Raw genomic sequence first — 144,179 nt, 5'->3', positions numbered from 1 at the left:
GGTGTATATCTAATCATTGTGGTTTTGTTGTGGTGTGGTCTGCCTGAGATTTATATCCCTCTCATATCTGGGATAAAGCTCTAAAATGATCTGTAAAATTGGATGAACGGCGTGGATGAAACACAAACATGATGTTGGAGCCCACAGAGCACCGACAATAAGCTACCGGGCTAGCGGCAGGGGAGTAGCCAATCCCATTCTGTTTCTCAAACAAACAGATTTTTTCGGCGGTGGATTTCCGGCCAAAGCCTTTCGCTGAAGTTGGTGGGCTGGAAACCTAGGTGGGGCCACTGTTATCTTTTCGAGAAATCTACTCTGTTCACCCATTTTGTTGGCTCATTTTAAGTGTAACGGATTGGCCACTCCCTGCCACTAGCCAATGAATGATGGTCAGTGCTCTGTGGGCCCCACCATGATGTATGTGTTTCATCCATGCTGTTCATCTATTTTTATAGATCATTTTATGGTATGAAACAAAAAATGAGGTATATCCCAATCTCAAATGGACCACATAACAGGAAACAATGTTGAATGAACTTCAACCATTAAAAACTTTTTAGGGGCCATAAAAGTTTTGGATCAAGATGATCTTTATTTTCTCCCTTCATCTGGGTCTGTATGACCTAATCAATAGATTGGATGTCAAATAAACAATACAGTGGGCCTTAAGAAGATTTTAATGGTGGATATCTAATCATTATTGTTTTCCTGTGGTGTGGTCCACCTGAGATTTATATCCATCTCATTTTTGGGAGAAAGGACTAAAATGATCTGTAAAACTTGATGAACAGAATGAATGAAACACATACATCATGGTGGGGCCCACGGAGCACCGAACACCAGCAACAGAGCTGATGGCAGTGGGAGTAGCCAATCCGTTTCACATTTTAGTACTTAAGAAAGACTAAAATTGAGCAGGATTCAAGACTCAAGTGGGCCGAAAAAGGTGGGTAGGAAAACTCCTACCGTTGAAACCTCCTAAGTCGTCAGTGAAGTTTAAATGCCATACATACAGATCATAACCTCATTCCCATTGGGATGAAATAAGAACACAAATATTACCCTAATTCAAAACTCCTGCAGCCTCACGGATATTTCAACAGTAGACGCTCAATCCTCACATTTTTCAGCCTACTTGAATATTGGATTCTGCTATTTTTTTTTTATCACATGTCCTAAAATAAGCTCACGAAACGGATGGGCGCATCTCCAACTGGAGCAGTAAGCAGTTTTGAGTGGCCACCATGATATATGTATCCTATCCACACCCTCCATCCATTGTTTAGTATCATTTTAGGATATAAAAACAAAAATGAGTCAGATACAAGGATCAAGCCGACTACACAATGGGGACTAAACTCTCACCGTTGAAAACTTCTTAGGGGCCATAGAAGTTTGGATGGAGCTTATATTTGTGCTTTATCTTCATCTAGGTCTATTTAACTTTGTGAATTGGTTGGATGACAAATAAACATCAATATGGACCCTAGAAAAGTTTCAATGGTGAGAATCATTATCACCTCTGCTTCCTGTAGTGTGGTCCACTTGAGCTTTGGATCTACCTCATTTTTATGATTATATCCTAAGTGGATGGATGGTGTGGATAAGACCCCTGCATCTCGTGGTGTGGTCCACTCAAATCCTTGGATCTACCTCATTTAAATAAATATAAAAAAGTATACCTATATATGCTGTCCACCCATTTTTTTAGATAATCTTCAGGCATGAAACAAAAATGGAGCAGATCCAAATATGCATCACACTACTGTCGTTGACCATTAAAAATTCAGTGCAAATCCAAAATTAAGTGGGCCACAGCACATGAAATACATGGGGAATAAATGCTTACCATTGGCAACTTCGTGGGGGCCATAGAAGTTTCGTATTAGGATGATATTTGTATGTATAGTTTATCCTTGTAGTAATAAACTTATGAACGGTTTGGATGGCATATAAACATCCAAGAGGTGGATGTTTCCGTCCTAACTGCTTCATGTGGTATGGCTGACTTGAATTTTGAATTGGCTTTATTTTTGGATTCTAGTAGTATTGTAGTCTTGTGAAATTATGACAAAATAGATTTGTCTTGGGCATCTATGTGAGCTCCAACAAAGTGAGCTGTAACAAGACAACAAGCAGAATGCGAAATTTGTCTGCAATTTAATGCTAAATTCGATCTCACTAAGTTCAGCTTCAGTGCCATCAAATTAAGCCACAATGAAATAGCCAGCAAACTATCAAACTTGACCGCAACCAATGCCGAATTCAGTGTCACTGAAGGCACACTTGGTGCCACCGAAGGCAACATTCAATGTCATTGAACTTCGCAAAAAACAAGGCAGAGTGGAAACGTTCAAATTTGGTTGCAGCCGAACTTATATTCGCCCCACCAAAAAGCACATTCGGTTCATGTTGATCCGACCGACAGCTAGCCTATTTTTTTTTTTTTTCCCCCTTTTTAGCTGTTTTCATCCAACCAAACTCACAAAGTCCTCGTTTGAGTTTGATAATATAGGCCATCATTGGATGTAAAACATATAAACCTTACGTAGGTTGTAAAGATTTATAGTAAAATTGATTTAAAACCATTTGGATAGTGAAATTCAATACATTTTAGGAGGGAGTGAGTTAGCCGAGAGTGAAATTGGCACGTAACCGAACCACTATACATTGTGTGTAATGGGCTGAATTATTTTTGCTTATAACTATTTTATTTTGCTGAATGAGCTAAATGTTTTTTGCTTATAACTATTTTATTTTGTTGAATGGGCTAAATGATTTTTGCTTAAAACTGTTCTGTTTTATTTTATTATTATTATTATTAATATTTTTACCACACGCACACACCCCACACACTCACACTAGTGGAATTTCATCACTATGGATACTCAAAACCTTGACCAAGTGTTGAAACTCCTGAGAGTCTACCACCCAAGTAAGAGTAAGAATCCTGTTTTGGTTGATTTTACTGGATGATGTGAATAACTATCTTAACCATGGCAAATATGTTTGATAGAATGTCAATATAATATTTCATTGTTGTAGATTTGATATATCCGCTCTTTGTTTTTATTAATCTGTTTGAGTAATTAAAAATAAGTGATTATTGTTTATTTGATTAAAATTTTAAAAGTCATATTCACTAATTCTTTAAGACATTAATCATACGTTCAATCTTCACTTACAAGGATAAAAGTGGAATTGACCATTGTAGATGTAACTTTTTACCTAGTTCCTTTTCTCAAGAGCCTAAAACTTACCTTCCCAACTCACACGTTGGACGTACGGACAAGCACTTGAAGACCAACAGACCCCAGCCTTCCTTTCAGAAGCGGATTGGCTACTCCCCTGCCACCAGCCAATGGCTCGTGGTCAGTGCTCCGTGGGCTCCACCACGATATATTTGTTTCATTCATGCCGTCTATCTATTTTTCTAGATCATTTTATTGCATGAGAGAAAAAAATGAGGTATATCCCAATCTTAAGTGGACCACATTAAAGGAAACAGTGTTGAATGAATTTGGACCATTAAAAACTTTTTGGGGGCATAAAAGTTTTGGATCAAGCTGATCATTGTTTTTTCCCTTCATCTGGGTCTGTATGACTTAATCAACATTTAGGATGTCAAATAAACAGTACAGTGGGCCTTAGGAGTATTTTAATGGTGGATATCCAATCACTATTGTTTTCGTATGGTGTGGTCCACCTGAAATTTATATTCTTATTATTTTTTGTATCAAGCCTTAAAATGATATGTAAAAATGAATGAACGGAATGGATGAAGTAAATACAACATGGCGGGGCCCACAGAGCACCAACCACAGCCACAAGGCTGGTGGCAGGGGAGTAGCCAATCCATTCCCCGGACGCGGATTGGATACCGACAGGTTGAGTAGCGAAATGACGCGACCAAGTTGCGTGGGCTCCACCATAACGTATGTGTTATATCCACACACTCCATCTATTTTTAGATATCATTTTAGAATATGAACCAAAGAATAAGGCAAATAAAAATTTGTAATGGACCCCACCAAAGAAAACAGTGGGGAGAGTGATTCCCACCGTGGAAACTATCCTAAGGCCTATCATAATGTTTATTTGAAATCCAACCTACTCAAAAGTTAAAAAGTCATGAAATAAGGGAAAACACAAATATCAACTTCATCTAAAACTTTTTGGCCAGTAGAAGTTTTTAATGGTGGGCGTCACTGTCCCACTGTTTTCTGTGCTGGGGCCATTGGAGATTTAGATTTAACTCCTTTGGATATTACCCTAAAATGATCTCTCCAAATGGATGAAAGGTGTGGATACAAAACATACATCATGGTGGGTCCCACCAGCGGCAGCGCTCGTCTTCGCACACCAGCCAATCCCTTCCGAAAGGAAGGCAGGGGGATTTCGGTACTCAAATGCTCGTCCGTGAAAATTAAAACTCTGAGTAACAAAAGAACCCTTAAAAGGGGTGACTGAAATGGAACCGAATTAAGTGAGACCCCAGTCCATTACAGTGGGTAGGACCCTATGTTTGGGGCTCACTTTAATGTATGTGACTACATCCACGACGTCCATATGTATTGAAAGCCCATTTTAAGGCATGATGCAAAAAATGAAGCAGTTACAAATTCCAGATGGACCATAGTACAGGAAACAATGGTGAGTGACTATAAAAACTTCTTGTGGGCCATAAAAGCTTTGGATCAAGATGATAATTGTGTGGTCTCTTCATGTAGGTGTTTGTGACGTTATTAACAGGTTGGATGGCAAATAAACATTCCGGTGGAATCCATTAAGTTTGTAACGCTAAGGATTCAATCAAAACTGTTTGCTGTGATGTGGTCCACATAATATTTGAGTCACTTTTATTTTTGGGATATCCATAAAAAGATCTTTCAAAATAGTAAGACGGCGTGGATTTAAAGCACGTAAATCTCTGTCAGCTCCATATTCAGGGTCCCACCCACATCGTGGATCCGAGGTCTCACCTAATCCGCTCCCGATTAAAATATCCGCAGGTTTTTTGAATTGCGTACCCGACGAGAAGCCAGAAGCGGATTAGGTGTTCCCGGATAATACGTCAGTCAATGTTATCCTCACCGTATGGCCTATCTTGATGAGTGTGTTCTATATCCAAGCCATTCATCCGTTTTTATAGATCATTCTAGAACGTGATCCCAAAACTTAAGCAGATCTAAATCTCAGTTGGATCACACACACCATTGTAAAACAGTGGTGATTGAATGCCCACCATTAAAAACTACTTATGACCTACCTAGGGCCCATCATAATGCTTATCATCCAACCTATTGATAATGCCAAAAAGACATGGATAAATGGAAAACACAAAGACCAGCTTAATACAAAACTTTGATGGCACAAAGAAGTTTTAAATAGTCATCCACCACATTTTTAGGGTAAAGTCCTAAAATAGTATAAAAAAGACTGATGGACAACATGGATGTACAAAACGTTCATTAAGGTGGACCCCAAATATTTGAGCTGAGCCAAGTTAAGTTCAAAGAAGGTCAGTTCATGCAACCTTTCCTACTTTTATCCCTTCTTATACCTCTACGCAATTTAAAGTTAAATTCAAAATTTTCTTATTTAAATTCAATTTTTAAACTTGAAATTAGGATAAAGAGAGATTAGATGATACTTTCTTACTTTGATATTTAAATATGGCTTTGAAATTGAAATTAGAATAAAATGAAATTGGATGATACTGGATATGGATAACTTCTGTGGGTTTTGTGGATGGGACTCTTTCTTTAAATTTTAAATCATATAATCGCACGTCAGATGCTACTCTCATCACACGCTTAGAAGTAAAAAATAAAAAATACTTATTTAAAAAATCATCATACGTAACTTGATACGTAATTACTCAAAAATGGTACACGTGGCATTTATTAAGTCAAATAAAATTCAGTGCACCCATTGTAGCCAAGTCACAATCATAAGATCAGCATGTTTGAATAATCATAACCATACACTTATTTGTAGAAATAAGACCGTTGGATTTTTATTTTTATTTTCATTTCTTAAGTGTCCAATAAAGTTACACGGAACTCGATGAAATGAGAAAAACAAATATCAGCTTGATCAAAAGGTTTTTTAAGGGCTAATAACCACTTTTTCCTATGGTGTGGTCCACCATGGCATAAAATAATCTGGAAAAACAGATGAACGGCGTGGATATACAATTCATACATCAAGGTGGGCCCGGGTCTCACCCACAAAACTGGTTCGGGCTTGCGTCTGCTATCGATTGCGGACTGTGTGGGGCCTGATGTGATATATGTGTCTTTTACATGCTGTCCAGCCATTTTAGCAGATAATTTTAGGGTACGAGCCTAAAATTGAAGAATATCCTAAGCCCAAGTGGACCACGCCACGAGAAACACTGAATTAAACATCTATTGTTGAAAACTTATAAGAGGCACATAAGCTTTGAGTCAAGCTGATATAAGTTTTTCCCTTCATCCATGTCTTGTGACCTTGTGAACAGGTTGGATGACAAATAAGCATCACTATACATGTGGGGAAGGTTTACTGTAGAAGTCATTATCCCCACTGTTTCCTAATGTGTGGTCCACTTGAGCTTTGAATATGCTTCAATTTAAGGCTTATGCCCTAAAATAACCTGTTAAAACGGATGGACGGCATGGATAATACATACATCATGGTGGCTCCCACAGATTACTCGCTGATCCACTCACCAAGCAATCGCATTGTTAATGACGCGCATTGGATATGGGTAGGGGAGTACACCGAGTTGAGTTGGCCTCGACTCGGCCACTAGCTGATCTCAGCTTGAACTCGGCTCGCTCGATCGTCGAGCCTGACTAGCTAGCTCGACTTGGTTCAGCCAGCGGCTTGGGCTAGTTTGAGCCGAGTTCGCCTATACAGCATTTTCATAAATATATAGACTGCACCTTAAAAATCTAACTGTATGTAAAACAAAAACAATGGCTTTACAAGTATTTTATCAAACACCTTCTAAGCAACATAAAATTCAAGCAAAAAAAGAGTATTTGTAAAATCAAGAAAAAAAAAGTATTTCTTTCAAATACATACCTTCCTTGCTACTGACCAGACTTCGTTGAGTCATTTCATCAAACACTTGGTGAGCAACATTAATATCAAAGTAACCAAGTCACCGAACTAGTTCGATCTAAGTCGAGTCGAGCTGGGGCAGCTGAACTGGACCCGAACTCATTTTCGAGCTTGAAAAATCAACTTGACTCAGCCCGAACTCAGCTTCGAACTGAGTTGAATTGAGCCTTTTCGAGTGAGCTAAGTGAGCTAGCTCCGTTCATGTACACCCCTGGATATGGGTTTTATCCACACTGTCGATCCATTTTTTAAAAAGTATTATTAGGATATAAGCTCGAAATGAAGCAGATCGAGGTCTCACTGTTGAAACTTTATTAGGGTCCACTACTGTTATGTTTATTTTTCATCTAACTCGTTCATGAGGTCACATAGACGGTAGACTATGAAGGAGAAAATGAATATTAGCTTTATCCAAAACTTTAGTGACCCGGAGAAGTTTTAAATGGTAAGAATTTAATTCCTACTTTGTGGTCCACTTGAACCCTGGATCTGCCTTATTTTTGGCTTACACCTTAAAATGATATGGAGAAATGGATGGACGATGTGGATAAAATCCATACATCAACTTCAATCGGGATAAAGCATCCACCGTTCAAACATCCGTGAGGCTATAGAAGATTTGGTTCAGGCTAATATTTTTGTGTTTTCAATCCCAATAGAAACGACTTTATGATCCGTTTGGATGGCATATAAACATCACGGTGGATCTAAAGATATTTTAACTATAGGCATTTTCCTACCAACTTCTTCCTGTCCTGTGGCCCACTTTGAGTTTTGTATCTGCTTCATTTTTTAATCATGTCTTAACATAAGCTGGAAAAAACGGATGGATGGGGTGGATTTCTGACAAACATCAAGGTGGGCCCACCCACAACAGTGTGTGCAGATAATCTGCACCCTTCTTTCAGGGGCTAATGGTCCACTGAGCCAAACTGTTGGTATGATGAGCCTCATCATCGATGACCCTGCCATAAAATGTTTGAGACCATCCAATCTAAGTAGTTTTCGCTGGACCGTCCAGATAAACAGCCTGTAACAACACACGTGGCAGACAAAAATGAAAACGTTGACACTCTGGCAGAGCATGAGGAATAATGAGGAGGCAATGTGTAATTATACACGTGGAATATAATTAATTTAATTTAACAACTCAAATTAGGAGTCCCTGTTTAGGCACTACCAAAAAACAGGGCAACGCTGACGGCTAAAAACCGTTTAGATCAGTGTAATAAATGGAAAGAAAAAAAAAAAACTTTATTTGATCATCTATAAGATTGGTGGACATTAATTGGACGGTTGAGATGGAAAATACCCAACTGTCCTACTTCAGGAAACAAGTACATGAGTTAGAGATTAGGACATAGCCATCTGATTTTGAAATTGCGACTTAGTCACCTTTGTTTCGAGTACTTATAACAAACACAGCATGGGCAAATGCTTCCATAAGTCACTTTTCTACCTTTGTGTATGATGCTAGGGGGGCGTTTGGCGCACGGTATTACATGGGATTAGGTGGGATATAATTGCATTTGGTCTCATGCAATTCCATCCGGCATTTGGAGATGATAAGAAAGGTTAGGATTATGTGGGATGAAATTGCATTTAGTCCTATGGAATTGTATTCAGTCTCATTCAGGATTTCTGTGGATTTTGCAATCCACTATACATGTGGCCCCACATGGATGCATGTCTTTATCTATGACTTCCACCCATACACACCATTTAAATGCGACATTATGGTTATATATGTGTATAAGTGAACGACATCCATTGTGAATTTGGTCCGTTGATTACAATTTCATGGTCCACCAAACAAGATTTTGCTTAATTCGATGTCTTCGGTAATAAAAATTTTATCCCAAACATGAGATTGGATGGCTACAATATCATTGTATTTCCTGACATGCAATCATTGTGCAATAATAAGGTTAATCCCATCTAATACAATTCAATACCATTCAATTCCGCGGGGCTGTCAATGTGTTGGGCTGGTCCGTCGGATTTTTGGCCTGGCCTTGAGCTAGACTCGGGCTGGAGTATCAGTACCAAGGGTCAAGTTCAGGCATAAAATTCAGGCCGTTTCTCAATTAAAGTAGGTTTGAACTGTGTGCTATAGTCTTTTAACCTATCTTAGAAGATAATTTCTTTTTTCTATTTCTGATAGCTCTCTTCAACTCTCCGCTTACTTAAGACTTCAAGACAATCTACTACATGATATTTCATTATGCTTGGCCAGTCCTATTTCTTGAAAAAAAAAAAAAGGTAATTATTTTACTATTGTCCACCGAAGCTGAGTATTGAGATATGGCTAATGTCACGTGCGAATTTATTTAGCTCAAATCACTTCTTTATGATCTGTGAGTTCCGCATTCTCAACTTATGAAATTTCATTGTGATTATCAGGCTGCTCTTCATATTATCAATAATCTCATTTTTCATGAACACATAGAGCATATCGAAATTAATTGTCACATCATCTGGAAAGAAATATCTTTTGCCATCTTCCACACATGCTATGTGCCTTCTCAATATCAACTTAGGAATGTCCTCACTAAGGCACTTGGGTGGGACCATTTCCATTTCTTAGTTGGTAAGTTGGGCATTACAAATCTTCATACTTCAACTTTGAGAAGAGTATTAAGAAAGCATTACTTAAAGATATCCCATTTCATGTTTATTAGGATTTGATTTTGTAATTTTTTTTGTTACATTTTTGGAGTCATTCCCTCTATATCTATACACCAATATATAAATAGAAACTTTATAAAAAGTAGTTTTACAATCTTCCCAAAATTTGTTTCTACTCTCTAAAATTTATCACAAGGCAGCTCATTAGGGTTTTTAAAGGCAATTTTATAACATACATAATATGCAAATATCCTCTTTTATAGCACAACTCACATTTGTTTTGTAGCTAGTCATCTTCCCGAGATGCACTAGGGCTCGGATTTAGGCTTAGCACCAACATTTTGGTTTGGGCTTGGGTTGGACCATCTTGTCTTGTCATGGACCTGGGTCAGGCTTAGATAGAGCTTGGGCTGGGCCGTAGAGACCCCTAATGCTGCTCTGTATAGATGTGAAAATCTATTAGTGTTCAAAAAAAGTCCAAAATGTGAGTTTATTTGTTCAAAAATACATTATATGAATCATTCATGAAGTGGGGCCCACTTTTGATTATCCATCCCTCTCGAGTTACTTTGATTGGATGCTCCAAGCCATTCAATCAAAATTAGGAAATGGACAATTCATACTAATTACATTTCAAAAGGTCTAATGATTGATATAGACTGTCATTATGTGGGGCTTAACCCTCTATTTCCAGGCCCTCTCATATCACTTTGATAAGATAATCCAAACCATCTGATTAGTGGTAGGGAAAATGTATAATACATCTTCAGTATACTAGAGAGGACTAATAATTGATGTGGACCATCCATCGCGTGGGGCCCTAGCCATTAAAAGGTGGGTCCCTCCGCGATGATCATCAAACACAAAAAACCAGCCAAATCACTCATCAGGTGAGCAATAATCATACATTGGGTTTGACCATTTGCCATCCATTGATTTTGATGGTGTGGTCTGCTTGATGAGTTAATCAATAATTTTTGTGCTGGGCAATCTTAATGATGAGACTTGGCATTTTCACAGCTCCACAGGTGTGGTCAACCTGATGAGTGGACCAGCTTTGGGCCAACATTCATGTGAGGTAGACAAAACATCTGGACCCCACTTTAAGTATGTGAATCCTCGGCATCACCCATAATCCAAAAACTATAATCCTAACTTAGAACCTCGGCACTGTCCCTAGTTCAAAAGCCAAATTAGATTTGACTATCAAATGAAAACCTTAACCCAAGCTTCTAAGCAACTACCCAAAACACCACACCAACCCAACCCGAATTACCACACCACAACGAAAATAATAATATCAACCTTTATATGTAGAATTTGGATCCTTTGCTTGCCACAACGGGGATATTTCTCTTTGTTGCAATATGATTGGGCCACATCATCGGGCCACATCATCACACACTGACGTGGACCAATCATCATGCCGGATAATATGAATTTTTTATTTGTGGCAAATAGACAATCCGGATTCTTGTATGTATGATCTTGTCTCAAAATCGAAAGAACATTAAAAAGAAAAAGGAAAAAAAAAAAAAAAAACAGGAAAAAGACACCAAAGGAATTACTGAGGGTGATTTGATTTGATAGATTTTATTGCGTAAATAGCTATTTTCATTAATTCCTTTTAACTACATGACCCTTGAGGTGCGTTTCATGTTCTGTAATTGAAGCCACTCGGTGGATGCAAGGATAGCGAAGATGTAGAGAAATTGTTATTGTTGTTTTTATTTTAGCTTATTGAGGAGGTGTTGGATTTTTCCGGAGAAGTCTCTCCATCTCTTACATGCGTGAAGAGCCTAGTTCATCTAAGGCGTTTAGCATGTTAGAGACATGTATTTCTTTCAATCATCTTCTGAAATATTCTTTGGTGGGAAGTTTTTGTACGAAGAAATATATAATATGTTATGATGGTGGAGATGCACCGTCCGAAGGTGTTAATATCTCTTAATAAGAGACATCTCTTAACTTCATTTCCTTGTCTCTCTCTAACTTCCCTCTTTTTACATTCGTACGTCCATACACTTGTAGGTATGTGAAGCTCAGGTTTTTTTAGGGCTTGTGACTTATTCTTTCTTGTGATGTTATCTATGTCGATGTAAAAATCTGAACGTCCTCCTTAGACCACTTAAGACCCGCAAAAACAAGACAAATATGAAGACCCTTGCTGCAGCAGGGGATCCTCCGATGCCAAAGTTAGGTAGAGGTATTTTCTGAGTTGAATTGTACGTACCTTTCACCATTAGGGATGCTCCTATTTGTAGGTAAGCAGTAGTGGCAGCGTAGGGGAAGATCTCCCTATTTAGTAGGAGTGTATTGTAAAGGGATTCGAATCTCAAACATGTCAAGAGTATCCCCCAAGATCCTCGGTTGAGATCTGGGGCAGATTCGTGTTGCGGGCGTCTCCCAAGATCCTCAGCTGGAATCTCGGGTAGTGTCGATCGAAGCCAGGATAGAGCTGGTAGAAGTGTATGGTAACTTTGCGAGTTCGACGTAGCCTATAAGGTCGATCTGAACGATGTCTTATCGATCTGGATCCTCTAATGCATGGGTCATGGTCGAGTTTTCCCTTGGCATCGAGTAGATTACTAAACTGCCCTTAGAAGTTGCGTAAGAGGGTCATGATCGAGCTCCTTTCCTTAATTTTCTATGGTGGGTCCACCGTATTGTGTATATACCATCCTATCCATGCATGACATGAATCCTACCATGATGATAGGAGACCCAACAATTACGCTTCGGCCACAGTATATAACAAGTTATGTAAATTTCCTTGTAACAAAAAGCTGTGAGATTTAGCGTGACATCCACCCCATACATCCATGATGCCATCTATCTCAAAGTATAATCTCAAAAATAAAATAATTTCAAATCACCTTTGATTTAGTAGAAACTTGTTTGTTCAGGTAGAACTATTAGTTGCTCTTCTTCCCTAACCATTTCAAACCTTCCATCATTTAACTCTTTTTGCTGGGTCGGACCGGGCCAGGGCTTTAGGGGGCTAGCACAGGGCTAGAGTCAATCTCAGCCCTTCCCTAGCCGGGCCCATTCCCAGCTCTATTAAAAATGCCTCCAAGCATCATGCTAAAATGTTCTAAATTGGGAAAAGGGGCAAGTGATATTATCCGTACGTTTTTCGAACTGTGGGACGTTGGCCGTGAGGCCCACCATATGGACGTTCCTTATCTACCGTCCCCATGAATAAGCTATGCTATATGTTGGATGAGTACATTTTGTTTTGCCCATCTAATTATCAGAGACATCTATATGATAGGTACTTTGAGTGGCATCTGATAAAAAAAACCACAATGAAGGGATGATCGTGGCCGTTGATTTGTGGAGTTCAATGTTAACCATTAAAAGTTAGATTCCAACGCTCCACATTCAGCTCGAAATATTTATGGTTAGAATCATCCATTAAATGCAATTTTCTCACCGTTACACGTCTATGGTAGCACCCAGAAGATGGATGGTTCTGATCACCCGACCATCTCTAAGTTTTGGCCCCCTTGGGTCGACACGTGCCGGTGACATGGAGTTGCCAAACGTGCTGACGAGGAGTCACCACCATTTTAACAAAATGTTAACAAAAGCACGGAAAAGGCTAGCAATAGAGGATTTGAATGCCCCTTGGAGCCCTTCCCGCCGCTTCTCATTCGACAAAACCAGCAGAAGAATGAGAGCGAATTAACTTCTTCACTTCTCTTAAACGGTTGAAGACGCTCAGCAGAAAATGGGCTCTGCAACGGTCTTGAATCTGAATCCAATTCCCGCGAAATCCAACTGCCTAACCGCTTCAGGTACTCTCACTCTTCTCCGTTTACTGTCAGAAATTCTACTCTCTCTCTCTCTCTCTCTCTCTCTCTCTCTCTCTCTCTCTCTCAGAGAAACCCTAATTTCTTGCCAGGTACTTGTTCTTGCTTCTGATTTTCCTTTCTAATTTCTTTTTTAATTATATTTTCGGTTTTCATATAGTTTTTCAGAGGATTTTGGGATCTTGTAAGCAGTTGTAGGGAAGTGTTTTTTTTTTCTTGTGAATTTTGTACAGTTTCAGAGAGGTTCTTGCTTTGATTCCCGCCTCAAAATCGAGCTCTTCTTGATTATCTTCTTTTTATGTTATTCTGATTTCCTTGATTTTCAGTTTTAGAGAGATGGATTAAGGGTTTCCTGCTAGTTCTTTGTGCTGTTTTTATGGTTTTCTGCACAATTCTGCAATACTTTCATTAGAAATTGCACTCATATATTCAATTGGTAATTTTTCTGGTGATATTCTTTCAGTTTTCTGCCAGGTTTGTGTTTTGATTTTGGTCTCGGAACTCCAATTCTCCTGTCTTTTTACTTTCATTGATGTTGCATTCTGTTCTTCTTTCAACTCGCTAAAAGTCATTCAGGCAATGGCATCTGTTTTTTTTTTTCTTCTGCTATCTTTTCTTATCCATGCCTGTATATATTTTCTAAGGTATTTTTTAATACTGGTTTTGTTCACCTTTTGAGTAGATCTTCTGCCTTTTTCCGAGATTCGTCTTATTGATTTTGTTTTCGTTCTCTAATTTCTTCTTTCTTTCGTTCTTGGTTTGAATTGCTCTCTCTCTCTCTCTCTCTCTCTCTCTCTCTCTCTAATATATTGATTGCATTTTATCCAAATTCAGGGGATTTTTTTTTTTTTTATTTAGAGAATTTCATATCATGTTTCTGGAATTTGGGAGAAATACTGCTATTGCTTTTTATTTATTATTTATTATTTATTATTTATTTATTTTATTTTATTTTTTGCTTAACATCTAACATATGTTTTCTTCACCAACATGCCACTTTCTTCTATATGCAGCTGTTTTTACTTTCCGTGGTTCTTTTTTCTTTACCTGCTTATTTGGGTTTTTGGGCTATCTGGTTGTTCTTGATTCATTTTTCATATTCCTTTGTTGCTTTAGAAATTAAGAGAAAGTGTCGAGGAGTAATTCTTTTGAGTCCAGATGCAACTTCGCAAGGGATTTTAGAATGGACAAGGATGCAGAGAATAATCCTCCACAAAAGAGGAAATCGAGAGACGATGACAGTGCAGGATCATCTCATTCGGGCTCGAAGAGATCATCCATGAAAAATCTCCTGAGACTGGAGTCGGTTGCTCTCTCTATGACCAAGGGGGATGGAGAAGTTGGACGGCCAATAAGAAAACTCACGGATTTCTTCATCCACAATTCCAGACAAATTGCTCAGTCATTTGAAATGATTATGAGTGGAGAAGTACGCTTGTTTATTACTGGTCTGATCAAGCCCATGGATGAAAATTCAATGACAGCACAGAGCGTTAGATGTGAACATTTTGCACAAGCTATGAATTGGGAAATCACTGGTTATGTAAAAGGGTCTGCAGAAATTTGGATTTGCACTGAGGTTGCTGATTATATATGCATTAAACCAGCACTTTATTACGAAGAAATATTCGCCTTCTCCTTTCGGAAGGCGCTCACTTGCATTGAGGTCTTCAAAAATTTGTCAAAACTACATGGAGGAAATCCCAACATGAGTCTTGATGAATTGCTCGCTAGGGTTGTCACTTCATTATGTACAAGGGACGTCTTTTCTGGTACATCCCCAATCACGGACTATGTTGTTGCGGAGGGTGTTTTCATTCATAAACAGCTGAGCCAGTTGGATGACTTGAGAGAGGAAAATGATCAGATCTTCACTGACTTGCCTGTTCTTGTTTCCCTAAGAGAGGAGTGTATGAAGATGCATGCACGTGTCATGCGGCCCCCTCCGCCCATGGTGAGAGCCTGAAGACTAGGAAGGGAGAGATGTCAAATCAAGCTGCTCCCTCCAGTTGTGTTACAGGTGATGAAGAATTTTAAGTCATCCTTCCCACAAGGAAATGAAAATCTGAATGTGAAATTTGAATTGGGTGTTGCAGATGGAAGAGTCAGGATTTGAGTAAGAAACTTTGGGCTCCACTTCCTGAAGAGAATCAGAAGTCAAGTGAGAAAATTTGGTCCCCACTCTCTGAAGAGTATCAGTAATTGAGTGTGAAACTTTGGGTCCCAATCCCTGAAGAGTATCATAAATCGAGTGAGAAACTTTCAGGCACACTCCCTTCAACTCATCCAGAGAACTTTAACATTGAGATCAACCACAGTCAACAAACTTACATTGAGATCCATGAAGAAGAGATTGCAGATGACTATCCACTACTTGCATATTATAAAACCACCTTACAAGAAGCGGTGGAGCGTCTCTCATTTGACAATGCCACAGGCACGTGTGCTGCTGTTGAACTTCCCCAAAGCAGGCTTCGCAACTGGCCTCAGAACAATGCAGAGTCAAAGCTCATTCCTTTGCAGCTTCTTCCATTGAAACCATGTGCTGTGCTTGATCTAACAATATTTGGGTCTAGGATGATGACCAAAGATGTTCGAAGTAGGTTCCATAATTCATACTGATGTTGATAAGGTACAAACTTCATTAAGCATGCTGGTAGTAAATACATATGATGTAAGATCTCTGTTTGAAGGCCTGGATTGCATGCATGGGATCTTGGTAGAGCAATAAATCTAGCCATACTTTCATTAGAAGTCACTGCAAATCGTTTAAGCTCTGAATGTCTTCAATCTTCTGCACCACTCTCTCCTTCTCTTGCCCACTAATGGGATATGTATGCAAGTACCTGAGAGGGTTTGGGGAACAAGAGAAAGGTTATATAGGGGCTTCTCCAGAGTTTCCTCCCATGATAAAAACTCCTCCCCCATAAGTCCCACACATTGAGTTTTTCCCCCCATTCTTTCTAGATACCATGCTACGGGGACATGGAAGTGTATGCAGTCCCTCTTTAATACATGTATGATCTCCATCCCAGGGTCCAGTGCATGCCCATAATCCTTCGACCAAACGGCCATTGACCCAAACAATCCACTCCATTGATTAGTTACTCACCAAGTAAATCTAACATTCTTCCACTTGATGGAAGTGTTCAATATATGATTTTTAAAATAGTTTTACTCAAGACATAGTTTCTTCTTCTTTTTTTTTACATTTGTCATGAGTCATATTTCTTTGAAATCACCTAGTGGGCACATCCTATGAGTTTAAAAACACAGCTGTCGGAAATATGGGCTACACTCATCAGATCCTGTCCATTGAAATTACTAAAATCAGAACATGGCAGTCTTCATAACATTTGATTTGACGGAATGAGAAAAGGCATGGTCATATATACTAGTAACTTCAATGATGAAGATCTATGAGAATGGAAGCATGGTATGGAAATTATGTTCTAACTATGACCATGCATGCCTTTTCCCTAGTGGTCCACTGTCTCTACCAACAGACACCTTATGTCTGCAATGAGACCCAAACTCTCTACATACTCAAAATATGTGTATATTAATAGACTAGTAGAAATATAAATTGAATGTCAGAACATCAGTAAACTAAACTCAATGAGATCTCTGTATGTCTATAAAAATAATAACCAAATGAAGCTCCCATTAACTGAACTTTCTGCATGAACTCCACAGACACCTAACTATTATGAACCCTCTCCTTCACAACAAAATACTTAATTATCTATATGCTTAGACTTCGGTGAACTCTTGTTGTTGTTAGAAAAGGCGACTGCAGCCTCAAATTATCACAAAAGATTCTCATCCGCCTTAGAATTGACTCCATAACCTGAAGTTCTGACATGAAATTCTGCAACAATATTGCTTGACCTGAAACCTCATGACATGCGATGAACTCCGCTTCCATGGTGGGCAAAGTACCAACGCCATGATCAACTGTTTGATGCTTTTCTAGGACACATCCGTTGTGGCCATCTTGAAAATGAATCCTAAAGTGGACTTCTTGTTATCAAGGGAAATAGCATAATCTGAATCTGTATACTGGATCAACTCCAACTGATCAGATCTCTGGCATGTGATGCGTAGTCCTTTGTTCGCTGCAAATAGTGTTAATTTCTTTACCGCTCTCCAGTGACCAACCCTGGATTACAAAGATACATTCCCACTCCAATAATAAACACAATCTTTTGATTCCTGTATATAATTAAGACTTCCTATCACTTACATGTAAGGGGTATCCTTCATTTGATTCCTCTCTGGACTATTCTCCACATAAGATTTTTGTGACAGGCTGAGTAAACCACAGAATCTATCATTGAGTATTTCATGGGTTACTATGCAAAAATCACACTGATCCCATGATCCAACCCATCCCCGATTTGTACTTATTTTTTTAGCCATCCTTTTTCTAAGCTATAGATGGGATTGTTAGGTTTCCTAACAAAAATGACTTTTTTAGAATCATAAGCACTCTATGATGGGATCAAACTAATAGATTGACCAAATTGTTGATTGGACCTAATTTTTTCCGAATGGTTTGGTCTATCCAAACTAAAGGATAATGATTATATAACTATGATGTCAGATTAGTTCTATATCTGCATGGGAGCCCATAAAATCTGTATTGGACCTAATGTATAGTCTGGATCAAGCGATTGAATTGTCTAAGTGACCCAATGTAACTAGGAGCACTATAATTTACAGTGCTCTAAGGGCACTGGAGCATTTCTCTATATGTGGTAAGAAACTTCATTTAGAATTACATCATGAAAGGTAGACGTCGACCACTTTCTTGAGTGTCTACAGTCTGTTGATGCACATCCACAAAGGCATGAAAGACAGAAATCTTCTCATCTTGCAAATTTCATTTGTATTGCCTCAAATATAATATTTTTAGAATTAAATTGAATTGCAATCTATCAAAATAGCCGCTACAAGAGCAGTACAATTGTTCACATATCGTTGTTGAGGTTTTCAATCTTGGACATCATCACACGGTCAAAGACATGCCGTTGTCTTCCATCGTCAGGTTATATCATCGTAGTTGGTTTTCAGAGCCCTGGTAGATGAATTGGAAACAAGTCTCTCAAATAACCATGTAAAAAATCAAAACTAGTTTATCTACAAGAATATGGCGATTACCAAATGCATGCTTGACAAGCCCAAATGCATGCATGCTTGACAAGCCATGGTGAAGAACAATCCAACTTTCTAAACAAGTTGTGCCTGTTCATATAATCACTGGGTACATTCAAGGAGGGGAGCATTCTGCATGATATATAACAGATTGGAGCATATTTGAATTCTGATGAAACCACATGGCTTTTCTGTGATGTCTATAGAGATTTTTCTTTTGATAATGCAGTAGCTGTAGGAAATGGACATGGTGCTGATAATCCCACTGCTGTTTTTAAGGCAGACAAAAGGGCTCTAGTTCTTGATCAGGTAATATCAATTCAGAATCACTCATGAAACATTTATATTATTTGTAAGGATTCAGACAAACGTGATAAAATCATTGCAGTTTTGTAACTGAAGACAAGTATATCTTAATCACTCATAAGAACTGTCATGATTTTCCTTTCTCCACAAGTAGCAGAAAACTTGTAATGAAATTGAAAGTTTCTACAGATTATTTACATCATAAGAGAGGTAGTGAACTCTCCAACACAAAGTGACCTTCTCAAAACTCATCTTTGGCAAGGGCCATGAAACATTAAAAAAGAAAAGTTTTAAGCTGTTTCAAGTCCAGTTATGCATTAAACAATAAATAAATTAATAAAACAATAAAATCTAATCCTCCATAGACATGCTTTTAGTAGGTAAGCTGGAATCAAGGACTTACAGAGTTGAGACTCCATACACATTCATAGAATCTTCTTAAGCTCCTTCTCAAACTCATCAATAGTGGAAAATCATTCCCTGTATTTAATGATATATTATCTATCAAGTAGGCTGTCGATGTACCGGCCTGGCCTGGCCTGGCATGGACCAAGCTAGGGCTCATCGTCATGCCAGAAAGCCTGGCCCATGCCTGAAAATTAAGCCTCTTTCCTAATCACCCGGGGCACGGGCTGCATCTAAAAGGGTCTTGACCATTTCCAGTTTAATATATATGATGTTCCATCCCTCGATGGCATCGCTTGTAGCATCGCAGGTCAGCGATATGATATCTCAAGGGAATACAAAAAATCAGTCTCATTATCTCAGTGCTAAAAATTTATTTTGTATCAATGAATATGTGTCATGTTTCTCAAGCATGGTATTTCTCAATGTTGATGCAAACAATGTATGTGTGAGTGGGGTTGTATTTGTTGGAAGGGGATAGTATTGATTGGATTTAATTGCGTTCGGATGGGGTGTTTTGACCTTTCCATTAACTGTAGGCCGTTAAGTGTTTCATATAGCCATGTTTGCTGTTACGGGTTGACCATAAGAGGTGGTAGCATCAGATAGCCAATTAGCCACCGAGATGTGAGAAATGGACGATTCGTGATAAAGATTTTAGAATTCCTTGATGGCATGAAGGAGGCGTTGTTGTCATCAAGAGACTACTACTGAGTGTTTTGAACCCTGTCTGTGTCATGAATACGAATGTTTACATATTATGTATCCAAAGAAAGTCAGGCTGAGGGACTTTTGTTGATGTTTGGGTGCCTTTAAATTCCAGGTCATGTCTGGCATGAGTGCTCAATTACATTTATGGCAAAACCCTTGATTAGAAGATAAAACCTGAGTAGAAGGTCTTGTGCTGCAGCCCTGAACATTCCGTAAGTCCTTTGGTTATTCGTTTTTAGAGTTGTCTAGAACAAAAAATAAAATAAAATGATGGCCTCGGCGTACATGAATAGTTGTCCCAACGAAGCAATGGGGGCTCATATGTTGAGGATATGATTGGTGGACATTTATTGGACAATTGATATGCAAATACCCAACTGTCCTATTTCGGCAAACAAGTGCATGAATTAGAGGCTATGATTGTAAGCCATCTGATTTTGAGATTACGATTTAGGCAGTTTTATTTTGGGTTTGACCTCCCACTCAGGGCCTTTATACCAAACACATCGGGCTGGTGTATCAGGCGGCTAGGTTCGGACATAAAATTCAGCCACATTTTTCAATCAGCCCGGGTTTGGACTGTATACACAGCTGTTGGCCTGGCCTTGCCCATTAGGGTTCATAATCAGGACTTGAAACCTAGGCCCAGTGTCCATGCAGGGCCTGAATGGCCCGGCAGGCTCGTTGCATATATATATATATATATATATATATATATATGGGAAAAGGTACTATGCGCTCGAGCTGATGGGAACGTCCCATGAGGTCGAGTTGTGTGGGTGATGCGGTCGAGTTTATATATATATAATCCATTCCAGCCACCACGTTGGTGACTCCATGTTAGGCGCAACACCCAAAAATCAGCCTCATCTATAATTGAGGTGTACCACGTAATTAGAAATATTGTACAGTTTCCTCCCTTAATTTATATTTCTATTTGCTATAGCCCACTAGAATTTTGGATCATACTGGAAATTGGGCCTATAGAGTTTCAATGAATGCCGCATCACGTGGACCGTTTAGATTCCATGCCCACGACATGTGTGCAAAGGTGCTCATTTAGATTCTATGCCCAAGACGTGTTCAAAGGTGCTCACGGGTGCTTGCCTAAGCAGCAGGTGAGCATATATACATATATATATACTATGCGCTCGACCTCACTATAAGCTTCCGTGAGGTCGAGCTGTGTGGGCCCCACCGTGATGCATGTCGACCATCAACATCGTGCATTTGATGGGTCCCCTCTAAATTATGGGATATGCTAAAAATCAGCCGTATCCAGAACTCAGGTGGGCCATACCATCTAAAATCATGTGAAGACATCATTAAAACATATAAAAGCACTTGGTGGGGCCCACCTGAGTTTTTAATACTGCTAAAACTTGGTCTGAACCCTCATCCAAGTGGGACACACATAATGGATGGGCTGGATTTGCATACCACATCTCAGTGGGCCCAAAAAACTGATTATGAATGTTTTAATGGTGCACAGCCCCTCCCCACTTCTGTATGTGGTGTGGCTCACACAATTCACGGATTGACTTGATTTTTGAGACCTAGGCCCACGATGGAATGGTGCATCTGACTGATGGGGTAGATTTTCGAAATGCATCACGGTGGGGCCCACACAGCTCGACCTCATGGGACGGACTCGTGAGGTCGAGTGCATAGTACCTTTTCCCACACACACACACACACACACACACACACACACACACACACACATATATATATATATATATATATATATATATATATATTATGTGGTACTATAAGGTCGAGCGCATAGAACCTGTAATATAAGGTCTAGTCGTGTCTTAGTCCGAACCATTGGATGATAAATTTTCAAAATATATAGCGGAGATGCTATCCCCGAAAAAAGGGCAAAACTAGATAAATCTGCGTTATACAATCTTGGGGTGCTTTGTCATCACCAATTATGTGGTCCTCCATGATATATGTGTTATATCCATACCGTCTATCTATTTTGAGATATCATTTTAGAGCTTGACCGTAAAACTAAGGTAGATCTAAACCTCAAGTGGACCACGGCACATAAAGTAGTGGGGACAATGATGTTCACTATTGAAACCTTTCTACAGTCCATCATGATGTTTATTTTACATCCAACATGTCCATGATGTCACACACAACTGAATAAAGGGACCAAACAAATATCAACTTGATCGAAAACTTTTGTGGCCACAAGAAGTTTTTAATGGTAGGTGTTCAATCCCTACTACTTTCTATGTTATGGTCCGCTTGAGCTTCGGATATGCTTAATTTTTGTGCTAATGCCTTAAAATGATTTTTCCAAATGGATGAACTGAGTTGATATAATACTTATATCATGGTGGGGCCCACTGAACATAGCGACGGTAACACACCACCAAGGTTGGTGGCGTGTGGCACACCAACCTTTTCTCTTCCCACGCAAAAGGAAGCATATTAGGTGCGGCCTCCGCCTAACCTACAACAGTGCGTCCCTCATCTAGGGCCCAACTTGATCTACATATTGTGTACCCACACGGTCCATCTGTTTTAGAAGACAATTTTAGGTCCTAATTCCAAAAATAAAGAAGATCCAATTCTAAGGTGAACCATACTATCGGAAACCGTAGTGATTGAATACTCTACCATTAAAAACTTCCCATGGCCCATTATAACGTTTACATCATGCTTATTTTCCATTTAACATGTTAATAAGTTACATAAACCTGGATGGAGTAAAATAAAAAAAATATATGAACTTCATCCAAAATATAAGTGACCCATTAATTATCAATCACAACCTTTTACTATGGTTTGGTCCACCAGAGATTTGGATCTGCTTCAGGTTCTGAATCATATCTTAGAATGATCTATAAAGACAAATGGGTGGAGTGGATATAAAATTCATACATCAATGTGAGCCTCCAATAAGGGCCGCACCGTCTTGGGTCGGGCCTGAGCCGCATCTAATACACTCCCCATGCAGACAGCCTGTCATCCGGATTATGTGGGAAGGAATTTTTATCTATGCGGATAGGTGGGCCCATTATAATGTTTATGAGAAATCCACCACGTTCATTCATTTTTTCTGGTCATGTTAGGACGTGGGAAAATTAATGAGGTATATCTATAATTCAACTGGGCTACACAACAAGAAAATGTGACTAGTTAAATGCCTACTGTTGAGACCTTCTTGAGGTCTACCATTATTCTTATATGCCATCCATATTGCTCACCGGGTCATTCTTACTAGGATGAACTGAAAATACAAAAATATTAGCCTAATCCAAAACTTCTATAACCCCACCAATGTTCACCAGCAGACATCCATTCCTCACTATTTCCTGTCGTGAACCCACGTTATTTTCAAATCTGCCCCACTTTTTGTCTCATATCCTAAGGTGACATGAAAAAAACAGATGGACAGTGTGGATTTATCACAACATGATGGTGGCCCCTAACTAGCTTCCTATCACATTAAGCTTCCCCGGGAGGTTGTCGCATCTTCCCGTCACATCGTGCATTTTGAATGTTTATCATCCAACGGCTCACACTAAGACACGACTCGACCTTATGCCATTTTCACACACACATACACACACATATATGGGAAATGGTTCTATGCGGTCTGTAAGTGCTATAGTTTATATCCCTGTCTGTTGTCAAATTTGTGGTGCCAAAATCACTATTATATATAACTTGCATAAGTGTAGCTCTCACAAGGATCAACATTCATAAACAAGCTAAGCTCACAACAAGCAAAGCTCACAAGTACAAGGAAAGCAAAGCTCACAAGTACAAGGATCAATCTTGAATGCAAGAACTGCTCACAAGACAAGACTCAAGCTGCAAGACTTCAAGAAGAGTACAAGGCAGTTTGTAAAGAACTCAAGACACTTTTAAGATTGAGCTACATCAATATTTCAACTACATCAAGACTTCAAGGCTCATACTTCAAGGTCACTTGTTCCTAATGTTTCAATGTCCTTACTTCATGGTTGAGGTTTGACTGACCATAGGTTGACCTTAGAAGTAGGTCATTCTGGATACATAAGTCGAATGTTTATTTTACATGAGTTTGGTCTGTTCTTCGACTAGTCCTAGGCCTTCTTCGACTAGTCCTAGAGTTGCTTCGACCAGTCTAAGAAATTCCTCGATCAGTCGTGAGTTTGTTACAAATTTTGGATAAAATCTATTAGGCTTCGACTAGTCCAGGAATCTGTTCAACCAGTCGAAGGAATAGTGTCAACTGCATCTTTGACCTGTCGAACATCTTCGACTCGAAATCCAGCGATGTTTTATAGGTTCTTCGACCAGTCGAAGGAAACCTACGACCAGTTGAAGGTGACCTACGACCAGTCGAAGGAGACCTTCGACCAGTCGTAGAATGGTCAGAGCTTATCCCGCCGGATCTTTCAAATATCTGTTATTGCTTCGACTAGTCGAAGAGCTCCCTAGATCAGTCGAAGACGCGATCTGCTTACCTATAAATAGTGCACGATTCTCAGAAGAAATCATCAAATTAATTAATCCATTCAAGTCAATCTTCGTCGAACTTCTGAGAGATAATTTTGTGCTCCATCTAATCTAAGTGTGCTTATTTAATATTCTCTTTCCTTAGCTTTATTTAATTGATTTTGTTTCTGCTATTCCAATCTAATTTGATAAGAGGAATTGTTATTCCCTTTCTTTGGAATCAAAATCAATTAAGGCAAGCCCTATTTGGTTTAATTTAAAATCTATTAGAATTAGAACCATTGTAATTGAGTACTAAACATTGAACTTGGACATTCAATCATCTACTCTGATTTGGTTCTACCGGGCTGCTACAACGAAGGAGATAATCAGGTATTTTACATTTAATTGTAAATTCCTTTCTGTTTTAGTTTCTTTCAAGATTTGCCAGAAAAAAAAATCTTATTGTATTGGTTATCTGAGGAGAGCCAGGAAAACTCAGAAGTGGGGTTTTTAATTGTGTAAGCCCACGGACAAAGACACAATTGTAAAGGTTTTGGGTGAACCTGGGAAAACCTATTTTGTTAGTGAACGCTAATATCCCCTGTGTGAGGATATTAGGAGTGGAGTAGCATTCTGTGTAGCTGTTGTTTAACAGTTGGTGAACACACAGACGAATCACTATAATCCCTTGTGTTGTGGTTGAATGATTTATACTTCTAATCTTTAATTATTCTTTTGTGGGATGTATGTATAGTGGTGAATGTTGTAATCATTTAATTCAAGCATTGTGAGAATTTTGTAATAGTTTAGAATTTATTTTCTGCTATTCCTTTATCAGCTTGATATTTAATTTCTTTTGAAAGTTGTTCCAGCAAGGTTGCCCTGCCATTTTTATGGTGTATGGCTGTCCCTAGAACAATACATTTGTGATTACAATTTATTTCAATTCAGTTTGTATTTGTTTCTGTATTCCTCTTCGGTTTGAGATTTGATACAAAGATCTTTCTAGAAATAAGGTTGTCCTACCATAAACTCTGGTTTTTGGTGTAAGGTTGTCCTTAGAATAACATTTGTATCAACCTCTCAAGATCTGAATTTTGAGGTTATTTTACTTTCCTGCATTGTGATTTACTTTAGCTATCATTTTCTTTTTAATTCCGCTGTTATAAGTTTTATTTGGCATTGTCCTATTCACCCCCCCTCTAGGACATATAGCTTGGCCTTTCAAGTGGTATCAGAGCCTAATAGCTCTTTTTTTTATTCTTGGATTTAATTCCTGAGCTGACGATTTAAGCTATTTAAGATGTCAAATTTTGATAGCCTTTCAGTTACTAGGCCTCCACCCTTTGATGGCTCCAACTATACCTATTGGAAAGCCAGAATGAGGATCTTTCTCAAATCAATGGATGAAAATGTGTGGCAAGCCACAGTGACTAAATGGAATCCTCCTATCATGGAAGTTATTGGGGTTGATGATTCAAAATCTATGAAAGTCACACCATATTACCAATGGACCACTCTTCAGAAAAGTGAGAGTAGTGCAAATGCTAAAGCACTAAATGCAATTACCTGCGCACTATCACCGGATGAGTTCAAAAGAATCATTTCCTGTAATACTGCAAAGCAAGCTTAGGATATATTAGAAATAACACACGAGAGTACTACAATTGTAAAAAAATCTAAAGTCCAACTCCTCACAACTAGATTTGAAGAAATTCATATGGAGGAAAATGAAATGTTTATGGACTTTTACACTAGATTGAATGACATTGTAAACTCAATGTGGGGTCTTGGCGATAAAATCTCAGAAAGTAAAGTGTGTGTAAAAATATTATGCTCACTTCCTGAACGGTTCAATTCTAAAGTAACCGCGATCCAGGAACTTCGTGATACGGATAATATGAGGGTAGAAGAACTAGTTGGTTCTCTACAAATCTACGAGTTAAACTTTAAAGCTCCTAAAGGTAAATCTATCGCACTAAAATCTTCTAAATGTAATTTAGAAAAAAATTCTGATTCAGAAGATGATATGGCTCTTTTAGCTAAGAAATTTTACAAGATTTTCAAAAGCAAGAAAATGGTTGATTTTCAAAAATCAAATGATAAAAAGAAGTTTAGACCCAAATCTCGAAAATCTTTGAAAGATAGTCAATGTTACAACTGTCAAGAATATGGGCACTTAGCAAATAGATGTCCTAAAAGGGACAAACCCAAGAAGAAGGGTATGTTGGCTACATGGGATGAATCATCTGATTCTGAAGGTTCTTCTGAATCAGAAGATTCTGAAACTGAGTCGGGCAATGAGGTTAAAGCTCTTATGACTCTAGCCAAATTCACATTTTCAGATAATGACTCAACAAGTGAAGAAAATCTGAGTAGTGAATGTGAAAATGAAGATGATCTTCAAGACGCTTACAATGCCCTATATAAGGAAAGTTGTAAAATTGCTGTCAAACTTAAACTTCAAAAAGAAAAGTTTTCTAAACTCAAAAATTGTTTTGAATCACTTGTCTTAGAAAAATCACAAATTTCAGATTGTTTTGAGAAATCAAAATGCGATTTGGAATTCAAAAACTCCCTAATTATTGATTTAAAATCTGAAATTGAGAAACTTAAAATTGAAATATCTCCTCTTCTGAGTCTAAAGGAAACATGGAAATATGCCCAAGGTGATCCAAAGTTAGAAAAACTGTTATCCGGATCTAGAAAATGTGGCGATCGATCCGGGTTGGGCTATGATAAAAATCTACCTCCTAAACAAAAGTATACTCCTCCTATGTTTGTTAAAGGAGAGTCCTCAAACTCAAAAGGGAAAAGTACTTATCAAGATTTTTCTAAAAATTCAAAAACTTTTCAAAAACCTAGAAGCAGCCATGTCAACTTTAATCAGAAACGAAATCCACTAGCTGAAAAGATAGTTGATTTACTCAAGGAGCTCTTAAAATCTAACTCTATAGGTCATTCCTACAAATATACACAAAAGAAGACCAACTATGTTCCTAAACCCAAAACAGTTATGAAATGGGTTCCTAAAGTTACCTGCTTGGTTGCTCACACTGCTTTCAAAGCAACAAGTCATTCAAAGTGGTACCTAAACAGTGGATGCTCCAAGCATATGACAGGTAACAAAGCTTTATTCACAGATCTGAAAGATATGACTGATGGTTCAGTCACATTTGATGATGGTAGCAACTGCAAGATTATAAGCCAAGGTACGATTCAACTTTTAATCTTCCTGTGTTTAAAAATATTTTATATGTTGAAGGCTTAAAACATAACTTGCTTAGTATATCTCAAATATGTGATAATAACCATAATGTTCGGTTTTCTAATCAAAGCTGTGAGATACTAAACAATAAGGGTTCTGTAATATTAACTGGACGTAGAACGTCTGAAAATTGCTATATTATTAGCGAATCCAGCTCATCTAATCAAACATGTTACATGGTCCATACAGACGAGACTGATTTATGGCACAAACGTCTTGGACATGTACATTATCGAAATTTATATAGATTGAACAAACGAGAACTTATAAGAGGTTTACCCAAACTTCAGAAATTAGATAAAATATGTGGTGAGTGTCAGATAGGCAAACAAACAAAGAACTCATACAAAAAGGTGAATTTAAATACCACATCAAGACCACTCGAACTTCTCCACATGGATCTGATAGGACCTACCAGAACAGAAAGTCGTGGTGGGAAAAAGTATATCCTGGTAATAGTTGATGACTTTACCAGATTCACTTGGGTAGTCTTCTTAAGGGATAAATCTGAAACCCTTGAAGAAGTAAGAAAAGTTTTCAAAAGGATTCAAACTGAAAAATCTTCTCAAATCAGTAAAATTCGTAGTGATCATGGGTCTGAATTTGAGAATAGCAATTTTGAGAAGTTCTGTACCGACCAAGGAATATTACATGAATTCTCTGCTCTCAAAACTCCACAACAAAATGGAATTGTAGAAAGAAAGAATAGGGTTCTTCAAGAAATGGCTAATGTCATGTTAAATAGCATGAAGCTCTCTAAAAATCTTTGGGCTGAAGCAGTCAACACAGTTTGCTATATTATTAACCGAGTCTACACTAGCAAAGATAATAATAAAACGGCTTACGAATTGTGGTTCAATAAAAAGCCTACTGTTAAATACTTTCGAGTTTTTGGCAGCAAGTGCTATATTTTACGTGATCGTGAAAATTTGGGAAAATTTGATACGAAGAGTGATGAAGATATTTTTCTAGGATATTCCTTAAACAGTCGAGCTTATAGAGTTCTGAACAAAAGGACTGGTGTGATTCAAGAATCCATTAACGTTGTCATTGATGATCACTTAAACACGCCAATTTCTAATTCAGATAATGATGAAGTACTAATCATTGATAAACCCGATACTTCATCGAATCAGACTGATTCTGAGTTGAGGACTGTTAAAGATCATCCAACCACACAAATTCTTGAAAACCCTCTCACCGGTGTTCGCACCCGTAGACAACTTGAGGATATATATAATTATGTATGCTTTACATCATAAATAGAACCATCTAACGTAAAAGAAGCTCTTGCTGATGAGAACTGGATTGTTGCGATGCAAGAAGAACTCAACCAATTCGTAAGAAATGATGTTTGGTATCTCGTACCAAGACCTAAAGATAAACACATCATTAGAACAAAATGGATTTTCAAAAATAAGTCTGACGAGTGTGGAAATATAATTAGAAATAAGGCTAGACTAGTGGTACAAGGTTATACTCAAATTGAAGGGATTGATTTTGATGAAACCTTTGCACCAGTAGCACGTCTTGAATCTATCAGACTATTTATATCCATTGCATGTTTTAAAAAGATAAAGATCTATCAGATGGATGTGAAAAGTGCTTTTCTAAATAGCGATTTACATGAAGAAGTCTATGTTGAACAGCCAATGGGTTTTGAAGATTCCAAAAATACTGATCATATATATCGGCTTAAAAAGGCACTTTATGGATTAAAACAAGCACCTAGGGCATGGTATGAGAAACTAACGAAATTTCTTTTAAGTCATAATTTTCAAATGGGATCTGTTGATAAAACTCTGTTTGTTAAAAAATATAATGATCATATCTTAATGGTACAGATTTATGTTGATGATATCATTTATGGATCAACTTGTACTGACTTGACTACTAAGTTTGCAGATTTGATGAAATCACAGTTCGAAATGAGCATGGTTGGGGAATTGACTTATTTCCTTGGATTGCAAGTAAAGCAACAACCTGAAGGAATATTCATTTCTCAAATCTAAGTATGCTTTGAATCTAATCAAGAGATTTGGATTTGAGAATGGCAAGAATTTCGATACTCCTATGAGTACTACCCTGAAACTCTCAAAAGACTCTAGTGGTAAAAATGTTGACTCAAAACTTTATCGGAGTATGATTGGTAGTTTGTTATATTTAACTGCTAGTAGACCTGATATTTCTCTAAGTGTTGGTATTTGCGCAAGATATCAATCTGATCCAAAAGAATCTCACTTGATTGCTGTCAAGCGAATTATTAGATATGTCGCAAGTACTGTAAATCTCGGTCTCTGGTATCCTCATGAGACTAGTGTCCAATTAGCTGGGTACTCGGATGCTGACTGGGCTGGTAATCTTGATGATAGAAAATCAACCAGATTTTGAACCATCTGATGTTGATGCTCGTCTGAGAGCATTAGAGGATAAAGTTGAGAATATAAATGTAAAGTTGAAAAACATGTCTATTGCTCATGATTTGCAATTCAAGTACATGCACAAATATCTTAGGCGCTTGAACAAAGGCATGCACCAACTTGATCCCTCTATTCCTGCTCCATCATCTGGTTCTGGTTCTGACTAGTTTATATGAGACTTCTGGTCTGTAATAACTTTATATCTTAGCACTTGGTTGACTGATTTTGAGTTGGATACTATCTATGTTTTATGCTGGATATTTATTCTATGTGAAGCTATGCTGAGTATCTCTATCTCTATTTTGTTATACTCTCTTACCTCCTCATGTTTACTCTCATATATTCCTTTATTTAATTCTCCTTTGTCATATTGTGACAAAAAGGGAGAGAATGGTTTGTTCTTAATGTGATTGTGAGAGGAGTAGCATTGGTTAATGTTACTCAGGGGGAGTATGTTTGAACCAGTTGAATGAAACTGGTTGAATGTTGAATGTTGAATGAAACTGGTTGAATATTGAATGTTGAATATTGAATATTGATTTGCAGGTAAGCCAGTTGATATGACCTGGTTCATATCTCTTTAACTAGTTGTTTTACTTTATGTTTATCTTGGTTATGTGTTTTGTCACTAATTTGACAAAGGGGGAGATTGTAAGTGCTATAATTTATATCCCTGTCTGTTGTCAAATTTGTGGTGCCAAAATCACTATTATATATAACTTGCATAAGTGTAGCTCTCACAAGGATCAACATTCATAAACAAGCTAAGCTCACAACAAGCAAAGCTCACAAGTACAAGGATCAATCTTGAATGCAAGAACTGCTCACAAGACAAGACTCAAGCTGCAAGACTTCAAGAAGAGTACAAGGCAGTTTGTAAAGAACTCAAGACACTTTCAAGATTGAGCTACATCAAGATTTCAACTACATCAAGACTTCAAGGCTCATACTTCAAGGTCACTTGTTCCTAATGTTTCAATGTCCTTACTTTATGGTTGAGGTTTGACTGACCATAGGTTGACCTTAGAAGTAGGTCATTTTGGATACATAAGTCGAATGTTTATTTTACATGAGTTTGGTCTGTTCTTCGACTAGTCCTAAAGTTGCTTCGACCAGTCTAAGAAATTCCTCGATCAGTCGTGAGTTTGTTACAAATTTCGGATAAAATCTGTTAGGCTTCGACTAGTCCAGGAATTTGTTCGACCAGTCGAAGGAACAGTGTCGACTGCATTTTCGACCTGTCGAACATCTTCGACTCGAAATCCAGCGATGTTTTATAGGTTCTTCGATCAGTCGAAGGTGACCTACGACCAGTCGAAGGTGACCTACGACCAGTCGAAGGAGACATTCAACCAGTCGTAGAACGGTTAGAGCTTATCCCGCCGGATCTTTCAAATATCTATTATTGCTTCGACTAGTCGAAGAGCTCCCTAGACCAATCGAAGACGCGATCTGCTCACCTATAAATAGTACACGAATCTCAAAAGAAATCATCGAATTAATTAATCCATTCAAGCCAATCTTCGTCGAACTTCTGAGAGATAATTCTGTGCTCCATCTAAGCTAAGTGTGCTTATTTAATATTCTCTTTCCTTAGCTTTATTTAATTGATTTGGTTTCTGCTATTCCAATCTAATTTGATAAGAGGAATTGTTATTCCCTTTCTTTGGAATCAAAATCAATTAAGGCAAGCCCTATTTGGTTTAATTTAAAATCTATTAAAATTAGAACCATTGTAATTGAGTACTGGACATTGAACTTGGACATTCAATCATCTACTCTGATTTGGTTCTACCGAGCTGCTACAACGAAGGAGATAATCAGGTATTTTACATTTAATTGTAAATTCCTTTCTGTTTTGGTTTCTTTCAAGATTTGCCAGAAAAAAAAAATCTTGTTGTATTGGTTATCTGAGGAGAGTCAGGAAAACTCAGAAGTGGGGTTTTTTAATTGTGTAAGCCCACGGACAAAGACACAATTGTAAAGGTTTTGGGTGAACCTGGGAAAACCTATTTTGTTAGTGAACGCTAATATCCCCTGTGTGAGGATATTAGGAGTGGAGTAGCATTTCTTGTTGTTTAACAGTTGGTGAACACACAGACGAACCACTATAATCCCTTGTGTTGTGGTTGAATAATTTATACTTCTAATCTTTAATTATTCTTTTGTGGGATGTATGTATGGTGGTGAATGTTGTAATCATTTAATTCAAGCATTGTGAGAATTTTGTAATAGTTTAGAATTTATTTTCTGCTATTCCTTTATCAGCTTGATATTTAATTTCTTTTGAAAGTTGTTCCAGCAAGGTTGCCCTGCCATTTTTATGGTGTATGGCTGTCCCTAGAACAATACATTTGTGATTACAATTTATTTCAATTCAGTTTGTATTTGTTTCTGTATTCCTCTTCGGTTTGAGATTTGATACAAAGATCTTTCTAGAAATAAGGTTGTCCTACCATAAACTCTGGTTTTTGGTGTAAGGTTGTCCTTAGAATAACATTTGTATCAACCTCTCAAGATCTGAATTTTGAGGTTATTTTACTTTCCTGCATTGTAATTTACTTTGGCTATCATTTTCTTTTTAATTCCGCTGTTATAAGTTTTATTTGGCATTGTCCTATTCACCCCCCCTCTAGGACATATAGCTTGGCCTTTTCACGGTCGATAGGGGTGTACATCGAGTTGAGTTGGCCTCAATTGAACTCGGCTCGGCCACTAGCTGACCTCAGCTTGAACTCGACTTGGCTCGGTTCTCGGGCCTGACTAGCCAGCACAGCTCAGTTCAGTCGGTAGCTCGGGCCAGTTCAAGCTGAGTTCGAGCCAAGATTGAGTCAAGTTCACCTATACAGCATTTCGACAAACACCTGGATTGCACCTTCAAAATCCCACTAAATGTAAAACAGCAGCAAATGTTTTTAAGGTATTTTATCAAACACCTTCTAAGCAACATAAGAAGCAAGGAAAAAAAAAAAGGTATTTGTTTCGTATACATACCTTCCTTGCCACTAGCCACACTTTGTTGAGTCATTTCATCAAACACTTGGTAAGCAACATCAATATCAAAGTAACCAAGTCACCAAACTGGATCGATCGGAGTTCGATTCGAGCTGGGTTCGATCCAAGTCGGGTTGAGCCGGGGCTAGCTCGAACTCAGCTCGAACTCTTTTGCAAGCTCAAAAAATCAGCTCGACTCATTTCGAACTCAGCCTCAAATTGAGTCGAGTCGAGTGAGCTAACGGAGGTAGCTCGTTTGTGTACACCTCTAGCAGTTGACCTCACGGGAACTTCCCATGAGGCCAAGCTGTGTGGGCCCCACCGTGATATATGTCAAGCATCAACACCATGCATTTGATGGGTACCCTTTAGGGTATGGGATATCCCAAAAATCAGCCGTATACAGAACTCAAGTGGGCCATACCATCTAAAACCATGTGAAGACATGTCTAAAACATATAAAAATACTTGGTAGGTCCCCACCTGAGTTTTGGATGCCTCTGGAACTTGGTCCGAACCCTCATCCAAGTGGGACACACACAATGGATGCCCTGGATTTGTGAACTACATCTCGGTGGACCCAATAAATTATTACAAATGTTTTAATGGGAGGGTAACCGCTCTCAACTATTGTATGTGGTGTGGCCCAGCCAAGTAATGGATTATATATATATATATATATATATATAAAAGCCTGATTAGGACGCACAGGCTGGGGCTAATCTCAGCACTATCCTATCTGGGCCCATTTCCGGACCTATCCAAAATGCCGTTAAAGCTATTATCCATAAGCTTTTGAACTGTGGGAGTTTGGCCGTGATCCATTATATGGACGTTCCTTATCTACCGTCCCCGTTAATAAGCTATGCTATATATTGGATGAGTCCATTTTGTTTGGGCCATCTAATTATCAGACCCATCTATATTATAGGTGCTTTGAGTGGCATGTGAAAAAAAAAAAAACCACAATGAACGGTTGATCATGGCCATTGATTTGTGGAGTTTAATGTGAATCGTTAAAAGTTACATTCCAACGCTCCACATTCAGCTCGAAATATTTGTGGTTAGAATCATCTATCAAATGCAATTCTCTCATTGTTACGCGCCTATGGTAGCACCCAGGAGATGGACGGTTCTGATCATCCGACCATCTCTAAGTTTTAGCCCCCTTGGGTCGACACGTGCCGGTGACATGAGTTGCCCAACGTGCTGATGAGGAGTCACCACCATTTTAACAAAATGTTAACAAAAGCACAGAAAAGGATACCTATAGAGGATTTGAATGTCCCTTCGAGCCCTTCCCGCCGCTTCTCATTCGACAAAACCAGCAGAAGAATGAGAGCGAATTAACTTCTTCTCTTCTCTTAAACGGTTGAAGACGCTTAGCAGAAAATGGGCTCTACAACGGTCTTGAATCTGAATCCAATTCCCGCGAAATCCAACCGCCTAACCGCTTCAGGTACTCTCACTCTTCTCCGTTTCCTGTAAGAAATTCTACTCTTATACACTCTCTCTCTCTCTCTCTCTCTCTCTCTCTCTCTCTCTCTCTCTCAGAGAAACCCTAATCTATTGCCAGGTACTTGTTCTTGCTTCTGATTTTCTTTTCTAATTTCTTTTTTAATTATTTTTTCGAAAATATTCATATAGATTTTCAGAGGATTTTGGGATCTTGTAAACAATTGGGAAGTGTTTTTGTTTTTTTTTTTTCCTTGTGAATTCTGTACAGTGTCTGAGAGATTCTTGCTTCAATTCCTGCCTCAAAATCCGAGCTCTTCTTGCTTATCTTCTTTTTATTTTATTCTGATTTCCTTGTTTTTCAGTTTTAGAAAGATCTGGATTTAGGGTTTCTTGCTAGTTCTTTGTGCTGTTTTTAGGACTTTCTGTGCAATTTTGCAATACTTTCATTAGAAATTGCACTTATATATTCAATTTGTAATTTTTCTGGTGATATTCTTTCAGTTCCTGCAAGCTCTGTGTTTTGATTTTGGTCTCGGAAATCCAATTCTCCTGCCTTTTTACTTTCATTGATGTTGCATTCTTTTCTTCTTTCAACTTGCTAAAAGTCATTCAGGTAATGCCATCTTTTTTTTCTCTCATTTTCTGTTCGGTTTCTGCTATCTTTTTTTATCCATGCATTTATATCTTTTTTAAGGTTTTTTTTTTTTTTTTTTTTAAAATACTGGTTTTGTTTACCTTTTGAGTAGATCTTCTGCCTTTTTCTGAGATCATCTTGTTGATTTTGTTTTACGTTCTCTAATTTCTTCTTTCTTTTGTTCTTGGTTTGAATTGCTCTCTCTCTCTCTCTCTCTCTCTCTCTCTCTCTCTCTCTCTCTCTCTAATATATTGATTGCATTTTATTCAAATTCAGGGGATTTTTTTTTTTTTTTTTGTATTTAGAAAATTTTCATGTCATGTTTTTGGAATTTGGGAGAAATACCGCTATTGTTACATATGTTTTCTTCACCAATGCCGCCATTGTCTTCTATATGCACACTTTCCCTGGTTCTTTGGGTTTTTGGGCTACCTGCTTGTTTTTGTTTCATTTTTCATATTCCTTTGTTGCTTTAGGAATTAAGAGAAACCGTAGAGGAGAAACTCTTTTGAGTCTGGATACAACTTCACAAGGGATTTTAGAATGGACAAGGACACAGAGAACAATCCTCCACAAAAGAGGAAGTGGAGAAACGACAACGGTGCAGGACCATCCCATTCGGGCTTCAAGATTGGATTGTCCATGAAAAATCTCGTGGTAAGAGTAGAGTTAGCTGCTCTCGCTCTGACTAAGGGGAAGCGAGAAGTTGGACGGCCGATAAGAAAACTCGCGGATTTCATCATCCACAATTCCAGAAAAATTGCTCAGTCATTTGAAATGTGTGGAGACGTAGGCTTGTTTATTACTGGTCTGATCAAGCCCATGGATAAAAATTCAACAACAGCAATGGGTGTTAGATGTGAACATATTGGACAAATTACGTCATGGGAAGTTGCTGGTTATGTAAAAGGGTCTGCAGAAATTTGGGTTTGTACTAATCTTGCTGATTATATATGCATTAAACCAGCACCTTATTACAAAGAAATGTTCGCCGTCTCCTTTCGGAAGGCACTCACTTGTGTTGAGGTCTTCAAAAATTTGTCAGAACAACATGGAGGAAATCCCGACATGAGTCTTGATGAATTGCTTGCTAGAGTTGTCACTTCATTATGTACAAGGGAAATCTTTTCTGGCACATCCCCAATCACAAACTACATCGTCGCAGAGGGTGTTTTCATTTATAAACAGTTGAGCATCTTGGATGACATAGAAGATGAAAATGATCAGATCTTCACTGACTCGCCCTCTGTTATTTCGCTAAAAGAGGAGTGTATGAAGATGCATGCACATGTCATGCTGCCACCTCCTCCCAGGAGCCCGAAGACTAAGAAGGGAGAGATGGAGCCTGAAGACAAAGAAGGGAGAGACATTGAATCAAGTTGCTCCCTCCAGTTGTATTACAGGTGATGAAGAGTTTAAGTCATCCTTCCCACAAGGAAATGAAAATCTGAATGCGAAATTTGAAAAGGTGTTGCAGATGGAAGAGTCAGGATTTGAGCTAGAGACTTTGGGCTCCATTCCCTGAAGAGAATCAGAAATCAAGCGAGAAACTTTGGTCCCCACTCCCTGAAGAATATCAGAAATCGAGCAAGAAATTTTGGGCCGCACTCCCTGAAGAGTATCAGAAATCGAGCGAGAGACTTTCGGGCACACTCCCTTTGACTCATCCAGAGAAGTTTTACACTAAAATCAACAATGGTTAACAGATTAACATTGAGATCCATGAAGATGAGATTGCAGATGACTATCCCCTACCTGCCTATTATAAAACCAGCTTACAAGAAGCAGTAGGGCGTCTCTCATTTGACAATGGCGCAGGCATGTGTGCTCCTGGTGAACTTCCTCAAATCAGGCTTCGCAACTGGTCTCTTTCCTTTGGAGATTCTTCCATTGAAACCATGTGATGTGCTTTATTTAACGATTTGGGTCTGGGATGATGACCAAGGATGTTCGAAGTGGGTTCCATAATTCATACTGATGTTGATAAGGTACAATCTTCATTAAGCATGCTGGTAGTAAATACATATGATGTAAGATCTCTGTTTGAAGGCCTGGATTGCATGCATGGGATAATGGTAGGGCAATAAATCTAGCCATACTTGCATTAGAAGTCACTGTAATTCATCTAAGCTCTGAATGTCTTCAATCTTCTGCACCACTCTCTCCTTCTCTTGCCCACTAATGGGATATGTATGCAAGTATATGAGAGGGTTTGGGGAAGAAGACTACATATATAGGGGCTTCTCCAGGGTTGCCTCCCATGATAGAAACTCCTCCCCTGTAAGTCTTCACACATTGAGTTTTTTTTTCACCCCATTCTTTCTAGACACCATACTGGGGTCCAGTGCATGCCCATAATTCTTTGACCAAACGGCCATTGACACAAACAATCTAGTCCGTTGATTAGTTACCAAGTAAATCTAACATTCTCCCACTTGGCCAAACTGATCAGTGTATGATTTTGAAAATAGTTTTTTTTTTTTTTTTTGTCATGGATCATACCTCTTTGAAATCACCTATTGGGCACATTCTATGAGTTCAAAAACACAGCCGTCAGAAATATGGGCTACCCTCATCAGATCCTGTCCATTCGAATTACTAAAATCGGAACATGGCAGTCTTCACAACATTTGGTTTGGCAGAATGAAACAAGGCACGGTCATATATACTAGTAACTTCAATGACCTAGATCTATGAGAATGGAAGCATGGTATGGAAATTATGTTCTAACTACGACCATGCACCCTCTTCCCAAGTGGTCCACTGTCTCTACCAAGAGACACCTTATGTCTGCAATGAAACCCAAACTTTCTACATACTCAAAATATGTGTACATTAATAGACTAGTAGAAATATAAATTGAATGTAAGAACATCAGTAAACTACACTCAATGAGATCTCTATATGTCTATATAAATAATAACCAAATGAAGCTCCCATTAACTGAACTCTCTGCTGATGAACTCCACAGACTCCTAACTATTATGAACCCTCTCCTTCACAACAAAATACTTAATTATCTATATGCTTATACTTCGATGAACTCTTGTTGTTGTTAGAAAAGACGACTGTAGCCTCAAATTATTAAAAAAGATTCTCATCAGCCTTAGAATCGACTCCGTAACCTGAAGTACTAAGATGAAATTCTGCAACAACATCGCTTGACCTGAAAGCTCATGACATGCGATGAACTCTGCTTCCATGGTGGGAAAAGTACCAATGCCATAATCAACTGTTTGATGCTTTTCTAGGACACATCGGCTGCGGCCATCTTGAAAGTGAATCCTAAAGTGGACTTCTTGTTATCAAGGCAACTAGCATAATCTGAATCTGTATACTGGATCAACTCTAACTGATCAGATCTCTGGTATGTGATGTGTAGTCCTTTGTTTATCGTCCTTCATAAGGTGCATCCTTCATTTGATTCCTCTCTGCACCATTCTTAGGGCACTGGAACACCAAATTTATCGCCCTTGACCACAGGCACGTCACGAGAAAAACAATTCTTCTTGCTGTATCTACTAAGCACCGTCTCCACATAAGATTTCACAATCTATCATGGTGTATTTCATGGGTTACTGTGCAAAAATCACACTGATTCCATGATCCAACCCATCCCTGATTTGTACTTACTTTTGTAGCCATCCTTTTTCCGAGCCATAGATGGGACCATTAGGTTTTCCTAACAAAAATGACATTTTAGAATCATGAGCAATCTATGATGGGATCAAACAAATAGATTGACCAAATTGTTCATTGGACCTATTTTTGTCTAAATGGTTTTGACTAATCCAAACTAAAGGAAAATGATTATAACTATGATGTCAGATTAGTACTATATTTGCATGGGAGCCCACAAAATCTGTATTGAACCTAATGTATAGTCTAGATCAAGTGATTGAATTGTCCAAGTGACCCAATGCAATTAGGAGCACTATAACTCTCTATAAGTGGTAAGAAACCTCATTAGGAATTATATCATGAAAGGTAGACATCAACCGTTCTCTTGAGTCTCTACCATCTGTTGATACACATCAACAAAGGTGTGAATGACAGAAACCTTCTCATCTTGCAAATTTCATTTGTATTGCCTCAACTAAAATAACTTTTAGAATTAAATCAAATTCCAATCTATCAAAATAGCCGCTACAAGGGCAGTACAATTGTTCACATATCATTATTGAGGTGTTCATGCTCAGTCATCATCACATGGTCAGAGACGCGCTGTTGTCTTCCATTGTCAGGTTAGGTATCATCGTAGCTGCTTTTGGAGCCCTGGTAGATGAATTGGAAACAGATCTCTCAAATAACCGTATAAAAAATCAGAACTACTTTATCTACAAGAATATGCTGATTACCAAATGCATGCTTGAGAAGCCATGGAGAACAATCCAACTTTCTAAACAAGTTATGCCTGTTCATATAATCACTGGGTACAATGGATTTTCTGTGAGGTCTATAGAGATTCTTCTTTTGATAAGACATTGGGCTGATAATCCCACTGATGTTTTTTAGGCAGATGAAAAGGCTCAAGTTCTTGGTCAGGTAATATCAATTCAGAATCTCTCATGAAACATTTATATTATTTGTAAGGATTCAGACAAACATGATAAAATCATGAAGACAAGTAGATCTTAATCACTCATAAGAACTGCCATGATTTTCCTTTCTCCCCAAGTAGCAGAAAAATAAAGTTTCTACAGATAGCGAACTCTCCAACAGAAGGTGACCTTCTCAAAACTCCTCTTTGGGCCAGATGAGAATGAGATTCCTGATATATTATCTATCAAGTAGGCTGTCAATGGGCCAGACTGGCCTGGCCCGGCCTGCCATGGGCTAAGCTAGGGCTCATCTATCATGCCAAATGCCTGGCCCATGCCTGAAAATTAAGCCTCCTTCCTAATCAGCCCAAGCACGGGCTGCATCTAAAAGGGCCTCGACCATTTCTATTTTAATGTATACAATGGTCAATCCATCGATGGCATTGCTTGATGTAGTGTCAAAGGACAGTGATGCAATATCTCAAGGGAATACCAAAAAACACATTGTATCAGTGACATCATCATTGATACAGGCCAACATATTGTGATAGTTAATTCATCTTAATATATTGGCAAGCCCATTCTATAAATTTATGTTGTATCAATCGATACATGTCATATTTCTCAAAGCATGATATTTCTCAACATTGATGCAAAAATTGTAGTTTGTGAGTGGGGTTGTATTTGTTGGAAGGGGGTGGTATTTTGATTGGGTTTAATTGCGTTCATATGGGGTGTTTTCACCTCTCCATTAACCGTAGAGTGTTAGGCGTCTCATATAGGCATATTTGGTGTTATAGGTTGACCATAAGAGGTGATAGCGCCAAATAGCCAATTAGCCAGCGAGATGTGAGAAATGGATGATCCATGATAAAGATTTTGGAATTCCTTGATGGCATCAAGGAGTAGAGCTGTACATGAGCTGAACTGAGTCGAGCTTGGCACAGCTCAGCTCGATTTGGCCAGCAGCATATCCCAGCTTGAGTTCGGCTCAGCTCAGCTCGGTCCTTGAGCCTAACTTGGCTCAGTTCAATTAGCAGCTTGGGTCAGCTCGAGCCAAATTCAAGACAAGTTCGAGCTCGAGCGTTTTCTTTTCAGTTTTTATATGAGCGGGCCCTTTTTTATATTTTGTATAATATAAAATATAATATATCAATCAAGTTATATATATATATATATATATATATATATATTTATAATGTTTTGAACTCTATGTCATGAATGCAAATGTTTACATATTATGTATCCAAAGAAAGTCAGGCTGAGTGGCCTTGATTGATGTTTGGGTGCCTTTAAATTCCAGGTGATGTATGGTATGAGCACTTAATTACATGATTGGGGGAAACCCTTGATTAGCCCTGGATGTTCCAAAGTCCTTTGCTTCTTCGTTTTTAGAGTGCCTAGAGAGAGAGAGAGAGAGAGAGAGAGATCATGATGGCCTTGGCATATATGAATAGTTGTCGCGCCATAAAAGCTGTGGGGCTCATATGTGGGTATGGTTTTCTGGCTCTCACCATGGGGTGATAAGACCCTCTGGGCCATGCGCCAGCACCAATGGGAAGGTATGAACCTGATTTGAGACATGGCAATATATTAGTGGGCACTGTATAAATGTACACATGGCATACAATTAATTTAAAGTGAACAGCTCAAATTAGGAGTCATTGTTTAGAGTACAATATACAGGGAAAAAAAAAAAACTTCACCAACTATAGGATTGGTGGACATTTATTGGACAATTGACATGAAAATACCCAACTGTCCTATTTCAGCAAACAAGTGCATGAATTAGAGGTTATGATTGCAAGCCATCTAATATTGAGATTGCCACTTAGTTACCTTCGGTTCACGGTTTAGGTGGTTTTATTTTGGGTCTGACCTCCCACTCAGAGCCTTTATACCAAACACGCCGGGCTGGAGTATTAGGCTTGATGGCTAGGTTTCGACATAAAATTCAGGCAAGTTTTTCAATTGGGCTGGGTTTGGACTGTGTACACATCCATTAGCCTGGCCCGGCCCATTAGGATTTTTAAAGGTAATTTTGTAATATACACAATAAAAATTAAAATTAAAATCCTTGTTTACTCTGTTGAGCAACTCCCACCTGAGAATCACTTGGGCTCGGGCTTGGCCCAACCTAAACAATTTGGTCCAAGCTTGGGCTGGACAATTTTGGTTCGTCGCAGGCATAGGTAGGCTTCAACAGAGCTTGGCCTGGCCCTAACCTGCTCTGTTATCACACCTAAAGTTGCTATATATAATTGTGAAAATCTGTGTTCAAAAATTTTGTCCAAAGCATGATTGTTTTTGTTCAAAAAAAAAATATATTATGTAGTCATTAATGAAGTGGAGCCCACTCTTAATTGGCCATCTTCAATGGGTAGTAGGGTCACCTAATTAGAAATAGTGTACAATGTCAAAGCTCACCCTCCAAACTATTTCCCTTAGTACGGCCCACTTGAATCACTACTGAGCCTGATTTTTTAGCCTCAAAATTATGTTCAAGTGTGGCATCTAATAGTTAGAGTGGATTCAGTATAATAATTACCGTGGGCCTGTAAAAATCAAGGGTGGACATTTCTCTCCCAACAATTTTCATTCGCGTGACCCACTTGAATCAAAAGTTAGCCTGACTTTTGGAATCCGGGCTAAAATGGGATTATACATCCAATAGTCATTATGGATCTCACGTACACATCATGGTGGACCCTGTCAAAAATTAAGGTTTGGGAGTCCGTCCCTCTCAAGGAAAAGCTATTTATTCCCCAAAAAATAGTTTTTTAGACGAACCCTTTGGACCACAAGCTATAATACACTTATATAATAGCTTCGAAGTACTAAGTGCATGTGATAACTGTAGTCCTTCTAGCAACTGGAACGCACCATATAAAGGAATGTCCAAACATTAGTAAATAGTAAAACACAAGTATGATTCACTTAATGAGTGGTTGTTACTGAGTTTTTCAAAAGGAGATGATCATAATGAGGTTAGCCTATTACATGGGTTGGATGTCGCATATACATGAAAGGCTAGAAGTTATCTCTACATGGAACTTAACCTGTGCTCCAACCAGATCGACCTTAGACATTCTCATTTATCAGCCATTAGATACATAATCCCATTTTACTCTCAGATTTAAAAAATCAGGCTGACCTGTGATTCAAGTGGGCCAGAACAATGAAATCAAGGAGAGAGACATCCACCCTTGATTTGTACAGGGCTCGTTGTCATTATCATATTGAATCCACTCCAACCATTGGATGCCACACTAAAACAAAGTATTGGAACCCAAAAATCAGGCTCATTACTAATTTAGGTGTGCCACATGAAGGGAAACAGTATGGAGGGTGAGCTTTGACCTGTACATTATTTCTAATTGTGTGGTCCACCTCAATCAAAAATGAAGCTGATTTTATGTTTTAGGCTTAACATGGAGTGACACGTATGATGGTTGAAGCTAATTTTATGTTTTAGGCTTAACGTGGAGTGACGTGTATGATGGTTGGTGTGGATTGCACATAAACACAGCAATAGGATCCACGAATCTGGGAACCCCTTTTACTTCTCCCCCTCCACATTTATTAACCTTAATTAATCTATGCTAACCTGAGGTGTAGTCCAAACAGTTGGACTTGAGAATGCCACAGTATATATGACTATCTTCAACCTATGATCATTTAGCTCTTTTTCTTACAAGCCCAAGACCGGCCAAGGCCAGGTCCATTTCAGCCTGATTAGGTCCCACAGGGCTAGGGCTAATCTCAGTCCTATCCTAGCCGGGCGGCCCTGTCCAAAATGCCATTAAAGCTATTATCCATAAGCTTTTGAACTGTGGGAGTTTGGCCGTGAGGCCCACCATATGGACGTTCCTTATCCACCATCCAAAATTTGGGGACCCCTTTTCTTTCATTGTCACGCGTCTATGGTAGCACCTAGAAGATGGATGGTTCTGATCATCGGATCATCTGTAAGTTTTGGTCCCCTTGGGTCGACACGTGTCGGGGATAACAGAGTTGCCTCACGTGCTTGTGAGGAGTCACCACCATTTGACCAAAATGGTGACAAAAGCACACAATAGGCTATCTACAGCGCATTCGAATGCCCCTTTGAGCCCCTCCCGCCCCTACGAAGAAAGAGAGCAAACAAGCGACACGAATTAGCTTTTCTCTTCTCTTAAACGGTTGGAGACGCTCAACATAAAATGAGAACCGCAACGGTCTTGAATCTGAATCCAATTCCCGCGAAAACCAACGGCCTAACCGCTTCAGGTACTCTTTCTTCTCCGTTTCCTGTCAGAAACTCTCTCTCTCTCTCTCTCTCTCTCTCTCTCAGAGAAACTCTAATCTCTTGCCAGGTACTTGTTCTGCTTCTGATTTCTTTTCTAAATATCTTTTTTTTTTTTTTTTGGAAATTTTTCATATAGATTTTCAAAGGATTTTGGGTTCCTTTTTGTGGTGAATTTTGTCGAGTTTCCGAGAGGTTCTTGCTTGGATTCCCGCCTCAAAATCCAAGTTCTTCTTGTTTTTCTTCTTCTTCTTTTATTCTGATTTCCTTATTTTTCATGAGTGAAGTCTTTTCACAAGAGGCAACTGTTATTGCTTTGACTGAGGTGGCTGATAGGCTTGGATCTTCTTCGTCGGCCTATGGCTATATGAACTAAAATAATAGACGAAATAAAGGTTCTCTTTGAGAGGAACCATCCCTCCAAACACCTCTATAAAGAGTTGATAGCAAAAGTCTTACTATTCCACTTCCTCCAAACATCTTTTTATACAAGGAAATCTTTAACAAAAAGAGCTTTAAAAAAAAAAAAGATAAATAAGCAACAGTTATGGTAACATTCAGCAACGTTACAAAAGACTTATTCAACCTAAACTTATTCAATCCCGAAAATTCCTCTCATAACAATCTTTCTCTCTTAAAAGTAACCTTGTCATCAAGGTTAAAAGAGGAGAATTGTTCCTTGACAGAAGTGAAGGTTTCCAAGTCGCTTCTTCAAGTGGATAATTTCACCATTGGATATCAATAGTGCAGTAACAGCTTAGTTATTCCTTTTTACTATGCAATGATTTAAAACTCATTCTGGTTCCTTGGTTAAGAAGTCTTCAAGCAGCAAGGTAGGTGGGGTCGTCTGTAAAAGAACAGCCGGTCCTATTTTTCATTTAAGCTAAAACACATGAAATACTGGGTGAACTTTAGACCCTTCCGACAAGTCAAGTTTGTAAGCAACTAAACAAATCCATTGCAGCACTTAATAAGGGTCATAGTACCTTGATTATAGTTTTATACAACGACGTTGAGCGACTATGCTTTGACGATAGAACTGTAACTTAAGATAAATTCAGTCTCCTTCCTTAAACTCACGATCGGTTTGACAAGCATCGGCAAATTTCTTCATACGATCCTAAGCCTTAATGAGGAATTTTTAAGATTGAATTAGTCTAGGTTGAATAAGTCTTTTGTAATGTTGCTGAACGTTACTATAACTATTGCTTCTTTATCTCCTTTTTTTTTTTAGCTCTTTTTGTTAAAGATTTCCCAATATAAAAAAATGTTTGGAGGAAGTGGAACGGTAAGATTTTTGCTATTTAACTCTTTACAGAGGTATCTGGAGGGACAGTTCCTCTCAAAGAGAACCTTTATTTCGTCTATTGTTTTAATTCATATAGTCATATGCCGACGAAGAAGATCCAGGCCTATCAATTTGGTATCAGAGCCAAATGAAATGACTGATTCACAAGCTTCTCAAGCCCTAGAAAACATTAATGTTCAATAGGCGCTCTCAGATATCATGCAACGGCTCGCTTTTCTTGATGGCCGCTATAAGGAGATTGCCAGTTCGCTTAAAAAGGGGAAAGAAATGACCGTTGGTGGACCTGGCAATACTAATGGATCATCCCATTCGGGGTCCACAGGGCCCATCCAATCCAGAACGGTAAAGCTTAATTTTTCGACATTCAGCGGAGGTGACCCATCCGAATGGATTTACCGAGCAGAACAATTCTTTGCCTATCATCACACACCAACAGAGGAGCGATTAACCATCGCCTCATTCCATTTGCAGGATGACGTCTTGCAATGGTATCAACGGTATAAGAAATCACAAATTTACATGTCTTGGCAGAGTTCTTATCAGCATTGAATGATCATTTCAAGCTGACCAAATATGAAGATCACTCTTGAGCACTCGCCAAGCTACATCAAACCTCTTCGCTACGGGAGTACCAAACTGAATTTGAAAGGCTGGCCAATCGGACGAACAGTCTGACTGAGGCTGTTCTCGTCAGTTGCTTCGTTTGTGGCCTGCGGGACGACATCTGTTTGGATGTCCAAATGTTTCATCCTGCTACCTTAATGAAGGCCATAGCCTCAGCTCAACTTCAGGAGGAAAAAGTAGCCACAAAACGACATTTGGTCCGACCAGATTCTAGTAGGACCCCGTCCGTGACTGCCAAAGAAGGAGAGTCTAAGGTGCTATTACCACCCATCAAACGGCTTACTCCTGCTGAGGCAAAAGTGCATCGAGATCGGGGGCTTTGTTACAATTGTGATGAAAATTTTCACCCCGGGCATCGATGCAAAACCCAAAGGCTTTTCTTGATCGATGGGCCATGGGAACCAATGCTTGAAGATGACACCAAAGCTGCAGATGAGGTAGAAATCGACCATGAGTCAAGCACTCCACCTGAAAATTCCTCTCATAGCAGTGGTGCAGCAAGAAGTTTGACGACCGATTAGAAAACTCACGAATTTCATCTTTCGAAATTCCAGAAGACTTCCTCAGACATTTGAACTGTGTGCAGAGGTAGACATGCATATTACTGCCCTGATCAAGCCCATGGAAAATTCAGAGACTGCAATGACTACTAGATGTGAGCATTTTGGAGAAATTCTTATTGGAAAATCGCTGGTTATGAACTTGCAGATTATAATGCGTTGAACCAGCACCTGATTACAAGGAATTCTTTTACTATTCCTTTCGAAAGGCTTGAGGTCTTCAAAAAATTGTTGGAACCATATGGAGTAAATCTCGACATGAACCAGCACCTGATTAGATGGACGGCATGGATGGGACATGTACATCATGGTGGGTCCCACAGAGCAGCGACCACCAGCCAAAGGCTGCAGTCAGGTGGAGCACCCAATCCGTAAACCCGGTGCATTAGGGCGTGTTTGGCGGGAGACGGTTTTATAACCGTCCTTTGCACCTGACTTATCAGGTTTTGTAGTTGAATCCAATCGGTGGCTTACAATCCCACGCCTGTGGAAACACGCACGCACTCGACCCAATCCCATCCAGGCCGCCCGTCCAAACAGGCCATGGGTTGGACGCTGGATACAGTAATCCAGTGGGATGGCATTTAATCCACTGACACTGCATTGGAAGGCGTGCAATCCACCCTACTACAACCCAATCCCATCCAGCGTGCCCGGCCAAACACGCCCTAATGAATTTCTTGCTGTGGTTGTCAATTCATCGAGCAGAAGTGGAGTCTTTTCTGGTACAGCCCCAGACACGGACTGCATCTCGTTGGGTGCTTTCATTTATAATCAACTGAGCATGTTGGATGAGATAGATGGGTTAATTTGTCTGTTCTTCACTAACTCGACCATTCTTGATTCCCTAAGAAAGGAGTCTGAGAAGATGCATGCACTTGTCATGCGGCCACCCAGGGTTTGAGGCAAGAGCTTGAAGGCTAAGAAGGGAGAAATGTTGAATCAAGCTGCTCCCTCTCGGTTGTGTTACAGGTGATGAAGAGCTGAAGTCATCCTTCCCACAAGAAAATGAAAATCTGAATGCAAAATTTGTATTGGGTGCTGCAGTTGGAAGAGTCAGGATTTGAGCTAGAAACTTTGGGCTCCACTCCCTGAAGAGAATCAGAAATCAAGAGAGAAACTTTGGGCCCCACTCCCTGAAGAGTATCAGTAATTGAGTGAGAAACTTTGGATCCCACTCCCTGAAGAGCATCAGAAATCAAGCGAGAAATTTTGGGCCACACTACCTGAAGAGTATCAGAAATCAAGCGAGAAACTTTCGGGCACACTCCCTTCGACTCATCAAGAGAAGTTTTACATTGAGATCAATGAAGGTCAACAGACTTAAATTGAGATCAATGAAGATGCAACTGGTCTCTTCACAATGCAGAGTCAAGGCTCATTCCTTTGAAGCCTCTTCCATTGAAACTAGGTGGTGTACTTGATTTAACCATATTTGGGTCTAGGATGATGACCAAAGATGTTCGAAGTGTGTTCCATAATTCATAATGATGATCTTCATTAAGCATGCTGGTAGTAAATACATATGAGGACCCTATATAAGATCTCTGTTTGAAGGCCTGGATCACATGCTTGGGATCATGATAGAGCAATAAATCTAGCCATACTTTCATCAGAAGTCATTGTAAATCGTCTCAGCTTCAAATGTATTCAATCTTCTCAACCACCCTCTCCTTCTCTTGCCCACTAATGGTATGATGTATGAAAGTATGTGAGAGGGTTTGGGGACCAAAACAATACATATATAGGGGACTCCTCCCAAGTCTCCAACACATTGAATTTTTATTTTTATTTTTTTGTAATTCCCACTCTCTGGATACCACATCATGAGAACATGGAAGTGTATGCAGCCCCTCTTTCATCCATGCGTATAATCACTGGCGTGGAAGTGTATGCAGCCCATCTTCAATCAATGCGTATGATCACCATCCAAGGGCCCAGTGCATGCCATAATCCTTCAATCTAATGGCCAATTACTCGAGCAATCCAGTCTATTGATTAGTTACAGGCTTACAGCTCACCAAAAGAGTAAACCTAACATTCTCCCACTTGACCAAACCGATCATAGTATGATTTTAATAATACTTCTTTGAAATCACCTAGTGGTCATACCCTAAGGAATTTAAAAACATGGCCATTAGAAATATGGCTACACTCATCAGATCCTGTCCATTGAAATTACTAATATTGGATCATGGCAGTCTTCACGACATTTGATTTGGCAAAGTGACACAAGTGACATAGGCGAACTATGACCATGCACGCCTCTTCCCAAGTGGTCCCAGTTTCTCTACCAAGAGGTGCCTTATGTCTCCAATGAGACCCGAACGTTCTACATACGATATTTGTACACTTTAGAAATATAAATTGAATGTCCAAATCATCAATAAACTAAACTAAATGAGAACTCTATATATCTATATAAATAATAACCAAATGAAGCTCTATATTTGTACACTTTAGAAATATAAATTGAATGTCCAAATCATCAATAAACTAAACTAAATGAGAACTCTATATATCTATATAAATAATAACCAAATGAAGTTCTCACTAACCTAATACATTACTAGGATCTACAGCTCTCATAGTAAGTCACATGCTCCTAAACGTAGCAGGAGACAAACCCTCTACAAATGCTTGTAAGTGGATCTGCAACCTGGAGCTTTGTGTTGAGGAACTCCACAGACAAGTGACTATTCTAAACCCTCTCACTCACAACAAAATGCTTAATATCTATATGCTTAGACTTCAATGAACTCTTGTTGTTGTTAGAGGAGACTACAGCCTTTAATCGTCACAAAAGATTCTCACCGGCGTCAAAATCGACTCCAAAACCTGAAGTTCTAAGATGAAATTCTACAACCATATCAGAGTACCTGAAACCTCATGGCATGCAATGAACTCCGCTTTAATGGGGACATCAGAGGACCTACTTACGTGTACCAGAGACGAAGATAACCACCCACATCAGTGCAGCTTTATTTGTAGATGGAAGACGAGTTCCAGACATTTTGAAGACCCACATGCATTGGACGTGCATCAGGAAGACCCCACCTTGAGATGATGCATATGGGCTATTTAAGAGATCATTTTAGTCATAGGATTTCTATTTCATGTTGATCCGATCGTTAAATCTTATTGATTAGGCCATCGGGCCACCAGAACTTTTATATTTGAGCCCCTTGAACTCCGATCTTGCTTTCTTTATATTTTTTGTTATTTTTATTAGTTATTTGATGGTTGAGATTGATAATAAATATCTTAGTTTTCTTATTTTGGATGATGGACCACTTCACTTAAGTGAATGGCATAGTTGCAATTATGCTGAATTTTAATCTCGAATTTTTAATTATAAAAGCACAGGGTGGGTGGAGTTCCAACCCTAGTGGAGATTTAAGGGGGAAAAAAAAAAGAAAAAGAAGAAGAGATAAGCTCTCTTGTGTAAAGAAATTTTCCTCCTCATTTTTTAGTCGTTCTAATTAAATTGTGAAATGGTAGAAGCTTGCTTGGTGGTGGATTTCTCAAGGTACATCCTTCCTCTCTCTTCTTCAAAAAGTATTCTTCTTCTTATCTTGTCTTCCTCTTTTTCCCTTCCATTACAACATTTTAAATCCTAAATCTTCAATTTCTTATTTTCTCCAATTTTTAAAAATCCTAATTCCAAAATCCTCTATTCTCATGAACCCTAATATTCCAATTTTCAGATTTTCTCATTCCTAACCCTAATCATAAAACCTACGAATGTCACTTGAGTGTGGAACGTGCCCATACTAAATTGGAAGTTCTAATCTTTCATCAAACCTAGTTTTAATTGATTTATGTGATTTCCTAGGATATGAGTATGTGATTTAGGTTAAATCGGATTTTATTTCCTATTGTTTATTCTTAATTACTTGGTGGATTAGCATCTTTTGTTAATTGAATTGCTTTATGGACTCTTTCATAATATCCACGTTGCATGCTAGAATTAAATCATGTATCCTGCATCACACTTCCATGGTGGACAAAGTTGTAATCGACTGTTTGACGCTTTTCTAAGACATGAAGATGAATCCTAAAGTGAACTTCTTGTTGTCAAGGCAACTATCATAATTTGAATCTATAAACTAGATCAAATCCAATTGATCAGATCTCGGATCTCTAGTATGTGACGCAAAGTCCTTTGGTCATTGCAAATAGCACATTAGTTTCTTTACCACTCTCCAGTGACCCAACCCTAGATTGCAAAGATACCTTCCCACTCCAACAATAAACACAATGTTTGGACGAGTGCAAACCTGGGAATAATTAAGACTCCCCACCACTAACACATAATGGATATCCTTCATTTGATTCCTCTCTGAACCATTCTTAGGGCACCAAAACACCAAATTTACTGACCTTGACCACGGGCACCTCACCAGAAACAAAATTTTGTATGTTGCATCTGCTAAGCACCCTCTCCACATAAGATTTTTGTGACAGGTTGAGTAAACCGCAGAATCTATCACAGCATATTTCATGAGTTACTCTACAAAAATCACAGTGATCCTCCAATCCAACCCATCCCTGATTTGTACTTATTTCTGTAGCCATACTTTTTTTGAGCCATGGATGGGATTGTTAGGTTTCCTAACAAAAATGACGCTTTAGAATCATAAGAAATCTATGATGGGATCCAACAAATAGATTGAGCAAATTGTTGATTGGACCTATTTTGTTTAAAAGATTTGGACTATCCAAACTAAAGACTAATGATTATATAACTATGACGTCAGATTAGTTCGATATTTGCATGGTAGCCCATAAAATCTGTATTGGACCTAATGTATAGTCTAGATCAAAGCGATTGAATTGTTTAAATGACCCAATGCAACTAGGAGCACTATTAACTTACAATGTTCTTAGCATTTCTCTATATGTGGTAAGAAACTTCATTATAAGAATTACATCATTAAAGGTAGACTGAACGACTTTGTAGAGTATCTACCATCTATTGATACACATCCACAAAGGCATAAATGACAGAAACCTTCTCATCTTGTAAATTTCATTTTGTATTGCCTCAACTAGAATTAAATCAAATTCCAATCTATAAAAATACCCACTACAAGGGAAGTACATTTGTTCACATATCATTGTTGAGGTGCTCATGCTCAGTCATCATCACACGGTCAGAGACGCACCATTGTCTTCTGTCGTCAGGTTAAGTATCATCATAGCTGCTTTCGGAGCCCTGGAAGATTAATTGGAAACAAGTCTCTCAAATCACTGCATAAAAAATCAGAACAAGTTTGTCTACAAGAATATAGTGATTACCAAATGCATTCTTGACAAGCCATGGAGAAGAACAAACCTTCTAAACAAGTTGTACCTGTTCATATAATCACAGGGGATATTCAAGCAGAGAAGCGTTTTGCGTGATATATAAGAGATTGGAGCTTATTTGAATTCCAATGGAACCATATGGCTTTTCTGTGATGCCTATGGAGAATTTTCTTTTGATAATGCAGTAGTTGTAGGGAAATGGACATCGTGCTCATAATCCCACTATTGTTTTTAAGGCAAACAAAAGGCTCATGTTCTTGATCAGGTAATATCAGTTCAGAATTGCTCGTGACATATTTGTATTATTTATAAGGATTCAAACAAACGTGATAAAATCATCGCAGTTTAAGTAGATCTTAATCACTCATAAGAACTACCGTGTTTCCTTTTTCCTTTCTCAACAAGTAGTGGAAAACTTGTAATGAAATTCAAAGTTTCTACAGATTATTCACATCATGAGAGAGGTAGTGAACTCTGCAACAAGAAAGTGACCTTCTCAAAACTCCTCTTTGGCAAGGGAATTGGCACAATCATTAGTTCCGTGAAACATCGAAAAAGAAAAGTTTTAAGCTGTTTCAAGTCCTGTTATGCATTAACCAATAAATAAAACAATAAAATCTGAGCCTCCATAGACTTGCTTTTAGTAGGTAAGCTTGGATCAAGGCCTTTAGAGTTGAGAATCCATGGACATATTCTTAGAATTTTCTTAAGCTCCTCAAACTCAGCAATAGTGGAAAATGATTCCTTGTATTTAATATGTTGAGCAAAAAAGTGGGGGCTGGCCTCATGAAGATTACTGCCAGTTGAGATTCATGATGTATATCTATCAAGTAGGCTGTCAATGGGCCAGACTGGCCTGGCCCACCATGGTCCAAGCTTGGGTTCATCTGTCATGCCAGAAGGCCTGGCCAATGCCTGAAAATTAAGCCTGTTTCCTAATCAGCCTGGGCATGGGCTGCATCTAAAAGGCCCTCAAACCATTTCCATTTTAATACAAACAATGTTCATCGATGGCATTACTTGCAGTATCACAGGTCAGCGATATGATATCTTAAGGGAATACAAAAAACACATTATATCGGTGACATCATCATTGATAGAGGTCAATTTTTAATGATACTTAACTTTACCTTGATATATCAGCAAGCCCCATGCGACAAATTTATGTTGTATCAATTGATACATGTCAAATTTTTCAAGAGTGATATTTCTCAAGTGTCGATAATAGCAATGTACATCATTGGAGACTGAGAAAAAATCAAGAAAAAAAAAAACATTTGGGCAAATTTTTTTAGAGGGATCTGTTTCTTGGTGTTCTTTAACAACTCCACTCGAGTTGTTTCACAATCTGAGAGCAGATTTGGACCAGAACCCCAAAGCTGAGAAAAGTTTGTCTACGATACCCATTCGCAGTCATCCAGCTATGGCTATGGTTAAAACTACGCCCATGTGCAGACAAGGGGATAGCTACAGACAGATGTATCCAGGATACAGTTGTGGGTATGGAGGTGACCCACCATAGCCACAGTCGCAGCCACAACCAGTGCCACTATGAGCAACAACGACAATTATGGTGATTGTTTAGTATCCAAGTATCCAATAATGGGCATACTACTGCACGTTGCTAAGGATGAATACCGCTGACATGTTTGAGATTACATGGGATGGATCACAACCTCATGGATTGGGCACAATGCTACGGTTACATAGATAAATATATTATCGGTGCCCCGGTATGCATAGGCATGATGACTCTTGAGCTGCCCTGTAACTTCACATATATCTGAGGCTAAGGCATTGGTTCTTTTTAGCAGTTGGTTGTCTTGTTTGTGTCTTTATTTGCTTTTTATGACACTTGAATGATATGAGCTCATTTTGGATATAATCGCACCTGTTACAAGCAACAAAGCTAGTTTTGTCCCTAAAAAATTGAAAGCCATTGTGCAAAGTTCTTTTATGATTGTTTGAGTTCTACGTGTGTAATGTTCCTTTTAACATCTCCTGAAGCTTCATTGAAAAATTCGACCACTTTCTTAAAGTTTCCTAAATAATCCCTCATAGTTCAATACATATACAGTATATGTAATATTTCTCGATGTTTCCCATGATATTTCCATAACCCAAGGGTGACACCGTTACTTTGAACAACGTTATACATATTGTACTAGTAGTTAGAGAGGTGTTTTCATAAAGCCATTATATTAATATTTTGTATTTTTTGGTCTAGGGGTATTTTCATGAAGCCCTGGTTTTAATATTTCTCAACGCTGCAGGTTTCAAAGGGGATGAATGACCATGATTCAAATGGTAGGGGGTTGTGAAGGGTTGGGGTTAGGGCTAGGGCTTTACATGGGCCCGGGACTGGGACTGGGATCACCTTGAGGCCCATCCGGCTAGGCTTGGGCTCAAGCATCTGGCACATTTTTGGGCCAGGCTGGGAAATATGCTGGCATTGCCCATGCTCAGCCTGTTGACAGCCCTACTCTAAAGGCTTTCTTTATGCTTATGTCTCATCCTGTGAAGTTTCTGGCTTGTATATTAGTTAGTATGTCTTTCCAAACAAAAAGTATGTTGCAGGTGGAGAGGCTTCCAACCCAACAAGGTGCAGTTCGTGTTTAAGGCAGGTGCAGAAAACAGAATCCGTGTCTATGGAAATAGACTAGAGAGCAAACGGGCAAAGGATCGCATGCTTGAAACAGAGTCCGCAGACTAGATTTTGAAATCCACTTTACAGATTAAGTCCAAGGAAATGGAAGACATACCATGCTTCGGGCGTTTGATATAGGGAAGCAGAACTGCCAAAACATGATGCAAGCATTTCAGTGTTCACCACACCAGGACTAAGTGCAACAATTGCCACACCAAGTGGTAACTCCTTTGCCACTGACCGTGTTAAGCCCTCAATTGCCCATTTTGAAGCACAATAAGGTGCAACCTGTCCAAATATTGTTCGCTTCAGTATCAAAATGTCTTTAGGTCTATGATGCTGCATTATCAGAAGAAACTCTCATTACCTCCGCAGCTGCAGATCTTCCCCAACCAGATGAAATATTGACAATAATCCCTTGCTTCTTTTCTATCATCGGTGGAAGGAAGTGACGCAGTACATTTGCCGTACCCTTTATATTGGTGTCTATAACAGAATCGAACTCTTCCGCTGGCACTTGCCAGATCTTATTGTTCTTATTGATAGTACCTGCGTTGTTAACTGAGAAACGAGATTTTTCTCAGTTCTATGCATGAACAGTCATATGACAGCCGGAGAGGAGACCAAATACATACACTCAGAAAGATAAGGGCAATAGGCATATGATGAACGCTAAATTCCAGAAGCACAACCGCATTATAAATATGGCAGGAATGCAATGATTACAACAAATTGTTTATGATTTTCGGTAAGTACATTGACCAACCCAAAAATAAATAAATTTGAAGGATGCATTAACTAACAAAAACATAATGCATGCTCGCACAACCTGTTCGCAACGTGTGCCATCAAAGAGGATGTGCACGATCAAGGATTTTTTTTAATTAATCGGAAAAAAATCAAGAAAAAAATGGGAAAATTATATAAAACATTATGCAAAATACTACAAGTGTGGGAAATTGTTCTTTAATAGTTTTATTACCAATTTCATTAAATTAAATCTATTAGACTATTAGACTACAACAAGTACTCAAATGAATGCATATACTCCAAAATGTGAATATATATATATATATATAGAAATTTATTGATGAGATTTTGAACAGAGATAATTTAAGCTAGAAATTTAATTGATATAATTTTGACGGGAGATTATGCCATTGCATACACATACTAATGACATTATGCAATCGCATATTTCTGTATGTGACCACATAATGCCCAAAGGTCATAAAACTGAGAATGCCACCATGGCATATGTGGTATATGCTGTCAAAATGGCATATGCAATTGCATAAGCACATATGTGATCGCATATGACAACACAGACAGAGAATGGCAAATCCATACACATTATTCGTTATTAATGACAATACATTGTAGGGGTCCTTTACCAACCTGGTAAAGTACGAGTCTAGAAATGGAATCCTTTTCCAGGGTCATTTTCTGTATTTGGGACCTTGGAAAATGTTGCAACCAGTTCCCAGTTGGAAACCAATTCCGGCAAAAGGACTGGTTTTGTATTCATGGCCATAGGCTGAGTTGCAAATTCCAAGGAAATGAATTCCTTCCTGACAATCACTTTTTGAATTTCTTGCAAACTCAAAGGGAATGGATTCCTTCTTTCCCAGTACCAAAAAGAATTTCCAGGTTCCACAGAATTACATCCCAGTAAGCAAACATAATTGACAAACCCTTTCTCAGAGAATTTGTTTCGTAAAAAACAAATTCTTGAGCAACTTCTAAAATCCAGATTGGAAAACAACTCCATACAGTAAAGACTGAAAGAAACCCACAACAGTAAATTTCTCAGTAATCTCATTTAACATGTGCTCACAATCAAATAAACAGTTAAAAACATAAGGGTTGTTGAACTTCTTTATTGTTATTTTTTGGATAAACATTTGGGGTGCGTTGGGAGGTGCAATTGGATTGAATGAATTGCACGAAATCAATCCATTGGAGAGGAAATGACCAAAGTGGTGGTTGCGCCATTTTATTTCATGATGATAACCTAACTCCTAATTGCAATTCCATTCATTTTTTATTTGGAACTTATGATCGATCCCAATGGTGAGTTAAGGGTTAGTCCCTAATAACGAAGCGGGTCGGGTTAACCCCAAATCACCTCTTTGTCGGATAGAGTTATTGTAATTCATTTCAATTGAGCATGAAAACATTCACCTGAGTAAAAGATGATGAATGCAAGTTAGGAGGAATCCTCAATTCCTCGTATACCTATGATATCTGGGACTCCCTTTTTCTCCATCACAAGCCGTGCAAGCTCCTCAATGTTGCTATCTGACCTCTGCATGCAAACCGAATCCCATTCATCTTTAACCCATATGATCAAGAGCAATTATCAACACAAAAAATCAAAGATAACCCTTAATTAAAATAATAAAATGTAAAAGAACTGGGAGAAATAATCCACAGCCTGCCAAAACTGAAAACTTAAATGCTTGAGAAAATAAGGGGGGCAAAAAACAACTCAACCATTTCAAAACCCTCAAACCAAATGAAATTGGAAGTTAAAACTACACCATACGAGATCAGAACTAAATGCACTATACTAAAGCAACTAAATGATAATAAAAGGTAAGCAACATTACATAATGCTCAACCTGACAACACTATACTATTCTCAGGTTTTCAATTTGTACATGCAGGGCATATGGTTAAGTGATCCAAACTATTGATGCGACCGGCCCCACTCTAGGGGGACTGTCCACAAAATATCTCCCAGGTGAGAAAATCCTAGAGCTTCAAAAATAGTGGCCATAAATAAATAGTTAGCAGACAAGTGCCAAAATTATCCATGATCAACACCCAAAAAAATAGTGCTCTGGAAGAGTGTGATGGATGATAACCAGGCACTTAGAAATTACTTAAAATTTGTATACAAGTCATGTAAGTAATTCAAATTAACCTGTCCAAAATACGTATAACAGTTTAGATGTATCATGACACCAAAGTTATGCTTACTTAATTATATTAATATCACATTGGTGGACATCTATAGGATGGTCAATAATGAAAAATATCCAATGGTCTTATTTCAAGAAACAAGTGCCCGCGAATCAGAGGTTAGGGTCCTTTGGATGCACCCTCCAAAGGGGTGTTTGAGGTCTAAACACCGTTTTGATCCAAAAGGCAGTAGATTATGTGAGTTTGGATGCACTTTGCAAACCAACAACTCACCTTCCGCTTGACAAAATAAGCATTAAAATGCCGTCTTGGCAAAAACCGATCAGATGTGCTTTTAACGAGTCGATTGAAAAAGCAGCCTCAAAACCACCTTTTTGGAGACTACCATTTGAGAAAGTGGGTCCAAACAGGCCCTTGATTTTTCAACTCAACGACGGAGCTTTCCACAATTTAGTGGGTTCAATTTGAGTTAATGTATGCCACATGTACCATTTCTACATGCCTGCAAATCAAGTGCATGTGTAGATGGAGCATCAACAGTGAGGTGCACAATATCAATGGTTTGGACTTTGGATCACTCAACCACTGACCCCACTAGAACAATGATACGTCTGATTTGGTCAAGCACATGGGGAAGGGCCAGTTAATTGAGTTGTTGGGAGTGGTTAAATGGTTGAGTTAGAATTGGAGCTGAATTAGCAGTCAGTTAGGCACAAGATCATTGTTAGTTCTGTATTTAAACGAGTCAATCAATAAGAATAAAATCATATTTCAGTTACAATTATCTTCTTTAACTTTGGAGGTGGACTCCCCTCGAAGTGAGTCAATAGTCAATACTCACTTGTTCTCTTGAGTTCTAAGAAATAGTGAAGTCAAAGAAAACCAGACGTATCAATCTGATATCAGAGTAGACAGCTCTGGGCATGGAGGAGGGAACTCGAGAAGTGAAGATAGAAGAAGCTATCAAACAACTCCAAGACACCTCGGAATAGCAGGGACAGAGATTAGAGCAGCAGGGCAACAATTAGACATGATTGTTCAAGTGCTAATTGACATTGATCTCAAACATTAATCAAATGTCCAGGAAAGTAACCCAAGAACCAAAGGTGAATTCTGGAGGAAGTGCAAACTATTCTTGCATTGTTATGAAGGAGAGTCAAGTACACTTGGGGGTCACAACAAACTGATTCAGACTCGTGCTTTAAAGTTAAGACTACCCAAATTCGAGGAGGGCGATCCTTTAAGTTGGGTGTATCGTGCAGAACAATTCTTCACCTATCATCATATAGTTGCTAATCAATGGCTTCCTATTGCTTCATTTCACATGGAGAGCAAAGCACTGCAATAGTTCAAGTGGCACCAATGAATCCAACCAAGGATGACTTGGGACAAGTTTGTGACAACCCTTACTGCAAAGTTCAAGCCTACTGAGTACGATGATTTTGCTAGAGCCCTTGCAAAGCTGCGTCAAACGTCATCAGTGCGTGACTACCAGAACTAATGTGAAAAACTTGCCAACCGAAATGATGGTCTACGTGAGGCATTTTTGATCAATTGTTCCAGTTTATGGGTTGAAGGGTGAGATATGATTATGAGTGCAGATGTTCCATCCTACCACCAGGAATGCGGCTATCAGATTAGCACGGCTACAAGAAGAGAAGCTCATACTCAAGCGAAAGATGGGTAGGCCTGAAGCAAGCGAGGTTATAACGACTCCCTCGTTGTTTTTCCTAAGCCACCCATTGCTATCAAGAGCTCGACTCCTGCAGAAACTAAGGAGAGACGTGACAAGGGATTGTGATGCGGACACAAGTGCATTCAAGGTGTACCAACGAAGAAAGCGCCAACCACAAGTGCCGTCCTTGTGGATAGGCGACTATTGAGGAGCTGAAGACCTTTCACATGTGATTGGACATAAAGAAGACCCCACTTAAGGAAGACACATGTGAAGGAAGATTGGAGAAAGAAGACCGAGCGCCCAAACTTTCCCATACTTATGTTATTTACGCGTTTTTGACTGAGTTAGGGGTCTTTTAGTAATTTTATATCTTTATTTGCTTATCCTAGGGGTATTTTAGTAATTTTATGTCTTTATTTGCTTATTTAAGTGGGGTAAAGCCCTAAACTCGAATTTCAACTATTGATTAATGAAAAGCAAACCCTTTGCTTGCCTCCTTCCTCTCTTCTCTCTAATGGTGCTTCTTCTCTCCCCTTGATCTTCTTCTTCTAATTTCTTCTTGTGTCCCTCCAACTTCTTCAAGGTAATAATTTTCTTCCTTTTATTTTTCAGTTTTGGCTAATCCTTCTTCGATCAAAATCTTGAGAACCGATCTAAACCCTAAATCACCAAATTCTCAAATCCCTAATCCGAGAAACTTCTTGGTTCTTCGGACTAGTGATCTTCATTGATCGATTGGGTGTGACCATGCAAGATCGGGAGGTCTCATCCCTCGCCGGATCCAACCTAAGTAGTAATTGAATTCCATAACCCATGGTTGTAGTGATGGCCCGATCCATTACATGTTTCCTTTATGATTTTCTCAGTTATGATGATTACTGTTAGAATTTTAGATCATTTATTCCTTTTATTTCCGCTGTTTAATTATCTCCATGAGCATGCATCATAATTAGGGCTGTCCTGCGTCAAATTTGGCATCAGAGCCTAGGCTTGCATGGTTTTTGTCTAGATCGAGTTATCAAATTAGGGTTTTGATTTTTAGGTTTAACTTAGGAAAGTTCCAGGTTTAGAAAGTTTTCAATTTTAGAAACTTTCCAATTTTAGAAAGTTCCTAATCTGGAAAATTTCCAGATTCGAGTTGTTCCTGTTTCAACTTAATTGTGTCAGTTCATAGTAGTTTTGCATTCATCGCATTCATCTTGAAAGTCATAACTCCTAGTCTAGTTAGGTAGAGTTTGGTTCAAGTCTTCATTGTATGCCCACGAGAAGAGGTAGAGGTTTCGGACTTCAACCTACCATGAATAACAAACAGTTATCTGAGCAACTTGCTCAATTGATACAAAAGATAACTGCCCTAGAAGCGGGTCAAAGGCGTGAGTTTGCCCGCCTTGAGAACCAAATTACCACTACCATAACTAAGGTGGAGCAACTACAGGCGTCCCAAAAGGAAAACCCCGCTGTAGGGGAAGATGCGCACTCCCAAGTGGAATGAATCATTGAAGAACGTGCTGCCACACGTGGTGGTAGTGAGGATAGAGATCGTGGTAACGGTCGTGGTGTGGTGCGAGAGGCACGAGCCACATGTGGTCATCAAGACAGTTATGATCCAGATGAGCGTGCGATGAAGAGTGTGAGAGTTGAGGCCCCAAGTTTTGATGGACGCTTGGATCCCAAGGCGTTCCTTGACTGGGTTGCTGACATGGACCACTACTTTGAGTGGTATGGCATGTCAGAAAACCGTCAAATGCGGTTTGCTAAGATGAAGCTTGTGGGTCAAGCCAAGCTCTTCTGGACTAACACCGAGCGTAGGATAGAGAGAGTTGGTAGAGCCCCTATCACACATTGGTATGAGATGAAAGAAAAGTTAAAGGAGAAGTACCTTCCTCTCTCATACCGTCAGAAGCACCTTGACCAATGACAATCCTTACGCCAAGGGTCAATGCCTGCCGCTGACTACATCGCTAAATTTGAAGAGTATGTGATGCGATGTGATATCCGAGAAGACCCTCTAGTAACGCTCTCGCGTTTCAAGACGGGCCTTTGTGCGGATCTTCAGCGTGAGCTTATTACTCGGCCCTTAACGGACTTAGATGAAGCATATCAAGTCGTGCAGGAGTTAGAGCAATATCTGAAGGCTCCTGTCGTTCGTCGTTTTGAGTCCCGAGACTCCAATGCTAGATCTAGTTCCCAAGGAACTAGACCTAATATTGGTAATCAACCTAGGGCACAGGCGACCATTCCGCCTAGGCCTAGGAAGGACAAGGGCAAAGGGGTTCTTGGTGCCAGTCCTAGTAACATGAGCCAAGTGAGGTGCTATGAGTGTGGCAACCTTGGCCACATGTCTAATCAGTGTCCTACGAAGAGCCGTGGGAGAGCCTTAGTTATAGGCGAGTCCCACAAGGGTGGAGATGACCAGGGTGATTATGAAGTTGAAGAGTATCATCCTGAATGAGGACTTACTGATGAAGAAGTGGATGGAGAAGCAACGCTTGCAGTATTCAGGCGTGTGTTAGCTCAGTCTAGAAGTAGTGCCGACTGGCGTCGAAGCACTATCTTCTACACTATTGCCAAGTGTGGTGAAAAGAATTGTAAGGTGATAGTGGACAGTGGAAGTTGTCAGAATGTGATTTCCACTAGCACCTTAGATCGCTTAAAACTGAAATCCACACCTCATCCAGACCCGTATAAAGTTTCTTGGGTTGACAAGACATCCCTACCTGTCACCCAGCAATGTCTAGTCCCCATTGAGTTTGGGTCATACAAAGAGTCCCTGTGGTGTGATGTTTTACCTATGTATGTGGGACATGTTATCCTAGGTAGACCATGGCTATTCGATAATGATGTCACGATCTTTGGCCGTTCGAATGTGTGTACTTTTATGTATAATGGTAAAAAGATTAAACTTAATCCCATGCCACCTGAGAATACACTAGGGAAGAAGAAGGATGAGAAGGCAAGTGAGCCTAGAGAAATGGGGAAATCCAAACCTAAGTCTTTACATATAGTCAGCGCAAGAGAGTTTGAAAAAGAAGCTAAGGAGGATTCTATGGTGTATGCCCTTGTGGCTAGAGAAATTACACCTGAGGTTCCATCAGAGTTGCCCTGTGAGGTGACCTCGGTCCTGAAGGAATACAGTGATGTATTTCCTGAAGACTTACCGAATGAGTTGCCACCTATGAGGGACATACAGCATGCCATTGATCTTGTCCCAGGGTCTACTCTACCGAACCTTCCTCACTACAGGATGAACCCTGCAGCGCATGCAGAGTTGAAGAAGCAAGTTGATGAACTTCTGCAAAAGGGTTTCATCCAAGAGAGTATGAGCCCGTGTGCCGTGCCTGCATTGTTGACGCCAAAGAAAGACGGCACGTGGCACATGTGTGTGGACAGCCGTGCCATAAACAAAATTACTGTCAAGTATAGGTTCCCTATACCTAGACTTGATGATATGCTTGACATGATGGCCAGGTCCACTATATTCTCTAAGATAGACCTCAAGAGTGGATATCACCAAATTCTTATACGCCCAGGAGATGAGTGGAAGACGGCGTTTAAGACGAAAGATGGGCTTTATGAGTGGTTGGTCATGCCCTTCGGCTTGACTAACGCACCCAGTACTTTTATGCGGGTGATGGCACAAACTTTGAGGCCGTTCATGGAAAAATTCCTAGTGGTGTACTTTGACGATATTCTTATTTATAGTACCACTAAGGAATCACACCTTGAACATTTAAAGAAGGTCTGTAGTGTCCTTAGGAAGGAAAAGTTGTACGCTAATCTTAAGAAATGTACATTCATGTCTAACCAAGTTGTGTTCTTAGAATTTATAGTGTCATCTGAAGGGATGCGCGCAGACCCTGAAAAAGTCAAGGCCATAGTTGAGTGGCAAGAACCAAGGAACATTCATGAGGTGCGAAGTTTTCACGGCCTAGTAACTTTTTATCGTCGGTTCATTAGGGGCTTTAGCACGATCATGGCTCCTATTACCGAGTGCATGAAAAAGGGAGAGTTCGTGTGGTCTAAAGCCGCCGTCAAGGCTTTTAAAGAAATTAAGGGCAAGATGGTGGAAGCTCCTGTCATGCGTCTACCTGACTTTTCTACAGTCTTTGTAGTAGCGTGCGATGCATCTGATGTCGGTATAGGTGGAGTGTTGAGTCAAGAAGGACACCCAGTGGCCTATTTCAGTGAGAAACTGAATGAGGCAAAACAAAAATACTCCACTTACGACAAAGAATTTTATGCGGTAGTGCAATCCCTGAGACATTAGCGACACTACCTCCTACCGCAAGAATTCGTTTTGTTTTCTGACCATGAGGCTTTGAGATATTTACATTCTCAGAAGAAACTCAACCCAAGGCATGCCAAGTGGGTAGCGTTTCTTCAGGAATATTCGTTTGTTTTGAAACACAAGGCCGGGGTTGAAAACAAACCAGCGGATGCCCTTAGTAGGAGAGTGGCGTTGCTCAACTCCTTGAGTGTAGAGGTAGTCGGATTTGAGCAACTGAAAGATGAATACCCCATATGTCCTGATTTTGGGGGTACTTACACGTCGCTCTCTAGTGACCAGCATATTATGGGTGGATATGTTCTTAAAGATGGCTTTCTTTTCAAAAGAGACAGACTTTGTATTCCCCGTATGTCCCTTCGTGAATTCCTCATCTGGGAGCTTCATTCAGGAGGGATAGCTGGCCATTTTGGTCATGATAAGACCATTGCCCTCGTGGAAGATCGTTTCTATTGGCCAAGCCTCAAGCGAGATGTAGCCAAAGTTGTAGGGCAGTGTCGAACATGTCAGCTGGCAAAGCAAAGAAAGCAAAATACTGGGTTGTACACGCCATTGCCAGTGCCACATGCGCCGTGGCAGGACATTAGTATGGACTTCGTGCTCGGGCTTCCCAAGACTATAAAAAAGCACGATTCCGTTTTTGTCGTTGTGGACCGTTTTTCTAAAATGGCGCATTTCCTCCCATGTTCGAAGACGTCAGATGCATCTCATGTTGCTCGTCTCTTTTTTGATGGTGTGGTGCATCTCCATGGGTTACCTAAAACCATAGTGTCTAATCGTGATGTTTGATTTATCTAGCTATTTTTGGAAGACACTGTAGCACATTATGGGAACTCATTTGCAATTTTCTACTGCTTACCACCCACAAACAGATGGTCAATCTGAAGTGGTAAACCGTAGCCTTGGAAATCTTCTACGTTGTCTAGTGGGTGAACATGTTAAGACTTGGGACCTAATTTTACCAACTGTTGAACTTGCTTATAATGGGTCAGTTAATAGATCTACAGGGTTGAGTCCTTTTGAAATTGTAAGTGGTTATAAACCTAGAATGCCCATCGATCTCTTACCTATGTCTGTTACCCAAAGGTCTTCTGAGTCAGCCGATGCATTCGCACGCCATATTCATGATTTGCATACACAGATTAGACAGCGGTTAAATAAGAGCAATGATGATTATAAAGTTTCAGCTGATTCTCATCGTAGAGTGCAAGAATTTCAAGAAGGAGACTATGTAATGGTGCGAATAAGGCCAGAGCGATTCTCTCAAGGATCTGCAAAGAAATTACAAGCGCGTAGTGCTGGACCATTCAAGATATTACAAAAGGTTGGGTCCAACGCGTATCGGGTTGACCTTCCATCTGAAATGAGCATTAATCCAACTTTTAATGTGGAAGATCTAGTCCGTGCCCATACTCCCATTGTTGATACATCGTCCCTTTCATGGCCTTTTTCTGAGTTTGCTACCCAACCCCTTCCACCCCCTCCTCCACCCATTACCCATAAAGAAGCAATTGAGAAAATCTTGGATGACGAGATAGTATCCACGAGAGATGGGGGTTTCCAAAGGTATCTTGTCAAGTGGAAGAACAAACCATCGTCTGAATCTACGTGGCTGTCGGGCGACGCATTGCAGGGTATTGATCCAGATCTACTCGAGCGCTACAAAAGTTTCAACTCGTTGGAGTCGAGTTTTTCTCACCCGAGGGGAATTGATGCAGACACAAGTGCATTCAAGGTGTACCAACGAAGAAAGCGTCAACCACAAGTGCCGTCCTTGTGGATAGGCGACTATTGAGGAGCTGAAGACCTTTCACATGTGATTGGACATAAAGAAGACCCCACTTAGGGAAGACACATGTGAAGGAAGATTGGAGAAAGAAGACCGAGCGCCCAAACTTTCCCATACTTATGTTATTTACGCGTTTTTGACTGAGTTAGGGGTCTTTTAGTAATTTTATATCTTTATTTGCTTATCCTAGGAGTATTTTAGTAATTTTATGTCTTTATTTGCTTATTTAAGTGGGGTAAAGCCCTAAACTCGAATTTCAACTATTGATTAATGAAAAGCAAACCCTTTGCTCGCCTCCTTCCTCTCTTCTCTCTAATGGTGCTTCTTCTCTCCCCTTGATCTTCTTCTTCTAATTTCTTCTTGTGTCCCTCCAACTTCTTCAAGGTAATAATTTTCTTCCTTTTATTTTTCAGTTTTGGCTAATCCTTCTTCGATCAAAATCTTGAGAACCGATCTAAACCCTAAATCACCAAATTCTCAAATCCCTAATCCGAGAAACTTCTTGGTTCTTCGGACTAGTGATCTTCATTGATCGATTGGGTGTGACCATGCAAGATCGGGAGGTCTCATCCCTCGCCGGATCCAACCTAAGTAGTAATTGAATTCCATAACCCATGGTTGTAGTGATGGCCCGATCCATTGCATGTTTCCTTTATGATTTTCTCAGTTATGACGATTACTGTTAGAATTTTAGATCATTTATTCCTTTTATTTCCGCTGTTTAATTATCTCCATGAGCATGCATCATAATTAGGGCTGTCCTGCGTCAGATTGTGTTTTTATTATGATGATAAATTCCAGCCAGGTCGCAAGTGCAAAAATCCCAGATTACTTATGATTGAGAGTGTACCAGCAGATAACGAGGAACACTGTGAGCAAAGTCACGAGGTGGATATGGAAATAAAAGGTTCAGATGACCTATCGCCAGAAATTTCATTACATGCGATTGTCGGATCACCAACTCCTCGAACCATGCATATAAATGAGTCCTTACATGGTCAGCCCATCACTGTGCAAATTGATAGCAGCTTCACTCATAATTTCTTATATCCCAGAGCAGAGTTCGCATTCCGATCCAGCAAGAACCTCAATTCAAAGTGATGTTTGCTAATGGCAATCGTTTGGTGGGAACAGGTAGGAGCGTTGTGTTGGGGTTACTTTCATGATCCAAGGCATCCCCATTATAGCTGGTTTTTTCTTACTCACCTTGGGAGGTTGTGAAGCTGTGTTGGGGACCTAGTGGCTACAAACACTTGGACCAATGATATGGGGCTTCTCACCACTCACTATGTCACATACGAATGGCTCCAGAGAGTGCAAGCTTCAAAGATTGTAGCCCACCCAAATGGTTTGTGACAAGCAGTCTACATTTGAAAGAGAAAGTGTGCAAGGGAAGGCGTTGGTGCTCCAGCCATGCAGCCTTATGACTACTACTACTCAACCCAAGGTCGAGCATCAAAAGTGGTAGCATCTGCTAGTTGAGTTCGGTGACATGTTTTCAGAACCCATTGAGTTGCCACCTCCCCAAAGCCATGATCATCGAATCCCACTGGTTGACACAGCTAAGCTTGTAAGTGTGTGTCCCTATAGGTACTCCTTTTTACCAAAAAATAAAAAATAAAAATAAGAAATAGAACGGTTAATTAAAGAAATGTTGGATTCTGGAATTATAAAGCCCAGCACTAGTCCATACCTGTATCCCATGCTTTTGGTAAGGAAGCAAGACGGGAGTTGGCGATTGTGCATTGACTACCAAGCCCTTAATCAAGTCATGATAAAAGATACATTTCCCATTTCTATTATAGACGAGTTACTAGATGAGTTACATAGATTTATATTCTACTTAAAGTTAGATTTTTGATCCAAGTATCACCAATTCGAATGCAGAAGGAAGACATATAAAACAGCCTTCCAAACCCATGAAGACCATTATGAATTCTTGGCGATTCCTTTTGGGCTTACTGGGCTTGCCAATGCTCTGGCCACTTTCCAAAGTCTCATGAATGAAGTATTCAAACCTCATCTTCAGCGATTTGCATTAGTACTTTGATGACATATTAATATATAGTCGGTCATGACTCATGAGACGAGCATTTGGTACACTTACAAGAAGTGTTGAAGATTTTAAGGCAACACAAATTATATTCCAATGAGTCTAAATGTTGATTTGGGTGTCAAGAGGTAGAGTACTTGGGCCACATTATTTCAGCCAAGAGTATAGCAGTTGACCCATCAAAAATTTCCAACATGGTGGAATGGGCAAGACCAGTTACGCCATGGGCTTTGCGAGGTTTCTCGTGTCTCCCATGTTATTACAGAAATTTCTTTAAGAATTATGGTAAAATTGTCACCCATTTGACGTCGTTATTTAAAAAGAATGCTTGGTCGTGGACCAATGATGCTGAACTAGCCTTGAGCTCCAGTTTTAGCTCTTCCCAATTTAACTAAACCATTTACCGTGGACTGTGATGCTCCAGTGGGTGGGATTAGAAGAGTTCTTATACAGAAGAGACACCTCTTAGCATTCTTTAGTTAAGCATTACATGACTGGCATCTAACACTCTACCAGTGTTTTAAATAGCGGTAGCGTGTTGCGTAGCGTTCAACCCTCCGTAGCGTGTAGCGAAATAGCGTAGCGTGTAGCGTAAGCTACACAATACTTCTATTTTTTAATTTTTTAATATATATATATATATGATAAATATTAAATAGTAAGAAGTTGATGGATAGGGTCTTATTATTTTTAAGTTAATACATGTCTCGTGTACAATTTTTTAAGGGCCCGAATTAGGCGGGACTCGGATTGTGAAGTGTAGCACACAAGTGTCAAAGTTTTTTGGGCCCCACCATGATAAATGTGTTATATCCACACCGTCCATCCATTTTGCCAAATAATTTTAGGGCATGAGCCCAAAAATGAGGCAAATCCAAAGCTCAGGTGGACCGCACCATAAGAAACAACAATAATTAAACATCCACCATTAAAAATTTATTGGGGGCTACAAAAGTTTTAGATCAAGCTGACATGTGTGTTTTCCCGTCATCCATGTCAATGTGACCCAATTAACAGGTTAGATGGAAAATAAACATTACAATGGACCGTATAACAAAATAGTGCAAGTGCACCGCAGAACACAATAATAACAATAATAATAAGTGCGTGGCTGTGAAACAGCCACGCAGTCTATTCCGAAAATGAAAAAGAAGAGAGAGGGGGAAACCGAAAGAAAAGAGGGAAAGAAGAGAGAGAGAGAGAGAGAGAGGAAGAATCCCAGCTGCGGTCGCAACCGCAGCAGTTCGAGAAGAAGAGGAAGAGGAAGAAGAAGAAGAAGGAGAAGAAGGAAGAGGAGGAGAAGAAAAAAGAAAAAAAAGAAAAAGGAAGGAGCGTACCTATTTCTGTCTCAAGATGAGATTGAATTAGTGAAAACTGCAAATGTTGGTTTGCCTCTGGAAGCAGTTTTTCAAACTCAAGATTGAAAAGTGGGGAGAGGAGCAATGTCAACAGCGTCGGTTTGCGCCTGACAGCAGATTTTCGACGTCAACATTGAAGGGTGGGGAGAGGAGCAGCGTCGGCAGCGTCGGATTGGCCCTGTGAGAGAATTTTTGGTCTCCAAATGGAAGGGTGGGGACAGCAGCTGCATCGGCTGCGTCGGCTGCTTCGGTTTGGGGGTGGAAGCCTTTCGAATTAGGGTTTTTCTTTTTTTAACTTAAGTTTGGCTTGTGGTCTGAGTTCACCACCGTTTCCTGCATTGAAAAAAAAAAAATACCAAACAGGTAGCGCACGCTACCTGCGCTACACGCTACGTATCCGTAGCGTACGCTGCGCTACAGGGGAAAAACGCTATTTGTAACGCTACGTAGCGAAATCGCTACGCTACGCTACGTAGCGTACGCTACGGGCGCTACTGAAAACACTGCACTCTACTTACAAGAAGAATCTATCAGCACTTGTGGCTACAATTGGAAAGTGGAGACCCTACTTATAGGGTCGTTGGTTCATGGTTTGAACTTATCAAAGGAGCCTTCAATTTCTCCCGGAGTAGAGAATATTAACCCCAGCTCAGTATAAGTGGTTGCCAAAGCTACTCGGGCATGATTTCGTGAATGAATTCAAAAATGGAAGAGAAAATACAGCCGTTGATGCTTTATCAAGAAGAGAGGAGTTGAAGGTTGCAGCCATCTAAATTCCCATTGCCATCTAGATTAAGAAGGTCAAGTTCGAGGTAGCAACAGATCCTTATCTCTAACAATGAATTAAGGAGTTAGAAGATGGAACTCTTGATCCATCAAGGTATTCTTTACATGAAGGACTTCTTATGAGAAAATGATGGACAGTTTTGGGGCCCACCTCACCCACTCAAAACCTTATTCCTTTTTAGTTGCATGAGACTCCCTCTTATAGTCATTCAAGATTTCAAAAGGCCTTGAAGAGAGTTCAAGACAGTTTTTATTTGTTGGAATTGAAAAAAGATGCACTGCCATTTGTAAGTGAGTGTGATGTTCGTCAAAGACACAAAGCAGAAGGTGTAGCACCACCAGGACTTCAACAGCCTCTTCGCATTCCAAATCATATACGGTCTGAGATTGCCATGGATTTTGTGGAATGACTGCCTAATTCACAAGGCAAAACAATTATCCTAGTAGTAGCGGACCAATTGTCTAAATACGAGCATTTCATTGTTATGGCTAATCCTTATTCTGCTACAACAATAGCATATCAACTTGATCTTCCACCAAGGTCTAAAATTCACCATGTGTTTCATGTGTCTTGCTTAAAGAAGAAACTTGGGAGGCAGATCAAGCATATTGAAGCCTTACTACCATTAAGAAAAGGAAAGGGCCACAAGCCATTCTTGACCAAATAATGGCAAGGAAGGGAAACCAGGCCGAGACTGAAGCTCTAATCCAATGGCATGAAGTTTCAGTTGAAGAGGCTACTTGGGAGAGGTACCAGTCCATTGTTGATGAGTACCAAGACATTCAGCTTATGGACAAGACGGATTTAAGGGGGAGGAGCGATGTGTCTGATTTGATCAAGCACATGGGGAAGAACCAGTCGATTGAGTTAGAATAGGAGTTGAATTAGGAATCAAGTATGCATATGACCGTTGTTAGTTCTGTATTTAAAGGAATCTATCAATAAGGATATAATCAGATTTCAGTTACAATTATCTTCTTTAACTTTGGAAGTGGACTCCCTTGAAGTGAGTCAACACTCTCTTGTTCTCTTCAGTTCTCAGAAATCGCTAAAAGAAAACCAAATGTATCATACAAACTGAAAACCCGAGCATGAAGTACAGACTCTTGGCCCGAGCATTTCATAATACCTCCATGTTTCGAAAGACCTCGACCCCCAGAGAAACTGAAAAGATGGATAGATAGATAGATAGATAGATAGATAGATGTAGAGAGAGAGAGAGGGATTGTGTGTGCGCAGCATGATCCAAGAGCAGGCGCGCACATGTATCTCACCATCCAACAACAACGGATGGAAATCTTGACAAGCATCTCAAGACGGGATTTCGAAAATCCGCATTTTGAAATGCTTGTGGAATTGCCGCCAAAAGCTTTAAATTGGTGTGGAGATGATGTGCGGACCAACCCTCGGTGCTCACGGTGCGCATTAAAGCCGTGCCCAAAGATGAAGAAAGAAAATGAGAGAGAGAGACTGACAATGTCGATATCCATGAGAAGATGCTTGGAAGGGTCTTCCTGCTGAGAGAACTCGGCTTGTAAGGAGGCGATTCTATCTTGCGACCGTGCGCATCCTATTACCGTGTGCCCCCTCTTCGCCATCTCCAACGCCAGGGCTCTTCCCAGTCCTCGGCTCACCCCTGTAATCAGTACGGTCCTCGACATCCCTCCTCCGCCTTTTCTCCCCGCCGGAATCGCCATTCTCTTTTATAATCCTTTATTACTACTGCCGACTCTGTTTTCACGCGGTTAGCTCTCGCTCGTGTCCGAGAACTTATGTACACGTCAACACGTGTGATAGCCTATTGCGTATGCACGAGATCGCCACCGTCTATCACGTGGACTTTATTTGGATCCCCTGAAACTAAATTAATTAGAGTTTATTAACAAAATAGTCCTTTGAAATTACTTAATTAAATAGTCAGGCAGTATTTTCAAAACTTCTTTTCAAAACTTCTTAGGGCCCGTTTGGCCGGTCGGATTGGAAGGGACTGGATGGTATTGGAAGGGATTGGTAGTCAAATCCCGGGATCTCCAGACAATCCAGTGACAACACCATCATTACCTAGAAATCCATGCCATCCACCCTAACACCATTCAATCCCTTCCAGTCCACCCGGCCAAACGGGCCCTTACTTAAACCCCTCAGCCGCAGTGGTTTTTTTATGGCCGAAATGCCCCTACTCTGTCTTATTCTTTCTTCTTTCTTCTTTCCCGGAAACAAAAAAGGGTTTATTAACAAAAATAAACATCCGGGCAGTCTGATGGACGAAAATGGCCATGCTTCTCATTCTTCTTCTTTTTCTTCTTCCTTCTTTTATAAAAAATAGAAAATTGAATCAGAAAAATACTTTAATATTTTATTCTTCTTTTGCTTTTTTTCCTTTCTTCTCATTTTTCTTTTTTCGTTTTTTTTTTCGGAAAATGCCCATTCTCCTCGTCCCTCTTCTTCCATTTTTCTTCTTCTTCTTTCTCTTTTTTTAAATAAATGAATTAGAAAAAATCAATATTTTGTTTTCTTTCTTATTAAATAAAAAGAAAATGAAGATATAATAATATCAAATAAATAAAATAACTTACATTCTCCTTCTTATTCTTCCTCTTTTTTTTTCAAATGAACAAATAATTAACGAATAAATAAAAAAGCATTTTTAACCTTCTTAAATTTTATTTTATTTTTAAAAAAAGAAAACATAAATAGGATAAAAATAAATATATAAAACAAATAAGACAACTTACCTTCTTCTTTTCGTTCTTCTTTCCCTTCATTTACGAAGTAAATCACCGTTCTCGTTCTTCTTTCCCTTCATTTACGAAGTAAGTCACCGTTCTTAAAAGGGCAATTGTGAATTACAAACTGAGTCCATGTTCTTATAAGGGCAGCCGCGAACTGAGAACCATGAACTGAGTGTTAGGATCTCAGTTCTCTATTTACTGTTGGGGTCTCAATTCCCTATAGGGTATTGAGGTCTCATTTCTAAGTTGATTGTTAGGCTCTTGGTTATGTATCGGTGTTTAAGTCTCAATTCCCTATAAAAGTCAGGGCGTGTTTGGGCATTGGGATTAGGCGGGATGGGATTCATCTTGTCCTGTGCCAATTCCGCTCCATATTTGGGATGAATGGAAAAGTTTTGTATTAGGTTAGATGGAATTGCATTGGGTCCTGTGCCAATTTCACTCAATATTAACAAGTTGCGTAGGTCCCACCCTGATGTGTGGGGTATATCCACACCGTTCACCCATTTTTTGAGATTATTTTAGAGTATGGGCTAAAAAATCAGGTAAATCTAAATCTCAAGTGGACCCCACCATAGAAAGCAACAGGGATTGAATACTTACCGTTGAAAACTTCTTTATGGCCACATAAGTTTTGGATCTACCTCATTTTTAGGCTCATGCCATAAAATGATGTTACAAAATAAATGACCGTTTTAAATATAACACATGTGTGTTATTCTCAATAATTTCAAATGATGGTGGGTATATTCATTCAATGTACCACCATATTACCAACAAAGCATGGTATTAATCTTATCCAGTGGCCATATGGCACAATCCCTGCCATGGTTCCCATCTAATCCCTTCTAATCCCACCGCCCAGACACGAGGGTCTCGATTTTTTTCCTCAGTATAAGGGCCTTATTGGGCGGTAGGATTAGAAAACATAATTACTACCCATGACAGGGATAGTCTCATGTTGCCATGGGAGAAGATTAATGCCATGCTTTGTTGATAATATGGTGGTACATTGAATGGATATGCCCATCATCATTTGAAATTACTGAAAATAGCACATGTGTTATATCTAAACCGTTCATTTGTTTTGTAACATCATTTTATGGCATGGGCCTAAAAATGAGATAGATCCAAAACTTATGTGGCCCCAAGAAAGTTTTCAATGGTAAGTATTCAATCCTTGTTGCTTTATATGGTTGGGTCCACTTGAGCTTTAGATTTACTTGATTTTTTGGCCCATGCTTTAAAATAATCTCGATAAATGGGTGGACGGTGTGGATATAGGCCACACATCATAGTAGGACCTACACAACTTGCTAACATTGAGTGAAATTGGCAGGAGATCCAACGCAATTCCATTTAATGTAATTCCAAGCTTTTTCGTTCTTCCTTACCATGAGTAATAATTAGTAATCCATTATTCTTGAGATTAGTAATCTCATCTCACACTTTCCAACACAAGCTCATTTTTCAAAGCCTGCAAAGTTAATTTTAATCTCATCTCACACTCCTTCCGTGATACAATCCCATTTAATACAACTTAATAACATTAGCCAAACAGCTTGAGAACTTAGTGGGGTCACTGAAATGTTTATTTACCTTTCTTAGCTTCACCTTGATGTTTATATGTTGTCCAAATTGTCTATGGGATTGAAAACTTTCATGACCACAAGAGTGCTTCAACGCTCACTAGATTCCCACTGTTTCCTCTCATGTGGCCTACTAGAGTGATGGATAGACCTCAATCTTTTTTGTTAGACGATATCACAATATGAATGGACAGGGTGGATTTCTCACAAACATCACAGTGGCCCCCACCCAACATCGTACGAAAGGCTTAGGCAGGAAATCCGCGTCTTCCAACCTCTTGACAAGGTCACACAAAGACCTGAACAAAGAGACCACACAAATATAACGTTGTTCCAAAACTTCTGTGGCTCGAGAAAAGTTTTTAACGGTCGATTATTACTGTTTCCTGTATTATTGTGCACATTTGGATCAGCTTCATTTTTTGGCATCATGTCAGGGATCCATCACTTGGATCCACCGAAGCCACGCCCGCGTGGGGCGCACCTAGTGCTCTCCCGCCCCACGAAAACCAATCGGAAGGCAACTGGCTCTAATGGGCGATTGGCGCAAATGACGAAAACACCCTCGATTTCTTCAAAAGGGCGTTAGGTTTTCTAGGGTTTCTTTCCTCTCGTTTCATATCTAGGGTTTATTCGATCTCCGCGATCCGATCATTCGTCGATTTTTCTTGCTTTGCAATCAGGGCTTGATTTCTCCTCGAATTTTCGCTCCATTTTAGGATCATGCCGGCGAATACAGGTTGCACGGTTTATATAGGTTAGTTTGGTTTTTTTTCAGCATTTTTTTTATTTTTTATTAAATCTCGACATAGATTGGGTAGAAATGGCGAAATTTCAGGTTGATTTTATTTTTTCTGGGTTTTAATTGATACTTTGACTGGATCTGGTTTGGAAACGAGGGAAAATTGGCGAAATGATCGATTAGTCCGAATTAAATGATTTCTGTTTGAAAATTTTCTTCCATCTGTTCGTCTATTTCGGTGAAATATCGCAATTTCTTTCTTTTCTTCTTCTTCTTCTTTTTTTTTTCCCCTGATAGCTCAAATGTAGTTCTTCTGATTTAATAAATAATAACAGCTGTACACGAAACGAGTTAGCTCGGTTAACTCGCTCGACTCGACTCGATACGAATCGGAAAAGCTCGGTTCTACTCGGATTGGGTTCACTTAGTATAAATATTTTGTATATATTTATATATTTAAATAAATTATATATTATATATTATATATTATGTATATTAAAAACTATAAAAGCTAAACTCAAACTCAAACTCGGCTTGAAAGATCGAGCTCAAGCTCGGCTCGAGCTAGCGCCTCTCTCTCTCTCTCTCTCTCTCTCTCTCTCTCTCTTCTTTCAATTTAGTTTAGGGGATCAGTGTTTGAGCATGGAATCTAGCAGCGTACATGTGCTCGCCTTCTGCTCAGAATTTAAACTGGTGTATCGTGTATTGGGTATTGCATCGTTCATACCGTATCACCTCTGCATTGGGCTGTTTCATGCCAATACAGCCATATTGTTTACGGGTGAAACTGGTTCATATCAAGCGAGATATATACCAGTTTTGGATGTTGCTTTAAACTTTGCTTTTGATGATGTGTTCATGGTGGGCTTGCCCTATAAATGGTCATGATCTTCACTGCCATCTTTTTTCTTGTTCTTCTTTTTATTAGGTTGCTGCTTCTTTTAGTTTTCTTTCATTTTCTTTCTCGATAAGACAGCATTTTATGAAAGAGAGGTGAAGAAACTTGTAGTTAAGATATCAGGAAGGTGTCCTCACATTTTAGCCCTAGTATAAGAACACTCTTACACTAACATATCTAGCTATTAATTGCTGCCCCTAAGAATGTGGTCGAAATTAATAGGACAAGTGCTGCTGAGATGCGGCATTCCCAATCCAATTATCTAGTTTCTCCAAGGGTAATCCTCTCGAGGGCTTGCTCAATGCTCACAGCATTGGGGGAACTGCCTTCTACAACTGTTGACCTTGTGGAGACTCGGAAGAGCTCCTGAACACCTATACAAAGAGAGATTTGCTTCATTGGACTTATAAGACGTAATCAAACCTGCCAAATAATGCCCTATTCGTCCCAGTTGATACCACTAGAAGGCCATTTCCATTCAAGCTACCATTGAATTTTAGTTCTGACATCCCAAGGTAAAGAGGATGCTACCTTGTATGCATGCAAGTTCTCTTCATATCTTTGAGCGCTTTTTCAACCAGTTCCCTTTAAGATCATCATATAGAAGTGTTTTCCTTACACACTAAAGACCATCATATTCACCCTTCGGCCTCCCTCTTGCCTTCTTCTTCTTCTTGAGGGATAATCCTTCTTACCTTCTTGCTACTCACCCTTATATTAATGCACTCTGACGCAGGATAGCCCTAATTATGATGCATGCTCATGGAGATAATTAAACAGCGAAAATAAAAAGAATAAATGATCTAAAATTCTAACAGTAATCATCATAACTGAGAAAACCATAAAGGAAACATGCAATGGATCGGGCCATCACTATAACCATGGGTGTCTTCCCTGAGTGGAGTCTTCTATATGTCCAATCACATGTGAAAGGTCTTCAGCTCCTCAATAGTCGCCTATCTACAAGGACGATACTTGTGGTTGGCGCTTTCTTCGTTGGTACACCTTGAATGCACTTGTGTCCGCATCACACTCTTTCCAAGTCAACTGCATCACAACCTCAAAGCTATGCAAAGTGTCCACTATGATTATGAAAGCCAAACTTCCAAGCTTCCATAAGGAGCGAACAGAGCCCAAGCAACACCAAATGTGGAAAAAAAACCCAGTTCAAAACAGCTCATAGGAAAATTGGCAATGAAGAAAGATGTGGTCTAGTGGTTCCCCATACCTTGATATCATAATAAAATTACCAGGAAATCATCTTCAGCTTTCTATAGAGTTGATCTAAAGTAAGCATCTTACCAAATCCTGCCACCCAATATAAGGAACCAGCATTTGGGACCCCTAGATTCTCCAAATTGAAGCTGTAGGTTACACCGTCCCTACGTAAGCCTAAAAAGATCAAATGGAGAAACCTTTTGTACATTCCAAGGACCAAGCGTGTTTGTCCTAGCCTTACTAGGGATGAAAGTGTCTTCCAGGATACCAAAAGGCTTAGCTAAAAAACAATTATCATTGCCTATCTGATTTCCTTTGATTCCAAACCACTTGGTCTCCCTGCTCATAGAATGCACTATTGAACAAGAATGTTCATAGCTAAGACCACTTGACAAAAAGGGCAAACTAGACACAAAAATCACACACTGCACAAAGGATCCTTCTAATCCTTTCTGAGCTTGCCTCGTCAATCATTCTACCATGGCTTCTTCCACCACAGTATACAGAATTTCTTGGGGAAAAAGGATTGCTTCTCAAAAAGATGGGGGAAAGAGGATCATCACGGCTCAGTCCACATGACACTATGTTACCTAAAGCCCCTCTCTACAAATGTTCCTACTAAAGGTTTGCTAATTTCTAAACACCTGTCTTGGTTTTGCTAATTTCTAAGTTTCTAGACTCTAGAGCCTTCCTCCAAATTTCCAATTTAGCATTTGCCCCCTCTATTCAGTTTCCTCATCATGATCAAAATATAGGTCATTCAGCCTTGAGGTCTCCAATATTTACAGTAGAGGTTCTTGTAGAAGTTCACCACCAAACTAGTCCCACCAGATCTTTCTTTTTGTGGAATTGCCGCCATATTTTCAGCATGGGCTCCATCAACATCACTGGATTGAATGCGTTCGGTGCTTAGTCCTCATCTTTGCAACACTCTATGTCTGCTCATGCTACCTTCTAATTGGCGAGCACTCTATGGCAGAGACATCATTATTGATTTCCCATTTTTTTGAATAACAGAACCATGGTAATGAAATAGGTTGTTCTGAGAATCTCTTAGCTATCAATTTGAAATAAAGCTGTTCCTACTAAAGTTACATCCTCATACTGCTCTTTGGTTCTTGCTAATTTTTAGGTCTCCAACTCTTTAAGCATTCCTCCAAACCTCCACTTTTAGCATTTGCCCCCTGCTCTAGTGAGCCTCTTCATCACTTATGTGATCAAACCATAACTTTACTGATTTTCAGGGGAGTAGTAGAGTTTCTTGTAGAAGTCTACCAACGAACTGCACTCTACCAGATTTCAACAGAAGCTCCATTGACATTGATAGATTTAATATTGGTAATTCTTTGTTTTTCTTCATCTTTTAATATGTAGATACCATTTACATTTATTTGTAAGGAAATACTTTAATTTTTGCAGACCGATTATGTTTTTATTTGCTAGTAATGAATTTCAAAAAAATAATTTTTTAAGAGTTATTTACGAAAACCTGCCTACCTTTTGGTCTATTTTCGAATACACACCCGATATAAAAACACCTAAAAAAACCCGCTTGCCATTTAAAAATACGATGAAAAGGCAACCTGTTTGACTTTGACTAATGATTCCTGACGGATAGGTGCCGTAGGTATCCAAAAGACCATTTTGCCCCTGCTGCCAGTCATATTCACGGTTGGACCCCAATTTTTGGGGTTCGCTTTCGTCAAAGTTTTTTTGGGTTCACCTTTAGCATACAAAGTGATCCACGCTGTCCCTTTTTCTTTTTTTTGTTAGGCCATCTCACAGACGATCACCTGGGTCTTAGGAAGGTTTCAACGATGTTCATCATCCAGAGTTGGTTTTCTTATTGTGGGTCGCATCTGGCTTAGATTTGGCTGATTTTTTGCGTAAGGCCATAATATGAGCTGCCAAAGTAGATGGGTGGCTTAGATCACACACATGCATGTGGTCCCACCAAAAGGGCAGGGGCTTGTTTGGATGTTGCAAACCATGTCTCGCTCTGATGTGGCTGATTTTCTACATAAGGGCCTAATATGAGATGCAAAAACAGATGGCTGACTAAGATCATGCAAGTACATAACGGTGTGATCCACACAATAGTAGTTCACACGTCAATATACATCAAGAAAACACTTCATATTGATAACAAAAATAAATGCATCCGAAAGTAGTTGTTGGGAAGGTAATCAAGAACCAAAAAAAAAAAAAGTACAACTTATTTTGCTACTGATTACATAATGTACAACAATAGGAAATTGAAGAAATTTTGGTTTTCGCTCGGCTCGTACAACTTGTCATAGAAAAGAAAAAAAAATGCTTATAAACTCCCATCCTGAAATGAGCAACTAAACAAATATAAAACTGAACATGCATATGTATACCTGAAACCTGTGATGATCACCAAACAATCGAGCTAAATCGAAACCTAAAATGAGCAGGCACAATGAACAGTCAAACAATCGACTCAAACCTGTAAGATGTTAGAAGTTGAAACCTAAAATGAGCAGGCAAAATGAATAGCCAAACAATCAGCTCAAACCTGTAAGATGTTACAAACTGAAACTTGAAATGAGCAGGCAAAATGAATAGCCAAACAATCGGCTCAAACCTGTAAGATGTTACAAACTGAAACTTGAAATGAGCAGGCCTGACCAAACAATCGACTCAATCCTGTAAGATGTTACAAACCGAAACTTGAAGTGAGCAGCTGAAAAAATCGAAAATCGAGCATACGTATGTAAACGTGAAACTTGTAATGAACAACCAAACAATCATTTCAAGTATGTATGATGAGACAAACCAAAACCTAAAATGAGCATTCAAACAAATCATTAACATCCAAACCTGAAACCAACAACATACAAATCTAAAATTGAACCTAAATCATGAAATGAGCAGCCAAAGAAATCTAAATCTAAACAGTCATATGTAAATCTCAAACCTAATGCTAGCAGCCATACAAATCTGAACGGTCATATGTAAATCTCAAACCTAATGCTAGCAGTCATACAAATCTAAACACAAACCAAAACCTGAAATAAGTCATCAAACAAATCCAAAATTGAACAGACATGTAAACCTCAAACCTGAATCCAGTAGCCATACAAATCTAAACACAAGCTGAAACTTGAAATGAGTAGTTAAGCAAATTTAAAACTGAACCTGAATCATGAAATGAGCAGCCAAGCAAATTTAAAACTGAACTTGAATCATGAAATGAGCGGCTAAACAAATGTAAAACTGAACCTGAATCATGAAATGAGCAGACAAACAAATTTAAAATTGAACCTAAGTTATGAAATGAGCAGCTAAACAAATCTAAATTTGAACAGACATATGTAAACCTTAAACCTGAAACCAGCAACCATACAAATCTAAAATCAACACCCAATCCTAAAATGAGAAGTCAAACCTGAAATCAACAAACATACAAATCTAAACAATCAAATGGTCCAAACAGATACGGACTGCATACCTGGTATCAGTTACAAGAGGCAGATATGCACTGTATACAGATGCAAGAAACCAATAGAGTGCATACACCTAAAATTGTACACATTTCAAGTAGGAATCATCAAATCAGAGATCAATTACAAGAAACAGACATGGATTGCACACCAAATATCAGTTATAAGAAGCAGATATGTATGTCATACATATACCAATGGAATGCATAGAGTTACATCTGTACACATTTAAAGCAAGAAGCATTGGACCAAAATCAGTCACAAGAAGCGAATTAGGGTATTATAAATTCCAAAATCCCCAATTTCAAAACCAGATATCAGTTACACATTTAAAGTAGGAACTATCAGACCACATATCAATTACCAGAAGCAGACCAGGGTATCATAGTCCCCAAAATCCCTAATTTCAAAACCTCCAAATTCGTAATGGAATTAGGGTACCATAATCCCCAAATTCAAAGTGGGAATAGGGCGCCAAAATCTCCAATTTCAAAACCCACAAATTCGATTTGGGATTAAGGTATCAAGATCCCCAAATTTGAAGTGGGAGTAGGGTACCAAAATTTCCAATTTAAACTATCAGACCACATATCAGTTACTAGAAGCAAACCAGGGTATCATAGTCCCCAAAATCCCTAATTTCAAAATCCTCAAATTCGTAATGGGGTTAGGGTACCATAATCCCCAAATTCAAAGTGGGAGTAGGGTACCAAAATCTCCAATTCGAACTATCAAACCACATATTAGTTACTAGAAGCAGACCGGTGTATCATAGTCCCCAAAATCCCTAATTTCAAAACCCCCAAATTCGTAATGGGATTAGGGTACCATAATCCCCAAATTCAAAGTGGGAGTAGAGTACCAAAATCTCCAATTTCAAAACCCCCAAATTCGATTTGGGATTAGGGTATCAAAATCTCCAAATTCAAAGTGGGAGTAGGGTACCAAAATCTCCAGTTTCAAAACTCCTAAATTTGATTTGGGATTAGGGTACCAAAATCTCAAAATTCAAAAACTCCCAAATTCGAAATGGGATTAAGGTACCAAAATTCCTAAATTCAAAATGGGTTAAGGTACCATAATCTCCAAATTCGAATAAGTTTAGTTTTTTCTTCTTTTTTTTTGTATGTGTGTAAAGGGCCGACCTTCATTTTGTCAGTGCATGGTTGGGTCATTGTGTCCCATACATCTGACACATTATGCAGTAAAGTAATGGAAATGTCCAAAGGGCCCATGCAATTGCAAGCATAGTAAAAAATTGCAAGTCTAAAAAACAATAGATGTTTCTAGTGCTCAAAAGCCCATGGACCCTATAGGTACAAACCGACTCTATAAATATTCACGCTTCACGCCATTACAACCACATGGGTTAGGGTTTTTGCCTTTCGAGGTGAGAGGAAGAGAGAGAGGGGAGTTTCAGGGATGTCGAGTGTTTGGAGCTCCAATCGGGTTTTTAAGTTGTGATGAGACAAATCGAGAGAGTTGAGATGAGAGATCGAGAGTAGGATCTCCACTCGGGTTTCCGAGCTCTGAGGAGAGAGAGAGAGAGAGAGAGAGAGAGAGAGAGATATGAGATGAGAAACTTGGTCGGGGGGCAGCGTCACCAAGACGATTCGAGAGAGGAGGATAGGATCATAAAAAGCCTGATTTCCCCCACACATCGTATGTGTATTACATGGTCATAGACGGCAGGCGGTAACACAATAATGGCGCTCGAAAGATATGTGGCCTCCTCAAAATACGCCGAAAGTAGGTGTGTATTCAAAAATAGACCAAAAGGTGGGCAGGTTTTTGTAAATAACTCTTTTTTTAAAAGGTGCGCTTTTATTGTAAAGGGTCAAAACAGCCAAAGAATAAAGCTACAAAGAAGCCTAGGATAGAGAAGGAAGAGCACTCTCTCCCCCTCCCCTCGAACAAAAGACCCAATCTATTACATCTCTTTTTCCCCACCGGAAAACCTCCCCTACTAACTACAATTGCGAAAACACTGATCATTTCACTCCCTCATATTGCCCAAAGACCTGGTAGCAACGCCAACCTCCAGATCTTAGGTCGTTTCTTCCAACCCCTCCCCCATGCCACGAGAGAGAGAGAGAGAGAGAGAGAGAGAGAGAGAGACTCTCAATTGACTCGGGCATCACCTAAGGAATCCCAAAAGTCCCAAAAAAATCTTTTCTAAAGTTCCCTAGAGAAGGGGCAATGCATAAACAAATGATTAGCTGACTCTTCATCTCTTAAGCATAGAAAACAAGCATTGATCACGATCATATTCCTCTTGCGAAGGTTATCCATCGTGAGCACTTTGCTCCTGCCAATCAGCTAGGCCAATGCAGCAACCTTAGGAGGGACCCCATAATGCCACACAAAAGATGTGTGCCCCTTGCCCCGTCGAGATGGATGCCCACATAACAACCCATAGAGCGCACCAAGAATCTCCCTGACTTCTCTTTCAGCCAGACCAGCGAATCCTTAGCGCTGCACGCCACTTAGCCGACACAGGAGAGAAAAAATCAGATTCCTCTTCTTCCGATAGGTTCCTGCAGTACGGTGGAGTCCAAACAACCTCATTACCCAACAAGGGGTAACATAGAGCCAGGGGAACATAGAAAGGCTAAAAATAAAATGTATATTCGGGAGTGGGCCCCCCTGATTTTTGGGTGTTGTTTCTTGGCCTGCTACGGCTTGCCATAGTTTTGTTTCGGCCTGTTTGGCTGTCTTTATATATATATATATATATATATATATATATATATATATATATATATATATATATATATATATATATATATGGTTCGGTCAGCAGCTCGGGCCAGCTCGGGCTGAGTTCGAGCCAAGATGGAGCCCAGTTCGCCATTGAGGCATTTCCACAAACACCTAAACTGCAACTTCAAAAACCCACTGTTTTACAAACAGAGGCAATGGTTTTACAGGTGTTTGATAAAACACCTTTTAAGTAACATAAAAACCCAAAAAAAAAAAAAGGTATTTGTTTAATGTACATACCTTGCTTGCCACCAGCCAAACCTTCTTTGCCACCAGCCACATTTCGTTGAGTCATTTTATCAAACAGTCGGTGAGCAACATCAATGGCAAAGTAACCAAGTCACCAAACTGGTTCGATCTGAGTTCGATTCGAGCTGGATTCGATCCGAATCGAGTCGAGCTGGGGCCTGCTCGAACTCGGCTCGAACTCATTTTCGAGCTCAAAAAATCAACTCGACTCGGCTCGAACTCAGCTTCGAACTGAGTCGAATCGAGCTTTTTCGAGTCGAGTCGAGCGAGCTAACCGAGCTAGCTCGGTTCGTGTACACCCCTAAGCGTAGGGCTTCACCTATATAGCCATAAGGACTTTTGCCATCGACGATTGACTAACTTTATTCACTATAAGTTTTGTTGTTCATTTCATTTTACTAATTTTCTTGCTCTGCAGTGTTAGAAGCACTTATATATGTGCTTAATCTAAGGATAGCTATCACGATTGGGCCTCTTCGCGATTTTGCGAAGTCTCATGTTTGTATCATGGTTCCATTTTATATCTTCACCAATTTGTTATGATACTCTTTATAATATGTCTAGCCCAATCACCTAATAATGAGCTTCTTCTGCGATTCTTGTGACACTGATTTAGTACAGGGTGTAGTGGATTTGAGGCTGTGCATGTCCTGATGTTTTTTCTCTTGCACGAAGTGCCAATTCTTTGAGGGCACCTTGCGTCCATTTGCATTCTTTGTGATTATCATTATGACCGTTGTAACTTTTCATGTTGTGCTGTTCTCCTGTCCTTCACGGGACTCTTACTATCTGCTTTTCTGGACCATGCGAGTTCCTTTGACTACACTTTTTGCAAACACTTTCTGATTATCTATTTAATCATACTGATCATAGGTAACTTGGATGAGAAGGTGAACGATAGAGTCTTGTATGAGATTCTAGTTCAGGCAGGCAGAATTCTAGACTTGCATATACCTCGAGATAAGGAAACCATCTGTCCTAAGGGCTTTGCATTTGCAGAATATGAATCCAAAGAGATTGCAGATTATGCTGTCATGCTTTTCTCTGGCCTCATCTCTCTTTACAGTAGAACACTGAAATTTGCGGTGCGTGTTTGTTTCTTCATGCCTTGTAAATCTCTTTCTTTTAGTTCTCTACTCAGGCTGATGCCTTCAATGTTGGATGGCCAGAGTCATTAGTCATTATGACATTCTACCTAGTTTTTATGATTGATTCTGCAATGCTTGGAGATCATCACTGTGATTGTGGACTTGGGATTCACTTTCCTCGCCATGTTTGAATTTTGTACAGATTTCTGGGCAAGACAAGCCCTCTAAAAACACAGTCACTACTACAATGCATGCGTCAAACTTCCCTCCTAACCTGGGATCACTGCCAACTCAACTTGCAAATACTGAAAATTACCAACAGGCAGCTCTGTTGTTGACACCCTGTAGGTTTTCAGCATACTCCCAATCAGCGCCTCCTAATTTTCCAGAAGGTGATTCGGTTGCTTCAAACTCATTCCACATATTACTAAGCACTGTCAAGTCCTTCCTTTATTTATTTTTTAATTTCTTCTTTGTAACTTTTTCTTTTATGTACACAGCACCTCCTACTGGACTAGTAAGAACTGGATATAGATCAGTTCTCAACAATTTCAATTATAGTAGTCACTTTTACGGGGGAACACTGGATAGTGTTTGAGACTTATCCAAGCCAAGCAATCAATATTTCTGGAAAGCCAGTTGCAACTTCTCCTAGTAATCTCTGCTGGGTGATGTATCTCTTAGCTCATCTGTATGTATTGCTAGATTTGTATACTTCCTCTGTGACTCAACTTGTAGTACTCTTGGGGTGGGAGGATGGAAGCAGTGGCAGTCACCTAGGAAGGGCCTCTTAGCTAGTTAGTTTTAGCAAGTAAAATCAGCTGTTGGATTAGTTTGTTTGGGTTAGTTGATTACATCACACTCTGTATTGGGCTGCTTTTGCTTTCCTTCGATCCTGTACAGCTTTAGGGCGCTTTGCTTTCTCCCTATAACATGTAATCATGTACAAACTGATTCACGATAGCGTAGTGGCAACTTTGTGTTAGTTTGGTTATGTCTGTCTGTAGGGATGATGGTTGTAAGTTGTTATGACTTTTCAGCTCTTGTTTTCCATGCTTGGGCTTGCCTGTTTCATTGTTTTCTTCTTTTTGTTAGAAAGGTGGCTTCTGGAGGTTAGGTCATTGGTGGCTTGTCAGTACTGACAACCATAAGATACCATGGAGACAGCTTATGATTATTTTTTTCTTCTTCATTTACTAGCTCCCATTTATAGGGGGACCTGCATTTCAAAATTAGCTTTTTGAATATTCCCATTTTAAACTAGGAATGATCACTTGTTCAGGCGTGTATACATTGCTGTCTGGGGCCCACTGGTGTGTGAGTTCCACCCAAACCGTCCAGTGAATGAACTCTAATATAAGCCATAGATTCCAAATTCCTGCTTATCCTCATCTCAGGTTGGCCACACCAAAGGGAACAATGGGGGGCATTGGGTGGAGAGACGTCCACCATAGAAACTTCCAGAGAATGTGGGGTCCACCATGTTGTATGTATGTTATCCAGCCCAGTCATCAGGTACACCCACCAGGATGAACGGATGCACTGGTACCCAAGCCATTACGACATTTCAGTGGGCCATGACAAGTAAATATAAATGTTTTTGGTGTGATTGTACATTGCTCCCTATGGTGTGTCCGACCGAGTTATTTGATAGGTATGATTCTCAGGGTTTAAAGCGACCGTGAATAGGTGCACTGGATACCTAGGTTTGGATTCTGCATTCACATCATGGGTGGGGCCCCACATTGCTTGAATATATGGTAATTACCATGCATCTTAACACATGCATCCCCCTTTGAAATGCCTTGAGATTCTTGCTGACCATCTTAAATGGTGGGACGTGCACACCACCTAGTGGCATTTTTGAAGTTGTGGCAATATTTATATGGTCTTGTCTTTGGAAAAAAAGGAAAAAGGAAAAATATGATTGTTTATCCTATGAAGCTGTTTTATTAACTATATTTGGGCAAACTTAAAGTAACTTTAGGTACCTATTCTTTTACACCTTTACATGCAAACAAGGATCTTGTCCTAGACACCAAACTAAGATCTTGTACCATTGTTCGGATTTGAAAGATTAAGCTTGTGAATGTAGAAGAAATTGCCCAAGTATGATATGCATGTTCCGAGCTTATGGTATCATACTATTGCAGTAAATTTGCTGTTTGCATTGGTAGGGTCTAGAAAATATAGAGAGATTCTAAGGTTATATATGATGATGAGGGATTGAAGAGGCATTACAGCATGATATCCTTGCCTGTCATCATATGGAGCAGTGGCCTGGCCTAAAAATCAGGACAGTTCAGGTACCAGATGGACGAATACATTTACAAGGAAAACGGAGTCTGAAAAACGAAGAGCATGTTGTGCTTCTCAAGCGAGGGGATGGTGGTGCCTCCTGATGAAATAGCCTAGGACAATATTGCATGTGTGCAAGATCCAGGCTTCCCATGGCATGCTGCAGACTGTTCAGATCATCTGGCTAAAAAAATCAGGTTGGTTCACCCCTAAGGTGGGCCATGGTGCACAAAACATTTGGATGCTTAAAACATTCAGTTATGCTGTCTGTTTGTTTCATACGCTTGCCCACCCTAGGGATGAATGAGCCTGATTTTTGGGCCAGATGATCTCAGCAATGTGGTCCATCTCATGGACAGTTCAGATCTTGTACATAAATACCATATTTCAAAGTATGCTGGCTTGTGGATGAGCAGGACTACACAACTGTATGGCCTTAGCAAAACCTCATATTGATGGTCCTTTCACCCCAAAAAAAGGCCATGGACAAATTTCCATCCTTGCTGTGCAAGATCTGAACCAGTCATTTAGTGTGCCTGTTTGTAAACATGCCATGGCAAATAAAGTAGGCCATTCCATTCATCAGGTTGACCACTTGCATGTAGTGAAAATGGTAGGTTAACAAACCTCGAACTGCATATGTTCAATGTTATGCTGACATATTCAACATTGTGACATTGTTGACATTTATCTATTGAATTCATTATTTTCATTCTCCCATCATTTAATGTCAATCAATCAGAAATGATCATCTATTCAGTGACTTTCAGTGTCATTTTAAGGTTTGGCATCCTTTTCTAATGAATGCTTGACATCAGCTAGTCCAGATAAGGCTTAGATTATGATGATTGGGGGGCCACAATTTGGGTGGTTTGGATTAAGACATCCAATTTCTTTGTACACCTCTACTGTATATAAGGCAATGTACATACAGATTTTTGTTTCATGCAATTAGTTTTAGGAAGTTGTAACCTCTGAGATTTTACAGGACATCAAATGAGATTTTCAGTGTAGGTAAGGTAAGGGGTATTTATGAAACTTTGAAAGTCTGCTCGCTTACGAAAGAAAGCAAGCTTGGATCTCAGCAACTCCTTTTTGTGTTGAATTTTATCTGCTTCTCTGCTACTGTGTGAGGAGCTCACTCCAACCTCTCTTTGCATTTGCATGTAGCCACCATCAGCAGACTATTAGGGAGTTCATGCAGCAAAAGCTGTGCAGGGCTCACTGTGATGACTGTGACACCTATTTCATACATCTGCTGCATTTCCTCATGTTAGTAAGTTAGCTTAAAAACAAGGTAAATCTAAAACTTACGTGGGCCAGAAAACAGAAAAATGAGGATGTGTCAACCATGGCTGGTGACCTTTACATCCGGTTTCTTCTTTTTCATACTCTTTGCAGGTGCAATAGCACACCCCAGTGATTCTATGAACGATGCATCAGATTGCAACACATTAAGTCATGTTCCTCTCTGCAATCATTGACAAGCAGTTCTAACTTCACCCGGAACCCATTTTTTCCAGCATTTCCTTCTCAAAGTATATAACATTTAAAGTCAGAAAAGTGTGAAAAATGGATTGAACCTTACTTCCCAGCATCACTAATCCTCCCTCACTCTCTTTTCTTTTGTTTTGTATTTTTCCTTTCACAAATTGCATGTGTACTTCCCGGCATAGCCGATCCTCTCTCTCTCTCTCTCTCTCTCTCTCTCTCTCTCTCTCTCTCTCTCTCACACACACACACACACACACGAGATGGTTTCTAGTCAGGGAAAACCAAACAAGAGATGGGTTCTTATACATAACTTTATTGTCTGACCCTGTTGTTTCAGAAAACCCGGAGAAAGAAAGATGACAGTGAGTAGGTTGTTGGAGCCTATCCCGCCCTCCCTCTCTGTAGGCCCACTTATCGGGCAGATTCACCAAAAAATCTGCCAAACAAGAGATGTGTTCTTATACATAACTTTATTGTCTGACCCTTTTTGTGTGGTGCATGCACGTTGAGGGTGATTCTCAGGTTTATAATCTGGGACGTAAATCCTCTACAACCTGTGGCTACAACATCCGAGCTCTCTGGGCCTCACTGTTTAGTGTGTGTGACATCCACTCCACCCATCTGGTGTGCTCCCTAATGTTCACTGCACATCTCAAAGATTAATTGGATTCAAAACTCGGGCTGGCCACACCAAACTATTTAGAATCACACCTAAAGAGGATCTCAATCCTTGTATTCTTCATTGAAGAGTAAATCACGATGTGGAAAATATGGATAGGGAAACTTAAATGGAAACAAACTTCAGGCTATGAAGCACATATCTGATATGGCTTTCCTTAAAAGTATATTATATTATTCATCCCCTCTCTCGATGGTATGAGATTGCTTCCATGATATAATAAACTTTGATGGTTTTGCAGTCACAGAGAAAATGTTTGTTTATTTAGAATAAAGATACGCATTTCCATGCCTGATTTTGCAATGGCTTACATGCAAAGCGCATAACTGTTATCTTCACAGCCTCACCATCCACGGTGTTTTAAAGAACGCAATACTTATAAACCCCTCTTGCCTTTTCTCCAAGCAGTATGGGACTAAAGAGTTTTACTTTTACAAACCATGTTTTGCTGGAAAAATGAAAATAAAACATATTTTTTATAAAAATGAGAAAAAGTATACATGCACTCTCTCTCTCTCTCTCTCTCTGAGGCATCAATGAATATGCATAGGATCCAAACAAGTCGAGATAAAATAAAAAATTTATGAGCTGAATTGACATAAATGAGCTCCATCAGCAAGGGATATTTGTCGCCCAATACCTTGGGCCACAGTTATAAAGCACATCAAACAGACAGATCCATTCCCGGTCATCAGTTTTCACCGTTATCTGTTGGTTGGACATTAACCATCTTTCATGCTCACCATCCATTTTAAGGACACCCTACAAATGGTTCAGATCGTCCCTTCAGTGTGATGCAGGTCATCCATAGGCACGCACCATGCTGATTGCCAAACAGGCAAACACTACCTATTGCCACTTCGTGCCTTATTCTGGTATCAGACTTCATCTACCACAAGTGAACCACTAAGATGATGGGCCGTTCATCTAACACAACAGGACCACCTAAGATAATGGTGGTCCATCAAATGGCAGAAGACCACCATTGCCTCTGTCGATTTGAAGCCATCCTTTCAAGGGCACGCAAAATGGATTGTACCACTTGCGTTGCTTTTTGCATGCCCTCAATTGGGGAGGGTATGGGGGCCATGAGTGTCCTAGGTGGTCCCACCAATCCAGCAGTTATTAATGACAGTAGGTGGGCCGCCCGGGCTGGACAGAAATTTGCACCAGAATAAGGAACTAAACACTGGATCACTACTAAAAAAATAATAAAAATAGAGGAAGTTGCATGCTTGGTGATTGGGACCGTTGATCTGGTGAGAGCCACCATGTGGATGGGCTAAAGGAACAAAAATCAGGGTGATTTAACTCCTACCAGACATGAGTTCTGCACCTCCATTCGGTTTTCAGCCACACCTTTTTTTTTTGCGGGCCATTAATGCCTGACCATCACGTTCCGATATCCTTTAGCTAACCTTCTGTCCAGATCCATCCTCAATTAATGCACGCTGACGCGCATGGCCGACCACCATGTTGGTAGGCTACAGCCTGAAATTCCAACCAGTCATGAGTTTTGCAACTTCAATGTGGACCGTCTGTTTTAGCTGAACTTCCATTTTCCAGGCCAATAATTGGATGGCTAGCATTTCAATACCCTCGGTACATGGCCCATTGGTTTGCAAATCACAGTCATGATCACCAAACGCAAGTACCACTCATACAGAACAGAATTTCGGCAACATCATGGAACTCCATGACCACTGCAACCACTGATCTGATAAAAAATGGAAGGGACCATGTGAAAAAAAAAGAAAAAAAAAAGAAAAGAAAAAAAGGAACTTTTTAATTGATAAGAAGGGAACTGTGATAGACTGGTAGAAAATAAGATCACACAAACACGCGCGCGCGCGCGCACACACACACACACAGGACTCATTCCAACGTTTTGAGGAGCCTGAATAACCCAGCTGCTTCTCTAATCCTTGAGAACTCAATGCAGAAGGCCTGGACTTCGATGAACAGGTCTTGAACTGCATAACCACAAAAACTGACCAGCATCAGTAACATGTATCTGCATGCCTACATACACCTTCATATATGCGCACAGTGCATATGCATGCATATATTTCTTCATAGCCACCACCACATAACAGCAGTTAGTCACATGGGTATCCATTAAAGCTTACAGGACCTCATAAAATGGTGCAGCATGCATGCATATAGGCATACATGGATGGACAGGAGTAATAACATACATGAAACATATGCAAACATTCATGCAAGCATGAGTACGTGTGCATGAATCCCCGCCACTTCTGAATAGCATATGTAGGAAATTACGTATTTAGGTACTTACCATTGATTATCTTATTTCGTATGAGGCTCTGTAGGAAGACGCATACGAGTCTTACCAGTCTATTTTGCATGTACTTGTCCTGAAAAAGAATGGAGAGTGTGTTGCATCAGGAAAGATGTATCCAGACACGAGTTGCAGAAGATGACTCAACAGCTAGCAGATCAACACAAATATAAAATGCACCAAGGGTGAGGAAAGGGATTCCAGGAGGTTACATCAGCATCATTAAAGACATCAGGGTGCCATCGCAAGAATGAGAACTCGCAGTGATACTAACGAGTTCTCAGTAGCAGTGGATCTTCATCAGCGGTCGCTATAAAGGACTTACATTTCTGCACTTGTTATGGATGAATTAACTGCTAGGTTCCTGAAGGAGGTCCCTTGGTGAACGTTGTTTGTAGATGGCGTGATATTGATCAATGAAACTTGGGAGGCAAATGCTAAATTGAAGGTTTGGACAAAGCCTCTACTGTCTAGAGGCTGTAAAACCAATATAGTATTTGGATTTTGGAATGCAACTTCAGTGGTAGTAATTATTTTCGTTAAAACCGATGGCCCAGATATTCCTCAGAGCCTCTTTTTTTTTTTTCCCAAAAAATATAACATCAACTTATTATTCAAGAGGATGGGGAGATAGATGAGGACGTTATCAATAGAGTAAAAGCTGAGTGGATGAAAATTAAGATGTCGCTAGCATGTTGAATGGTTGCCACACATCATTATCTAATAAAAAAGGCGTATGGTCGCCACACAACTATGGAATTCAAGGGGAATTTTTACGAGCCATTCAACTAGCTATGCTATATGGGGCAGATTGTTCAGCATAATCAGCGATTGAGGATTGGAAAGACGAAGATATTGAGATGGAATGTGTGGAAAGACTAGAAAGACATAATTAAGAATGACGTCACTAGAGGCAGCCTAGAGTAATCCAAGTAAGAGATAAAATGATGAAGAACGGATTGAGATGGTTCAGTCATGTGCAACAAAGACCAGAGGCGGCTCTGGTAAGGAGGGAACAATTGATTAAGGTTGGGGTGCCTGAAAAATAGGGACCGCAATGGTCAGATAAAATTCTGGTTATCAGGTTTCAGGTCAAATAACATGGGCAACTTAAGTAAACAGGTCAAGCGTAGGTTGAACTAGGGCTGATGTGGCCCACCCTCCTGCCTATATACTTGTTTATCTATAAATAATGAAAGAGTGTTCAACAACCATGCAGATGCAGTTGCTTTAGTGGCAATGATGTGCGAAGGATCAGAAAAGGTTTCAGTCCAAGCCTCCCAATAAAATACTTTTATGAGTGGGGCAAGTCAGGCCACGCCTGGGCTAAGGAGTAAGCTAATGAAGCAGGCCTCGTCATCTCATCTCAAGTCATGAATCGGGCTCCAGCCTGGATTCTAGGGCCATTTAGCAATCAGGTTGAGCTCAGACAGACCCTACCCAACCAATTGCCACGAGATGGAGATATGAAGGCTTGCTCGCTTGAGGAGGATAGTCATGAATAGGAATGATCAACAAAACAATACTTGTTGGGGCTTTCTTGATCATGTGGATTGGGGCTTTCTTGATTATATGTTGGGAAGGTTAGGATGTGGGGTAAAGTGGAGAGCTTGGATTCAAGTGTGCTTTAGATCGGCCACATTCCCAATCCTAGTTAATGGTTCGCCACATGGATAATTTTCAGCCTCCAGAGGGTTGCATCAAGGCGATCCGTTGTCTCCTTATTTGTTTGTTATAGGGATGGAGGGCCTTGGTAATGTGTTAGAGAAGGGGGAAGAGTCAAGAGATTGGTTCGGTGGAAGGATTTCGGGTGGACAGTTCTAACTTTCAGATTTCGCATCTCCAATATGCGGACGATATGCTTTTGTTTTGCAAGGCAGACGGTTTCAAAGTGCAAAACCTCTGGTCGATTATCATAGCTTTTGAGGTGGTCTCTAGTCTAAAGGAGAACATTAGGATGAGCGAGATTCTTGGCATTGGTCTCTCTAAAGAAGATATCCAACAGCTTGCATCCATTTTTCATTGTAGGGAGGGGTCTTTTCTGACCACTTATCTTGGGATGCCCCTCTATATTGGTAAGCCGGCAAGACATATGTGGGACACAGTCATTGAACGGTGCAAGAGGAAGTTGTCTAAGTGGCAATCGAGATACCTATCGATGGGTGGGTATATGATATTGATGCAAACGTCTATGTCATATCGTTCAGTTTATTTTATGTCCTTAGTTGAGTGCCCGAAGTCGGTTTTAAATATTTTGAAAAGGCTTAGGGGGGATTTCTTGTGGAAAGGTTAAGATGACAAGCATAAGTTTCACCTTATGAAGTGGGAAGAGGAGGACAAGCATAAGTTTCACCTTATGAAGTGGGAAGAGGTGTGTAAACCTTGGGACCAAGGAAGAGCTGGATTGAGAAGGCTAGAGGAGATGAATTTAGTGTTGCTTACGAAATGGGTGTGGAGGTTTGGGGTAGAAAGGGGAGCTAGATGGAAGGTGGTGATAGAAAGAAAATATGGGGTAGATGTAAGCGGATGGTGGACCAAATGTTCTTCTTCGCATCGAGCTTCTTTTCTTTGGAAGTCGGTGGTGTCCTTAAAACAAAGGGTTTGGGAAGGGATTGGTTTTGATTTGGGGAACGGAAAATATATTCACTTTTGGGAGGACATGTGGCTTGGCAACAGTAGTTTGAGATCTAGTATCCCGTATCGGTATCGGTTGGCGTAACGGTGCCCTTCGATACCGATACGGATACAGGGGTGTAACGGCGATACGGGGGCGTAACGGCCCGTAACGGTGCAATTTTATTTTTTTTGCCAAAAAAATATGAAAAAATATGGATTAAATCTGGAATATTCTAAGCATTCCAAATATGCATTTATTTATAAATTGGAACATGTTTATGGTGGTGTAACAGTCCACTCTTTGGTGAGAAGTTGTATCGGATTGTCTGATGAATTTATGAACCAGACAACCTGGATTTGACTGCAAAACTCATATATTTAATTTTCTAACTATCTACTATCAATGATAGATATATTAGAATGAATATAATATGAAAATATCTTACATGTGTAATATATTCGAATTTTTTTTAAAAAGGCCAAAAATAGTGCGTAAATAGAAAAAAATTATAAAAGAGTATAAAATGACAACAACAATCTATAAAATGGACATTAACATGTTCTACTATGATTAACACATCATATTCTACCATTAAAACAGCAAAACATTGAATAAAAAAATGATTTTTCGAATTTTTTTTTAAAAAAGCTGAAAATAGTGCATAAATAGAAAAAAATTATATAAAAAAATAAAATGACAACAACAATCTGTAAAATGGACATTAACATGTTCTACTATGATTAACACATCATATTCTACCATTAAAACAACAAAACATTCAATAAAAAATGATTTTTTGAATTTTTAAAAAAAAGGCCGAAAATAGTGCGCAAATAGAAAAAAATTATAAAAAATATATATAAAATGATAACAACAATCTGTAAAATGGACATTAATATCTTCTATTATGATTAACACATCATATTCTACCATTCAAACAGCAAAATATTGAATAAAAAATAAAAATACCTATTTTTGAGGAATTTCTAGAAAATGACCCACAGTTCTTCGAATTAAGAAAATCCTTAATATAAGTTGTTTTTATCTGTAATATTAAGCTAAGAGTGGTCAAAAATATTAATAGAATGATTTAGGAAGAGTTTGGAAGAAAGAAGTTTCAAAAAAAGTGAAAAAACAGACCTTAAAAAGCAAAAAAAAAAAAGGTCGTTTTTCGACCGTTACACCCTAACCGTTATGGAGCAATAATGGCCATTACGGCTACAGAATCAGGGGGTGTCCCATTACGGCCCTATATCATGTAACAGCCACTACCGTTACCGATACGTATCTGCCGATACGGCCATATCGTAACGGATACGGGATACCCTTCCAAGATTAGCGGGGTTAACATCAGAAGAAAATCTGAAGGTCTGTACTTGTTTTTCTCTGAGGGTGATGATGTAATTTGGGCTCCACCGTGTAGGAGGAATCTCGATGAAGAAGAGTTTCAAAATTTTGCAGGGCTTCTAGTGTTGGAAAAGGTCGTTCTGGTTGATTCTTGTTCAAATTCGTTAAGATGGTTAAAAGATAAATCTGGAAAATTTTCAATCAAATCTTTGTACCGGGTCTTAACTGATGAGGGGGATAGCGTTGAGACATCTCCGACATCTCATGTATGGCGTTATGGGGCTCCGTTGAAGGTCACGGCTTTCGGGTGGCAAGTGGGGAGGAACAAGGTGTTAACTATTGATAACCTTTGCAAGAGGAATATGATTCTTTCGAACGTATGCCTAATCTGCTATCAAGATGCAGAATCAATGAACCATTTGTTCCCCCATTGCCCTTTCGCTAAGGAGTTGTGGGATCTCTTCTTCCAACTATTTGGGGTGCTTTGGGTACTCCCGGGTTCAATAGATAATTTTCTTCTTACTTGGCATGGTGGGGGAATTGGGAGATCAAAGAAGATGATATGGAGGTTGAGCGTCTTAGCATGGTTATGGGCGATATGGCTTGAAAGGAATGGTCGATATTTTATGAACAAGAAGGGAAAGCGATAGATGTTCTTAGGAGGGCTAAATCATTTGTAATAGAATGGGTGTCGGGATCAAATAGTTTGTTCGAAATCTTGTTGGGTTGGTAGCAGTGTTGTTGTCTTTTGTTTTTGTTTACACTTTCGTATATTTTGGCCTTGGCCTATCAATGAAATTATCATGTTTAAAAAAACAAAACAAAACAATACTTGTAAAGTAGACTCCAAATAGCTAGAACAATGCTATAAAAAGCAACCAACAGAGAGACATAGGTATGGTGTTGCAACTTTTTCTTTTTGAAAGATGGGATAGTGTTGCAGCCTGCAGCGGCATTTTCAAGAAACATGGACATGGAAATTAATATATTATCATATCCAAAATGCAGATATAAAAGGAAGTCATCTAAGGTTTGAGTTTCAAAACCGGCTCGAGCACCCAATTGAATTTTCTTAAATCATCCTTGTTTCCTGATGCGCCGGATTCCATACATGTGGCGTCATGGTCTGGTAATCCAAACCATATATCTGATGGGCCACATTGTTGTTTGGCTCTGGAAGATCCTAAACCTTTGATCAATGACCTGAGAAAATATACAACTATGGTCCATGTCCAATAGTTTTTTTTTCGAAAAAAAAAAACCCAGCACTGAAGACCAGCAGCAAGGGGTGAGGTGACCCTCTCGTCACCCTTCCCTGAACAAGCAAAACAAAGCAAGGAAAATCAAAGACGATCTTCACGGCATCCTTCATTTATGGTGGGGGACTTCAGATGGCCTTGAAACACTTCCTGGTCCCGCATGCACGTGAGCAAACTTACACATTTTGCTGATGAGAAGACCCTACAATTCCTCATTAAATTTGTTCCTTGATATTTATGACTGTCTGTTCTTGATTATCTATGTGAGAAGGACACCGACACCATTTTTAAATTGTGACGTGTCAACATGTGACTGTGCACATGTTTGATTGGACATGGCTCATACGAAAGATGACTTTTTGTTCAGTTACTAGTATTATTTTTACATATAAATGATTGACTTTCAGGTATATTTATATCATGATTTGTTTTTTATTTTCCATATATGCTATCAATAAAGGAAGCCATTCTCTACACCCACTCTGATAGGTAGCAGCGACACTTCATTCTACTCTTGATTATTCACTAGTCAGAAGTCCTACTATCATTTCTTTGTTACCCGTGACAAGGACAGCAACGCCATTTTGAAATTAGGTCATATCAACATGTGGCTATACCCATGTGTTTGACTAGACATGGCTCATATGATTTTTTTATTTTTTATTATTGGGTTCAATTATTAATATTGTTACATACAAATATTCGACTTTTAGGTGTATTATATCATGATTTTCATATAAATAATTGCAATATGCTATAAAAATAGGGAAGTCACTCTCTGCATCCACTCTGATTGCAAGTGGCACCCATTTGTTCTACTCTCGGTTATTCATTAGTCCATAGTACTACTATTTTATCTGATGAGAGTGAAAAGAGTGCCTCTAGCTACCAGAGTGGGCATAAATAATGATTACCTTAAATACAATACTTTATTATCTGAAAATATATATATATATATCCAGACACCCACCCCGAATCTGTCTAAATTTTGAAATTCACCATGTTTGACACCCCACATCCTTGTTTGAACCGATACAAATGACCATATAGATGGGTTAACATTCGATTACCCATTAAATGTGTCTCGAGTCCTCTTAATTGATAGAAAACAAATAAATAGATAAAGAAGATGACTTGTCAGAAGTAAAGAAGAGTACCTTAATATTCTCACAAGATGATATGCAATTTGTGATGTACATGTGCACGAACTCCGTTGGTAGGTCAACTGCAGTAGTGAGCCTGTTCACAACTTCCATAGAATGTAGACTCATTTCCATGTTCACAAGGACCGTGAAGTACCTGTAATCAGGAATACTGAATGAAAAAATAATGATAACGACAATATATATTTTGGACGGATGTCTACCTCAGTACCCTTGAACGCAGGAAAACAAACATACTCTGCAATTTCAGCAGAATTCATCAACTTTATGAGAAGTTCAACAGCAATGAGTGGGTTGTGTTCCACCAATTCCTGGAAACAGGATCATGCTCTGTTTACCAAGAAAAAAGAAAAAGAAAAAAGAAAGGCGAGCACAAGAACTACATAACAGGAAAACCATAACGTTAAATAATAAAATAACATACAGGTAATTTCCGTGGGGTCAGTCCACAATGATACACAATCTTTGGATCCTTTTCAAGCTCAAACAAGACTTGCTGCAAAACCATGACAAAGTGGAATTAAGAATAAAATCATTTGGTGCTTTACCAGTAAAAGAAAATGAACAAAATTAGCTATTTTATTCCCAATGCCAGAAGGCTTCAATAAAAGAAAGAAAAGCTCTCAACATATACTGATATACATAGTTAGAGAGTGGGTCCAATGATTCTAACCTTGCTGAAAGCAGCATGAAGCAGGTGCAGATTATCAATTGAGCTACTTTAGAACTAAAGTAGAAAGACTCAAAGAAACCACCAATCAAACTACATGAACAGACAACATCCAGAAAAAGCAAATTTCATGAATTTGTGTGACTTGAATCCTTGATGAGGCACCTCCTCAACTCTGCTCTTAACTATTGACCTGGATCAGTCATGGCACAAGCTATAGTAGTCGCCACTACAACATTGACTAGTTCCCATGCATCTCTAATAAGCACTTCACAGGTTCCTTTCTGCATCAGCAAAAGACAACAGCCCGAGTTCCTTTCTCAGCTTTCCAGCATTGATATGTTTTGCACAAATCTTATGGTTCTTTTATTCCCTGAGAAATAAAACCCTGAGCTCAAACCTTAAGGGAAGCGGCATGAAGCAAGAGCAGGAGTAGAAGCAGAAACATTGAGCTACTCCAGAACTCTATGCATGAAGAATTGAGGTTCCTAAGTGGGAGTGACATCCTAGGTAGAAAGATTCAAGCAACCAAGGATCAAACTAGATTAATGGAATTACGTCCAGAATAAGCAAATCACACGGGCATGCATGACTTGAATGCTCAAAGAGGCCCCTCATCACCTATGCTCTTAACTATTGAACCCGTTTGACATGTGGCCCAGAAAATTTTTATTAGTTGCCACTACAACATTCACTGAGATTTTGCATGTCAAACATATGAAATAAGCATTTTGTGAATTTATTTCCACATGAAAAGAGGAGGAGAAAACCTCACTTGAGTTCCTTCCTCGGCTTTCAGCCTTGATATTTTTTGCATAAATATTATGCAAATGTCTCCTCAACCCAAATCTTTCTGAAAGCAGAATATAGCAGCAGCAGATGCAGAAGCAGAAACATAGTCGAAACTGAGCTTTCTGAATGCTACACGAGATGGGGTGGTTCCCAGAAGGAGTGGCCTATGTAGAAAGATCCAATCAACTATCAAAGTGCGAACTGAAATGCATCCAGTATAACATATTTTCACAATCATGCATGCCTTGAATTCTTGAAAAGGTCTCTCATCATTTCTGCTCATACCTATTGGCCTGGATCAATCCGTGGCAAATCAACCTATTGTAGTCGCCACTACAACATTTACTAATCCCATTGATTTTGGACCATCAAAGAAAGAATGAGCCTTTGAGTTCCTTTCTCAGCTTTTCATCCTCGATATCTTTTGCACAAATCTTATGCTTCAGTTTTTGTTCTGAGAAAGCTATGTTGTCCTAACACCTCCATTAATATACAAACCCCAAAATGCCCCTATTCTCCATTGATTTGGATTGCACATAAGTGGAGCAGTAAAAATAATAAAGAACTTCCCTAGGTGACCATTCTATTCTCGATATTCACGGCATGAAGCCCCAACCATTCCATTCTAGTCATTCATGACAAGAACAAGATAGAATGGTCCAGCAGAGGTAGATGCAGTTAGTGGTTTTAATGGGCAAAGGTAATGTGTGCATGCAAGGAGATAGATCGCATTGGTTTGGAAACTGTTTCCCCAGTATATGAGGATGAGTTTAGCAGTGAACGTGATGGCAAAATCATGTCTATATTTAATCCTCCAAGAAGGGGGGGAGCCATGTAACAATAACCAAGAAGTAAGCCAAGATGATGCTTTCCTACATCCAAGTTCTCTACTTGATGCAAAAGCCAATCTGTCTAAGCATATAAACAAATTTCCAATCTCCGCAGTTGTATGCCTTTCAATATCCAACTTGCAAATAATTCCACCCTTGCTTGACTTGTGCTTAGAATCAATACATTCATGGACAATTAAAGCCACATCCACAATCTGCATGCCATTCACAAGAGCCCCTTTCGCCCTAGAGATGATTGCCCATAGGACCTTTCAGAATCTAGAGGCCAAAACCTGAGCCAAGTTCTTATAGGACCCCAATTAGTCTAGTTGGTCAGTACTCTTGCAAGCACTCCACACCTTCCTTCTTGGGAACTCAAGCAATAAAGGGCGTCCGATATCCTTAGGTCAAGGTATTCCATAACAGTAACAGTGGCCGTAACAGCCACTACCGCCTTTAAAAAAATGTTTCGGCCCTGTAACGGGCAACGGTTACCACCATTATTGTTACATAACAGCCATTATGTAACCACTTTTTAATACCTTGCCGTAGATAATCTCCCTCTCTTGTGAACTTTGGAAATGAAGGCAATCAAATCACCCCTAATTTCTTCCCAAAGAACTTGAAAGAAGGCTATGGAAAAGCCATCCGAACTAGGAGCCTTGTCTCAGCCCAAGTTATTGATTGCTTCCAGAACCTCTACCTCCTTTTAACAACCAAGCGTCTTCAAGTCTTCAATGATATAAGGGCCCGTTTGGCATCTCTACTCTAATCTAATAAGTGCTTTTCAAATAAGAGCTACCGTAATAAGCTCTTTTTATTCTACCTCTTGTTTTAAATAAGCTCATTTGCTAAAATCAATTTTTCAAACTCAGAAAAAAAAAAAAAAAAAACTCTTATTTGAAATAAGAACTGTTTGGTAAAACGTTAAAATACAAGTTTTTGGGGGGTAGTTGATGTCATTTTTTAAAATTACAGCAAATCCATTATTAAGAGCAATCCAGACGATTGTTTTGGTGGATCTCACCATAAACGAACCGTGCCTCAAATGGCAAAAGAATGGATGGCTACAATCTTCATGTTTTAAGACATTTGGGTTGTCCATTATGTCAACATTGGATGTGGATCATTCATCATATGGAGAGCCCACCTTTGATGTGGACCATCCATCATGTGGACCAAACCTTCAAAGTGGGTCGTCCATCATGTGAAGCCCATCTTGGATGTGGAACATTCCTCATTAGGGGCTGACCTTTGACGTGGACTGTCATTATGTGGGGCCAACCTTGATGTAGGTCATCCATCATGTGGGGCCCACCATCGCTGCTAATTGCCCTTTATGTGAAGCCCTTCAATGTTCACTACCTATTATGTGGAGTCCACATTTGATGTGTCCATCGTGGGGGTGCCACCTTTGAAGTGGGTTGTCCATCATGTGGGGCTATAGTTGAGTGGCTTGAACGGTGCAATTTCATGAGGTGCGAAGCTTTCACGGCTTAGCAACTTTTTATAGGCGGTTCATTAGAGGATTTAGTTTCATCATGGCTCCCATCACCGATTGCACAAAGAAAGGGGAGTTCGTATGGACTGAAGATGCCTCTAGAGCATTTAAGGAGATTTAAGGTCGAGATGAGTGAAGCTCCCGTTATGTGCCTTCAGACTTTTCTAAAGTCTTTGAAGTTGCGTATGATGCATCTAAGGTAGGTATAGGTGGAGTGCTTAGTCAGAAAGGGCACCCCGTTGCTTATTTTAGTGAGAAGTTGAAAGAGGCAAAGCAGCGGTATTCTACATATGACAAAGAGTTCTATGCGGTCGTTCAATCCTTGCACCATTGGCATCATTATTTATTACTGCAAAAATTTGTCTTATTTTCTAAAAACAAGGCCTTATGTTACCTCAATTCTCATAAAAAAAACTAAACCCTAAGCATGCTAAATGGGTCCAATTTCTCAAGAATATTCTTTCGTTCTTAAACATAAGGCTGGGGTCGAGAACAAACATGTTGATGCCCTTAGTCGTCGAGTGGCAATACTCTAGAGTATGAGTGTGGAAGTAACCGAGTTTGAGCAACTGAGAGAAAGTATCCTACATGCCCAAACTTTGGTGAGTTGTATGCGTCATTACGAGATGTTCGGTCGAGCAACAGTCGCGGGTTTGTCATCATCGATGAGTTCCTATTTAAAGGTGACCGACTTTGCATTCGTTGTACTTCCCTTTGTGAATTCCTAGTTTGGAAACTTCATGCATGAGGGATAGCTAGTCATTTTGGGAGGGATGAGACCATTGCCCTTGTGGAAGATAGGTTTTATTGGCCATGTCTCAAGTGAGATGTAGCCAAGATAGTTGGGCAGTGCAGGACCTGTTAACTGGTGAAACAAAGAAAGCAAGATACAGGATTGCATACGCCTTTGCCGGTGCCCCATACTCCATGGCAGGACATCAATATGGATTTCATGTTGGGTTTACCAAACACTATCAAGAAACACGATTTCATAGTTGTGGTTGTGGACTGTTTTTCCAAAATGGGTCATTTCATTCCGTGCTCAAAACGACGGATGCCTCCAATGTGGTTAAACTTTTCTCTGGGGAGGTAGTGTGTTTACATGGTCTACCAAATACCATAGTATCTTATCCTGAATCCCTGATGTACGTTTTATAAGCTATTTTTGGAAGACACTATGGCACATGATGGGGACGAGGCTTCAATTTTCATTTGCCTATCATCCTCAAACAAACGGTCATCAAAAGAAATCTTAAAAATCTGCTTCGATGCCTTGTGGGAGATCACATCAAAACTTAAGATATTGTTTTGACTATAGTCGAGTTAGCGTATAATGGTTCCATTAATATGTTCATATGCATGAGTCCATTTGAGGTTGTGCATGGCTACAAACTTAGAAAACTGTAGATCTCATACCTATGTCTGTGTTCCATAGGCCATCTGAGTCAACACATGAGTTTGCATATTGTATGCATGAATTGTATAGTGATATCAGGAAGCGAATTAACTTAAGCAATGAAAAATATAAAGCATTTGTTGATTCTCATCGCAGATTTCAGGAATTCCAAGTAGGAGTTTATGTCATGGTTTGTATTGGGCCCGAACGGTTCCCACATGGGGTTGTTAAGAAATTGCAAGCGCGTAGTGCAGGATCATACAAAATACTGCAGAAACTGGGTCCTAATGCGTATGTAGTAGTAGGCCTTCCACCTACCATGGGAATTAGCTCTACTTTTAATGTGAAAAATCTAGTACGATACAAGGGTCCTGCTGCTTCGCCTTCTGATCCATTTTCAGACCATCCCACAGACCAAGATCCATTCCTTAACCTATGGCCTCTACCTAACCCATCATCCCAGCCTTTGCCACCATTACCACCATTACCTACTCGAAGTGAACAAGTCGAAGATATACTGGATGTGCAAGCTGTTTCCACTCGTCATTGGGAATTTCAAAATTTCCTCGTTAAGTGGAAGAACAGGCCAATTTCAGATAGCACGTGGATTACTGAGGCTGAGATGCAAATTTTGGATCCTGACATCCTTAAGCATTATAAGAGTTATAGTCCGTTAAAGGTGAACTCTTCTCAGCCAATGAGAGTTGATGAGGACATCACATCACGTACACCTTTGCATACGTACTAGAGGACGAGACGAGCCCTAATTTCTCTATGGCTAGGCGAATATCCATGTTGAAGACCCCATAGTGCATGCACAAGCATCTAGAAGACCCCACACTGGCAAGATGCACATGGGTTGCTTTGAGTGATATGGACCGTTGGATTTTATGGACGCAACGATCAGGCCATTAATCGTGGACCATTCTTGCCATCATAGGACATGTTTTACGATCTAGTTTATATTTGATTTATGCTTTGGATACTTTATGAGTGGTTTCATATGTTTTTTTCTTAGACTATGATTATTTTGGTTAAAAGTCATAAAACATGGTATATTTTGTAATTTTCAAAAGATCTTGAGACTATTTGGGGGGGGGGGGGGGGGGCTAATGTTTGCTTTAAAACAAAGAGAGAGAGAGAGAGAGAGAGAGAGAGAGAGAGAGAACTCTCTTGTTTTCTCTCTTATCTTCATGTGATGTGAGGATATCTTCCATGTGATTTGGAAGCAAGGTGTCCCAAATCGGTTACGTTTCGGCCTTAACGGCCGATACGTAATGGTAACGGTATCAACCGTTACGCGATTCGGCCCCGAAATGGGGCACCTCTATTTTTTGGGTTCGTAACGGCCGTTACAGCCCATAACGGCCATTACGATACCGTAACAAACGTTACGGTCCATAACCCTAAAGAAAAAAGAAAAAAAAAAAACATACCTTTTTTTTCTTTTCTTCTTCTTCTTCTCCTTCTTCTTCTTCTTCTTCCAACTTGAATGTGAAAATTGATTTGGGAAATTTAGCATCTTCTTCTTCTTCTTCTTCTTCTTCTCTCTCTCTCTCTCTCTCTCTCTCTCTCTCTCTCTCTCTCTCTTCGGTTTCCCTCTCTCCTGTTTTTTTCTTTTGAAATCGGAAGCGGATTGACTAGTGTACCAAACACCAGTATAGTTGTTGTAGGTACGTGTCATGCTAAGACGAGTGCTGACACTCCTCAAGCTTCAAGTTGTACGAACAGTTCAAAGGAGATCAAAGTTATATGGGCTCCACGGTGATGTATTTATTATATCTACACCGTTCATCTATTTTTAAATATCATTTTAGAGCATTAGCCAAAAAATGAATCGTATCTAAAGATGGTCTAGACCACACCAAAAATAGCAGCGAGATGATGATTTTCACCGTTATAAAATTCTTAGGCCCACCATAACATTTATTTTCCATCCAATCTGTTCAAAAGGTCAAAAAGACTTGAACGAAGAGGAAAAACAAATATCATATTGATCCAAAAGTTCTATGATACCAAAAAGGGTTTCAATGGTAGACGTTCAATCCCCCACTACTTTTTGCAGTGTGGTCCACTTGATAATTAGATCTGTATTATTTTTCGTGCCAAGCCTTAAGACGAGCTCGTCAAATGAATGGACGGTTTAGATACAACACATACCTCATGATCAGACCCACAAGACTTGCTTGCGTCAAATGAATGAACTGCGTACGAGTTACGCAACACGTTGCACAATTTAATAAAATGTACATGTGCCACATTGGCCCCACCATGATGTATATATTTTATCCATGCCGTCCATCCATTTTGCCACATCATTTTAGGTTATGATTCAAAAAATTAGTAAGATCCAAATCTCAGGTGGACCACAGCATAGGAAACAGTGGTTATAGAATGCTCGCCATTAAAAATTTCTTAGGGTCCACTGTAATGTTTATTTTCCATCTAACCTATTAATAGGGTCACACTGACGGTGTGGATATAACACATTTATCACGGTGGAGCCCAAAAAACATTGACAAAAGTGTGCTACACTTCACAAACCGAGTCCCGCCTAATTCGAGCTTTGGATCTGCCTCATTTTTGGGCTCATGCCCTAAAATTATTTGGCAAAATGGATGGACGGTGTGGATATAACACATTCATCACAAGTGGGGTCAAAAAAACTTTGACACTCGTGTGCTACAATTCATAATCCGAGTCCTACCTAATTCGGACCCTTAAAAAATTGTATACGAGACATGTATTAACTTAAATTTTACCAATTAAATTATGGACTGTAATTGCTAACTCAAAATGTCAAAATCAAATTGTTTGAATAGTTTTAATTGTTAATTTGTGGACGCTTATTTTTTAAAATAGGGCCTTTTGATTTTTTTTCATGATTCACTATCCAATAAATGTCCACCAACTCACAAGTGGGATAATGCCAATAAATTGCATGAATTTGAGGCTGATTTGGGGCATGGATTGGTCCTCCAAGTCAGCCCCAAATTGGCAACGCGATCTACCTGAATTGGTCCTCCAAGTCAGCCCCAAATTGGCAACGCGATCTACCTGAATTTAATTTCATTTCTTAAAAGAACTATTGGGAGAAATGATATAAAATTGTTAAGTATATAAATTAGATATTTAGAAAATTAAATATATGAATTTTGTGGTCAAATTCAGGTTATCTGGTTCATAAATTCATCACACAATCCAATACAACTTCTCACCAAAGAGTGGACCGTTACACCACCATAAACATGTTCCAATTTATAAATGAATGCATATTTAATATTCCGGATTTAATCCATATTTTTTCATTTTTTGGTTAAAAAAATAAAATTGCACCGTTATGGGCCGTTACGCTCCCGTATCGCCGTTACACCCCTGTATGCGTATCGGTATCGGAGGGCACCGTTACGCCAACCGATACCGATACGGGATACCTTGTTTGGAAGGAAAATCGGTGCGAGGCCTATTTTCATCAATGGAAGTGCAAGGCTTCCTTCTATTCCCATATTCACATCTCTTCATCAATAATCAATGTATTTCTTCAAGTTTCTTCTTCCCCCTTTCTTTAAAATCCATCAAAACCCTTCCGATTCTCCTCCTTTACACCTTTCTCCACAAGCCAAACCTTGGAACCCAAAACCCAACCCTACCTAGCCCACACATGTTACTGTGCAGCCACACATGTGAACCCACAAGGCTGGCCGTACGGTCACATCCCTTGTCTCTTTGGCATTCCACTACTCTTACAATAAAACCCCTTCATTCCTACCTATAAACCCTAAATCTCAAATCTACCAATTTTCCCCAAATTCCCAAACCCTAGATTTTCAAATCATTTGATTAACCTCAAATCCCTAAATTCCCTACATCCAAAACCCTAATTCTCATCTCCTAATACTTAAATCATTTAATCCCTTCATTCAATTCCCCACTTTAACCTTAATCACACCATTTTCCCCGAACTTTCCTAACCCTAGCTTCACCCACACCCAAAACTAGTAAACCCTAGGTAGTATTAGACATTCTCCTTTACAATAGACCTAACCCTATGCTATTTGCATGTTTCTAAATCCATTAGATCCTAATTTTTCATGTTTAATGGTCTATTAGCCCAGCTTGATAGGCTTAGGAGGGATTTCTTATAGTAAGGTGGTGCGGCTAATAAGAAATTCCATTTACTTAACTGGAATGAGTAAGCTTGTAAATGAAGGAGGTGTGAGGATTAGGCGTCTGGAGGTTGTTAATTCAACCCTATTGGGTAAGTGGGTGGGGAGATTCAGAGTGGACTCCAGCCTTTGGAGGGTGATTGCTACCAAGTATGGGTCCTCCCCAATGGGCTGGTGGATTAGGGATTCAAGGAATCCTCCTTGTTTATGGAAATCAATGATCGGTGTAGCTCCATTGCTGGCTAGGGGTTGAGTTTCACCATCAAGGAGGGGTCCAAGATAAGATTTTGGGAGCATGTTTGGTGCAAAGACGCCCCTCCTCATTTATCCTTCCCTTCTGTAGCCAACCTCTGCCTGGTGGCTGATATTTCTGTTACTAGTTGCTTCTCCACCTAAGGCTCTGGGGGTGTGTGGCTTCCCCTTGTCGTCAGGATTTAAATGATTTAGGATTTAATGATCTAGTGGATCTTTTGTCTCGATTAAAAGGGATCATGCCTTCCCCGAGTGTGAAGGATTAACTCATCTGGCGTTTCAGCAAGTCCGAAGCTTTCTCAGTGCAGTCTTTCTACTTGATGTTGTCCCAGCCTGATCTAGGGGGTGTCAAAAGTCACACAACCCACATTTGGTCCTATGGAGAGCCTCAAAAAGTTGTTGCCTTTGTGGTAGCTAGTAGAAAGGAATAGAACTTTAATAACCAATAACTTGTATTAAAAAAATAATAATAATAATAAAAACATTCATCCTTCCTAATGCATGTCCTCTCTGTTTGAGTGTCGAAGAGTAAGTGGACCACCTGTTCATCTATTGCTCCTTTTCTCGAGTGGTTTGCTCTAGTATTCTTCGATCTGCGAGCGTGAGTTGGATGATGCCTGGTTCACTTGAAGGTCTATTCCGTGCTTAGCACCATGGTGGGGGGAGGGGGATGCCTAGAGCTGCAAGGTGGAGGATCATGATGCTCGCCATTTTTTTGTTTATCTGGCTCAAAAGAAACAACCATTGTTTCCGCAACCTAAGGGGTTTTGTTGTTGGGATTTGTAATCAGGTGGCTTTGTATATCAGGGAGTGTGTTCCCTGAGGGTGTTTGTAGGTTTAGGTTTCTTTGTTATAACAGATCATATTTAACTCTTTTAAAGACCATGAACGCAAAAGTTGCTAGATTAAGTAGTAGAAGCCATAGTAGAAGTACTATTGGTTATTAAATAAAGGGAACAAGAACAAACCTATCGGTTAATTTTCTTGAAGCATCTCTAAGGAATAACTAATGAAAAGACTATCTCCACTTATAACTCATTAAAATCATGCATAAGCAGTGCCTACACACACACACACACAAAAAAAACATTAACACCTTATACTATGTGATTGGACCAAACCCCTTCTTTCCATACATTTTGTATGGAAGATCCATTTGCCACTTCTACTCAAGCTGTCACATGTGTAAGGCTGGCTTCCAAACTGCATATGGTTGACTCAAAATACCCTATATAGGCCTTCTTTGATGCAAATACCCTTCCTTGATCCACATAGGGGGCCGAACAATGACATAGGACTGGATTATTTTTTTCCTTTTTAAAAAAATTTCCTTCTGATGGTAATGATAATTTTTTTAAGGCAGAGCAAAAAAGAAGAAGCAATCTAGGGAAAGTGAGGAGAAGGATGGTGAGATGCCATTCCTCCATAATCTCAACTGGTGAGATGTCATTACTCTATTAATCTCAACCCAACAACCAATGACACAATAACCTAATCACCCAAGAGGCCATCCCTCTTGCATAAATTGCCCCACAGCCCAAGAGAGATTACCCTGAGCCCTAGAAAAAACCACCCCACAAGATTCAGATTTTATTATTGACTGTGCAGTATTTCGCTCTTTCCACAAAGACCACATAGGACTTGAAATTTCCCACTAAACCAGGATCTGGTTGATGTGTAGGATTGAGATCTCTGACTGGGTCTAATGGACTGATCCTATGGACCCATCAGACCATTGTGTAGGCCATCCATCTGTAGCTGAGGGTTCAATTATTTTGATATAATAACAAACCACAGATCTGATCGAGTTCTTCTTATCAGACTAATCTGTGGGATCATCCGGGACCTATTTGATGAGGATGTGTGGTCCATACGCATCAATATCCAACTATTGGCTAAGATAAGACAATTTTATGGTGCAAAGGTCCACGAAGATGTAGAAATTGAGAAAAGAAGTGGAAGCATAAATTAAACTAGCTAAAGTCTGGTATGATTAAGGGTAGCGAGTACGGCAAGAATGGGATTTAGCATATCCTCAACATCCAAATTCTTAGAATACCAGCACTGCAAGGATTTGTTGCTTCTTCTAAGTATGATCATGTTAAAATACTCCAATAACAATATTACAAGATCAATTTATTGTCCAATTAGTACAATTCACTCCAAACCAATAACTACCCTCAGATGAGAGAGCGTATGTACAAGGAAAAAAACTTATTTATCAGACCCTCATTCATCAAATCACCAATGAAATAGGGTAGTCAAAGTCCTATGAAATGCCAAATATTTAGAAAAACATGAAAGCTGATGTATTTGCATACTGTAAGGTTTATTCTTCCAATTGAATTACTTATAAGAATGTAATAAACACACACCTCTTGCTGCTGAGGCACAAGTGGTCCCTTCAAGGCTTTCGCAATTAAATCCCTAATTGCAGCCCCTCGGCTGGTGTCAGCACACATTCCATAATCCCACAATAGCTCATGAGTATTGTCAGGGTTGAGCCATACATGCTGTAAATTCAGAACAGTGATCAGTACAGGCTGAGCACATCAAGAATTAAGAAATTTTAACTCCTAGTAGAATTCTTGCCTCTCCATCTTGTATTGGGATCCTTGGTGGAAGAGGCCTGATCCACTGAGGACCCAGTGCTTCCAATGACATATTTTGCAGTAGTCCAGCTATCGCCCCATCTCTTTCTCCGTACCCAATTCTCGGTTTGGCTCCAGGTGGTGTAAATTCAAGCCTGAAATATTCACAGATGTCATAAAAACGTGAAGCAATAACAAAGATAGGAAACCACACAAGCCACTCCATCGTGTATGTGTGAATTCTTTATGACACTGGGCAGTAAGTCAATTCTCTTTTCCAGATGGAGCAATACATACTCTGGTGCATTGGCATCACAGCCACGGGGTACGTCAGGGTCTGGTATTGCATTTTTAACAGCAGATCTCCTGAACAAACAATCATACGGTTCTTCTTGTGAATTGTCACAATATTGTTTCTGCAGCTGATCACGTGGCAAAAAAGCCTGTTCATTCATTAAAACAATTAAAATGGTGGTCACTTCAGGAAATAAAGAGAACATTGCATCTAGCCAAATGCTTTGTAAGTGTAAGTTCAGATCCTCAGCACAGAACAACCACTTTACTTCTATCAGAAGCAATATGTATAAACTCACATGTGACGAAGGATCAAATCCTTTGATGAAATCTACAGCAGACTGTTTTAGAATCTGCATGGATGAGGACCACGTTAACAAGTCTAAATTGTGAGACAGGAAGATCCAAAACAATCAAAATCTGGGAAGATAAATTAGCAAAAGAGTAACTGTCAGACCTCTTTACTAGTGCTGGAACTGGCAGTCCCTAACAATTGATGAATAAATGCCCTTTCAGTTTTTTCAGCTGTATCATCGCATGCTGCCTGTAAAATGCCACACATCAAAATGAACAAAAGGTTGAACCTTGTGGCAAATTTTCAAGCAATTTACATAATGTATTTATTTATTTATTTTTGAAAGACAAGAAACTTTATTAAGACCGCCAAAACAGCCCAGCAACAGGAACAGGAAAAGAGAAATAGAAAAAACTAAGACCAAAAAAAAAAAAAAAACAGACACCCCAACCCAGAACAAAACCACCCTGAATCAAGGAGCCAAATCCCTGAAAAGTACGAGGACCCTAGAGAAGACCGCCGCCCGCAACGCAGCCTGATTCCTAAAGCAACGGTTGTTTCTTTCAGCCCACATAGCCCAAATAACAGCAAAAAGAAGAATGCACCAATTTACATAATATTTAGCTGCTAAAATCTTAAATCAACACGTATCCACGCAAATCCATATATTTTTTTTTCTTTGGCTATATTTTTTTTAAAGGAACAGATCTTCTAATTATAAAATCCACATTGGCAACCTCATATACATGTCCAACATTGAAACATGTATCCATCTTACCAAAGAAAAGCTGAAAAATCAAAATTCTAGACTGTGATGAAAACCATCGTGCTTACATTTATAAGAACAGAGACAAATGGGTTTGAAGATGATTGCTGCTTTGAATAAGCTTGATGGAGAAGAGCGAATGCAACCAAACGCTGCCCGGGTTTGAGCATCTTTTTATCCTGGGAACGAAAAACAAATTAATTAATTGAAAAGCCACAATATCTTTCATGTGAGAAAGCATTATCAAGCAACTCAAAATGTGAACAAAATGACCATCCAAACTGAACAACAGCAAACCTTCCACTGCATTTTATTTTATTTGTTTTCTCTTCTTCTTCTTCTTTTTCTTCTTCTTGGAATGGCCTTCTGCTAAATTTTATGCCCCTTTATTCAATGCCCGATCAGTGTGGTTACAAATACCAGTAAAGTAAATAGGAAGACCTGTGCAATCCCAGAAGATACAGAGGATAGAGGTTCAGAATTGAGAGGATAGCTGCTCTCTAAGGCAAGTGGTTATGGATGCTCAGAAAAGAGCATAAAGTTTTGTGAAGTGATTGGGACTTGGTATAAGGTCAAAGACGATGGATATAAATCTAGAGGTGTATCCAGGTGTGTGGATATGGTGCATGGAGGGTGGCATGTCTAGTGAAAATAAGTGATTCAGTATAGAGATTAGGCGTTAGGTAGAGAATGGGAGTAAAGTAAAAAAGAACAAAACAAAGTCAGGATATGGGAGGAGTTTTTGTGTGGAAGCCTTCTTCCGATGTGTTGTTTCATGAAGTTGGTTCCTTGTAGAGAAGGAGACAGGTTAACAAGTGATTCGAATAAGTGGATGATGTGTGGGTGTGCAAAAAGTCATTCGGTTCTAAATTCAAGACTCCACAAGGACAAGGTAGTGAACTACAAAGAGAATCTTATACGAGACTGCTACAAATGTTTTGGGGAAGGAGTGGCATGAGGCATTGTGTTCCAAATAGACCTTAACGATGAGGAACATGAAGACTGTGCAGAGTTGTTTTCTAGAAGAGTTACATATTCCTAGTTTCAAGGATGACACTAGACTCTGGAAATATAATGCAAAAAGCAAGTTCTCTTCAGATCTTTCTTTAAGCTCTTGCAGGTAAAGATGTGTCAACCTTCGGCACTTCAATGTGGGATTCAAATTCCCTCGCAAAGTAGACTCCCATAGCAGATAAAATTTCCATTCCTGACCACCTTCTAAGTAGCAACCATCACCGTCCAAATGTGTGCCTCATGTGCAAGAAGGAAGAAGAATGTCCACCACATATTACTTTGTTATGGGATTACCTTGTCAATTTGGAATGTCTTTATTGGGACTGTCAAGACAGTCAACGGGCCTGCCTGGGTCATGCAGAGGTCTGTTCAGGCCCAACCCACAAAGTAAAACCTAAGCTCAAGCCTGGCCTGAGCCCCATATTGAGCTGAAATAGACAGGTCCCAGCCCAGCCAGAGATGATTATCCCAGGCCCGAGCCAGCCCAAAAAGCACTGGGATGGTCCTACTATCAGGTGTTCCATCCATGTGTACACGAATGATACATAGTGATGCGGACACAGGTGCATTCAAGGTGTACCAACGAAGAAAGCGCCAACCACAAGTGCCGTCCTTGTGGATAGGCGAATATTGAGGAGCTGAAGACCTTTCACATGTGATTGGACATATAGAAGACCCCACTTAGGGAAGACACATGTGAAGGAAGATTGGAGAAAGAAGACCGAGCGCACAAAATTTCCCATACTTATGTTATTTGTGCATTTTTTGACTTAATTAAGGGTCTTTTAGTAATCTTATATCTTTATTTGCTTATTCTAGGGGTATTTTAGTAATTTTATGTCTTTATTTGCTTATTTAAGTGGGGTAAAGCCCTAAACACGAATTTCAACTATTGATGAATGAAAAGCAAACCCTTTGGTTGCCTCCTTCCTCTCTTCTCTCTAATGGTGCTTCTTCTCTCCCCTTGATCTTCTTCTTCTAATTTCTTCTTGTGCCCCTCCAACTTCCTCAAGGTAATAACTTTCTTTCTTCTATTTTTTTGTTTTGGCTAAGTCCTCTTCGATCAAAATCTTGAGAACCGATCTAAACCCTAAATCCCCAAATTCTCAAATCCCTAATCCGAGAAACTTCTTGGTTCTTCGGACTAGTGATCTTCATTGATCGATTGGGTGTGACCATGCAAGATCGGGAGGTCTCATCCCTCGCCGGATCCAACCTAAGTAGTAATTGAATTCCATACTCCATGGTTGTAGTGATGGCCCGCTCCATTGCATGTTTCCTTTATGATTTTCTCAGTTATGATGATTATTGTTAGAATTTTAGATCATTTATTCCTTTTATTTCCGCTGTTTAATTATTTCCATGAGCATGCATCAAAATTAGGGCTGTCCTACGTCACATAGTGGTCCATCCATACTGGGGCAAGCTTTTTGGATGGTCTGCACTGCCTAACATGCATCGATCATGATTGGAGGATGAGCTAGTGTCATTTTCGAAGATGCGGTGAATACTCGCACCCATGTGATTAATTTTCCACACTGTAGGAGGGCCCATAATCAAAATAGCACCTATTTGATTATCATAACCATTTGAGCAGAGAAGGCTTTCAAGGGCTATAAATGAAAGTATTATCATATATGTGCTAAATTATAAAAATACCCTTTGAAACCCTAAACGGGTCCGTCCAACAGGCTTTTATACACAGCCCCGAACTCGGCCTGATTAATAAACACGTGTGAATTTTAGGCCCAGACCTGGCCCTTGGGCCTAATACTGGCCCACTTACACTGACTCAAGCTTGACCCAGCGTGAACCAGGCCTAAAAGATGAAAGCTCAACAGGTCAGCCCTACCCTTGCCCAATCTCATCAATATGCAATTGGTTTTTGATGAAAAGCTGAGACATCTTTTTGAAGGTTAGGGCTCCTGTCCATTCAAGGAAAAGGGGAGAACTCTATGGAGAATGCTTCCTTTCACTACTTGTTGAGAAATTTGGAAGGAAATGAATGATTGGAACCAGTGTTTTAAATAGCAGCAGCATGTTGCATAGCATTCAGCCCGCTATAGCGAGTGGCGTAAGTAGCGTAGCATAAGCTACATGATACTTCTATTTTTTAAGCATGTTCAAACAAATTAATTATCATTTATCAAAAGCCAATCCACATATATAAACCAAATCAAATCATTATCACATCAACAACTTTATAAGCAAACCACTTTAATTAATAATGTCTAATTGAAACCACAAGTCACAAGTATGAAAAGAAATTAAAATCCCACAGTTTGAGTCTATTAAGTACAAAATATAAAATACAATTATCATTTATAATTTTAAAAAAACATAGCATAAGCTACAAACGCTACGCGTATGCTATGACACTACATACACTACACGTACACTATGACCCCCGAAATGTATGCTACAAGAGATTTACGCTATTTTGCTAACACTATGTAGCGTCGTGTAGCTAGCTACGGACGCTATTCAAAACACTGACTATAACTTAAACAAAGTTACTAGTGACAGTTTAGAGTCCTTTTGAAAAAGTTTGCCTTTCTTCATTGACAATTGCCCATTATATAGGTAGATTACAAGCTATTTAGGGAAGAAATACAAGCTGATCTTCAGCCCCTACCATATATACATCTATCTAAATATACTGTACAGCTAATATATCCTAATTAAGGAAGGAATAAATCTGTATAACTGTCATATCAGTCAAAGCTGTAGATATTAGCTGTAAATCTGCTATTAGCTGTAAATCTGCTGTAGATATTAGCTGTAAATCTGTAAATCTGTAAATCTGTAAAGCTGTAAATCTGTAAATCTGTAAAGCTGTAAATCTGCTGTGTAGATTGATATTTCCTTTGACATCCCCCCTCAAATTGATGCTGGTAAATCGACAAGCAGCAATTTGCTAACGAGAAAATGATGGCGCTGACGTGGCATGGATTTTGTGAAGATATCGGCGATCTGCAAAGTTGTGGAGATATGTGGAAGAGTGATGACTTGATGATCATAGGCTTCCCTGATTGAGTGACAGTCAACCTCGATGTGCTTGGTGCGTTCGTGATAGACTGGGTTTGCGGCAATTTGGATGGCACTAGTGTTGTCAGCATGGAGTGGAGTAGGATGTACGGGAATGAAACTGAGCTCTGTGAGGAGACCACGCAGCCAAATGATCTCGGAGCATGCTGCAGACATGGCTCGGTACTCGGCCTCAGTAGATGATTTGGAGACGTGGTCCTGCTTCTTGCATTTCCAAGAGATAAGGGCATCACCAAGAAACATACACCAGCCGGTAGTAGATTTCCTGGTGTCTGGGCAGCCAGCCCAGTCAGCGTCACTATAGGCTTGTAGCTGAAGTGAAGAACCGGAAGGGAAGAATAAGCCACGAGTAGGTGTCCCAAGAATGTAGCGAATTATGCGGCGGACTGCAGATAGATGGAGATGCCTCGGTGCTTGCATGAATTTGCTGACGGTATGAACAGCATAAGAGATGTCTGGTCGGGTAATGGTTAGATAGATAAGACTACCAACCAACTTCCGATAGGTAGTAGGATCCTCAAGAAGCTTCCCTTCGTCACGTTGATATTTCACATTAAGTTCCATGGGGGTGTCAACCCAAGTAGCGTTGGTGAGACCGGCTAGCTGAACCAGATCTTGACTATACTTGTGCTGATGCAAGAGGAGACCGTGCGGCTGATGATGCACCTCTAAACCCAAGAAATAGGTGAGCTGGCCAAGATCTTTCATGTGAAATGTAGAATTCAACAAAGTCTGAACCGCAGAGATTGCCTCCAAGTCAGAGCCAGTGATGGCGATATCGTCCACATAAACAAGGAGGACGACGATACCTGTGGATGTCCTTTGTAGAAAAGGAGAGGAGTCATACTGACTTTGAGTGAAAGAAAAACTAAGCAAAGTAGATCGAAACTTCTCAAACCATACTCTTGGTGCCTGCTTCAAACCATACAAAGAACGTTTCAGTTTGCAAACATCAGTAGGTGAGGAAGTGGGCATACCAGAGGGAAGTTTCAAGTAAACGTCTTCCTTGAGATCACCGTGGAGAAATGCATTCTTAACATCCATTTGATGTAAGGGCCAGGATTGGGATGCAGCAAGAGCGAGTATAGTTCGGACAGTGGTCATTTTGGCGACCGGTGCAAAGGTCTCATCATAGTCGAGACCATATTCTTGTTTGTTGCCAAGTGCCACTAACCGAGCTTTGTAACGATCTATGGACCCATCGGAATTAAGCTTGATAGAAAACACGAACTTACTGCCAAGGGGTTTCACGGAGGAGGGACATGGAACAACATCCCATGTTTGGTTTTCTTCAAGTGCGAGAAGTTCGGTTTCAATTGCTTTTCGCCAACACTCATGCTCCATTGCCTGTTTATAAGATGAAGGAAGAGAAATAGACGACAAAGTGGCCGTGAAGGATGAAGGAGAAGAGAAACCAAACCTATCTGGGGGTCTACGAACCCGAGTACTGAGTCGGAGAGAGGGAGGTGCAGGTGCTGAAACAGGAGCAGCAGTCGGGGAAGAAGCTTGAGGGGGCTCAGGAGGTGCTGAAGGTTGGTGGGAAGTGGCGGTGGAACGTCGTCGATACACTGGAAGAGGTTTAGAAGGGACTGGATCTGCAAGAGAGTTAGGAAACATAGGCAAAACAGAAAATGAAGGAGAAACATGATCCTGATGGGTAGAAAAGAAATATTGATTTTCGAAAAAAATCACATTTCTAGAAACTCGAATGCGACACAGATTTGGATCATAGCAAAGAAAACCTTTCTGCTGTACTGAATATCCTAGAAAAGCACATTTAATTGACTGAGCCGTAAGTTTTGTGCGTTCATGTGCAGGAAGATGAACATAACAGACACAACCAAAGGTACGAAGGTTAGAATAAGTTGGAGGGTGACCAAATAACCTGGTGAAAGGTGAGTCATGGTTCAATGTGGGAGAAGGCAATCTATTAAATGGACAGCAGTGGAAAGAGCTTCACACCAAAATCGAGAGGGCGTGGAAGATTCTAACAGAAGAGTGCGAACCACATCAAGAAGGTGACGGTTCTTCCTTTCAGCCACTCCATTTTGTTGAGGTGTCGAAGGGCAAGACCGTTGAGAGATGATGCCATGATTCTGTAGGAAGTCCTGAAACAAATGAGACATATACTCACCCCCATTGTCAGAACGAAGGATTTTGACATGGGCCGAAAATTGTGTCTGAATATATGCATGAAAAATCTTAAAAACAGAAAATACTTCGTCTTTGGAATGAAGGAAATAAATCCATGTGAAACGACTATAGTCGTCAATAAAAGTGACAAAGTATTTGTAATTAGCATGCGAAGTGACTGGTGCCATACCCCACACATCACTATGTATCAGATCAAAAGGTTTGACAACATGCGGTGTGTGAAAAGGAAAGGGTAGAGTTTTACTTTTGCCAAGTCTGCAAGAATTGCAATCAAACTGAACAACACTAAGAGATGGTGTTTCATTATTCCCAAGAAAACTAGATTTCAATAAAGCATGAAGTACATTAGAGTTTGGATGTCCGAGACGTTTATGCCACGCTCGGTAATCAACATGAGCAGAATTACAAGCGACAAAAGGCAAAGAAAAAGAAGACAAAGGAAATTGAAGAGGAAAAAGACGTCCCACTTTAGGCCCCCTCGCGATCATCCGCCCTGACTGTTGATCCTGCACAACACAACCAGATTTAGAAAACTCTACTTTACAATCATTATCAACTAACTGACCGACAGACACAAGATTGGTGGTAAGACCGGGAGATACGAAGACATCAGTGAGAGAGGAGGAAACATCACCAGTGGCCGTGATAGGTAAATGATTGCCATCAGCAGTATGAATTTTGAGATTTCCAAAATATTTGTTTACATTGGTAAGAGAAGCAGCATTGTTTGTCATATGATAGGAAGCCCCGGAATCAAAGTACCAAGGAGATGATGTAGTGAAGGGTTTACCTGAGAGTCTTAAAGCTGAAAATGCCGAAATGATCATTTGTTGAATCATGTCAGGGGTCACGGGTTGGACTGAAACGGGAGCAGGAGCAGGAGCACTTTGTGTTGTATTCACCAAACTACCCGCACTAGAAGAGCCAACTGAGACAGTATATGTTGTCTCCGATTTCTTGGGGGGTCGAGTTGGGCATTCCTTGATGATATGGCCATCCTTTTTGCAATAGTTGCAGAATTTTCGGGGACAGTTTGCAGCATAATGACCAAATCCCTTGCAACAGAAGCACTGAACAGTGCTCATATCCCTGCTTCGTGGCCTGCCTTGTGTTGCATAGGCTACAGGAACAGATGTAGATCGTCGTTGTTCCATGGTGGTTTGAGTGAGAAGGCGTTGTTCCTCGTGAAGAAGATCATTTAGGCATGTATCCAAGGAGGGGACAGATTCTCGGTTCATAAGATTGGATCTGGTGCCTTCAAATTCAGACCTTAGTTTCATTAGAAATTGATCCCTCTGAGTAGTTTCATGGACAGATTGAACAGAACTAAGACCTTCGGATGGTAAGTCAGCATAAACTATATCAGTGTATTCAGCCCAAAGATTAGTGAATCTAGAGTAAAAATCGGAGATAGAAAGACTATCCTGTTGGAGAGTGGCCAATTCATGTTCAAGCTGGAAACGACGAGCAGTGTTTTGTTGACTGTAGACCTTCTTCAGGTATGTCCACATCTGAGCTGCAATCTGAGAAGATCGAAGGTTCAAGATGATGTTGGGTTCAACGGATCCCAAAATCCATGCCATAACTTGTGCGTCCTTGACTTCCCACTTGGCGTGTCGGTCTTTGTCTTTGTCTTTATCAGGAGCTAGGTTACTGCCATCAACATGTCCCCACGGCTCCTTACCTTTGACGAAAATCCTGAAATGAAACGCCCAAGCAGAGTAGTTCTTGCCATTGAAACGAATCAAAGAAACATCAGACTTATCGGAAGACATGAGGTCAACAGAACTAGAACAAGAATAACCGAGACTAAGAAACTTGAGAGCACGAGACAAATGGAAATTTAGAGCTATAGCTCTGATACCATGACAGTTTAGAGTCCTTTTGAAAAAGTCTGCCTTTCTTCATTGACAATTGCCCATTATATAGGTAGATTACAAGCTATTTAGGGAAGAAATACAAGCTGATCTTCAGCCCCTACCATATATACATCTATCTAAATATACTGTACAGCTAATATATCCTAATTAAGGAAGGAATAAATCTGTATAACTGTCATATCAGTCAAAGCTGTAGATATTAGCTGTAAATCTGCTATTAGCTGTAAATCTGCTGTAGATATTAGCTGTAAATCTGCTGTAAATCTGTAAATCTGTAAATCTGTAAAGCTGTAAATCTGCTGTGTAGATTGATATTTCCTTTGACAACTAGTCCCTTGAAGAAAATCGTGGAAAGGGCGAAAAGTAGCCTCATCAAGTAAGCATTGCTCAAGTACGAGTTATAGTTCATCCATTCTTCAAATTTGCCTAGATATCAGGCTAATGCAATCAACAGTGAGTCAGCTTCTTCCAAAGTCAAGGCACAATGGAATTTACCTCCCTTGGGTTGTGGAATATTAAATTTTGATGGTTGGAAACCAGGAAAATGTGGTGTTGGGGTGTCCTCGGGGATGCCTCTGGGGCCTTCCATATATCCTTCACAGGTCCTATGGGTTAGGGTGAGGCTAACAAAGCTAAAGCAGAAGCTTTATAGGAAGTGTTAGAAACTCTCTCCCATAATTTTCCAGGCCAATTTTGGTTGGAGGAGATTTTATAAATTTTATTTTTTCGACTAGTTCTCCTTTCCAAGAGTCGTGGAGGCTTCCCTTTATATTATATGAGATTCGTGATCTTGTAGCCGTGCTAAATGCTTGTTTCCCTGTGTGGATAGGGATGCTAATTATATCTATGAAGTTCTAGTAAAAGAGGGAAGCGATCATGAGTTTATATTGGGGACTCTTTCCCTCTTTAGTTTTATTAATAAATTATTTATTATCCATAAAAGAAAGGGTTCTAAAAACAATTCCTGTTCTATTATTTGAATTATTCATAGGGAGGGGGTAAAGAAGGGTGCTCACAAGAAGTGGTTTGGCCAAGTCGTATAATTGTTCTTTTTGCTGCAAGTATGCAACCCTAAGGGGTCGTTTGGATGCCTATAAATTCCTTAAGTAGTAATCGGATTACAAGTAATAGGATTACATTGGTTGTTTGGATGAGTGCATTTGCTTGTAATGGGATTACAAGTTGTAATAAAGCTGTAATCTGAAACATGGCAAAATGGCATGTCTCATATTACCGGTAAAGAAATTACATGCAACAGATCTATTTTTTGAAATTTTTCTATGCAGGGAGAATTGTGGCTTCAAGATTCCCACCCTCCCCTTCTTCCAATAGCCAGATCCATGGTTCAGTGATATAGACCATTGTGCATTTATGGCCCATTGTACACAAGCCCACTATACACGTTGGGCCACTGCAATCCTCTTTATGTGTATCATCCATCTATGTTCAAGGAATTAATAGTCATGATCTAGCCCACTGTACATGTGGGGTCATCCATCCATGGTCCCGTTGCATATGTAATCATGTATCATGCATGGCCCGCTTTGTAATCCATCTTTGTACCACTCTTTGTATACATGCATGGCCATGTACACATGGCCAGCATATGTAGGAGCCATTATACATGTGGAGCACACTATACACGTCTTATACTACATGCACGTGTGAATTAATAGTTAATTGTTTATATTCAATAGTTTCTTATTACAAAAGGGAATTTGAATTAGTGAGCCCACTTTTATGGCCCACCAAATGATTGGTTTAGTATAAGGATCAACTATAAGCTTTATTGAGTTGGGCTTATCCCAATGCTCCATCTTAAATGAAGACTTCATATGTCATTTGACGATTTTTAAAGGATTTATCATTTCAAGCTCTATTATGTGTGAATACCCAACTATAAGTTGTAAACAATTTACAAGTTATCCAAACACAGACAATTGTTTGCCTCCTGTAGACAGATTATAGCTTAAAGCCAAACAAGATCGGCTATAAACACTTTACACCAGATTACCTGTAATCATATTACAACTTAAGTATTTTACAGGCATCCAAACAACCCCTAAAGCATTTACTTAGGAAGATCATTTTCAGCATGAAGACATCAAAACTCGGAACATATGTGCTATGCACCAGGAAAGATATCGAATGAATCATTTTCTCATTCATTATCTAATGGCAAGTGCAACCTGGAGCTTTTCTCTCAAATTTTGGTAAACATTTATTTGCACATGTGAATAGAGATGTTAATTATAGTTATGATGTCCTACCGAAAGAAGAAATTAATGCAAGTTCCTTTGTATTGGCGACTCGTTCCCTCTTTAGTTTTCTTAAGCAATTCTTTGTTATCCACAGTGTTTTAAATATCGATGATATCAGCCGATATATCCCACGATATATCTTGTATCCCACCTATGCGATACGAAACGCACAGGTAGTGCCGATATATCCCACCTATTCAATCTAGTGAGCATTTTCAATTTTCGTTCCATGTTTTTGTTGTAAATCACATTAAACCAGTGTCAAATGGTTACAAATCTATGATTCTTCATGTTTTCCATGAAAAATCATAGATTTGGAACTTCAATTTCAAGATTTGGTGGAGATGGGTCAAGTTGCGGAAAATTAAAAAAAATCAAAATTTCTCAATTTCTCGCAAATCAGTTGTAATCTTTGTATCCAAACACAAAATTAAACATGTATGTAACCGGATCTAGTGATTCTTTTTTTGCTTTTGAATGTATTGCTTGTGTTTCCATACATGTCTTCTAACGTTTATGAATTATATGAATAGACTTTAAATATACTTGCGTCGGTTCAATTGGTAAGCGCATATATTAGGACCCCATACAAAGGAAACCCCTATTATCTGCACCCTTTTTTTTTGTAATGTTTTGATTTCTAAGTGTGTATTGATGTCCTTCTCAACAACCCCTAAAGTTTCATTGAAAAAACCGACCAATTTTCCAATGTTCCCATGTTTCCCAACAACAGCGATACATTACGCAATACAAACGATATATCCCATGCGCTAACCGATATGTATCCGTATCCCAAGGGTGTGATACATTACACGATAACGATATTTAAAAAAATGGTTATCCATAAAAGAAAAGGTTGAATTATTCGCGTGGAGGAATAGGGAAGGGTTGCTCATACAAGGCGATCCACCCTAAGTCCTAAAATTATTGTTTTTTGTTGGACCACAAACCTCAAAGCAAATACAAATACCATTTTCGGCACAATGATGTCAAATTTCAAAAAAATATGCGTCATGCACTGAAAGGAAAAGAGAACATATCATTTTGTCATTCATTCAAGGGAAGCACAACTTGGGAGTTTTCCTCTCAAATTGTGCTTTAGACAATGTTAACTGGGATAATCAAATCGGTCGGGCTTAGGACCCAGTTGCACATTCCCTCCTATGAACTACGAAATTGCCACTTGAGTCAGATACTCAAATCCTCAAAGAAGGGTAACGATAAGGGATCTTCCCTTCCCAATAATTGAATCCAATTTTACTAGGATTGTTTAACTCTGGAGTTATCAATTTTTAGAAATTGTTGCAAATCATGCCAACTAGACAACAAATTCAACTTGTGATATTGTTAGGTAAGTATTTTAAATTTTTAACATGATTGTATGTTATGAGTAGTGACCAATTTGGATTTTGAGGATCCTTCAAAAACAATCCTTGCCCTGCTCGTAATCCATAATAGTATATTCTGGTAGTTTCCATCTAAGAATTATGCCAAGGTTAAATTCGCAGTTGTTATGGAAAGAGACCCACAAACCAAAATGTTCTGTACATAGGTGGAACGGTTGGTATGTTTAAGAAAGAATTAACGGGTGCATCGTCTCATGGGGCATTTTAGTTACTGGAAGCATTTTCTTTTTTTTAAGTATTCTCATGTTGGTATATGGAGTACAATTTTGGTAACAACAAAGTGGAAACGAGGAATTAGTTAAGATTGTTCATCAAGAAGTTTCCCAAAATTATCACTTTTGATATCTTGGGTAAATAATTCATGAGAGCAGAGAGTTTGAGAAAAATGTTGCCCATAGGATTCAAGCTAGGTGGAAGAAACAGCTATTTGACTCTGGAGTTTTGTGTGATTGTTGTGCATCACTCAAAATTGAAAGGGAAATTTTATAGCAAAGCTACAAGACCGGCCATGCTTTACGAGATAGAATGTTGGGCAGTTAAGGAGCAAGATGTTTATAGGATGACTATAGCTGAAATAAGGATGTTGAGATGGATGAGTGGCAAGACAACGAAGGATAGAATAGAAAAATAATGCATTCTGAGGAACCTAGGAGTAACACCAATGGGTAATAAGATGAGGGAATATAGACTTAGATGGTTTGGTCATGTACGACATAAATCAAGAATTGTCCCGGTTAGTAGTGAGCTAGTACAAGTTGAAGGCTCTAAAGGGCAGGGGGAAGGCCCAAAAGGACGTAAGTAGATGCACTAAGAAAAGACTTGATGATCTATGGTCTAACTAATGTTATGGCCCTTGTTAGAGTGGAATGGCAGAACAGGATTCATGTAGCTGACCCCAGTGAATAGGGATAAGGCTTGAAATGATGATGATGGTGATGTATCCTCCTACTGGTTTCGATGACTTTAATGGGGTTGAGGTGTTAGACCATATTGTTTTCCATCTCATGTGTCCGAAGCTTGCAAATGTCCTTATTTGAGCATCCTTATTTGTCCCTCTGTTTGAATGAAATCAGTACTTATACTTAAGAAAAGCATCTGCCGCTTGAGATGGAGGAATTGCCATCGGGAGTGCATTTCTTTACTCCAAAATTGACTGACATCAATTCTGCAATCCCCATACCACAATGTAGCTGCAAAATCATTAAAGTGCCACACAACCCATGATTGTGTATGATGCCATGCCTCCCATTCAAATCAACACAAAGTTCAAAACCAACAAACTTTCCACAAAATTCACAGATTCAGGCATATGAAAATCATCTTCAACGCCAACATGAGAATTCCAAAACATGTTTCCATAGACCCTCCAAGATTGAATAACTAGTCAAAACAGCCTCAAGAATTGAAAGAAAAAGAATTCCGAACACATATTATTAGAAACGGCGGACTGAAAATGCAGTTCATAACCTGTATTCGACCACGGAAACAAATTCAAATCCAATTTGACTTTTTTTGTACTATTGCACTTGCATACTCTTGCTACCAAAGAAAACTCTAGCATGATATAATAAAATTAAATATTTAAAAAATAATAATTTTAAAATCATGCACGCTCAGAAGAATTTGAAGCAGCATCAAAAACCCATTTCATACATCACAAATCCTAGAAACGCATCAGAAAACCCTAATTCTTGTACCTGGAGCATGGATCCCAAAACCCTAGATAAAGGCTCCAAGAACTCGAAGAAAATGGAAGGTTCGAGAATAAGAAACGGGGGAACGTGGAGATTTGATAGCTTACCTCTGAGAGGGTGGCGAGGGAGCAGCAGGCGTTGAAGTGGATTTCGCGCGGGAATTTGGAGCTGAATTCCGCGGCGATTTCTTCCAACGGGCGTTCATCCGCATTGAGTAGCGAGAGCAGCGTCTTTGAGTCTTCCACGCCGATCATCGTCAAGATTGCAGCGGATAAATCGGGAATGAAAAAGAAAGAGAATCGTAGAGTGAGGTTTCAGATGTCCAATTAGAAGTTGGAAAGGAGAGGTTTATATGTAGGATAGACGCATAGAGTAGGAAAGCACATTGATCGTTAGGGGTCGTTTGGATGATGTACGGTTTTAAGTTGTAAACACTTCACATGTTAAAAGAGTTTGGCGTAAATTTTCACACGTTCACATATTATTTTATTTGATTTTAAGGGATAATTTATTTGCAAATATATTATTTATAATAAATTATGTACAAAGAAAATATTCATATCACATATAACTCCAGAAAATAAATACGGTCAAAATTTACAAATCACGTAAAATATGACCTTTTTTTTGCCCTAAGAGACATCAGAGTGTGCAGTCGACGGATTGGATGTCCTCCACTGATCACAATGAGCACCGCGTGTAATTTGAAAGTTTTTAACTATGGACATTTCATCCTTCAATCTTGTGTGGTCCATTTAATAATCATAAAAATTGTTTGATGATAATTAATTTTTCATTTTCTTTTCATTATAAAAAAGCATCAAGAGAAGTACATGATGGATACATTGGATGTACCATTAGCATTATAATGTGCCTCACACATCATAAACCTCACACATCATAAACGTATATTAATTGGTGTATTCTATCACATATCGTGACTTTTAGCCAGTGAGACTTTACTTGTATAATGAATGATAGCTTTTTACATGGTTAAGTTCTGAAATATAACTAAAAGTTGCCCTATGTTTGTGTTGTAAAGTCTTTACAAGCAAAAGTAGCTATCTAAACAACTCTTGTAATTTGTTTGCCTTTAATTGCTTTGTAACTAAAGAATTTTACAAGCATCCAAACACCCTTTACAACAGTGGAAGCTTGGGGGACTCAAATTTGGTAGTCACCCCTCTAGTGCCGGTATTGGTCAATGCTCCATAAACCCCACCGTGATACATGTGTTTTATCCACTCTAGCCATCCATTTTCCATCTCATTTTAGGGCATGGGCCCAAAATTAGGAAGTTCCAAATCTCAAGTGGACCACACTGCGAGAAATAATAGTGATTGGATGTTACCATTGAAATACGATAATGCACTTATTTGTGTACTTTATTTGTTAATCACGTGCATTAGTGTATTAGGGAATCAGTTGAGCCCTTGAAAGTTGAATACCAAGAACACGTTAAGATTTGAGCATCAAATAAATGAATAACATGTATATGAGGTGTCATGATGACTTTAACCTCAATCCAAAACAACCACTAACCTCTAGATGATCATGCTTTAAATATATAAACTTCGTTTGATCATACATTAGCATTATAAGCTCGACTGGAACATAATAAATAAAGCCAAAAGATATGCAAAGCTATTGTGAAATCATATGTCAAAAACCGCAATTTTCGAGTGGTCATCGATCTCATCGACAGAGTGTCGATGGGTCTCGATGGCATCGAAGATTCACTCAATGGTGTCGAGTAGGAAACTTATAACTGCCCAACAAGCATTAACCTGTACACCCAAGTTGCTCAATGGCATCGAGATCCTACCCGATGAAATCGAATAAGCTGCTCGATGGCATTGAAGATTGTTCGATGGCATCAAAGACCACTCTATGACATTAGGTAGAAGCATCATATCTCTCCATCAACATTTTATTTTGAAATTCTATAAACTCAATCCCATCGAACTGGCCAATATCTGCCATTTTTCTTATCGTTGGAACTTGATCCATATATATAAAGTATTTGGTATTTGGGCTTTTTGATGGGTTTTTTTTGTACAAATAAAGGCTGAGTATTTTTACACTCATATTGCACATCATAAACCTCCATCTAAAGAGTTTCATACCACTCTTCATGTGATTCTTCACTCTAATGAACATTTCATGCTCCTATTCGAAGACGTGGATGAAGTCTCACCATTTTTGAGACTAGACACTATGCCTACAGTAGAATCATTGTCTAAACTCTACAAAAGACCCATATAGGTGAATCTCTTATGAATTGCAACACTCTCATGTGATGTAGGAGATTCACCCAACCTCCCCTGCCCCGGTCACTTGATTGGCACATCATATGCAAGGTAAACGACTCGAAGTTGAAGCATTAACAAGCATCAGCATCAACATTCGGGAGAATAAAATAGGAGCAAATTCAAGCATGAAAGAGCTTTTAGGCTACAACATAAGAAGGCATATTAACGTGGCTTGATTCGACAAATAAGTTGTTAAGTGTTGGTCCACATACTCCCTTTCCTTCCGTATGATCGAGGGTAAGAGTTTTTAACCCAAACTGGACAGGTTATTGTATATGACATAGTTTCTAGTGTAGGGCCGAATTCATTAGACACATATGCGTACATGTTAGTCTTTGTGGGAGTCTCCAGCGGGAGTAAACACGGGTCATTGGATTATGACCGTTATCGTTGGTTAGCCAATAGAAAATCAACTAAAGTCTCTTGCGGGAGTCTCCGATTGGAGTGTATGCTTGACGAGTCACTGTGTAGACCTCTGACAAGAGTGTATGCTTGTATGTGTTAGAAGCGAACCTAATTTAAAAACTCCAATAGTGAAGACCGGTACACTCAAGGAGAGTGTGTTTGCTTGGAGTGGAGTAAGGAAACCAAACCATTATATATGTTTGTGTTTTGCGATTGTGAATTTACGTACATGTTGAATTCGTGTTTGTGTGTTTGATTAGTCAATTCATATGAATGCTTAATTTGGATTGTATGCTAGGCACTTAACTTATAAAACACATGCAATTTTACCATCATTTATATACTAATTGCTTCATTGGAATATCGTGTATGGTCTATCATGTGTAGTTTGTGGTTGGATCCACTCTTGACTTGAAAGCCTCAACGTTATTTGCTTTACTTAGCTTCAATTGGTAAATTATTTAATTAGGCAATTGGATTTTATTTGAAATCTTTTAATCGATTCTAATTACCTTTTTATTGGACATAACCATTAATTCATTTGTTCCACCAAGCTTCCACACACATAACCCGAGTGCACTACCACCACCTCACGCAATTTCAAAAACTTCACATGGTCCACTGTAATGTGCCATCAAACATGCTGATTAGATCACATAAACATGGACGAAGGGAAAAACACAAATATCATCTTGATCCAATACCTTTTCAGCCCCAAGAAGTTTTTAACAGGGGGTGTTCAATCATCACTATTATAAAAACTTCTTAAGGGACAAACGATTTGGATCGAGCTTATATTCGTGTTTTCCGTTCATCAAGGTGTGTGTGACTTAAATAACATTTTGGATGGCAATTAAACATTCTGATGGGCCTTGAAGTGTTTAATGTTGGGCGTTCAATCACCAGTGTTTTCTGTTACGGGGGTAAAATTGGACTAACCAAAAACTAGAATGAGATAGAGATGACAAAGAAGACAACTCGGATAAGGAGGTTGGGCAAGAGTTCGGCCTCAACTATGAGCACAACCTCCACAGCTAACTCGAGCACCAACTATAAGCGATGGCCTCAATCGCTTAGCTGACATCCCACTATTCCCGACCTATGAACAACTATAAATATTGACCTGACCATGACTAGAGGCCTTAACCTCAAAACTCGATCCCGATCACAGTCATCAATTAAGCTCAGTTTGCAGGACCTCAACCAATATGACTCAGAAGTTGGGCTCGGCTATTCACCACGACCTCCTCGAATGCCGACCACTAGGAGATATCTCTTTCGTATACAGAAATGATTACTTCCCCAAGATATTTGCCGAGAATCATGCCAAAGTAAGCGCCATATACATAATGAAAGATCCCTTGTGTGATATGTACCTACATGGCAAACTTATTACCATATATGGAACAGGTCTCGAAGAGGCTATAAATAAAAACCCTACCTACAGTAGAAGGTATGCACGATTACCCTAATTCGACCAGACCCAGAGCGTGCTATTTTGACTTATGCAAAAGAAGGTCCCCGGCCACAACTAAGGTCCCCCATTGTCACTTGGTCTTGTAGGTACACGACAGTCTAATAGGGATGATCAGATCTCAACATCAACATTTCTCATGTGTGATCCACCTAAGATTTAGATCTTCATTTATGGGCTCATGCCCTGAAATGAGCTGGTAAAATGGATGGGGAGAGACGTTATGGTAGGGGCCATAACACCGAGGGGTCATTACTGAGTCCGTGTCCACTCGGACTTGGGTGGGATTAGCTAGGCGAGGTAACAACTCAGGGTGTGAGTCCTTGACAACGGGCCCACCTTGATGTATGTGTTGTATATTCACCCTGTCCATCAATTTTGATAGATCATTTTAGAGCACTTTTCCAAAAAATGAAATAGATTCAAATCTCAAGTAGACCACACCAAGGGAAACAATGGTCACTAGATGCCCTCTATTAAAAAATTTCCAAAGCCAATGGTGAATTTTATTTGCCATCTAACTAGTTGGTAAGCCCACATAGACTTGGACAAAGAGAAAACACAAATATCAGCTTAATAGAAAATTGACATAGTTTTTAATAGTCAACGACCACTGTTTCCGGTGTTGTGGTCCACTTGAGAGTTGTATGTGCTTCATTTTTTGGGATGGGAGTGGATATACAACAAAGACATGAAGGTGCGTCTGCAGTCAGGGACTAGCCCACTAAGTGCCTCCCCTTGGGTAGTGACACACCTCCCATACCCACATACTCATCACCGTTCTAAGAGCTCTTACACCCAATGCACATGTCTTATCCGCACCATCCATCCACTTTGCCTACTCATTTTGAACCTGAAAAATATAACAAATCTAAATCTAAGGTGCACTGCAACACAATAAATAATAGTAATTGAATGCTCACCATTAAAAGCTTCATAGGGCCCACTATAATGCTTATTTGCCTTCCAGCCTGTTGAATAGGTAATTAGCTTGATCCAAAGCTTTTGTGACCTCGGGAAAAGTTTAACGGTGGGCATTCAATCACATTTGTTTCTTATGGTGTAGTTCACTTGAGATTTGGATTTGCTTTATTTTTGAGCTTATGCCTTAATATGATCCGTAAAAATGGATGACCTGCATGTATATAACAAACACAACATGGTAGGTCCACATAGCTTTTTCTAGCACGGACGGGTACTAAGCTGGGTAATGGTGGGTCGCTTGCGAAATCCGTCATGGGGGATTAGGTGTGATTACTTGTAACGTCCCGAATTTTCGCTATTTTGGATCGCTAAAATTCCTATATATATAAACTAGCATATGTCGTCACTTACTGGCCCTTGATGCTCGAGTTGAGCCTATATGTAGGTGATACCAATAAAGAATGGCACAAATTCAATTAATTAACCATAAGAAGCCAACGAATCCGCCCAATCACTTAAGCATCGATTTTAGCCTCATGATCTGTTGAAAGGTATAAGAATTAGGTATGATTCCATCACAAATCCATGCTTAAGAGACAAGGTAAACAACAGAACTTAGACCAATCTATAACCAACTAAAAGATGTATGAGTGTTAGGAATGATTTCATCATCCAACCATGTTTATGAGACGATGGCGAACAATAGGGTTTCCGAACATCAAAATAAAAGGAAAGGAATTATTCAAGTCATCACAGATCTACTGTAATTTAAATCATAACAAACCATTAATGACTAAAAGAATTTCTTAAATCAAACAGAGTCAATCAGTTCAGTTCAAATCAAACCTGTAGAAGCTCCCATCACGCCACAAGCTTCACCTCTTAGCCCTAGCTAAGAGATTTAGCCTAACATAATCATAGGAAAAAGAAGAAAAATAAAGAAAAAATACATAAAAATTCTAAACACTTCTCTCTCCGCCTCTCTTTCTCTATCTGACGTCCCCTATTCAAGCACACCCTCTTCTCCACGTTTGGAACTCTTTTTATAGCTTTTGGAGTGGTGGAAATCGGATTTGGGAAGCTATCGCACGCGCAGCGAAAGCCTTTTCGCAGCCAAGTTCGGGGCTTCATAACTCTCGCGTTCCTTGCATTATTTCTATAAAATCAGCGTTTCTTGGAAGTATTTTGGCTGGCCTACACGATGGACGGTTCAGATCTGCCATATGATCAAAGATGGTGGGCCACAACTGCCTGGAAAGTCAGATTTCACGGACGTGCGTAGCCTTTCGCACGTCCGGCGCTGACATGATTGGTGGGCCCCACAGAGGTATTTTCGAGGAAATCCACCCCGTTCATTAGGTTCAGGACGAAATTTCAGTCAAGAATGGGTGGTTTTGAACGTCCATTGACGCGGCCTAGAGAAGAAATCACCCCAAAAATCATTTTGAACGTCGCAGGACCGCCTGTTTGTGGCCTCCATATCGCGCACGTGTGCTTGCATGGATCCAAAAGTTCAGCAAGGTTTTGTAGTAGTCGAGGCCCTCTACACGATGGACGGTTTGGATTGTCCACTGGGACAATGTGTGGGGCCCACTAGCGTCCGCAAAAACGGACAGCGTCCCTCCGTTTCAACAGCGTTATAAGGCAGTTGCCATTTTAGGAAGAAGGTGCGGGTCAACGTCGGCACGTATGTACACACGCTGTATATACGGGGCCCACTGTAATGTATATGCAAGATCCGATCCATCCATTTGTTTCCTCATCTTATTTAAACCGCCGAGACCAAAGTTGAGATAGTTCTAGATATCCGGTGGGCCCAAAATCAACGGTTTATGGGCTGATCTGTCAGTTGGGGTACTTCCATAGTGATCCGAGTGCTGAAATTTGATATGTACGGTTAATTTATGGCCCTCAAGCCATGCATGAAGTTTTGAGCCAATCAGATGGCGAGAACTATGTGATCTTGCATTTTTTACCATTTTCGGGCCTCTTTAACGTGAATGGCTTGATTTCCTTGGATCCCTGGTGTGTAATTCCATCAATCTTGGTCCCCTGAAGTCCGTCCCTTGCCTTGGGTGTCATCAGAGCGTTAAATCCATGGTTTAAGCACCCTTTTTCAGTTCATGCTTGTAAATACACTCTGCATCACAAACACGATTAAATCAGGCTATTAAACGGTATCATGCTTGTAAATCCATGTAATAACTGGGTCTGATATGCAATATTTGACCCTCAACATCTGTTCACATAGGGCTCAAATCTAGCTGACCTATCACTGAATAATCAAGACGACTACAACTAAGTTAAATACATACGTAAAGTCGAGACAACTATGGGTCAGATCTTAATTAATAAACTAAATCAACCAAATTACTCATTTAGCCTGAGAACCAACGGTCTAGACTAATAATGATCGAATCGCCATTTTCGCTAATTGCGAATAAGTCACACTATTAATGTAGTTAATCCAAACCCTAATTATTGCACACAAGAAATCTTGATATCTAATTCATTCAAGAAATGCCTTGATTATCCAAACGAAGTCTATATCGCTCGTTAGTAGGCTACTAGTTTTGAAAGTATTGAATAATGTCTGTTTCACTGGGCTTCACGTCCATCACGGGTGGTGAATTAAGATAATACCAGAACTTCGTAACTTGGGCTAGAGGCCGAGTACTATAAATGCACAAATACCCAAGGTTAAAACCTGAAACTTAAGAAAAATGAACATCTCATTCTTTCACAAAATTATGGCTTTCCGATCGGTAAATTATGACTAAATTTAAGGTATGAGTCAAAGATATTTCTCTACTCATATCCGTATGACTACAACCCTGATTGAATACTGATAGCCGTCAATCACAAGTAGGGTCCCCGCGGTCGATCAAGGCATCCATCTTCACCAAAATTGGACTGATCGCTCATCCTACAATGGGGCACTTGCCTCACAGCGCAAATGAGCCAATGGGCCCTTAAAGGAGCCCAGTGGGCCAAAATCCAACCCACTAGGGGCATACATGTTAGGAAAAGGCCCCCAAGGCCATTTAGACATAAAATCTAACCTATTTAAGGCAAAAATTTCACTCTCTCACTCCCATTCAAATTTCTAATTGCAAAAGAGTAAGGGAGAGGGGAGAAGAGAAGGTGGGAGCTCTTTAGGTAGCTGATTTGGGAGATTTTCATACTACCGTTACCCCCGTCGGAGCCAGCAATAGAGCTGGGGATCGGACTGAGTCGGATCGAATTGGGTCAAACTTGATTCAGTCTGAAATCTACATGGGCTGACCCAAACTCGATCCGATCTGGGACCGAGTTCAGGACATCTGACTTGAACTGATCCGATGCGCAGTTGGCCTAACCCGAACCGAGTCCAACTCGGTCAGGGAAATCGAGTTGGATCGGGTTGGGTCTGTGGGTCAAACTATGAGATATATGTTATATCCAAACCGTCCATCCATTTGTAGAGTTCGTTTTAAGGCTTGAGCCAAAAAATAAGACAAATCTAAAGATCAATTGGACCACATTGCAAAAAAAGCAGGGGATTGAACGTTTACCATTGAAACCCTTTTGGAGATCACAAAAGTTTCGGATTAATATGAAATTTGTTTTTCCTCTTCATCCATGTATTTTTAACCTTATTAACAGATTATATGGAAAATAAATGTTATGGTGGACCCTACGAATTTTTTAATAGTGAAAATCATTATCCTCGTTGCTATTTTCAATGTAGTCCATTTGAGCTTTAGATATGATTCATTTTTTTTTTCAAATGCTCTAAAATGATCACGAAAAATGGATAAACGACATGAATATGATAAATACATCATTGTGGGGCCCATGTAATTTTGATCTCATTTGAACCGTTTGTACAACTCGGAGCTCGAAGCGCGTCTTTGCTCATCTTTACACGACATGTATCTATACTAGTTGTGTTGACATGCTATGCAGGAAATTGCATTGTGTCAATGGGCTCTTATCGTACTTAGTAAACTCTATTGGGGCCCATCGTGAATGCATGTGGTTTGTCCATGCCGTCCATTCATTTTTCTAGATCATTTTAGTGGTTGAACCTAAAATTGATGCATATCCAAAGCTCAAGTAGACCATACCGCAGGAAAAAGTAAAAGTATTGATTTCCACCATTGAAAATTTTATAAGGCCCCAGTGATGTTTATTTGTCATCCAACTTATTCATAAGATAAATGTATGTGATAAATATTCATAAGAATCACTCTAGATCGAATCGAATCGGTCCGGATTGACCACGATCTGAACTCGATCCGATGAATGGTTGGATCTGACTGATCCAACTCGAACCGCACCGATCCAAGCCTTCGGTTAGGTTCGGATAGGGTCGGTTTGTGCCCAGCTCTAGCTAGCAACCATGCCCCACTGTAGAGAGCGGTCCAACAATGATAAAGAGGTAATCCCTTAACCCTCTTTTGAAATTGAGTTTTGCGGGCTGTCACATGCGCCCTTACAAGCTAACTTATTCAACACAGGGCGTCAATCCACCAATTGCTTAGTCGGTATCCTAAGTGCGGAACAAGAGAATCGTAAGATTTCCCCTAGGTGTAGACCATCACCTTTATGTTGTTAATTATCAAACTTATGTCACAATTAATGATTGTGTAGTGAAAATTAAAATTGCATGCTAAACAATGAGTAATTCTTATATGTAATATCCTCCAAAGATTGTGAATTTTACCTAAAATAGTTTATCATTGATTACATGCTAGAATAAACTGTTTTTTATTAAAATTTTCATGCCCATATGCTCCACATTTTCCCCTTGATACATGTGCGTAATTATCTGGTTGTTGTAAATTGTATGATGATTGAATAATGCACCGTATGCCTAATTGTTTGCCCATATCAAACAGAATATCCTGAATTATAGATGAGTTTGGTTGCCTATTCCTGGATAAAATTGATTGTGGCATACTATAGAGTTTTAGTCTATTGGTAATTGGGTTGACTAACAAATCAGAAAAAATCATGAGGGCAGCTCTGCTGGATCAGCTGCCCTGAGCCAATCCGACCAATTAGGCTGAAGACAGACAATCGACAGTAGTTGGACTGCATGGAATGCTTGCACCCAATGTCGGTTACGTTGTAGTTTACCTAAGTTAGCTGAATTAGTCCACTAGTTGGCCGACCATGTGTGTTCACCATGTATGATCACGCCCTGAATTACAGATGAGTTTGGTTGCCTATTCCTGGATAAAATTGATCGTGGCATACTATAGAGTTTTAGTCTATTGGTAATTGGGTTGGCTAGCAAATCAGAAAAAATCACGAGGGGCAGTTTTGCTGGATCAGCTGCCCTGAGCCAATCCGACCGATTAGGTTGAAGACAGACAGTCGACAGTAGTTGGACTACATGGAATGCTAGCACCCAATGCCGGTTGCGTTGTAGTTTGCCTGAGTTAGCTGAATTAGTCCACTAGTTGGTCGACCATGTGTGTTCACCATGTATGATCACGCCTGTTTGAACATGAGACACCCTATGCTCTTGGAACGCCCACTTACAACTACTATGATATAATCCATAAGTCTCGTGAGCCGAGCATGGTGGTATGAGACACTATGCTCAAGCTGTCGGCCTACGCTGAGGTGACGAGCCTCCTCATAGTGACCGCGGCAACCCAGTTTACAAACGTGCCTTTTGTATGAGTTCAACTGGGAGTGACGAACCCAGACAGATAAAGGATCGCAAGCATGAGGCCGCTATGGCTGCCTTGGGCCTCGCGATCGGATTAGGGTATTGATTTCGTGGGAGTACCTTAGTTTCCCCAATCTTGCTGAACGAACGGACATAACTAAACATTCAGCTAACCTGATAACTATCGTATTGCATTAGTTAGGCTGGCGACTCGGCAGTCAAGGTCGCATTGATGGAGTGTTGGTCATATGTGAATGTATAGATGGAGTCCCTTGAGGGAGTGTTGGATGGTGAGGGCATGCATCATATCCAATATCATGCATGTGCATTAACAAAAGTATCTAGGGACCGTATACTTAAATTGTTTTTCATTAGTTGTGCACGTGAATTTGATAGCTTATGTAACTTGATGCTAATGGAACCACTGAGTTGATTACTCACTCCCACTCTGGAACGGTGTTTTAAAACACCAACCAAACCCTATTTTAGATGCAGGTATTGTAGAGTCCGACGAGTTGGACGAGGCGTCCATAGACTTAGAAGAGGAGCTCTCGTATTTTCAGCTGCTGAGCGGGTCGCTATAGGCTGCCCTAGGGCCAGCGAAGGGGCCTTAGGGCAGGGACACTTTGTATTTTTTGGACTATATGTATTTTGCTGGGACATGGTCCCGTACACCGAACGTATACGTATCATTTTGTTAGTCGTACTTTAAATTTAAGCTATGTTTACTTCAATGTATATTGTATGATCCATTTAATTTCTCGAGTGCTCATACACCAAGTAAATAAACTCAAATCATTCGTTTCCACAAGATATAAGTGACACCTAAGAATTTGAGAGTCAAGCATCTACTCAGCCCCTGAAATCCGAGGCGTTACATTATCAATGGGCCAGCTTTGATATATTTAATTTATAACAAGGTTGCTCATTTGTAATTTTGCATCGACACATGATTTTAGGACGTGGATTTCTTGTTAAAGCCTTTTGCAGGAAGTTCCTATGCTGGAACTGGGGCCCACTATGATGTTTGTGAGAAATCCAGTTCGTGTAGCTATTTAGTGAGCTCATTTTAGGACATATAAATGAGTCGGATCCAATACTCAATTGGGCTAAAAATGTAAGAATTAAGCATTCACGGTTAAAATGTTCATGGGACTATGGAAGTTTTGAATCATGATAAAATTTGTGTTTTCAGTTCATTCTATCAAGAATTAGGTTATGAATTGTATGAATGGCATGTAAACATCACTATCGGCTTATGAAGGTTTCAATGGTAGGAATTTCCTTACCAACCTTTTCCTTTAGTGCAGCCCACTTAGTCTCGGATCCTGATGACCTTTGGGCTCAAGTCTTAAAATGAGCTCACAAAATGGACGGATGAGGCGTATGTCTCACAAACATCACGGTGGGCCCTACCTTGGTTTCGAATGCGGTAGGAACTTCGAAATCCATGTCCTGCACTATTGGAAACGGTAGTGATTGATAATTATATTTTGGATCAAGCTGATATATATATATATATATGGAAAAGGTACTATGCGCTCGACCTCACGAGTCCGTCCCATGAGGTCGAGCTGTGTGGGCCCCACCGTGATGCGTTTCGAACATCTACCCCATCAGTCAGATGCACCATTCCATCGTGGGCCTAGGTCTCAAAAATTAAGTCAATTCGTGACTTGAATGGGCCACACCACATACAGAAGTGGGGAGGGGCCGTGCACCATTAAAACATTCATAATCATTTTTTGGGCCCACCGAGATGTGGTTTGCAAATCTAGCCCATCCATTATGTGTGTCCCACTTGGATGAGGGTTCAGACCAAGTTTCAGCAGCATTCAAAACTCAAGTGGGCCCCACCAAGTGCTTTTATATGTTTTAACGGTGTCTTCACATGATTTTAGATGGTATGGCCCACTTGAGTTCCGTATACGGCTGATTTTTGGGATATCTCATAATTTAGAGGGGACCCATCAAATGCACAGTGTTGATGGTCGACACGCATCACGGTGGGGCCCACACAGCTCAACCTCACCGGAGCTTATGGTGAGGTCGAGCACATAGTACCTTCCCCCCTCCACACACACACACACACACACATATATATTTTCCGTTCACCTAAGTTTAGGTAACCTTATCAACAAGTTGATGGAATTTGGATGCCCATCACTATCTCGGTCAGAAATCTATCCATCAGTTTGGCTCTCTTATTATCATATGAACTTGAAAACAGTAGGAATGGAAATGGCCCACCGTGATGTTTATATTTCATCCAAACCATTCAAAAGATGGAAATGAACAAATATCCAACAACCCTCTAATTAGAAGCGGTGCACTCATTTATTGAATTAAGCATCAATTGTGCACTGGTTTCCATGGTGCAGCTCACCAAAGTGACAAACCTCGTTATCGGGAATTTTTACTGAGATTTCTAGAGGTTTTCTCCAGATATTATAAGTAAAGATCCTGCTAAAAATAGAAAATTTTAACAACAGTAATTATAAATTAACAAATAATATAGATTTCTAAATTTATTTAATCAATAAATTTTAAAAATTCAAATAATTGTCTATTAGCATCAACAAGCGGACTGTATTATGGAAATCTCGCAATATTATCACAATAATATCATTTTAGCGGACTGTCCAGAGAAAATATAATGAAAATTTCAAAGTCTCTGCTATATTTGTCACAGTGCCCTGCATGGTGGATGGACCATCTTAATTTTCCTCCCAGGTGATCCTTACGACGTGCCCTGCCATTTTAACGGCCAGGATGTTTCCAAAGCTAAACTCATTTACGTGAAACAAAACCTTGCATACCGTGGTCCACATACAACGTAGTACCTAAAGATCTCTGGAGGAGATAATTTAGATACTCTGGCATAATGTGGTGGATGATGTGCACCTGCTTAGAGACTGCACATGCGGCAAACAAGTAGTCAAATTAAGCAATCAAATTTATGTTAACTAGTGTAGATGTATTAGACTGCACATGCGGCAAACAAGTAGTCAAATTAAGCAATCAAATTTATGTTAACTAGTGTAGATGTATTATGAACAAAAAAATTGTTGAATAAATTTGGTTGATTCAAATAGGTTATTAAAAATAAAAATTCAAAAGAAAATAAAAAATTAAGATAAAATATTTATAGAGTTGAGTCGAGGTGTGACATGAGTTATTTGGTATGAAATTGAATTTGCTCTTCTTGGACTATGACTCAGTCCCAACGGTGTATCCATTGTACACGGACTCAAAACACTTATAGTTTTAATATGAAAGTGTTGAGTTAATTCAGTGACCAAAACTTGTAAAATAGAAAATGAAGAGAGTTTTTCACAAGAGAATAGAAAAATTTTCATGGTTTTTTAAACAGATTGGAAGTCCTTAAATAGATTTTGAAGTGGTGTATTAAGCACAAATTCAAAATGATTTGATCCATTGGATTCAAATCCAGCAGGTGTGACTAACCGACCAACGACATCTTTCCATTTCAAAATGAAAAGGTATAGGTGCGAGTATACTCTCATATAAAATAAAATCCCATAAGTACCTATGCACACACACTTGTGCAAGTACACTCTCACCCACACTCGCACACTCAAAGACAAACTTGGCATGGCGTTACATGGTATGGCTTGGCTTAGATCGGCATGGCGCATGCATGTGTAGTTAATGATATCGATTATAGCTATTAGCATAGCCTCTCGTGGAACTAAATTCACATGCTCCCGAATATGCTTCAAGTTCTAATGTAAGAATCATATTTTATATACAAAAAAAAAAAAACTTTCTTGTACAAATCATATGTGGGACTAAACTAACAACTCAAAAGCAGCAAAGAAATCAAATTTGAAAGAAAACTGAAATATTTGAAATTCTTTTCATTTTTTATATGTATGTATTTTGAAACAAAATACAACAAAATTAATCCTGTTTTATTATTTGATTGTCAGATTTGTATTCATTTATTTGATAATTGAAGATGGGAAAAAATCCAACTGTTATGGTTCTACACGTGTACATGAATCAGAGGTTAGGATTGATCTGACAATATGATCTTGGGATTGTGATTAAGCTATAGTGGGTTGCACAATCTAGTATGTTTTTTGAGTTAATATATTCAAGGTTTACAATTTATGAGTGCCTGCTAATTAAGCATCGTACACAGCCTGACCATCATACACAATCTGCGCTCAGTCAAAGCCTGATGCCACTGCTGCCCATGCTGCAAAGGTTGCCGACCGTAAATCGGCGTTTCTTCCTCTTCCCTACTGAGTGGAGAGTTTTGGATGTGTGAATTTAAAAGCCTTGGACGGCTGAGATGGCGTTATTGTGCAGGGTGAAGTAGCCAACAGTGTCAAATATTTAAAAACCCAACCTTGAAGAGAGGAGATGGTTAATGTTCGCCACTGGTGAAATACCACACCATGTGTCATGACCTTCTCTACACCCTCTGATGGGTGTCAATGGCCAGGTTAGTCCATCCGGCTTTTATGCTTAGCCTGTCTTGAGCCGAGCTCTGGTTGAAGTATTAGGCCCGAGGGTTGAGTTCAGGCTCAAACTTCAAGTCCGTTTTTAAATCAGAACAGTCTTAGACTAAATGTCCAGAAGCCTGTCATCCCTAGCTACCTGGCTCAGGTTTCACCACAAATAAGTCGCACCCTCTCTCCTGTCTCCAGTTTCTCTCTTGTTTCTTTCTCTAACAGTCTTAGACTAAATGTCCAGAAGCCTGTCAGCCCAAGCTACCTGGCTTAGGTTTCACAACAAATAAGTCGCACCCTCTCTCCTATCTCTAATTTCTCTCTTGTTTCTTTCTCTCCCCTTCAATGATAAATACGGCGCTACTACCATCTGTTGTACCTGCCAACAGCATCCACAGCCCCACACATCTCTACTTTTGGGCATTATTGTGGGCTCGGCTTAAGCTGGACTATTTCAACCCATTGTGGGCCAAATTGTTTTTGGGCTTACACGGCTGGGCTTGGACAGAGCTTGATGCAACCCTAAGCCGGTCGTTGACACCATAGGGGGCGTTTGGCGCAGGGTATTAGGTAGGATAGAATAGCTTTTGGTCCTTGCAATTCCATCCATAGTTTGGAGAGGATGAGAAATGTTGTGATTAGGTGGGATAGAATTGCATTTAGTTGCATGGAATTCCATTTGGTCCATGCAAGATTTGCATGGATTTTGAAATCCACTACACATTTGAGTCCCACATTGATGCATATATTTATCCTTGCCGTCCATCTATATACAATGTTTACACATGACATTTTAGTTATACATATGTACAAGTGAACGACATTCATTGTGAATTTGGTCTCCTTTGATTACAATTCCATGGTCCACCAAACATAATTTTTCTTAACCCTGTAGCAAAATTGTTATCCCAAACATAAGATTAGATGGCTACAATGCCACGGTATATGCAATAAAGCTGTTAATCCCATCTAATACAATTCAACACTATTCAATTCCACTTACCAAACAGGCTCACGGGCGGGTAACTTTTGAAGAGGGGGCTGTATAACTTTCACTACGTCCACATATCGCATCAGACACAATGTCTCATTTTAGCCATTGAATACAGAGATAACGATTATCGAAAACTCGGGTAGGCCATGCCATAGGAAAAAGAATTGGGATGAAACGGCCACCATTAGTTTTATCTAAGAATTACCTTGGTGTTGATATTCCATCCCTTCTATTCGTTTGTCGTGCTTCATTGGAACGAAAGCATCACACAAATCACAGCATTCTAAAACTCAGGCTGTCCATATCACGTGAACACAGAGGGTTTAGGTATGATTGGGATGGCCCACCTGAGTGTTAAATCATTCTGGTTTTCGATATCAAGGCTTAAATAGAGGTGATGTAAATGATGAACGGCGTGGATCTCATAACCTTAAGTTGTTTCTCCCAATTTACGAAAGTAACCCCGGCAGGCACCCTTCTCTCTTGCAACAACTCGCTTGGAAAGGATCATTTTCTACTTCTCTTGTCCCTTTACTAAATGGTACCAGACGCGCACCTGAAAAGGCACGTCTCACCGCCAATTTCGATTCCAGAGTCTTCCTTGCAGCGAAAACACTCGCTCGAGAAAGCTGGTACGAAAGCATATCTTGATTTTTCGGGTTTTTGAAATCGTTGAAATCGCAGGCAAGGCCTTTTCTCCAATTCCCCCTCTCTCTCTCTCTCTCTCTCTCTCTCTCTCTCTCTCTCGTTTTGGAAACCGATATATCGGCTTTTTATTATTTTCCTTAATTACTGCGATTCTTTTTCATGTTCGCTACATCTTTCCAAGCAGTAATGCAAAAATGGTACTAACTGTACTATTGCAATTACCAAAAGTAGAAAGGATGGTTGTATTTAGCAGACTGCGAGGATCCCGATTTCATTTCTCATTTCTCATATCATTTCTCTATCTTTCTATTATTTTCCTTTTGGCGACAATTCATGGCAATTTCTTTATAAATGGTGGTGACTCGTCAGACATACACAATGCATGTAAGCTAATCCATACTGTTAAAATTGGGGGCCTACATCTAGAAAATCGCACCAACCATCCAATTGGTGGCTATCCAATGGACGGTTAAAAACCAATGGTCATCAGTCCAAATTTCAACGAGTGATATCAGATTATTTCGGATAATTGTATTTCCTGGGCTGTGCTCTATACACGTCGAGGTCCATTGTTTGGATGGTTTGGATTTCGATACGCAAGTTTCAAGTGCATGGTTGATGTGTCACTGCCATTTGGGGAAAAGGACCTGTGGTGAGCACAGTCCAGGCCTTGACTTAGATATTTCGTTTTTGATGCACATGTGTATTTACATGTTTTACATACGTAGATGGACTGAAGGTTAGCAGCGACGAATCTGTTCGATTTTTGAGAGTATATATTTTTAAATTCTTTTTGATGGATTAAGACTGTTATGCTATTTTATGTAATGTTGTCATGTTTAGTTTAGGTAATGAGATGCCTAAGCATTTTAGGATGCAGCTTTGTCATCGAATGATTATTTGATGTCGTGTTAATAGAGTTGGAAGTTATCAACTTCTGATGAGGTGGTGTCAATTTATGCCAATTTGCTCCACATATAGTTCGTTGAACTGTATTTCCTAAACGAACCAGAGCCAATAGGAACTGATTCTGTGATACATCTGCCATGGCATGAATATGTTTATTTTTCAAGAGGGATGCTTTAACACAGGTTGTTAGCAGCTTATATTCACCAATGAATCTGGAAGAAAGTAGTCCGTGTATCTAGGGAAACAATAACAAGGGGAAAGTATGACTAATACCAATTTTGAATATGTATTACTATGTATGGTGAGGATAGAAGCAGCGAGTTTCTTCTTCTCTATCTGATTCTATTTCAGTGTCTCTTCCCCGAGGAATAAAAAGGAGGTTCAGTTTGTTCAGTTTGTTCATAGAGAGAGAGGGCTTTCTTTGCGTGGGCAGTCGCATATGGATCTACCAAAGAAGTGAGGAGAGCCTTTTGGACTAGGATTAAAGAGCACACTAGCTTCTGTATGGGCCTGCCATCATTGAGGTTGATTTGTCAGGTGTTATAGAATGTGTGGGTTCTCTAGGTGTCGATGGAATGGGGAGATTTGTTTTTTTTTACTTCTCTCATGCTTATTGAGAAGGATTTCCAATGTGGACTCTATGGCTCAAGAGGGAGTTGTTTAGAGCCTCTCTGCTGGTGGGGTCCAACGCCCCGAAAAAAAAAAAAAAGGGGGAAAAAAAGGACAAACAGTTGTAATGAAATTCTTCCACAAAATTGTAGGAGCTCCCTTTTATTTTCAAAATGATATGGCATTTATTAATGGTGAAAATTAGGGTTTTTCTTTGGTATGTATCTCTACAGATATATACATTTTGGATCTTGTTAAAGTTTTCAATTATTGGAATAGAATTCATTTCTTTTAATTAATGTAACAGTCAGAGATATTGATGCTTTTGGAACCATGGAAAGGTGGTCCCATGGAAGGAAAGAGATGGAAGTTATGGAGTCATTACTTCATGGTGGTTCTATGGTCCATTTGGTAGGAAACAAGAAATATAACTAGTCGTAATAAATTGCACCGAATGTGAAGGGCAGTGGGTAATGTTAGAGGCTATGTCCTCTTTCGGGCAAGTGCTCTTGAAGGATTTAAGGATATGTGTTCCATCGATACTCGTAGTGTGTTGTACGCAATGTTCGAAATATTGGTATCGCGTTACGTATCTCACCCTTGGGATACAGATATGTATCAGTTATCGCATGGGATATATTAGTTTTATCGCTTAATGTATTGTTGTTGTTGGAAACATGGGGAAATATTGGAAATTCGTCAAATTTTTCAACAAAATTTTTGTGATTGTTAAAAAAGACATCAATACACACATAGAAATCAAAACATTGCAAAAAACTAGTGCACATAATAGGTTTCTTTGTATGGGGTCCTAATCTATGCGTTGTTTAACTGAATTGATGCAAGTATATTCATATAATTTATAAATGTACAAAGACGTGTGGAAACACAAGCAATATATTCAAAAGCAAAAGAAGAATTACTAGATTAAGTCACATGCATGTTTGATTTGATTTGATTTTTTTTTTTCTGCAACTCGGTCCTTCTCCAAATCTTGAAATCGAAGTTCCCAATTCATGATTTTTCATGCCATGCAGAATATGAAAAATCATGGATTTGTAGCAATTTGACACATATTTAACACGATTTACAGAAAATGATCGATTTTTTTTTTTTTTGAAAATGCTCACCGGATCAAACATGTGGGATATATCCTACTACTTGTGTGTTTTGTATCGCACAGGTGGGATACAAGATATATCATGGGATATATCGGCTGATATCGTCGATATTTAAAACATTGGTTGTATGCAGTCCATCTGTAATGTAGGAGTGGGTTGAGTTATGCTTATTCTGCTGTTTGGATGCAATTCATAAAATAACTTTTCTGA

At 39.5% G+C, this 144,179-nt stretch overlaps 3 protein-coding genes and 1 long non-coding RNA gene across 5 annotated transcripts; 1 reads left to right on the top strand and 3 right to left on the bottom strand.

The window, feature by feature from the left end:
• Nucleotides 1-51,681: 51,681 nt before the first annotated feature.
• On the bottom strand, nt 51,682-72,289 carry LOC131242745 (NADPH-dependent pterin aldehyde reductase). Its single transcript, XM_058241583.1, has 6 exons — nt 72,248-72,289; nt 70,988-71,366; nt 56,873-56,942; nt 55,002-55,195; nt 54,750-54,922; nt 51,682-51,895 (listed from the first exon to the last, which is right to left on the bottom strand). Exons 2-6 carry the CDS (start codon nt 71,207-71,209, stop codon nt 51,826-51,828), a joined length of 729 nt encoding a protein of 242 aa, XP_058097566.1. The 5' UTR covers nt 71,210-71,366; nt 72,248-72,289; the 3' UTR covers nt 51,682-51,825.
• A 1,999-nt stretch (nt 72,290-74,288) lies between these two features.
• On the top strand, nt 74,289-85,302 carry LOC131242746 (spliceosome-associated protein 49-like). Its single transcript, XM_058241584.1, has 4 exons — nt 74,289-74,590; nt 84,044-84,255; nt 84,461-84,650; nt 84,759-85,302. Exons 1-4 carry the CDS (start codon nt 74,557-74,559, stop codon nt 84,854-84,856), a joined length of 534 nt encoding a protein of 177 aa, XP_058097567.1. The 5' UTR covers nt 74,289-74,556; the 3' UTR covers nt 84,857-85,302.
• Nucleotides 78,809-79,376, bottom strand: LOC131242747 (uncharacterized). The gene is made up of 2 exons (XR_009169712.1): nt 79,300-79,376; nt 78,809-79,116 (listed from the first exon to the last, which is right to left on the bottom strand). It is a non-coding gene; the product is annotated as an uncharacterized LOC131242747 (long non-coding RNA).
• Nucleotides 85,303-90,494: 5,192 nt separating the features above from the next.
• LOC131242744 (uncharacterized) lies at nt 90,495-124,812 on the bottom strand. Of its 2 annotated transcripts, XM_058241582.1 has the most exons (12): nt 124,535-124,811; nt 111,039-111,149; nt 110,367-110,453; nt 110,209-110,262; nt 109,913-110,058; nt 109,617-109,770; nt 109,400-109,537; nt 97,842-97,913; nt 97,655-97,728; nt 97,412-97,553; nt 91,029-91,107; nt 90,495-90,702 (listed from the first exon to the last, which is right to left on the bottom strand). In XM_058241582.1, exons 1-12 carry the CDS (start codon nt 124,679-124,681, stop codon nt 90,605-90,607), a joined length of 1,302 nt encoding a protein of 433 aa, XP_058097565.1. In that variant the 5' UTR covers nt 124,682-124,811; the 3' UTR covers nt 90,495-90,604. The 2 variants fall into 2 exon arrangements, 1 of the variants encoding a protein (XP_058097565.1); XR_009169711.1 differs by lacking the exon at nt 90,495-90,702 and having other exon boundaries at nt 97,621-97,728; nt 124,535-124,812.
• Nucleotides 124,813-144,179: the final 19,367 nt, after the last annotated feature.

Source organism: Magnolia sinica, chromosome 4, assembly GCF_029962835.1.
Source record: "Magnolia sinica isolate HGM2019 chromosome 4, MsV1, whole genome shotgun sequence".
NCBI classification, from domain to species: domain Eukaryota; kingdom Viridiplantae; phylum Streptophyta; class Magnoliopsida; order Magnoliales; family Magnoliaceae; genus Magnolia; species Magnolia sinica.
The sequence above is the reverse complement of the archived record's forward strand: the minus strand, read 5'-3'. Positions and strand labels throughout refer to the sequence as shown.

Coding starts and splice junctions, on each gene's coding strand:
- LOC131242745 (XM_058241583.1), bottom strand. CDS start 71,209: ATGGCGATTCCGGCGGGGAGAAAAGGCGGAGGAGGGATGTCGAGGACC. Junction 55,196..56,872: donor GGGAGTCCCAGATATCATAG/GTATACGAGGAA, acceptor CTCGTTTCTCAG/TTAACAACGCAGGTACTATC. Junction 54,923..55,001: donor GAAGATCTGCAGCTGCGGAG/GTAATGAGAGTT, acceptor ATATTTGGACAG/GTTGCACCTTATTGTGCTTC.
- LOC131242746 (XM_058241584.1), top strand. CDS start 74,557: ATGCCGGCGAATACAGGTTGCACGGTTTATATAG. Junction 74,591..84,043: donor AGGTTGCACGGTTTATATAG/GTTAGTTTGGTT, acceptor TACTGATCATAG/GTAACTTGGATGAGAAGGTG. Junction 84,256..84,460: donor GTAGAACACTGAAATTTGCG/GTGCGTGTTTGT, acceptor AATTTTGTACAG/ATTTCTGGGCAAGACAAGCC.
- LOC131242744 (XM_058241582.1), bottom strand. CDS start 124,681: ATGATCGGCGTGGAAGACTCAAAGACGCTGCTCTCGCTACTCAATGCG. Junction 109,538..109,616: donor TCCCAATACAAGATGGAGAG/GCAAGAATTCTA, acceptor CTGAATTTACAG/CATGTATGGCTCAACCCTGA. Junction 90,703..91,028: donor ACGAAATAAGATAATCAATG/GTAAGTACCTAA, acceptor GTGGTTATGCAG/TTCAAGACCTGTTCATCGAA.